At 41.7% G+C, this 119,300-nt stretch overlaps 1 protein-coding gene across 5 annotated transcripts; it reads left to right on the forward strand.

The window, feature by feature from the left end:
- The first annotated feature begins 888 nt into the window (after nucleotides 1-888).
- TBX15 (T-box transcription factor 15) lies at nucleotides 889-107,371 on the forward strand. 5 transcript variants are annotated; one of them, XM_077119732.1, is made up of 8 exons: nucleotides 889-1,122; nucleotides 53,327-53,540; nucleotides 58,297-58,398; nucleotides 60,130-60,301; nucleotides 61,351-61,518; nucleotides 72,264-72,328; nucleotides 84,958-85,055; nucleotides 104,963-107,371. In XM_077119732.1, exons 1-8 carry the CDS (start codon nucleotides 918-920, stop codon nucleotides 105,745-105,747), a joined length of 1,809 nt encoding a protein of 602 aa, XP_076975847.1. In that variant the 5' UTR covers nucleotides 889-917; the 3' UTR covers nucleotides 105,748-107,371. The 5 variants fall into 5 exon arrangements, with proteins under 5 accessions (XP_076975847.1, XP_076975851.1, XP_076975848.1 ...); XM_077119736.1 differs by lacking the exon at nucleotides 889-1,122 and adding an exon at nucleotides 2,171-2,216; XM_077119733.1 differs by lacking the exon at nucleotides 889-1,122 and adding an exon at nucleotides 4,446-5,091.
- The last annotated feature ends 11,929 nt before the right edge of the window (nucleotides 107,372-119,300 follow it).

Consider the following 119,300-nt stretch of genomic DNA (forward strand, 5'->3'; position numbering starts at 1 on the left):
ATACTTTTGGACAGACTAACATTTTGTCAGAGTCCGCAAATTCCAAATCCGCATAAAAATGAGTCTAGGCTAGCACCTAAGAGACGCAGAATTGGGAGGAAAAGGTGTGGATTTAGTATTTGCTGGAGTTTGTAAAAGCTCGGATTAGTCCTTGACTTTCAGTCCCCCTTCCTGCCCTGCCCCCCGCCCCCTCTACCCCCCTCCCCCCACCACCACAAGCAACCCATCATCGGGACTGGGAAACTAGGGGTTAAAGTTGGCCCGGGAGCATCCCAGGGACGCCCGGGCGCAGGGCTTTGGCCCGAGCCTCAGTCTCTCCTCTCTCCTCATTGGCCCGTGCTCTCAGGGTTTCTCCAGTTCCCTCCTCGCCATTGGTCGGGGGCCGGCTTTTTTTCCCCTCGGTCTTTCTCTTCCTCCCCCCTCCCTCTCCCTCGCCCCTCGGACCAGAACTCACCGTCTGCCCCTAGATCCTCGTGAAGGGAAGAATTTAGAAAAAAAAAAAAAGTTTCCCAGAAGTTTGGATCAGAGAAAGGACGGGAAAGCTGAGCGAGGCAGAGGGAGAGGGAGGAGAGAGAAAGAATTAAAAAAAAAAAAAAATGAAGTCCATTCTGCACAGCCTGTGAGCGCCTGCCCGGGTGGGTGGGAAGCAGGTCTCCGGCGCTCATGCAGCGAGCGGGCGGCGCTTCGGGCGCTCGAGCCTAGCGACTGGGGCAGCTGGGGGCGCCTGTCCCAGCCGGCAGCGAGGGCGGGGGAGGGCGCAGGGGGAGGGCGCCGAGGGCCCGCAGAGCCGCAGCCGCAGCCTCGGCCTCCGCGCCGCCGCCTCTCCCGGGCCCGGCCCGGCGGGCGCTTGCAGCGTGCAGGCGCGAGCCGCTGAGGGGGTAGCGGGGACCGACCGGGACGGGGCGCGGGCGGCTAAGATGAGTGAAAGGAGAAGATCTGCAGTCGCCCTGAGCTCGCGAGCACATGCCTTCTCCGTTGAAGCCTTGATCGGCTCCAATAAAAAGCGGAAACTGCGAGATTGGGAGGAGAAGGGGCTGGATCTGTCCATGGAGGCGCTGAGCCCCTCGGACCCGCTTGGCGACAACGAGGACGCGGCCGCACACGGCCTGGAGCCCCACCCTGGTGAGTGAGTCGTACCGGACCGCCCGAGGAGGGCAGAGACCGGACCGCGAGCCGCCAGCCGCGGGCGGAGCAGGGAGGAGGGAGGCCCGGGCCACTGGCACCCTGTTTCGCGCTAATGCGGGTCTCTTTTTCTTGCGCAAAACGCTTTGAGCTTCCCGCAACTCAGGGACCGTTCCGGGGGCACTGTCCGAGTTTTGCATTTTCGTAGCCAATCTCAAGCAAGGAGACCTGTTAACTCGCATCCCCTTTTCTTCCCGGAGCACAGTGTTCAGGGTGCCAGCAACTGGAGGGGTTAAGAGAGGGGAGGGTCGAAGGCAACAAGAGGGAGCTGAGGGGAGCTGGGACTCGCTTCTCAGAGCTCCCCTCGGACCCGCGCCCGGTTCTCTGCCCCGACAACCCAATCTCAGAAAATGCCGGGTTTGTCTAACTTCGACCTGGCTCCCCCCGCCGACTTTTCTGAGACGCAGGTTGTGTGGTTCCCCTACTCCTGGCTACGAGGGAGCATGATTATACACCCTCTTGGCGTTTATGGTGACGAATGTTAGACCCTTTATTCTGCACCCTGGGTCACTGCCCAGGCTCACATATACGCAGCCGTGTGTGTGTGTCATGCGATTAGTTTGTATCTCAAATCTATGCGCGTTCTAAGTATGTTATGTGCACCGAACTCATAAAACACAGGGCGGATGCCGAAGTCTGAATAGTAACAGAACTCTGCAGGGCGGGGGAGACGACAACTTAACGTTTTGTATTAAGTGCCAAGATTTCAACTGTGCAAAACAGCCGGGAGGAACAGCTGTTGTCGGAAGAATCTTGTGCGCGCACACACACAACGCTCGCAGCTTGGTTTGGCGACTTCTTTTTGGCGAAAACTTTCCAGCCGGGATTTCTAAAACCATGCTAGGGGCACTCCTGACAACCAGCCCGGGCTGGGGAGTGGACCCAGACCCGCTAGCTGACAAGCCAGGGGGAGGGGCCAGGGTCCCGCATAGCGGTGCGACAGCCGCGAGTCCCGGAGCTTGGGGACCGATCTCGGATCCCGGCCGGAAAGCGGGCCGACCCGAGGAGGGACAGCTGTCGCTTACATTTTCGCTGTAGGCAGTGACAGTTCAATTTCCATGCTCCTAAGGCTAATAATAACGCGATTAGCGGGTGACCAGAGACCGAGTTTTATGAATTCTCCGTGTTCTTGTGGCTGGTTACGGTATTTGGGTTTAGTGCTGGGGAATTATTTTTATTAGTCGTTGAAAAGAAAATTGAAAGGAGATTTATTTCATCCGTTCAAGTCTTTCCCTGCATTTGGATGCGGGTGTCCGTCCACGTAGCCCCTGCGTGGACAATCTAAAAAAGGAACGCGTGGCAAATATGTATTTCCCTTCTTCGGCCAGACCCTATTTCCTTACTGCATTGATCTGTCGTCAAAAATCTCACTAGGCCCTTCACATAGTCAGCGGAGTTTCTTCTAGGCCTTAGGGCAAATCGCGATTTGGGAGCTTCGTTCATTTTATTTTCCCTAAGGCGGAGAAGGCAGAAGTTACTTAGTTGCGCGCGAGGACGCTGTGCCGGCGAACCTAGGTCTTCTCTTGGCACGCTCCAGGTTGCCAGGAGCCCTTCTGGGGCTGAACGTTCAAAATGGACAACACGCAGGGTTATAATCAGGGACTCAGCTCACAGCTTTCTTTTTCTTCCCCGTTCTTCCCAGCGGGAAGTGAGGAGAGAAAAGTGAGAGCTTCCGGTGGAGGAGACTACGACCCTGGAGCAGGAACGCCGCGAAATGATCTCCAGAATTCTCTCCCTCACTCCCGCGGAGTCGGGATGTGAATGGAGGACCTGCTACCAAACTTTATGCGAGAGAGTTCAGTTCCCATTCTCTTTATCCCCCCCCCTTAAAGATAAAGATGGGCATTTGGATTAGAGAGAAAACGAAATATGTTCATGGAACAAGGGCCCGGGAGGAGGAAGGAGCCAAAAACCTAAGCACTCGCGGGCTTTCTGCGGAGCGGGACTGTAGGCCGGTCCTGGCCGCGGCGTGGGTCGAGAGATCTCGGAGTTGGAGCCCAGAAAGCGACCAAGGCTTTGTTAGGATAAAAGATTTTTAAGAAAAAGGGTGGTGCGGTAGAGGCTCGGCAGTCCCAGGAACCGAAGAGGCGGAGCCACGGAGCCTTCCCGGAGGGCGCCTTGCGTCCGGCCCAGGCGGTGGCAGAAGGCGCAGCCAGGGCTTGGGTCTCCTGCAGGCCTTTCGTTTTCATCTGTTCGAGGAGACGCCCCTAACAGACACATACGGGCAGACATGTAAAGGTGTATGGGGGGTGGGGGCAGGGCGCTCAGACGACCCCACCGTGCCCTGCTGGGCCACACGGTTCTGTTAGCAGATTTCTCCCGGCTAGGGCCGAGAGGGGCCCGGAACCGCTGCGGGACACGACCGCCCTAGGCCCGTGACAAGCCAGGCACAGGAAAACACGCCGCCAGACTTAGACCCCCACGCGCACGTAAGCACAAAACTCTCTTAGGGCCACTGTGTTTATGGGTTATCACCCCTCTCAGACTCGTACGTGATTTTATGCCCTCACTGCCCGGAGCCTCAGACAGCCCAAGGGCCAGATTTTAATTTGATGTTTAACTTTTATTCGAAGACGCGCTCTTTTGCTTCTTCACAACTCATTTTGTTTCCGCGTCCGGCCGGGGCTGGCTTTTTGGTAGGCCCCAACGCCCTGAGCCTGGGCCTGCGAGTTGCAGGCCCTCACGCGTCAGAGGGCGCACGGCATGTGGATCAAAATTTTCCATAGAGCCCGGTGGCCGCAAACAAACCCCGAGACTCGTGGGTTTTGGAAATAGGCCTGTGCAGTGCCTCTGACGAGCACAGCAGCGCCTCGCCTACGCTCGCCGGCTTCTGGAGAAGCCGCCAGGACGCTGCCGCCGAGGACTGACGAGGGTCTTAGGCTCCGTCTCCAAAGAGCCAGGCCCCCTCCTCTCTCCAAGCAGGAACGGGGTGGGGGGGAAGTGTCGAGCCAGGATCGCCCTGAACAGCTGCTCTGGCTGTGGCCTTGAAAATGTATTTCAGGCACGCGGCGGCGCCATCTGCGCTCGGACCCCAGCTCCTGCTCCAACCGGCTTCCCCAACTCTGGGTTAGGCCTTTCCCGCCGAAATCCCCAGCCGAGCGGGGCCGAGGCCGGGGCTCCAGCTGAGCGAAATAATTCAAACCGTATGCGCAGGGATTTCCCTCTCCAGAAGCCCGCGGGCCCGAGCTCTGCAGCCGCGCCGTTCGGGAGGCCTGGAGAGGTGGCGGCGCACGCGGGTGGGCCCCCGCAAGGAGGCAGGCCCGAGAACGCGCGGGCACACTGGCACTTGGGGCACACACGTGCACACGCGCCAGAGTCCTGATACCCTCGCGTGCACTGGCCCACGCAAACCCGAGTGAAATTGGGCGGGAGAAGGTCGCGCAGAGACCTCGTCGGCCCCAGGCCACTTTCATCTCTCGAGTAGCCGAGCTCGATTCGTCACGCGAATTAATTTGCCAGTCAACGCGTTTTCTCCGAATAAAACACCGAGATTTCAATCCTAACCCAAATGACCCTAATTTACTCAATGTATCCCCAACCCCAATCGGCAGACACGGGGGACGTCCAGACGGAGGAAGGGACTTCTCGCTGACGTCTGCGTCAGCGAGGAGAAAGTGGTGCGTCGGAGGACAGTCGGGGCGAAGTCGTCTGCGCCAGGGCGAGCGCCAGACGGGGCACGGCGCTGCAGCTGGGACCGCGGGGCCGCTGTTTGCGGCGCACGGGGCCGAGTCTGGCTGGGGTCGAGCATGGAAGTGAGGAACCCTCGTCTCAAAGTGGCGCGGGTCGGTGCGTGCACCCGGTACCGCTGCGGGCCTCGAGGGCGCCCGCCGACTGGGAGGCCGGTTGGACGTGCCTTGCAAGGCTCTTCTCCGCCGGGGCAGAACAGCCTTCCGCGGAGGCAGCCCTTCGGTAAGTGACCCTGCGTGAAGGGGGCGGGCGGGAGAGGGGAGGCGAGGTTCGAATTTGTCAGCGGCTGGCGAGGATGGCTGTTCGCTTGGGGCTGACCGCCGGCCTCCGTCTTCGCGCCCTGAGTCCCCCACCCCCACCCCCGCGGCGAAGTCGGACGCCCTCTGGGGCGCACGCGGCTTATGGACCCGGCCGGTGGGGAGGGTCGTGGAGAGACACTCGGCGTAAAACTCCTGCCGCCCTGGAGCAGCGGCACAACAGAAGCCCGGAGGGAGAGGAAAGCAGTCCTAACCCATTCCATCCCACAGAAATGACCACAGCAAACTACTTTCTTCAAAAGAAAGACAGGGAATGGGGGGAACCCTGATGCCCAGAAGATGGGCTACGGTTTGCGCTTCTGAAGTCCTTTCCCCCCTTGCAACAGAGCCCGTGAGATGCGGGTGAAAGGCCTGGGGGTGACAGCGGGCGGGCAGGGAGCAGCATCTCCTTTCACTGCCACTCAGGGCAAGGCGGCCCCTCGTCGGGCTCCTCGGCGGGTCCTTGCAGCTCCGAGCCCCTTGCCAGGAGCACACAGGCCTTATCCGCCTGGAAGCTTCCCGAGACTCTCGTGTGTAGCCAAGAGCCACAGAAATTCTGAATTTGGAGCTCCCCTGCCCTACCCAGTGCAATTTCTTGTTGAACACTGCATATGGGTTTAGAGACGACGACTTTGGAGTTCTTGATTTTATATGTAAAATCCCCAGGAAAAAAAAAGTTCACAGGATGACGTTTCATGCAGAGGATAAGGGGGGGGGGAGGGGGGAGGGAGAATTAAACCCCTTCCAGCAGAGTTGGGTCTAAAATTATATTGACACAGACCTGCGGCCGTTTTCCCTGATACTCCCTTTTCCATAAACAAGTCAAATGGCATCATAAATATCTTTTACTTATTAAAGCAAAACTAATTTACATTCTCTTTAATTAGTTCACAGGGCAGTTGGGAACCAAAACTAAAAATATTGGGTATTGGTAGTTTGTGTTCCCTCATTTATCTGCATAATTTCCTTTGTGTCTAAGTGGACAAGAGTTTCACTGAAGCAAGTCCCTCCTCATTAATCTTCATACTGGGCCACAAGGAGAGACAAATACTTTTGGCTGGGAGGACTGAAACATAATGTTCATCCAAGCCTCTCTTAAGGGTGTTACTAGTATTAAATAGCGAAATATTTCTGCTTGGTTACAATCGTTTCCTGTATAGCCAAAAAAAGAATATTAATAACAAATGGGGGGCTTTTGTGAGACCGTGATCATGGACTTTAGTAGAACATTATTTCTCACACCCGGGAGAAATATGATTACTTCTTAAATCTGAGTTCTTTCTCTGGATGGCTGTAAGGGGGGGTGGTGGTGGTGGAAGTAAGGCTAAACTGCAAATTCCACAGGGATAAAAGAGCAGATTGGCATTTCACTTTCCTTTCTGGAAATACAGAAACCCAGCAGATGATTTTTCTGGAGGTATAGTTGGTTATTGCTTTCTCAATCCCAAAAGACACAAAGTAGTTCAGCAGGAGAGAATATTTAAGCAGCTTTCTTCATCTGAGGTTTATGTTTTGACCTTTTGGGATACTTTTTCCACAAAAGGGAAAAGTAGGGAACTGGTGGAATGTGGAGTCTTTTTCCCTTCTCTCTCAACTATGAGGTTTATTTTTGTTTAGCTTTTTCTGTTTTCTAGTGAGCCTGTAATTTTATATGTGTGTGACTGAGATACTCAGGGATCTGCACAGGGAACAGCAATTAGCAAATTTATAAATCAGGATCTGTTTACACTTCTTTGGGGAAAGCTAGTCATTAGTTAATTATTAGTAAATTTAAGTGAAGTCCTTGCTCTAAGTGTCAGGGGTGGAAAATGAGACTGGGTGGGGAGGACCCGCTGTGAAATGGGCAGAGGTGAAGAATTTAAGCAACTGGTGATGACCAATCAGCGTTTATTCAGCACATTAATGGTTTTACTTTGAGGCAGAGCATTTTGCTGACTACAAACTGGTGATGAGTTTTTGATACTAGAAGTGAAAATAAGCCCTGCAGCCACTACTTTTCATTCTGTACTTTGGACATCAGCCCCAGTGTCTAGCTTTGGCTTTTATATGTAAGTGTATAAATAAGAGCATGCACTCAAGTATATGTATTTATATCCAAATTTATGCATGTGAACACTATAATTCAGAGGGGAGTCCAGATAATTTATCAGAGAGAAAACAACTGCTATTTTTTTGTGGAGCCAGTTTACCAAATTGGGAACACCTAAAATTTGGTCACTTGAGTATTATCTGACCATCCTAGAGAATCCCTGGTTGAAACTTCTAGGTCCTGGGTATTTTCATTTAACTCTCAAATTAATGGATGCCTTTGACCAAAGCCTAAGAGAAAACACCAAAAACATGAGATTATACAGATGCAATTTAAAAGAACGGGGAATGGAAATTTTTCTAACTAAATTTGGCACTTGATTTTGTGGATAATGTAATCTCTATTTTGGGTGGGCAGAATACTGTTTTTTTTTTTTTAAATTCTGTCGAGTAATTTCAAGTTTTTCCATGCATACAGTAAATGAAATAATTAAGAGAATTAAGTATAATAACAATGGTAAATAGAGACAAGGAGAGAAACTTTGTGATTTCTGGAAATTAATGTCAGAACATAAGAAGTATAGTATATGTAAAAGTCATTTTCCTATTCTTCCTTTTATATGTTCCTGAAGCCCAAATAAGTTATTTCCAAAAATGTTGTCACATATATTAGAAGGTTAAAAAAAAAAACCAATCCTCCTCCCCACCTAATTGTCAATTACCCAAGAAATATCCTAACACGGACTTCTTTAGAAAGCCAGCACCATTTCCAGTGTTACACTGGAAATAACTACAGCGTTCCCTTTGCAGGAAATCACTGGAGTTATTATTATACACCTAGCCTGGAGTTCTGGAGTTTGAGCGCCCGGTCCTCAACTGGGTGAACCCATAATCTCCCTCCCCCACCAGCTGCCTTTTCTTTCCGCAGCCGGGCAAGTCTTTTTAAAGCCCCAGACGCGGCCGGGCCCAGAGTGCAGCTCCCCCCTCGCTTTCCCCTCTGCCCCCCTCCCCTTCCCCTCACCCCGACATCCTGTTCCGCTCCCCAACCTTCTACACACGCGCTGAAACGTCCATTTTTCCCCTCTAAAAAATGATGCCGATGACGTTTCACCGCGGAAGGACCTAGTGTCCCTCTTCCCCGTGGATCCGTTCCTGGGGAAACAGGCCTGTCGGGGTGACCTTCACAAGGCGAGGGCCGCGGCCGCGGTTCCCTCCACTGCGCCCTGGCCGGGGCCTCTGACCGCCCTGCCCTGTGATCGCCGCCCCTGTCCCAGTCTGGACGACGTAGGGCCTCTGGGGGCGACCGGGATGCCCCCCAAGTCAGCACCAAACAAGCAAAAAACAGTCACACACGCGCACGCAAAACGGACCCGAGGATCCCGCACCCTGGGCCCCGATGGGAGTTGGAGGTTTTGCTTTCATCAGGCTGCACAGATTTCCTGCAGGAATCAGACTGACTTCAAACATTCGCAATTAGAAACCAAGAATCCCTCTGCTTGAGGAACTTTTCCTAACCGATTCCAAATGGGTAATTCAAGGGTCAGTAAATATCGAAGCCAGTCTGTTAGAAAAAAGGAAAGTTACCCAGTGCGTTCAAGATGCGGAGGCCCCCCGGTGCTTAAACTGGGTCAGTAACCGCAGGGATGCCCTCACCCCGAAACCGGGCATCGCCCACTGGGACAAAGGGTGAGCGAGCCAGTGCCCTTCACGCTGTTCTTGGGGATTAAAAACAATGAAGTAATTCTTTTATTTACAGATAAGTTTTAGGAACGGAAACCACCCCGCTTTACAAAGTAGATTAAGAAGTGATTACTAGTTTTGTGGTCAGTTTCTGTAAGAAGCCGGCGGGAGAGGCTCAGCTTTAAGTGAGCGGAGAGGGTAGTCAGAGGCTCCAGGGCGCAGAATTGTCAGCCTAGGGCTTAGGTGATTTGGGTGGTTCAGGGATTCCTTCTTACTCCCGAGAAATAGAGGTAATAACTGATCTTCACAGCCATAAGTGCCTGTGCTGGTGGTACTGCTTCCCCTGGCTTCAACAAACCTTCCTTAATTCAGAAGACAAATAATATAATTTTAAGCCCTGTAGAGGCTAGGGTCTACCTATCTCTGCGCTATTTAGAAACACAGAGTTTATTTGGGAAATTAACGGTATGTGCAAGCCTGCAGAGAAATACTGAATTTTAAAACGTTTCAGAAAACTTAATTGATTATGCAGATATCTGAGTCTTCCCTACACTGCAAAACTTTCAACTAGACCTTCCTATTCCAGATAATATCTATATATTATAGGAGGAAGAGGGCTGAATTAGCCTACATTAGGAGACCTAGGTTCTAATGCTGGCTTTGCCAGTAAGGTTGGAACCAGGAATATTTGATTTAAAGGCAGAAACATTAATGTTTTAAAGAATGTTTCAAAGTTGTTTTTAGCCATGGATGAGACCTCCGTTCCTGGTATGTGAAACAATGGAGACAATCGTGTCTTGAGATGACACTTGAGTCCCTTTTAGCATTAAGATTCTGTGATCCTGTTAACTTAAAAAATATATATATTAATATTTTCTCCTAGTGTGCTTTGGCCATAACTTGACCTAACCATTACTTTGTTGGAATGAAGTTTTACTGTGGTTGGAAAGTAACAGTAATAGCAGCACAAGGACCAAAAAAAAAAAAAAAAAATCACGATTTTTAGAATCATAATGCAGTTTCATAAAATTCTAGAAAAAGTCTTCAACTTTATATCCCATGTTCAGAAGTCTTGGATCAATGATTTTTGGTCCTTTGTGTTCAGTGTAACTTATTCTTGTGTGAACATACAGGGCCTTCCTACCAAAAGGGATCTAAGGCACTGCTGAATTTAAAACATGTAAGTTATTCTTACTTAGAATATTTCTGTGTTTTTCCTAGAAATTGGAAAAATTCTGTTGATTTGAAAATGATTGAGAAGAGCAACTTCTTCACTAATGAATTAAATTGGTGGGACCCCCCCCCCCCCCCCAAAATATCAGTTGCCCCTTCTACTGAGCCTGATGGAAAGCACTAGTAACTATTTTCCATGTCTAGTCTGCTAAGCCGAGATCTTGATCTGGCAGAGATGTGAGAATGCTAAAAGGATGACTTAGTAACAGGCAAAACGCTTGTCAACAAGATACATCAGAAGACAGCTTAGCATTCAAGACCTCTATTCATAGCTGCTGAACTTGAGGGCAGGGTCAGATGCAAAACTGGACCCAGCACACACCTAGAAGGGTTTCTCATGTTTCTATCTTGTGAGACTTTATTTCATTACAGACATCTGTAACTGGTCTTCAAACTCAGGTAGTGGCTTCCCACCATCATTTGATGCCCCATTTTGCAGAGCCTCAGCCTCTGTGCAGACTTTTGTCATCATGGAGTGTGCAGATTTATTGGTTTTCCTCTCTGTCACCACTATCCCGTAAGCTACTGTAAGGCAAGGGAACTTTATTGCCTTTTTATTTACAGAGCTCAGCACAAGTAACTGGCATACTGCAAGCCCTGAGTAGATAATAATGAAGATAACAGAACGAGAATATGATAACAGATAGAAACATTTATTGACCGTTGACTAGGCTGTGTGCTAAGTGATCATATATCTAAACATATATATTCCAAGTTACTCTAATGAAATAGTTACTATTTTTATCACTCCTGTTCGGAGCAATGAATGTATGCAGTATAGTGGTTAAAAACTCAGGTCCTTGGGTTCAGGCTGCTTGTGGGTAACACTTGTTAGTTGGGTGACTTTAGTCAAGTTATTTAAGCTCTTTCAACCCCAGTTTCTGCATCTGTGGAATCAGAATAATAAAATGTTCCTCAACTGGTTGTAGTTGTGAGGACTAAGTGAAATAATACAAGAAAGGATTTCGCACAGTGTCTGTTATTGCAGTTAGTTCGGCTCATGGTAATCAGCTGTCCCAGTGACAAGTCGGAACAAGGAGTTGTTGCAAATTGCCATCTATAGCAGCCACCGCCCCTCTCTCCAAGTCTTTTGCTTTAAATGGAATGTTTAGGATTTAACTTGGGATCCTCACTCTGCTTATGGCCTGTGGTCAGGTTCAGCGTACGGCATCTGGGTGTGTGTGGTAACCAAAGCAGATCACACTCTGAAAGCTGTTGCTATCAGGGTTCCATGGAGCCAAAATGGCAGCACCTGAGCGAGCGTTTGCAGGTGGGAGGAAGAAAGGGAGGGCATCCAAGGGTGGGATTCCGTAGGCTGGCCCGTGGTAGAAAGAGGAGTTGGCAGAGGACAGCGCTGGGGAGCCTCAGCTTCACTACTTCCCCAAGAACTCCACACTGGCAGAGGACAGAGGCCTTTCTGGGTGCAGGGAAATGAAACAGCACAAGCATGTTTCCCTTTGGCTAGTTTTCTGATATTTGTGCTTGGAGCTCCGAACTCCCACAAAGGTCAGGCTTTATCATGCAGAAATACAGGAAGATTCATTTTCACAAGGCCTGGTGTTTGTGAAGCCTGTATCCTGATGGACACACAGGATTCTGGGCAAATTGAGCCACTTGTATTAAACTGCCGAGGCTGCAGTAAAGAATTGGTAGGTGTTCTTTGGTTGACTTAAAAGAAAAGAGTGAAAATGACTAAATAGAAGGAAAGTCTAAAAATAAGAGGAATATCAGGGAGGAGGAGGCTGGGAAGTCTTTTTTTAGAAAAACAGCCAAAGCCCCAGCCAATATGTTAGAACCCACATCTGGCTGTTCCGGTTCGCAGTCTTCTTCCTTCTGGAAAAGAGAAACCTGGATTTGATCATTTACTTTTCTTTAAAAAAAAATTCCTATATCCCAGACTTTGTTCATATGGTTTCCTGGCAGCAGAGGGAGAAGGTGGCTTCCCCAGGGAAGAGGAACAGAAAGGATTTCCTTCCCAAAGCCAACCTTGAACAGAGCCCAGGACCCTACATCAGAGATGCTCAGTTCCCAATCACAGTTACCTATTGTCCAGAGGAAGAGAGAGCTGCCCTGCCCCAGCTGGAATTCAGTTGTCAGTCTTCAAAACAGACTCTCTTTCCCACATTGATCTCTAAAACGGTTATTTCTATATACTGTTCCCACTCTTACAAGCATCATCTTATCTCAGAATGTCCAGCATTAGCTCTCATGGATTGAGGGCATGCTTTAGGCCAGGTACAATGATGATGGTTTTATTTACATTCTCTTACTGTATCCATTCAGAGGGAGGTAATTGTTTCCCAACTTTGCAGATGAGGAAACTGAGATGCAAATATATTAAATGACTTGCCCATGGTGACAAGGCTCCAGTCCCTTCTGGCTCCAGTGTCAATGTCCTTAGTCACTATATTGCCTCCTCCTGTAGATGACTCTTCTGTGCTCTAGGGACTCTTCTGCACTTGCCATGCTACGTGGTGTCCCCAAAAGAAATTGTGAAAACATAGGTGATAGAGAGCTTGTTTAGTCTGAGTCTCTGCTTCCCATCCTTTTCATTAGTTCCTCTAAAAGGAGCATCAGGCTAGCTTCCCAGACTGCCTTCCCCATACCTGTTAGTAAAAGCCTCTGTGAGACAGTGACATGGGGTTGAGTTTTTAAAGCCAAGGTCTTCAGAACAGGGCATGCGCAGACATCTCAACATGATTTGCTCTTTTTTTGCTTTAATGCATAGAAATTTCAGTGTCTGAAGTGAGGTACATAATGAATTTGATCTAAAACCTCCCATCCTAAATCCCTTCTCACAGTGAAATTCAGGGAAAATTCCAGCAGTTCTGTTTTACCCATTCACAACAGGATGGTTGGAATCTTATTGGTAATTGATTCAAAATGGAATAGCTAAGAAACATATCAGTTGCAGTGATGGGTAGTTCTTGCATTTCTAAGTACTGCTGATTTTTTCAAACTCAGTGATCACAGCTGAAATCCCTTTGCCATGGACTAAATTTACAAAGGAAGAGATTCTGATTTCCACAGTGGCTTCTTTTTAATGCCTGAGGATTAGGAAACCGCCTTGAGGACCCATGGAGTATATACCCCCTCTCAGAGTAACGGCCTTAACTTTAACCTCTGAATGACTGCTTTGATTCATTTATTGAGGAAAAGCTCTATCTAGAGCAGCCTTGTTTGGTGTAGGAGCAGTTATTTGTGGAAATCTTTCATCCTAATAATCAGACGCTAGCTCCTTTACTCTTCCAGCATGCTGTAAGTGGACTCAATCCCAGCAGCAAATTTCAGAGAACTTAACAATTTGTGTTCTGATAGTTTTTTGGTCCACCTGGTCAGTCTTTCTATCACTTCTCCTCCCACTCCAAGTGACCTCTGCCCTCGGATTCCCACGTGTGGACTTTCGCATTCATGTGTTTCTTGACTGCTTAATTGTACAATCTGACAGATTCCTGATGGTCGTACCCAGGGATAGAAAAGTGGCTTTTAGGAGGGAGAAAGAAAAGATATAAAGTCCATCTTTGCTTTCTCCTGTTGCTACCCCCATTTCGTGCAGGTGACTGATTGATGGAATTTGATCGCTGTTGCAGCACAGAAGCGTGTGGGTCTCTGGCCCATTTCCTTTCCCAAGGAATCCGTGTGGAGCCAGAACACGGAAATATAGAGTGTGGCAGAGGATGAGATGAAATGCTGCAGTCTTTGGTGATTTACTGAATCTCCTCAGTAAGATCTGTGCAATTAGAAATGCAGATCCAGCAAGGTGTGGAAGCAGCCAGGCCTTGGCCATTTCATTTGTCCTCCAGCATGCAGAGCACTAGTTGCATTGCCAGCATTAATCTTGGGAACGTTAGACCCCATCTGGTACAACTGTGCATTACTAAGATTAGACTGTGACATCACAGAGATTTAAGGCGTCTCTGTGATATTCTGACTGGGTGGTACTGCAGGAGGCACCTCCTGCAGACTCAGGCCAATTTGACTGCTGTGTGAGTGAGCAAATAATAAACCAAGTGCTGGCGAGGGTGTGTGTGTGCATGTGTTTGTGTGTGTGTGTGTGTGTGTGTGTGTGTGTGTGTGTGTGTGTGTGTAGGGGAGAATTGAGGGGGCTGAGGGGTGTTATGGAGAACTGGGTGTAACGGTTCCCCAGGCTGCGTGGGTGAATTGGTTCCGGATGTTAACATTTTTTCCTTGGGGCTTGACTACATTCTTCTTTTTCTTTGCCTGTCTGTTTTCCTGCCCAAATTGTTAGGCCTCCACAGCTGTGTAGCTCATTGCTGGTGAGAGCTGAGAATGACAGCTCTGCACGTATTGCAAGGGCAATTTTTTGACATATGTACAGATACAGATTTGAGAGGCTTTCACCCATCATCTTTTTTCCTGATTTTTGAGAGTTTTGTTGTCCATCATGTTGTCGGCTGAGTACCAACCCTGTATTGCATTGGATAGCCTCTGTTGGAAAACGAATATGAAATATTACAGGAAGCAGATGGTCCTTCACATCCTAGAAGCAGAAGGAGTTGGCTGGTGTGGAAAACTAAGACAGTAGATGGAGACCGAGGAAGCATCATTGCACAGTGGACAAGAGCATGTGCTTCAGTTGCCTATATGTAAAATCAGAATAATAATATCTCCCCTTGAGCAGGGCTGTTGTAATAATTGAGATTGAAAATGTAATTTGCTTGGCACAGTGCCTGGCACATAGAGTGCTCAATATTATAATCCATTTTACTTTGCTTTTAATTATACTTTTTGGTTACTTAACACAATGCAGGAACCCTTCAGTGTTCTTATGCAAAAACATTTGCTAAGTATTGGGCACAGGATCACCCCAAACTACCCTTCTTGCTTTATCTCCACTGCCACCCTCTTCAGAGCACGTAATCTTGCCACACAGGTCAAACTTTTCTATTCCTCCACTCTGTTGGTCATGCTCCTCCTTCTTTCTGGGGCACTTTTCCTCCTTATCTTACCCTAATATACCTTCTAAATAAAATTTATCCTTTGTTCAAGACCTATCTTAAGCACCCAATATTAATCCAAGATGGAATAATTTTATATGGATGTTAACTGACATGATGGACAGATTCAAACATGTGATGACTTCAGAAAGTACATATGTCTGTTGTATCACACACACGAGTTAACAGGCATTACCATAATGGGAGAAAGATCTTAGATGCCACCAATTTTATTTTCACTTGGAGCCTGCTTTGGGAACTCCTCTTTTAGGGACCTTTACCTGGTTTCCTCTCAAAATGGTGCCAGTGTGCTTTTGTGACTTTAGGATCCCAGTCAGGTAATCTGAAACTTTCAAAGTTATCACAAGATCTTAAAATTTCAGGGGGCCCAAGTTGGCCATTATCATAAAGAAGCACCTCAAGAGGAGGTCTTCACCAAATAATATGACAAGACTGTTTCTGGGCAAGGTACCACCTGGCCTGCCTTTGGATTCATGAAATCCCTGCTGGCTTGACACCACTGTCAGACCAGTAATTTGACCTTAGTCCTTTCTTTACCTGAGAAGATGTATACCTGTTATCTTCTGTTTGCCCGCCTGGATTGGCCTTTACCTTTAGACTCTTGGGCAATTGATGCCTGTACCCAAAGAGACCTCGGCTTTGTCCATCTCTCTTTGTTCAATGGGCATTCATGTCTGTGCGTATGTACACACATATACACACTCACATTGCAATGTGCAGTGCTTCGAATTGATCTTTCTCCCATTTTGGAAATGGTCACAGGAAGAAGGGATAAAGCAGAAGCTTATTTATAATACTTTCTTATGACACATAATACATTTTGCTCTGAATTACAACTTTTTGGAGGGCATATTTTATTTTGTAAGTTCGACTAGACTGGAAAACCCTGGAGAGTACCATGTTTTACTTACCTTTGAAACTTCATTGGCATTCAGTGAACATTTGTTAAACTGAATCGGTGGTTGTCAAACTTTAGTGATGGGTTTTATAACCACTACAGTCACTTTACAGATGATTTGGCTTTGGGATGGTGCTGGAGGCCCCAGTGCGAGGTATGTCAGGGCCCTGCCAGTCCCTTCCAGGTGTGATCTTAAGAGATGTCAGTTGATCTCTCTATATTCCCAAATCTCTGTAATCGGGACAAAACCACTGAATTTTAGGAAGAAGAAAAAGATATTTATTCATTTTTGTAGATATAAGTTGCTGAATGCTATCTGCATGAAGTCCATTTTGAAATGGAGTAATTCTGCTCTATCTTTACCTATTTCTTTTAGGCTGTAGGTCCATAGCAGCCTCTGTTTTCTGCCCAGCAAGGGAGAAAAAGCAATTGAATAAACGACAATATTCAACCCCCCAGAGTTAAACGGTATTGCAAAAAATATCTCTAAATGAAAGACAGATTGCATGCATTTGAGAAATCAGAGTTGGTTTAAATTGAAGCAGAATGAGAGAAATGTTTCAGGTTTTTCCATCTTGTGGGCAGCGGGAATATTTGAGTGAGCTAACAGGAGATCCTAGCCCAGGGCTCAGCCCCGTGGTGGGGGAGAAGGCAGGTTGTTAGGGTAGAAAAGGAGGAAAACCTTCTGAAACACAAAGTAACCTTTCAGCAAGATGGGGGGATGAGGACTGGGAGGCACTTCTGTGAAAATGCGTTTCAGAAAGAGCACAGGGATAAACAAGAATCAACAACAGAGAGACACTAGGAGTGCCAGCTACTTTTTGGTGCCTGGAAAATGACATATAAAATCCTTAGTGTGGTCGTGGGCCTGGCTTAGATTGTCAAGGAGGAAAACAACCTCAATTTGTTATTTCCTTTCATCCCTCACATCTTGTGAATTGCCTTAGTGTTGCCTGTAGTTAGAACTTGCTTCAGAGGAGAGGTTCTCCAAGCTTGCTTTTGTTTAGGTTCTGGGCTCCCGTGCCCTTAGTGCCTGCTGATTGCTGGAGCAGTCAGTGTCATTGGGGCTCTGTTAGGGCTGGTAACATCCAAGCCATTGTTATATTCTGAAGACAGCACCATGGACATAACCTCGGAGAGTCAAAGAGGAGACCTGAGATAAGTTGGTGCCTTGAGCTTCTCTGCCCTTTATGTATGAACAAGTGGGACGACTCTGAGTTTGTCTTTCTCTAGTTGAAGATCCTTGATCCTGAAACATAAGGATATTTTTTCAAGATGGGCTGGCTAATGGGCTCAAGGAGTTGTTGAATGTCCTAGTGTGTTTTGGGAGTCCCCATTCCAACATGTGGATTATTCCTCTTTAGAAAGAAAATGTGACTCAGGAACTCAAATCTAGGAGGGGGCACATGACAACTCACGAAGAACCAGTTGTAGGTCATGAAAGATCTTATTTTCACATCTCAGAGGGACAATGGGACTCTTCAGATGCTAAGCCACATGCCAGGGAGTACATATTTCTCATAAGATGTTTGAAAGTTCATTATTCATTCATTGGCATCCCTAATCCTTCATGAAATTCTAGACTCCCGTTCAGATCTCTCATCCACATCAGTAGTCATGAGGTGATGCCCAGAAGGTCTTGAAACCCCTACAATAATCACAGATCAGGCTGCCTTTTTCCCTGTTTTATGAAGACATGGGACCTCCTGAATGAGAGAGAAGATGGAATGTACTTGAGCTTTAGGATATTGGGAAAGGCCTGTCCTTTGAGCTACACAATTTGTTGAGGATGCTTATGGACTTGGTGCAGATATTGTGGGAAGAGAGGTCCTTTGACTGCTGGGCCAGTTGTCTTTTCACAACTTGCAGGATGGTTTCTCTTTAACCCAGACCTTGTTATCATTTATGCTGAGTGTCATATATATATATATTAATCATGATTTTTGGTCCAGCCTATTTTAGGAGAACCCCCGAACTGGCTGTTTAAATCCCATTCACATTTATACTTTTCAAAAAAGCTTGGAGTTCCTGGTACTTACAATTGAATTTTAGGCGTGATGTCTTTGGAAGCAGGTCTGGGCAACCAGGGGTGCTCTCTCTACCTGGAAGCTCAGAGGCCGTGCTCGCTGAAAATTGTAATCCAGCATCCCAGTCACATGCCACTCTTTTGATGGGGAGTGTGGCACCAACACTCTGTCCCAGAATCTAAACTAGAACCACCAGACCCTCAAACTAGTTTCCATGCTGAGAGCTTCTGGGTTTTTCCTTCTTTGTCTGGTAGTATCAGCAAAACAGACATTTTACCTACAAGTAAAAAAAAAAAAAAAAAGAAATCAACACTAACTTCTGATATTTTGAAAAGTCTGTAAATAAATCTATACTTTGTTTTTAATCAATGGAGCTTAACGTTTAGGTGCTTGTGTACCTCATTTTTTGAAGTGTGTGAATTTTCGCAGACTGTGTACATAGAATTTTTGGATGATTAAGTAATTTTTATATTTCAGTGTACAAAGGATGTTTACTGTTTTTAGGTGTTCTAGAAAAAATGCTACATAGGGCAACAATGAAACTTCCATTGACAAAATGAAAGCAAATTCCTAAGCCCTTTGGTAAAGTCAGACTTTCCTATATCAGTTTTGCTGAAAGTAAGGTACATCTGCCTATAATGGATTCTGGATTTACGTTGGAGCTTGAAAATTGGTCTACTTTGCATATCTGATCACTTGAATTTTCACCTCCTGCATTGTTTTTCTCACGGATTCAGTGTATTTCTGCTTTAAAATACAAATGTCCATTTTCCTTCATTATCTCAGAGAATTTCCTAAAGAAAAGTTCAAATGCTCTACAAAGGTCAACTTCTAAAGCACTGCTTGAGTTATGGTTAGAGAGGGCTATTCTATTTTTAAAGCAGAATATCCAATGTAAAGACTCCTGTGAGGGAAAAGCGTTGGTCTTGCACTAGCAGGAGACGTTCAGCAGTGCAGGTGAGTCATTTATCCTCCCGGAACCCTGTTTCTCCATGTGAGTGGGAGAGCATGCCGCATGCCAAACAGCCATTCTACCAAGGTGGGGAACATAGCTGTGTATGGCAGAGAGGGACTCTTTATTATTTTTGTTCTCTTTCAGACTATTAAAAAACTTTTTATTATGACAACTTCTGAACACTTAAGTATCATAAACCCTCATAAGCCTATCATCCAACTTCATTGCCATCAATATTATTGTCATATTTACCCTTCATCTCTCTTTTTTGCTGGAGCATTTTTAAAATGAATGCAATTTTATTGAGATATGTTCACACAACGTGCAATCCATTCAAAGTATCCAATCAATGGCTCATGTATCATCACATAGTTTTTCACCACATTCAGTTTTCTTTTATCATCACATAGTTGTGTATTCATCACCATGATCATTATTAGAACATTCACATCACTCTAGAAAAAGAAAGAAAAAGAAAAACCCAGACATCTTGTATCCTTTCTCCCTCCCTCTCATTGACACTAGTATTTCAATTTACCCCCAATTTTTTACCCCTTGTCCCCCTCTATTATTTAATCCTTTTTTGTCCTTATTTTTTTACTCATCTTTTTTCTTGGGGATGTCCAGGAGAAAAGGGACTTGAAAAGGCATGTTTGGCACAGGATGGGAATATGCTGGGATCTGTATTTTTAGAGCTATTGTAATAGCTCTGCTAGCACCCAAATAAATGTCATAATCAGGAACATTCATAACTGTAGCAAGGTCAGAAAATTACTTTTTGTTTTAATAAGAATGACTTGTGGCAATTGAAATAACGTGGGCAGCAAGTAATATCTGATTACAGTCTCCCTAGGCGAATGAGGCTCAGGATGTTTTCCTGGTTGTGGCAAACACAACTTGTTATTTTATAGAGGTCATGGAAAATGAAACTCCTTCAGGGTTTTAACATCGACAACAGCATACCATTCTGGAAGGGAATTAAATTAGAATTAAATTGAATTTTATGCAGGTTAACTCAGGGAGCTCTGTCCAACATATGCAACTCTTAGAATGATATTTAGAGCTGAACGAAGCAACAAGTTGAATAAAACACAAGTTGAAAAGTGAAACATTTGGCTAACCTTGTCTTTTGTCTACATAGCTTCAAACAATTGCTTTGACTCTGTTATCTTTGCCCCTTTCCTTCACTTAACTGATAGATTTGATGCATGACTTGTTGGATGAGCTGCTGTTTTGATGTAATACAGTATTTGTCTGGCACACAGAGAACATAAAACCTGCGCTCAATGATTGTGGATGCATTATTTTAAATAATTTTGATTGAAATATTGCCTAATAGCACTGCTACTTACAAGGCATTTCCATAATTTTTACACAGTGTTCCTACTACTGTGAAATTTGTAATGACTACCAATTATTGAGTCATTTTGGTCCTTCAGTTTTGAGACTATTCAACTGGAGATGCTTGATTAAATCAAAACAATATTAAACAAACCTGTTGATTGGTCTCCTGTTACAAAAAATTACTGCTAATCACTTGCAGATTCCACAACAAATAACTGTGCAGTTCTTCAGGCAATTGTTACTGGTCTGTCTACCTTGGTATTTGGTGAGTCTGGATGTCAGAGTTGAGAGTGTAGATGAACTAGTGTCATGGGATTAATCCTTTTCTTTTCTCTCCTCTGATACTTTGCTTGTGTGTCTTAATAAAATGCTTTATTGGTAATATTGAAGTACAATTATTTGTTTGCATCTACCCCCCTGGCTAAACCTGGTATTTCCTGTGGGTTAGAGGAAATCTGTATCTGCATCATCCCAAGCTTCCAGTAAGAGCTCATTAAATGTGTGTGGCAATTAATGAGTTAGTCATAGCTTTGAGTTTTATCAAACTCAAACTTTATACAGTTTTATCAAACTTTATACAGTTTTATGCTGTATATCAGATTGACTGTTTTGACTGAACCAGTTGACTGGAAAATTTGGTCAAATTGCTGGATTTTCATTGAAAAGATCACTCGTGTCCTATTGCTACTATTTTACATTTGTACAGCAGGGTTATACTTCCCACTCTCTGCTCCAGGATGGAATATCACGTTAGTCGTCTCATTTGAGTGTCCCAAGACCATGCAAAATGGAGCCACTCGTCTTCTTATTTTGAGGTGGGAAAAGAAATGAAGATAATTGTCCAAGGTGGGAGTCAGGTGTGAGCAGAGCTCTGGGACAGACCCAATTAAAGGTCAGAGACTGAGTTTCCCCTCCTTTCCTTACCTGGGGCAGTGGGGTGTGGATGAGGGCTGGGGGATGTGTGGGTGGCTGGCACATCACCTTTTTACACTGTGAGGCCCGCTGAACAGGGCACCGGGTGCTCTCCTTTTAGACATAGCTCTGCAGGTGTCTGGCTGAAGTCCAGGCGTCCGGGCACACGGTGTGATGAGGAGGCGCTCCTCCGTTCCTTCTGAGAAACCAGGGTTTCTGGCCCAGAATGCCTACCTGTCTGTTTCCCCTGCTGCTACGCTGTAGGCCCAGGAGCCCCTTCTGAGCCCCGTCTCTGAAGTCCCTGTCTGGTGACAGCGGTCGGTGGGCCCATCCTTCTGGGGATAAGCCTCTGATCACACCTGTTAAATCACGGTCTGCTTGACAAGCACATTCATAGTTTTTTCCTGAAAGACTGAATCAAAGTCTCAAAATGACAAAACACATGTGATTTCTTTTCCTCTTAAAGTACCGAGTCTACCTCTACCTTAGATGATCATATCTGTCTGAAAGATTCTGTTCTCTGAGAGGCTATGACATTGTTACTTATTGTTTTACGTAGAAATCATAATAAATTCAGACAATTTGTGCACGTACTAATAAATTTTCACAGTGAAAAGCAGAAGGTGAAAAATAATCTATCCTCAGTACCCTAGATTTTCTTCTTACCAGTTTCTTTTGCACATTCCAGATAGAATCTGTGTGTGAATCATTGCGCATACACAAACTTTTAAAATTTTATTTTTTTGTTCTTTTCCTTTTTGTGTTTTTGTTTTTTATTTCATTTTTTTTCCACACACACAGACTTTTAAAATCAAAACACAAAGTGCAACATAGCATACATAGGACTTTGGACTCTATGGTTTTAGTTTAGAGATGTGCCAGAGACTAAGCAACTGTGCTTACAGATTCCCCTCCCCCTCCACTTTTTTTTTGAAGTCTCACAGTTTTCCATTGTTTGAATTCAATATAACTTTTATGGACCCTATTTTAACGAACCTTTTCATTGTATTGAATCTATAAATAAAGCTTCCGTGATTGTCTTTGGGCACTCTTGTGATAACATTTATGGAATAAATTCTGGAACTAGAGTTGTGTGGTTGAAATTACGTGCATTTAAAATTTTGATAGCTGTTCCAAATTACCCTCCAAAAGGGTAATTTACACTTTCACCCTCAATGTATGACAGCCTATTTTCCCACCTGCTTGCCAACAGTATATTAGACAATTTTTTCATCTTTGCCAACGAATATCTTTGTCTTTAAAAATGCTTTCAAATTGACTTTGTCATAAATTCTTTTTAGCTCTCCCTGAAACATCCCCATTTTTTCCCAGGTACAGAGCATAAGTTTATAGATCCATAGGGCAATTCCTTTTCACTTTAAATAGGAATAGAGTTTGTTTAATCTCTCGGGTTACCCTGCTCCTCCATTTATTACCAATCATTAATTTAACTTATTCTTTCAGGATCCTGGGGTGTAAGTCATCAATGCCAGAGGCTTTCAAGGTGTTGAGTAAATAAGAAATGGCAGCAAACTTTTCTTGTTAGTGAGGGAGAGAATAAAAGACATGTCACTCAGGGCTTCTTCGTGCAACTTTGGCTCAATTATCTTCAGATGTTTGAAATCATGGCCCTTTCCAGGCCATTTCAAAGAACAGCAGGGCAACCTGCTGAGATCTGTGTGAAATGAACACCCTGTTACAACTAATTAGTGTTACTGTTTTCCTTGCAGTTGGGGGTGAGAGGAAATGTATGGAGGGTGTTTATCCCTTCCTGTAGAAGGAAAGAACTGGAGCCTGGAGGGGACCTGGAATATGCCTCCTACATGGCCATTCCCACCTCTCTCCAAAGAATAGCTGGGGGTGAGAAGATTTGAGCCAATACCACTTATCTGATAGCAGAGATTATGCCCTGTTTGACGCATGCACAAGCTCTTCAGCTTATTTTATATATTATTTTACCATTTACAGTAGTCCATTCAATTCAATCCAACAATTATTTGTTGAACACCTGCAATATGTAGATGAGTAAGGAATAGTCACTTTTCTCAGGAATTTAAATCTGGGCACAAGGGATAATTGAATAGATATTTGGGGCCACTGAAAACCTCGAGGGGGCTAGTGATTATGAGCTTAGCCTAGGATTGAATTGTGCCTGTATCACTTACTAGCTCTGAAAACTTGTTTAACTTCTCACACCCTCAATTTCATTATCTATAAAGCTTTATTATAAGAATTAAATAGTTATCCATGGTAAGGGATCAGTTAATATTAATCACTATTATGTAATTAGAGCTTGTCTTAGAAAGATTGAGATGACAGTATAAATGGGATGCTAAGGCATGAAATGGGGAGTGATGAGAAATGGGGTGATCAGAAGTTAGTCAGGAAGATTTAGGTTGAATTGCAGTGACAAACCAACCATGAAATATCAGTGGCTTGATCATATGCAAGTTTATTTATTTATTTATTTATTTATTTATTTTTGGTGGGGAGGGCGGTGAATTTGCTTGCTGTGTTGACTGAAAGAGAGAGGCCACATCTGAACAATAAGAGGTTCTCTGGGGGTGACTCTTAGGCCTAATTTTAAGCAGGCTTAGTCTGTCCTTTGCGGGAATAAGTTTCATATGAACAAACCCCAAGACTGAGGGCTGAGGGCTCTGCCTATTGATTTGGCTGTCCCCACTGCTTGTGAGAATATCAGGAATTCTCCAAATGGGGAAGTTGAATTTTCCCCCTTTCTCACCATTCTCCCAAGTGAACTTGGCGAACACTTTTGTATTCACTGTTCAAATCACTCTGGGATTTATCGGGCCATCACTGTGGACAAACTTACAAAATCTCATACCTTATTCAAGGTTCCATGTACTTAAACGGTGTTCAATTAAACTATCCATATAAGTTATATTAGGAAATGCCCTAGTCAAAATATAAATTTTGTACCAAATAAACATTTTTTGCTTTAGTCTTACACGTAAGTTAAAGTCTTAAAATATGAATGACCATCTATTTTCAACACCCTGCAATATTGACATTCCTTTGTTCTTCCTCATGCAAAAACATTTTTAAAATTTGTATATTTAGTAACTATCATTGTATAGTCTAGGCGTTCCTAGATTATACCATATCAGTCTTTATCGTATATCTTTCCTTCTGGTTTCATTTGTGCCCCCAGCCTCCTCCCTCTATCATTCTCACATTCAGCTTCATTCAGTGTACTCATATTATTGTGCTACAATTAGGTAGTATTATGTTATCCATTTCTGAATTTTTACATGAAATTCAGAGATTTCACATGTAGCTCAACACATGGCTTCCTGGGCTTGTTTCGGTGAGGAAAGAGGGTTGCTCTGAGGCTTATGCCTATAAGCTGAACATGTCGCTTCAGTTCATTGTCCTTTGGCCAAAATAATCATAGTCCTGGCTAAGTAGAGAGGACTTAGGAGATCTAGTCTGTTGCTCTGAAGGAGAAAAGAAGAAATAAGGATGAGTACTGGGAATTTCTCCCATAGTCACAGCATAATGTTTAGAGAGATTTTCAGAAATTAGATAATTTAGCACTAAACATGGATGTTAAAACCTTTAGAGAGGACTTAATTCTTATTTCTACTTTCCAAACACTTGTTCCATTCCAGGCCCATCTTCCTCTGAGTGAATCTTTTAGAAGTTTCATTCTTCCTTTTCCTAGACTGCTTTAGTTTCCTCTTTGACGAGGAACCCATTGTACAAGGGGTGGAGGGAACTTCCCCAAATCCCCAAAATTATGTTGTATGGGGTTACAAAAACTTGAATTTAGCACTTTGATCTTTTTGGGCCCCTCAGTGTGATTCCCCAGTACTTCATAACTCACTGTGGTCCTTGTGTACCACACAGATGTACATTGACGTTTGTGGCGCCTCATGGGTTCTTATTTTGTCCTTCTAAAATATTTTGAGGGCTTCGGAGGAAGCATCATTATCATTTGCATGAAAAGGGCTATTTCTATAGCCTTACTCACTCACGTTGGGTGGTAGTTCTCACTGGCCACTAGAGGCGGGATTTATTGTCCAGCCGTCCTCTGCCACACAGAGCTTGTGACAGTGGGGTTTGCTGTGGTTTTGGCCACAGAAATGAGGGTGGTAGCTTGGGCACCACGGGGCACTTTCAGGGGAAGTGAGGATACTTACCCTGCTCCTCATTTTTGAATTGTCATTGTGTAATGAAGACCTGCAGCAACATTCGAAATGACAGAAGCACAAGAGCATTTTCAGGCTTTACATAAAAAAGTTATAGTCAATTTATTAATCTGGAATTGGGATAGTTCATAATCTCAGGTACTCCAAACTTTTAGCAGGTTGGTCAGCAATAACTGACCCTTAGACAATTTTCCTTGGTGTGCTGCAAAATGCAGAGAAATGTGCCTCCTCCGTAACTGTCCTCAAAGAAGAAAAAAATTCTCTTCGATTGGAATTGAGTTTAAAGAACTAGAATTGTTTTGAAAATTGGCATATCCACATAATATAAATGGCAACACCGGCTTGCTCTTGATAGCCATTTTTTGTAAAAATGGAAGCTTAGTGTAACTGAAAAGTTTTTACTTAAATATTCATGTATTATTTCTCAAGAAGGCCAAATTCATGAGCATCTGCTTTAGCACGTGTACTAGAGTCTTACCTCTCCACTTAGGCTGTACCTCCCTCAAGGAGAGATTAATGCCGTAACCACCCCCATCAGAACCCAGCAGAGGGTCTCGCACATGCCGAGTTTTAGATGTCTTGGAAGTGATTCAGCTTATGGTGGGAAAGAACTGGGTTTGTTTGAGCTTCTCCTCCCAGCTCTGCCTGTTCTAGATAGGGGACTGAGCAAATCACTTTTCTTACCTGGGCCTCAGAATCTTCACACATAAAATAAGGCACCTAGAAAGGTGAAGTTTCTGGTCCTTCTCAGGCCTCCATTGTCAAGCCCAGGAATCTGAATTTTTTAAAAAAATTTTTATTGTATAGTATAATATATATATACAAAGAAAAGAAATAAAAAAGCAACAGTTTTCAAAGCACTCTTCAATAAGTAGTTATAGGACAGATCTCAAGAATTTGTCATGGGCTACCATACGATCCTCTCAGATTTTTCCTTCTAGCTGCTCTAAAATATAGGAGGCTAGAGGGCTTAAGTATTTTTTTTATCATCACAGTCAACTTTTTTCCTTCTTTTTTTTGTGAAAAATAACATCTACAAAAAAAGCAGTAAATTTTAAGGCACAGCACCACGATTAGTTGTAGAACATATCTCAGAGTTCTTTTTTTTTTTTTTCCGCATGAGCAGGCACCAGGAATTGAACCCGGTCTCTGGCATGGCAAGCGAGAACTCTGCCTGATGAGCCACTGTGGCCGGCCCCATATTTCAGCGTTTGACATGGGTTATAATTCCATAATTTTAGATTTTTACTTCTGGCTGCTCTAAGATACTGGAGACTAAAAGAGGTATCAATGTAAAGAAGAATTGGAATTTCAAATAGTGATTCTACACCGCCCACCCCATCCTGCCCCATATGTACAACGAATAACCCTTGCTCCCGGGGAGACGGCTCTCTTACCCTGACCCCTGCTTTGCAAGCGGGGAGGTTGGTCTGCAGTCTAGCAGTACCTAGGTTTCAGCGGAGGGCACGATTCACACGTTTATCACAGGAGCAGTTCATCCACTCGTTCAGTGAACAGTCAGGCAGCACACGCGGCATGGCAGACACGAAGATGAATAAACACAGTCCCTGCTCTCAAGAAGACAGACACATAATCAATAACTACACTACTGGGTGTTATGTATGCCCTGATGTGGAGCAGAGATTGGGGTACCTCGATTAGTCTGGTTTGCCAGGAAGTCATTTTTAGTCATTTCAGTCTCCTGAATCCCAACAGGCTTTCTGGTATGCAGAAGAGTCTGGATGAAGGAAGGCCTTGTGTGAACTCCCAGGCCCTAGGGGCCACTGGCATCCCCTGCCCCTGCCCATCGCCTCCCTTATGACCAAGGTCTGCAGGCCTCCAGCAATGGCGGCCCAGTGTGACAGCAGTAGTAACACATTGTTCCATCCCTCACCCCAAGAGGGTGGGATGGGCCAAGTCAGGATGGCTGCATGGTGATTAGCCACGGCTGGGTTGACCAGACGTCCATTCCTGCCCTCCCTTCTCCCTTCAAAGCACTGAGTAGCAAACATTCAGTATGATTGAGTCAGAGTGGCCACTTGTCCTTATTTCCTCATGTCTGTTCAGCTTGGGAACACGAAGCCCCAATCCTGAGGGAAACTTTCTGGCTCACTAAATAACCTACTTGGGAGTCTGTGTCATCTCCTATAAATTACTACCCTGTGTTTCCTGCCCTGGCATATGCTCCCTTCAGCTCTTCCTCCCCATTCTCCAGTTTGGCCTCCGGTGCAAACTTCGGCACCTTTTGAGACTGACTCCCTCTTCTGGGGTTCTAGGAAGCTAGTGGCTGGGTACATCAGAGTCTGGAGAAGCTCAGGCATGGGGCTGGATGTCTCAAAGGCTGTGTAGGAGGTAGTGGCAAGGATAAAGGGGCAAGAGCTGTGAAGACCTGCAAGTGTCCTCCAGGTCTGATTTGCATCCATTTGTTTCCATTCAATGGGGCTATTGAAACCAGAGCTTCCAGGCATGAATCAGACGAAACCTGAACTGGGCGGAAGGTGGCAAGTTTTCCAGGGCAAGCCTAGCGGGTGTACTTGGGTGGAAAGTCACGTCAGACCCATAAACACAGCAAGATGGAGAGGCCGCCAAATGCAAAGGCTGAAATAGCTGAGGGGTCCCCCCTCCCGCCTCACTCAAACCTACCAGCTGCGGCCAGACATTCCTTTCCCTTCCTTTGCCCTTCCTCTTTCTCGTCTTTGTTTTTCTCTCTCTTCCTATGTTTTGTTTTGCTCCAGGGACTCTTCAGCTAGCCTGCAGGATAGAGATGGCCTTGCCAATTTTAGAATCGCTGAACCTTTTCTTGGAGTGCTAGGAAGATGCAGAGAAGCTGGTCTCTGTTGAGGGCTTCCTCTCTGGGAAGAGCCCAGAAGCACACCTCTCTGCTCCACTCCCAAGACAGCAGATTCAGGGTGTCAGTACAAGGAGGAAAAATTGGCTCCTAATTCAAGTTTTAATCAGAGTGTTTTTGTACGTGTTGAATTTATTGCCGCTATTCATGCTTATTCAGGTTTTGAAATCAGATTTCCTCTCTTTTTTCTCATTCAGTCTTCTCTTGTTCTCATTGTTCACCGAATGAGTTCTTTCTCTATTTAATGATGATGATTTACAGGGCTGGAGCAGGACTGAGACTGTTTTGGAGAACAAATTGTGCTAGTGCTCAGAGTGTTAAGATGATTTTAGGAGCTGGGTAACGCACAGTAGTAATGGAACAGGTGTGGCAGCAACACTGACTCCAGGGAGGGCTCAGCCCGTCTTGGCAGGGATGGTATGTTTTTCCCGGCTACAGAGGCTGGAGCCCCTGCAGTGCTGACAGAGGTCAGGTATGAAAATCTCAAGGACCGTCATCTCTCAGGCATCACTAGCCTGAGACACCTCGTACATTTCACGTTCAGATACGGGAGCTTCACACACCTGGCAGAACACAGCTTTCTGCCTTCCAAAGGAGATCTGATGGTCTTTCTCGCAGATGCCTATAAATATATAGTCTTATTCGCTTGAAAGCTTTCTGGCATACGGCAGGGTAGCTCCCTTGCAGTTCAGTGTTAAGATGCAGCCCGGTGTCCAGGGTTGTGGGATTCAGTAAGGAAGTGAGGCAAGCAGGCAGTGGAGCCCGGCTCCTGGCATGTAGGAGGCATTTCACAGTTGTTGACCTTTCTTCTTCGCTTCCATGCTCCCATTCCCCCCCTTATTCCTATCTTTTCCCCCAAGAAAAGTTGTCAGAACCCATGTTGAATTTCAGATTATTTTTTTATCTATGGAAGATGTTATACGCTCTCACGTCTGGTCTTCTGAGTTTTAGAGAGTCTCCCTACAACCAAATATTTTACAATATTGGGATACTCATCGTGGGCTCCTATCCACCCTTTATCAATCTGCCTCCTCACTTACGATTCCAACTTCTATCTTTGCCTAGGCCAGAATGTGGCATGTTGAATATTTTCCTTCTTTAGGCTATTGGAAAGTAGAGGAGACAGGCCAGCCCAGGGGGACCTGGTAGGCAGTTGATAAGCTCTCAATGTTGCCTAACAAGCAGGACATTGGTTAAAACAAAATAATCCAGGCCTGGAAACCATGGGGATTTGGCCACTTTGCTGTGGGAGGGGACAGTGGATGGGAATATACAAGGGTATGTGGTAGAAGCAGAGTTCGGTCCCAGGCTGTTTCTTAGGACAGGTCCAAGATGAGGATGAAGCAAAACTCACCTCGGTTATCAAGATAATAATATTTTATTGAAGTATTAAAAAAAATTAATTTAGTGTAAAAATCCATGATACAGTAAATTATGTAAAATTTACTGTAAAATTATGGGGTGATATTGGAGGCTGAGGCAAAAGGAGAAATAAGTACTATGGACCATGTCTTTATTCAATATTTTGCTGTTTTGTTCATCATGGACTTTTGCATTAATTTTGATTTTTTAAAATGTTGCATTAAAATATTTATTTTGGTTGCTGAAGTTTTTGGGCAGTGCCTTACTCACCCCCTGTACTGGCCTTGTCCCAGGGAAGCCTCACCTCCTTGGACTAGTGTGGGGCAGTGGATCAAGGCATCATTGGATTAGCCCATCACTGATCAGCTGTGTCGTTTCCTTTTTCTCCCTTGATTGTTGTCAAGTGTACATTCACGTTTTCAACACAATTATTTTCATTGTTCCACTGTACTTTGCAGTGCATCCAGTGCTGCAGTAATTACTCAAGTCTGATATATAAGACTTAAATCTAAGTTCCTGAATTTCTTGGATGAATGGAGGTAGGCAGGAACCAGAGAACTTGTTCTGAATCTTCAGTTTTGTTAGGCAAACTTAAAATTTCTTAATTGGAGCAGTTGTATGTTTACAGAAAAATTATGCAAAAAGTACAGAATTCCTGTACCCCCTGCCCCAGTTTTCCCTATTATTAATATTTTACATTACTGTAGTACCTTTGTTACAATTAATGAAATAATAGTTTTTTATTATACCATATACTATTCACTATAGCCCATAGTTTACAAACTTTTGTTGTGACTTCTGTAACTTTGGAGTGTCAGAAGATTTAATTTAATTTTAAAGATTATGAATGTCTTTTAAGCTCTCTGAAGATATGGTGACTTTTTCATTTTTATCCAATGGGATTAAACACTTTTTAAACTTTTTATTTTAATGTAATTTCAAATTTTCAGAAAAGTTACAGGAACTTTATAAAGAACTTCTGTCTCTACTCTTTACTCAGGTTTACCAATTGTTTGTGTTTTGTTTCATTTGCTTTATCCCTCCCCATGCATGTTCACATACACACATGCATATGTAATTTTTTTCTGAATAATTTTTAAGTAAATTGGAGATACAATCTATCTAATCCATAGTTCATATTCAGATTTCATCATTTGTCCTGATGTTCTTTAGAGCTACTCTCTTTCTGATCCAAGATCCAATCCAAGACTATGCATTGCATTTGGTCATCAAATCCCTTTAATCTCCTTTAATCTAGAACAGTTTCTCTTTGCCTTTCTTTGTCTTTCTTGACTGTGTTATTTTTTGAAGTATACATACCAGTTGTTTTATAGACTGGCCCTTAATTTGGGTTTGTATGATGTTCCCTCATGTTTAGAGTCATGCTATCCATTTTTGGCAGGATTACCAAAGAGTGAGGTGTTCTCAGTGTACCATAACCAGAATGCATTTTGCTTTATCCCAGTTTTTCTGATGTTAACTTTGATCACTTGATTAATGTGTTATCAATCATTTCTCTCCATTGTAAAGTTAGTTTGTTCAACTTTTAAATTAATGGGAAGTTTTTTTGAGATATATAAGAATCTTGTTGCTAATCAAACTTTCCTCATATTTTAGAATCTGTTGATGTTTTTTAAATCATTGTTTTATATTTATTAGCTGACTTTCTACTATAAGAAAGAACTTTCCCTTCATATATATGTGTGTACTCATTCATTCATTCATTCATTTTAGTATAGACTTGTGGGTTCCTGCTTTATCCAAATGGACTATCATTATTTATTAAATACTCAAATTGTTCCTGATTTAGCCAACCAGGGCCCTTTCAATGTAGCTCCATTGTGTTTTAGACATGTGTCCCTATTCTTTGAACATTTCCTTACTTTCTTGTATAAGAAGATACCCTAGGCTCATCTTATATTGTTATATTTTAATTCATTAACTATTTTCTTTTTACAGGAGGTTATCTTTGTTAAGGATGGGATGTGGACTCCAGGTGTCTAGTCCACTGTCTGGATGTTATGTGTTGTATTCACTGTACTATGCAGTGTATTCTCTCTGTGATAACATCAGTGTTTCTCCTGAAAAGGAAGTATCGTCAGTCAGTCTTCTTTGAATCCATTGTTCTCCTTTAGTTTGGGGTTGTAAGCTTGAATGTGACTCACATAGCTGCACTGATGTACCTATCATTTTAATTTAGGAAGTTGGTTTATAGAGTTAACCTCATATGCTTCTGTGGAGTAATAGTGAATTCTGTGCTTCACCCTTGCTGGTCCTACAGAGCGTAAAGCATGACCCCTGCTCTTAAGACGTTTGCGTGCTACTGGGGAAGACAAGTGGAGCATGCACACCATGGTGGTAAATACTGTGCGAAAATTCAAAACTCTGGTCCATGTGATGTGGGTGGCAACAATAAGTCTATACCAGTTCTGAGGAGGAGGGTATGGAGGAGCATGGAGCAGTAGTGGGAAAGACCCCACAGCTCATAACCGCTAGGATGGGAACTCTTTATATACTTAGCATGAACTCCATGCCCATATACCTTGCCTGGATAGATGCTTTTACAAATGGCTGTAAATCTCTGTCAGACATATATAGGGAGGATTGGGGTGCTGTAACTAAGCCTTGAGTTTCACCAAATTTCCATACATAAACACTGAGCCTAAAACAAGGTCACGAGGTCAAGTAGGAGAGTGTGATTTTAGGTGATTCCCTGCTTTCTTTCCCTTCCTTAGGGTTCTAGGGCAGGAGCTCTTACCTTTTGTTAAACTGCTCTGTAAGATATGCTTTTAGACAAAATCAGAAAGAGGATTGCCTAGCAGAAAGGCATGGCAGAGTATTTTTTCTTGTCTAACAGTTTTGTATTTTCATATCTTCTGTACACTAGATTGCAAATGCCTTGGTGGCAGAGCTCTGCATTGTGCTTTTTGGCATCCCTATTGTACGGGCTTTGTCTTTATTCATTACTGATCAGTTTTCTAGAACAACCGCTACTGCCTTAAGGTGTGTGGGGTGGGAGATTCAGTGTGGAGGTTTATTAACATGTGAATTCAAACTGCTTGTTGTATTAACTTAACCTAGTGGCCCTGGAATAGCTATAGACTCTTATAGAAGCAAAAACTACAGCAGTTCCAGACCTTATTTTTCCTAAGTATCTCTCTCTCTGTCTTTATTATTATTTTTTTAACTTCACTGCCCCTTATTTAAAAAAGCAGGTAGTCTGGGGAGACATCATATTTTGGACTTTTAAAATAAGGGGTTCCTGTATATTGAAAAGCCTCTTTTAAATGAAAATAAAGCCATGGCCTAGATGATCTCCACTGGAGAGCTGTAGGCAAGCTTAGGGAAAGGGATGCCTTCCAGCCAGCCCTAAAATGACACCATTTATGCGACTCCTATGTGGCCAGTAAAGACGGCTTACATTCCTCACATGCCCTTCTTCCGAGGAGACCCCCTCTTGGGCCAGATGAAGCTTGACACTGGCTATTGTAGTTCCAGCCTAAGAGGTGTTTGGGACCCCACCCTCTTTCTGGTGGGAGTGGGTTCTGATAGAACAAGGACCTATCAAACCATGAGGCACTCCCAGCTGGGATGGCCATGGATTTCAGCTGTGCACACCAGTACTAGGATTCTTGGATTAGAGAAATCCCCTCATCTGAAATGAGTATTGGCCTGGAGTTCTTAATCCCAGAAATATTTCCTGTCTTTGAGATTTGCTAGTAGGTCATGCTTGCCTTAAGTTAAAGGGTCAGGTTTTCGCGTGTGCCCTTGAGCTCTCTTGCTATTTTGGGTACTTGCCTCTTCACACACATATGTTTAATCAGGAGGCTGAACGTAGAGGGTTTTATTGACTTTGTCCTGTGCCTGCAGTAGGATCTCCTCTTTGACTGGGTGAATGCTCTTGATGAGTTTGCCCCATTCTGTGATCATATTATGGGGCTTTTTGATTAGACATTGTTATATATAATCCATCCCAATGTTAATGGGCATTTCTCCAAGTGAGGACAAGATCTGGCCTGTGTGGTTGATGGCTTTGCCCCTGGGATCTCCTGGGGACAAGCTGATGCTTTTAGAACTGCCTTGTGCCTTGATCTTAATTTATCTGTTGTATTCAATATCATTGGAAGCCAGGAAAAGGCCAAATACCTGACCTCCGTTCCAGGGCTGTGATATTGCACCCACTCCAAGCTTCCTTTGATCCTTTCTTTGGCAAGCCAAACAGGGAACTCCTTAGCCTTCCCTGGCCCCCAGAGATTCATCTGACTTTGTCGTTTGTGACCTCTTGTCTTCAAATTACAGTTTGATTTCAGGTTAGGGGAAATGAAGGCTTTGACAGCCCACTGGAAATTAGCTGATCAGACTGATGCTCTTTCAAGTGTCCGTATAAGATTGGTGCTCCTTCCAGTCACTGCCTGACTGATTTTGAGGGGTAGGGCCTTGGCCTTCATTCTGACTTCCTGGTTATGAGAGCTTAGAAGGGTGAGAAAGAACCATCATAGACTTCTTTCTTATGGTACTCATGTTAAGTCCACACCTAAGCACGTAAAGACAACCCTGTGGACCTATTAATTTAAAACTGTTTCTTTAGAATGAATTCAGATCTACTGAAATAATGTTTATCTTTGTCATGGGCAATAAAATATTAATCAGTATTCAGTACAACATTTCATGTGGTGAAGAGAATTGTTGAATTTCTTGAGCAGAAGGCCAATGAACTTAAAAAAGAGAAAGGAAGGAAGGAAGAAAATAAGAGAAAAGAAGGAAGAAAATCAGGAAAAAACTTGTCAGTGCTGGGCTAGTGTTTTGGCTTCCTTGGCTGCTTAAAGGTCAGCTTAAACAATGGGAATTTATTAGTCCATGGTTTGGGGCTGGAAAAAAGCACAAATCCAGGAGTCATTAAAGTGATGCTTTCTTCCCAAAGTTTGCCAGGGATCCTTGGTGCTTAGCTTTTCGGTCACATAAGAGTGCACATGGCGGCCTCTCATTCCCTTCTGTCTTCATTCCTTTGATGAAAGACTCTAGTAATAGGAATAAGACCCATCCTGATAGAGGTGGGTCACACCTTAACTGAAGTAGCCTCCTCAAAAGGTCATCAAAAGTTCCTACTTCCAGTGGGTTCCAATGAGTTAGTCCACAGGAATGGATGAAGTTTACTCATCTGTTTGTCTGGGGCAGGTACAGTTCCAACCACTCCAGTTAAGAAGATGTGACTTTCAGATGGCCCCACGTGTATAATACCATGCATATCCATAGGCACACAGCCTTCCTTGCCTATCCTCCATTCCCATCTGAAATCTTTCTGTGTAAATTTTGAAATAATGTAACTGCATTTTAAATGTGTCTTATAACTTGAATTTTTATTAAGTCATCTTTGCTATTATTCCTTGTTGAAATGAGGATGTAAGGATTCCAAGGCTCAGAATGTGCATGTGCATGGGAGAAGGGAACAGGTAAGGCTGTGGAGACCTCACGTTTTTACTGGGGGTGTTTATGTGGGAGGGTGAGAATTTGTTTGCACGCTGCTTTGTATCTTCTTACTTTTACATTCTATTTTGCATTTATATTATATCTTATATTTCATATTTAGTTGGGTGACCAAATCATGTAGTACAGGGGATGAAACAAAGGGGAGAATTCAGAAGAATTCCATTCTGATGACTCGTTTGTGAGGCTAAGGTTCAGGGAACAATCAAAAAAGTCACTAGTCTGAAGAATAGCAACAGCCATAATGAGTTTAGTCACAAAATTATATCTAAGTCTTGGGGAGAATACTTACAGTTCCCATTGACTTTCCTCAGAAACCTATCCCTGGCAATGTGGAAAAATGTCATGATTGGGTCTGTAGATTTTTAAAAAATGAAATACCTCCCTTTCCTCCAGTCCCCTTAGTGGCTGCTTTCCTTCTTTCTGTACTGCTCTAAGATCCTGAAGATAGCTCCAAATATGAGGTGCACCATCCCTTCAATTGCTAAAGGCCCCCAGCTGATGATAATCTTTCCTGGTGCCTGGTGGTTTCCTGCTCCTGGTTTTCTGAAACAGCAGCACTTCAAGTAAAAGAAGTACTTGATTTCAGTCTTTTCTCAGCTCTGGTACAGCTTCTGTGGTCAAAGAAAAAGTCCTTGTCAGCCTCTCTTGTACCAAAGAGTGACTATTATTATATTTGATGGGCCTCCTGAGGCTAACCCACTTGGGAAGTTCAGCCATTCTTCATGTGGGCACCCTGTTTGGAAAGTGGTGGGTGTTTAAGGCTGTACTTGGTTTGGCTACCCACCAGAAAGAAGGACGAGACACCTAGAACTGATGGTTGACTCCAGGATTGAGAGTCTTGTAACAAGAGTGGGCTATGGTTGTTTTCCCTGAGCCTTTAGTAAGGACCCTGGGTGAAATGAGAACTAACACATAAAATAATAGAGAATTGAAAGTCTTGATTTTAATCTGTAGATGTGGTTGAGTTTAAGCCCAGAGAATAATTTTTTAAAAAACATTTCACTCCCTTATAGTATATTTGTATCATCCTCCAACCCAGCCCTATACCTCTCTGAGTCAAAGACCCTGATAGAGAGTCACATTCCATATCTTTAACAGGGCTGTGTCACCCTAGGTCCAGGGATGGCATGGGGAGGAGAGACCACCTTGTTGGAACTATGGGTATAGAGAAGCAGGGCAGCCCATTAAGTATAGGAAGCACTGACATTAAGCTGATGACCTTTGAAAGGGTACAGTGCAAATTGATAGGGCTGGGAACAAGAAGCAATTTTGGTCCTGGTTAATTCATCCTTTAAGGCTTTGCTACCTGGGATCAGGAACAATGAAGTGTTGCAACCAAGGCCATGAGAAAAGCAAAAAATGGCATCTGTGGTTGCAGTAGGCAAAATTTAATGACTGCCAATGAGAGCCCAAAAAGCCATTTGGAGACCCAGCTGGCCAGAAGGTATAGGGCCCAGTATTCCAAAGATCTTTTACCCTGGAATTACTGTTGAAATTGTTACTCAAAATCTTTCTCAGTGGCCTTTCCCCAGTTGGGAAAGTGGGTGTGGCACAGGTTTCCCCTATTCCCTAGCAGAGAGGCAACCCTGGTTCTTATTCTTAGGAATTGCCTATTAGCAGTTGTCTGTGTGTGGAACTCCACAGAACTGAATGCAGTACTATGCTCAGAATTTAGAACACCAAGGAGAAGTCATCTCCAACTGTTGGGAGATGAAAATTTCATCCCTATTATTTTGTTATCCTTCTGACAGCTGAAGAGCTTGGCCATTTCTTGTCTTTCGGTAAGGCAAATCTTTTCTATGCTATCAAGGAAATTTATTCTGAACCACCTGTCTCATGACATTACTGATGTTGTTTGTTTTTTTGCATGGGCAGGCACATGGAATCGAACCCGGGTCTCTGGCATGGCAGGCAAGAACATGGTCCACCCTACTGATGTAGTTTTTCTAGTCATTTGTTTCTTAGAGTATTCTGTTCTTATTACATATAGTTTCATCGCATCTCAATTGTCTAATGATTCTATCTGTTCTTAAAAGTTTAAATTTGTTGCAGTGTGAAAACAGCTCATTGTATTTTTATGCCAGCACACTTTGAGAAACCAAAACTGTTCTTTTCCTTGGTGATGGTCCTTGAACTGAATCCAGCATTCTGAGTAATAGGTGAGCACCTGTTGGGGACTGGTGAAGAGAAACCCCTACTAACCAACGCATAAGTGTTAGATGTTCATTTAAAAAACAAAGCAGTGACAGCAAACCACCTCTGAGGTCACAGTAGCTCAGGCCAGAGCCACAGACAGAGGCCTGGTCACGGAAGGCATAACCCTATGAGTTGCCTTGAAGGATGGTACTTAAATATTTTCTTTTGCTGTTGACAGAAACATCAGTGGTTTAAGGTAGCTCTGGTCCTCATTTAAACTATGTTCAAGGCCCCAAATAAGACCACATCATGTGTGCTTCTGTCCCAAGGATGCCTGAAAAGAGAGGTTATCTTTGTGTTCCTGCGTCACAGCTCTGCATTAGCAAGCTTCATCTCTGGTCCTTCATTGTCAATCTTTTCTTTGTTGTCTCTCAGTGGAAAATAAGACAGACGTGGCTTCCATCCCCATGATCCCACAGACCTCGTATCAGCAGAGAAAGCTCTCCTTCACAGGCCACATATTCCCAAAACCCAGGACTGCATAATGGCTTCCATGGAGCGCTGCCTTCTGTGCTCTACATTTTTCCCCTGAAGTTGTAATACGTCTTCCTTACTCACTTGTTTGAATTTGCTGAAAGGTGGATGGCATTTGCCAAATTAAAAGTATTTATTGTGTAGTTACACTGTGTTAGTTTTCCAAGGCATGTATTAGGAATGTATCCTTTTAAATGCAAATGTATTTTAAGGAACACAGAATGAAATATTTGAAATTAGGACTGTCTTAAAGAATCTGGGTTGGGTGATGATTACAATTTTGGAGCATATAAAAGAACTTTACGACCACCCCTTTGAGATTGTTTTGAGATTTTGTATATCTCACTGAGAGCTCTAGAGGCAGCCTAGACTGTGGATCCCAATTTTAAAGCATCTGTGGTTTCTTCCCATCTGCTCCTAGTTCTCATGGTATGGGTGATCTGGACCACCTTGAGCCACTGAACCAGCGCTGATGGAGGACAGAAAAAGTAGCAGCTGCTTCTACTGCAGCTAAGGGCCTCCCTGCCAGTCACTGCCAGGGCCTTCAGCTTTCTTGAATTACTTGATCACCCAGAGATGTTTCAAGGCTGGGTGCTCCCCAGCTGGAGTCCTGAAAATGCTTGCATGGCATCCCTAGAGAAGGAAGCTAACTTGAAAGAAACTCCCACAAAGTAAATCACTAGTACTGATGGTTTTCATCCAAGAGTTGGGAAGGAAATGAAGTGTGAAATAGCACAGATACTGATGAAGACATTAGTTCTCCATTAAAACCACAGCAGTGTCAGAGCAGAGACAGTTTGCTAACATGATGACCTTATTGCTTGTGGAGAGAGATTAGTGGCCTATTTGGTGCCCCTAGAAAACCTGGACTACTTGGAAGCATTGACACAAAATACGAACAATGACACAGTGACCTTTTATTCCTTAAAGGAAGTATGAGGGACATTATAAGGATTCACACATGACAGCATTTCAGAAGAAACCTTAATAAAACATTATAGTGAATATGTAACGTGCCCAGTGCTATTCCTCACTCCTCTGCCCATGGCAGGCATCACTAATCAATCTGAAGATCTTCCTTCTAAGCTTGCATCAGGTCTCCTTTGTCTCAACTGTATGCTCTTGGCAGCCACTACCAATTTATCCAAGCTGATGTATATATTGAAACTCACTTGCCTTCTCTGTCCAAGAAGATATATTTTAATCATGGACCATTTTGGCTAAGAATTAAATTGTAAATAATGACAAGAAGGAAGTCTTTCACAGGTAGTTTAGGAGAATGACAAGAAACATCACACTATTTCTTCCAAGGACTATATTAGCATGACATCTGTCTCTGGATATGTAGTTTTGTGAAAACTGGATCCAGATATGTAATCCCATCCCAAACCATGTTAGGGTCATTTTTAAGTTTAGTAAAGTCACTTCCTCTGAGGCTATATACAGCATATTTCAGCAGGTCCATTTGTGAACTGAGAATCAGTAGAACATTCTTCATTAGGCATTTACTTATGGAGCTTAAAGAAAGTTGTGGGTACTGTCGAGTCCTGCCACAACAGTGACCCTGTGGGGCAAAGGAGATGTGAAATGTGCTTTGAGAGAAGAGCCATACTGAGGCTTAGAGGAGAAAAGAGTCAGGAATGTTGAATCCTATAGAAACTAATAGTTTCACGTTTGAAACTATTTTGGTGGAAAATAGTTTGGTGGAAAACATGAGGCTTCACTGGGACTGACCTTGATTTCCCAATAAAGGAGCAGAAGGCCAGCTCTCTGCCACAGGTCTAGGAATCCCATGGAGCTTGTGTACAAAGTATTTTGCTATTGGCTTGAGCAAAGCCTCTTGTCAATTGAGAATAATTAGAACAATTTGGCTGTAATAACTGTTCTGCAGTCTCTGCAGTATATGATATAGCAGATCTCCTGGAGGGGACTGTAACCTGACCATTTACAGAAGAAGAAATTTATATGCCCCCCTGGGGCATAGGATATTTTGCTTGCTCATTGAAAAGTTGCTACGTATATTATACATAGATTAGGGAGTGGCTCTTACTGCACTGCGACTTCTCATTGATAATTAAGGATCTTCTACTGCAGCGTTGTCATGGGGAGGTGGCCAGATGCTTGGTTCAGAAGCCGTGGGTACATGAACGGTGGGGTCTGTCGGTCAGTGGGCCTGGTGCTCATTTCCTCTATTCCACCAGTAACTGTGCGACCTTGGTCACATCTTGCAGAAACAGAAGTTGTGGAACGAGATGCCTGGGAAGTTATTTTATCTAGATCTTTGCTTTGCAGAAGCTAGAGATTACCATGTCCATTTTAAAGACAAAGCAGTAGTTGCTCAGCGAGCACAAACTGGGTATACAACACAGGGAGAAGCATGGATGGGTGAGAGGAGAGAATTCAGTCTTCCAGAAGACAGCTCTTTTTACCTCATTTTGCATCTCTGTGTCTCAGTTTCCTTGTCTTTCATAGGCTCTGGGAAGTAAGTATGTATTTAGCGCTGTGTTTAGATTAAATGTAGTAGAGATAACTTGCATTTTTAAGGCATCAAATAGTTTAGAAAGTGATTTCATCTGTATTAATGTACACTGCTGGGCAGTCACTGAGTTGGGGAGGTAAGACCTCTTGTCAACTTTTCATGGACAACACAGCAGAGACTCAGCACGTTAAACAGCTTCCTCAAGGTCATAAAGCCATGAAGACTTGGAACCAGGGCTCAAAATACTACCTGCAGATTGTGAATCCAGGGTTCCTTTCGTAGAGAATGGCAAATCATGCGGTGTTTGCTCTATTTATCATCCACTTTAATGACAGCAAAGAGCCTTCAGCACTGTGGTGTGGTAAAAATAGATGTAGATGTGAGGGCAAGAAGGTTCTCAGTAGCAAACAAACTGAGCTCACCGAAATGTTCCGCTCCCTGGTGTACTTGGTTGCCGTGGGCTTTAGGAAACCCTTGGCAGACCTGCTGTGGCGGTCATCACTGGCTCTCTGTGTCCAGCTTTCCCTGGGGACCTGCTTCTCACTTCCAATGCCAGATGCAGGCACTGCCCTAGAGGACATGGTGGGGGAGGGAACATTTCTTCTTAAGTTTGGGACCAATGACTGAGAGCACATCTCTGGTTAGGGATAAGGGCAGCCTGATTGGACTGCGTGTCCCACATGCGCAAACTTGCTGTGGTTTTATCACACACGAGGAGAAAAAGCAAAGCAAGCCTGAATTCCTGTGGCCCTCACATTTTTCTAAGAGACAAGGGACGGAGAATGAGGTAGTGCGAAAGAGATTAAGAGCAGCAAAACCAAAGGAAAAGCCCCATTTTCATCTATTTTTTAATCACTTAAAGATAATTTATAATCCAGCTACTTCCCCAAAAGATTTCATGTTGATTATAATAATAAAAAACCCCACTTATGTGTACATGTATATGTGGTTAAAATAAAGATAAATGGGAAATAAGGAGCCATGCAGAGAAAGTGGAGCGGTCCCACATGGCCACTTAACACTCACTACACAGAGAAACCCAACCATTCCATCTTCATAAGGGAGATACAGAACATATTTTTATTAAGATGCATCACTAGTATTCTATGTCTTATTCTTTTGAATATTTCTCCCATTGGAAATATCTGGATAAGAGGAAACATTATACATTAGAACAGAAGAGAGCTTGGATAAATGTAGCTGTGCCCCACTGAAGAAAACCTATCAAACAAATGGTCTTGGATTTTTATGGAATAACTTTCTCCTTACAAAAGAGTCCCTGAATGCATTTGAAATCATTGTAGCTAAAATGTAGGTGTATAGCTGCAGTGTCACATAAAATATTCTAATTTCTATGAAATGTTGTAGCACATAATGTTTATATTTTAGATGTACAGTCATTTCACATTCACATAATTTTACCTTGGTCTTTTATCTGTTCTTTTAAATATGCTATATAGTGTGTCCTCCATTGTTATTCATGGCTGACAATAGATAACACTTGTGCAATTGTTGGTATAATAAGGAAAAGCTGCCTGCACTGTTAAATCAATTTTGATTATAAGTAGAATATGGTATATAAAATAATACTTTAATATAAACAGCATCCCATACGCCATCAATAAGATCTCATCCTCCAGACTTGTGAATTCTTGGGAAAAATTACTTCCACATGTTCCTAAAACTACTTAAGATTTTTGAGTAGTTGGTGGTCCATTGGTTCTAAATATCTGACCTGTCAAAACGCCATCTTTAAACTCCAGTGATGCATAGAGGCCTGGAATTAACCGGGGCTGAATTTATTACAGAACAAAGGGAGGTGATGATTAACACACCCATCTGAGCAGTAGGGGGGAAAATAATCCTTGAATGGATTAGATGCCATGATCCTAAAACCACATTCTCTGAGCATTGGGTCCTTGCCCAGAAATGGGGAGAGGCCAAACACTGATGCCTTTTAAATGACAGGGTGTCTCCATGGAGCTCTGTTCAGGGATTTTGGTCAGAAAGCTGGAGGTCCATTTGGAAACATCCTTTCTTTCTCCCATGGTCTAGCAGAGCGCAGGACCTAGACCCACCCTGTGTGTAATAATCCTCAAAACTGACAGCCCACTTGGATAGTTTTAAACAACATCAGTCTGCCTGTCTGGGTGGAGATCACATTAAAGTTTAAATAAATTAGATTTTACTCTTTATGACTAGCCAAAATTAATTTACATTTTTCTGGTCTTAGTAGGCACTTTTCAAGACCTGTATAAAGGCTGCCAGGAAGATGAAGTGGACTATCATACACTGTCACTCTAGAAGTGAAGGGTCATAAGTCGGGTTCCCTTTATTAATCAGCAATATCAGATTGATTCCAAACACTCCCAGAATGTATTTCAAGGGACATATATATTTGTAAGAATAGTGTAGGAGCAGAACACTAAACTCACTTTTTCTGATCCATTTCCTGTCATTCTCTCTTTCCATTGCCACATATTGCATACTTTATAGAAGTATGGATTTTTAAGGTAGCATCATATAATAGCATTGATCCAGAGGCTTCTAACAGAAGGGTGTTCTCGTGAGAAGGAAACAGACCATCAGAGGAAAGTTTATTTGACCTCCATTCCCTGGTAGGAGGAGCACTTGAATCACAAGCCCAGGTGCTCAGGAAATCTCCTGTCACTCTAAGATGGGCTGGGACACAATGCCATGTGTGAAGCTTCTAAATACGGTTCAGGCTGGGTCATCATGACAGATGCTGAGCTGGCGCCATGATGAGGATTGGAGAAGGGACTCTGAGACACTTAAATGCCACGGCCCCCGGGTTCAAAGCCTTCCTAGGCCAGGATGGAGAGAGGTGGTGCAGGGCCTTATGAGGAAGAGGGCACAAGCAGTTTTGGCAAGGAAATCCTGCTGCCTCAGTGACACTACTGCTCCTTCAGAAGGCATCAGATGCCCAACAACACACAGCTGTGTGAGACACTTTCAGCTTTGGAATTGCTGACACACTTGGAGGACACTGTCCCTGCAAGAGTCCCTCTGCCCCCTCAAGGTAGGTGGGCCTGGGGAGAACTGAGGCATGTGATAATCCAGGAGTTGGCTGAGAAAGGAGTGGAATTGAATGACCTGGCAAAGATGACTCAAGGAGTTAGGATGGAGTTAGAAATAACATGGTGACGCTGGGATTCCTAAACCAGCCTCCTACACAGAAGACAGCATTAGGCAATTCCTTTCCTTGCTCCACCCTCTTTGTCTTAGCCATCAGCTAAAATCCATGCTGGGATTAGAATCCTTTGATTCTCTCACTTCTGGGGAGGGCTTTAGAGGTAAAAATGAAGGTAGGAAAGACTTGGGAGGTAGACTTTTCCTGGCTTTTTCCAGTGGCGACTTGGGATTTAAAAGTGACATTCTAAGGTTTGCAAGTATCTTAAATTGGCATTGGTGCGTTTTAAATATAAAGACACTACTATTGATATGGCTGATACAGGGAATTTGTTAACTCTCAGTGCTTTCTCTGTGTTCCCAAAGCAGACTCTTTACTATTGTAAAAGCATTTGTTTTCAGGTTTCTGAAGGTGGAGAGGAATGACTGAATGAGTTCAAGCTCTGGAGTAAAATGGGTCCAGGTCTCGTCTTCTTTCTGATCCTCTGGGTGGGTGACACGGGGCACTTTATCCTGTCTAAATCTCAGTACCTCACTTGTAAAAGTAGGAGTAATGCCGATCACTTTTTTGGAATCTGTCCTTAAGCACTGGATTATTTCTTGCCTCCTTAGCATCTATTTTCCTTATCCTGAGCTAGAGTGGCCTGGACAGAGTTGTCAGTCTGCAGTCAGGGATCCCTGCAGCCTCCCAGCTCCCATCATCCTCTCCCATCTCTCATGGAGTAATGCCCTTGGGCTGCTTCTTCAGCCTGGGTTCATCTCTCTGCTTCTCAGTTCAAGGTTAGACTTTCCTTCCCTGGCCCCTTTTCCTTAATGAATATCCAGCATACCTCTTTCATCAGTGGTCTGCCATGTTCCCTCTTCTTTCTGATTCTGTTCATTTCCCTTCTTAAATAGTGTGGTGGTCAGCACAGCCAGGAGAGCTTCCCTTAAGTAAACTTACACAAAATCAAGCTTTCTTATTTGGCATTTTCTGTATGTCTCTGCCCTTCCACCATTACTCCTTCTAATACCATTGTGCAGAGAATGCTCCACCAGAGGCAGCAGGGACGCTAGATGCATGGGGAGCTGCTAAGCGCAGCAGTGGTGAGTGCCGGAGTGGGTCTTTCCTGAGGGGGACATCTGCTTCTCAGCATCTGTGACTTCATCACTTGTGGAAGGGTTTGATCCTTTCCCTGTTTCACCTTCATGACCAGCAGGCACCATCCCTTCCTGGGTTCATGTTCAGAATCTGAGTATTTTCTAGACGTTTGACTGGGTCTGCCACCCACAGGAGTGACTGGACTCACTGGACAAATGGGCATGAGCCACGTGAATTTCCTGAAAGAGTCCCAGTCAGCTTCTGCCAGTGATGCTACTCACCATTATGGAAGGAAAAACTGGTAGGATTTTGGTAATTTAGGTTATGAAGTCAATTGTTTTGGGATTTCATTGGGAACATGATATTCAGTTCCAGTATCTTGTTAGGAGGGATAGATTGATCTCCTGGAAGAGACCAGAAGAAGAACATTCAAGAGACCTCATCTACCTCCTTACCCTCCTAGTCCTCCGCCGCCGCACCCCTTCTCGTACTTTGCCAAGCACACAGTATTTCCTTCCCTCACTCATTCTTTCATTCACTCAAACAACAATATTTTATTGCACCAATAACAGGAGCAAGACGTTGTCCCAAGTGTTGGGGATATAAAAGCAATAACACAGATGTGGACTGGGTTACCTGCAGTTCTCCAAACACGTCTGGTGGATTTTACTGCCGTGCTTCTGCCACAAAATTATTTTTTTTCAGGAGATCCTTCTCTTCCTTCCTCCACCTCTGCTTTTGAGGATCACAGACATCTCTTCCTTAGGCCCAGAAAAAAACCCGGGCTGCAAAGGTTCCTCCCACATCTAAACTTCCATAGTGTTTTTTTGATACTTTTCATAGATAATAGTGTGTGAAAATTAGTATTCATACATCCTTTTTTACTATTGAAAGGGAATTTACATGCACACACACAGTGGCCCTGTCTCCAGAAGTGATAGTTAAATTATACACGTTGCTTGGATATTGGCTTCTTAGTTCTGTTCCTTTAGCACATTAGCATGAATTTGTTTATTTTTTGCTGCTCCGTGGGAGCATACTAACAGGGCATAAGACAAATGACCTTTGGAGAAGGCCTGCTTTTTAATTAATAGCAATTAAAAGATCACTGCAGCAGAAGAATAATGGTTCTATGGCAGTGGCCAGGTGGGCCGAGAGGCGGGTAGAAGGTGGCTGGGAGATTGTGGTTGCAGAGAGCAAACGAGCAGTGGTTTGGTGATGAGCTAATGTGTCACTTGACCCAGGAAAAACTGCCATGAGCCTCAGGGAGGAGCCTGTGTTGACAGCTGCTGGCATAAACTTGACTGGTAAATCTTGAGGACCACTCAGTCAATAAGAATCAACTTTTGGAGGATGTCTGGGGCAAGAGGTCTTTAGATTGGATATTTCCATGCAACTTGTGGCAAGCTTGAAGATATTCCATCTATGTACTTTCTGTGCTTTCACAGAAATATTTTCTGAACCAAAAATTGGTCTCACAAACATTATTTTTATGGAAAAAATGAAATAGGATATCTGAAATCAAGACTGTTCTAGAAAATCTAGGATCCATATTTATCCCTTAATTTTCTTGGTCTTCCTGATAAACTTGAACATTGGGATATAATCGTGGATGTCTATGTGACACTACTTTTTATAAAGTGCTTTCACGTATATCTTTATCAGATGAATTCTCCTCAAGCATAGATGTCCATTTATGACTATTAGAAACCTTTGGGCCCTGAACTGTGACCTAAGTTAAACCTCAGTAAGTTGCTGCTTTTTCTGTCTTCCACTGCTGTCATTGCAAATTTCTCAGAGACTAAACATCTTCCATGTACTTTATAATGTTATTTTGGTTATTGGTCTAGGTTAACACAAAAGAGTCATTTGACATTGACAGTGCTTCAGTGATTCACCACACTTTGATTTTTTACCTAGGTAGGACTAGAGTCAGGAAGTAAGGCACAAAAAAGAAGGCCTTTCACACATGTTCTCACTTATTAAAATATTCCTGAATATAGCAGCCTGGTACTGAGACCGGAAAACTGTCTGACCTTGCTTTGAATTTTCTCCTTTCCCAAAAGAATTGACAAGGTTTCCTTTCCACTGAACTGACTGAGAAGCCTGATTGTTAACTCGCATTTCTCTGTTCAGATTGGGAAGTACACAGCTCTGCCATTCTAGTTTTGGAAATGAGGTAGCAGTGTGTAGTGGAAAGAGCATCAATTCTGGAGTCAGACCAATTCCAACTCTGCTCTCACACCTTCTGGTTAGGCGATGTGAGAATAGTCTCTTAATATTGCCAAACCTCAGTTTCTTATTTGTAAAATGGCTACAACAATATCTACTTCATAGGGTTTCTGTGAAAATTACACAGACGATGCATATAAAGTGCCTAGTCCAGTGTCTGTTATTTCTCTTCTTTTTTTACTTCCATCTTCAAAGCATACTGGGACGCTGGAGATTGAACTTTTAATGACATTAAGCCTTTTCCTGCACAAGAAGAAATGGATATAAGAATTACTGCTGCCACTTCTTTGCAAAGCCTCTTAAAGGCTTAGATCCAAGGGATGACTTTGGGTTCTTCCTGTAGTTATATGTATCATTGAGAGAGGTGCTGGTTGTCTGGTGGAGAGTGCTTTAGGCAGCTGGAGAGATAAGTGCTCTTAGTCTCCTTAATTGGCTTATTGGCATGGGGATTGCTGGCCTCAGGTTACCTCCCCTTTTTTCCAAATAGAACTTGGAGGGCACAGAGGGCTCAGAGACTCCATTACAGTACTGAAGTCATCTCAAACAGGCTCATCTGAGTGTTTGCTAGTATCATAATTTTAGTTTAATCCAACCTGGGTTATAGTTCATTCCCTTGAAGCTCTGGACTGGGTATCAAATTTGGGGTCAGTCCGTACTCAGGTCAATGCCAAATGCTGTGCTTCTGCCATATTTAGAATTACTCTATGAAAAGTTTCATCACCAGCTTTCTCTAAGCAAAAATAAAATCTGACAGCTCAGGACCATTTTCCGCTGCAGAGGTCCTCTGGAAATAGGAGTTTCCTTGAGCCTGATACAGAGTGCTGCTTGAGTTATACGCTCTCGATGTCTGTCCTGGTATGAATGGGAATCGTGAGATAGCTGTGGGAATCTTGGGTTCTAGAGATTTTGGGACCCAGGAAGTAGACCAAGGAGTCAACCTCACCAACATCAGGTAGGAAATTCCACTTACTGTAGTCATGCCTTGGTCTTGGGCAGAAAAAAATGACAAAGTTTGGATTATCATTTGGGTTGGGTCTTCTTTAGTTGTTTCACATTATTTTCTTCTTTAGGGTAAAACTATGACAGCTGAGGTCTGGTCTTATGGAAGTGGCATTGTGCACTTAGTCTCAGAAAATTACATATCTCTTACCCCTAGTTTTCTCTCACCCATAAACAACACTGAAACTAGGTTATCATTCATCATTCATACAGGAGATTTGTCAATGCAGTTAACTCAGTTTATGGAATTCATAGTGTGGAAGGGAAGACAGAACTATCATCATCTTATTGTAAAAGAAAATTTTAGCATATAGAGAATGAGGTCTAAACTTCATGTAACAACTTCCGAGGATCTCCTAGAATACAGTTTCCATGTGGGCAGGGAATTTTGGTTTGTTCTCTGATGTATCCCAAGAGTCTAGAATAGTGACTGGCACATAGTAAATGTCAATAATAGTCATTCAGTTGAATGGTTGTTCAGGTGAAAACTTACCTTTCCACCTTCATTCCTTATCTCACTTTCCACTTTCCTTATATACTAAGCTCCTACCAAGGTTGTGAGCTTCTTCAGAGCAAGAACCAGTGTTCTTTGTTCGGTCCGTTAGCATATAACCGGATCCTTAGAAAGCAGAGATGTTTGGTGAAATAAAAATGGAATTTGATATAGTCCTACAAGTCAGAAATCCTTAGGAGGCAGATGTAATATAATCTGGACTTTAGCATCAAGAATACATTAAATGGAGATCATAATAACTCAGGTTTATTGTATTAAATGATACCATGCATATTAAATCTTAGCCTGGTACCTGACACAGTAAGTGCTCAATATGTGTTGATCGTTCACCTTTGGCTGGGATAATTCTTGTGGACTCATATTCCTCTCACTGTCTAAAGTCAATAATGTTGTCAATGGAATCATTACATTCTGTGTTATCATAAAAATATGAATATAAATTTTTGAGCAGGAAGCTATTTTAAGTCCCTAGGCCCTGACAGTAAAGATAAAGAAACTGAGGCCCTATAAACTGAGGAGACTTCCCAAAACCCCACTGCTGGCAAATGTAGAGCCCCAGGAGTAAACGTGTCTTGTCCACTGTAGTAGTGAAGGATTCTTCACAGAAGAGCTGTTCCATGGAGGTGCAAAGTGTTGAAAGACTTTAATATGTTTTAGTTATGTCCAATTTGGTATTAAGTTTAAATTCAAATTACATTGTAACTGAAGGCACTTTCTACATCACCTTATCACATTTGGTTTGCTCTTGTTTGACTTGGTGTTTCTAAGCTGTACAACTACTCCCATTAAACATTAGAGTTAAAAGGGACTTTACAGTACCTCTAATTAAGCATGAATATTCCGTGTTATAAAGATTAAGGAAATGGGGAGCCAGAAGAGTTATGTGAATTGACCAAGCTCACACATGTTTAAACCATTTTGTTTGTGTGGATGGTCAAATATTTGAATTGCTGGCCATTTTGGCCATAGTTGCACTTCCCATATGATCTCGGAAGATCTGATCATTGGATCAGGAGGCAGAAGCCCTACCTTCTAGTACAGACCAGTTCTTCATTTCTCTCAGCCTTAGCTTTGTCATCCATAAAATGCACAGAAAAATATATGCCATGCATACCTCATCAGTTGGAAAGATAGATTAGATAATGTATAAAATAAAAATTGAAGAAGTATTATTGCTATTATTTTATATGAATTGAGAATGACACTCACTTTCTTTGGGAGCTTAGTGTTATGGTATCCATTTTATTAAAGCAAAAATAGGTAGGAAAGTTAGCAATTTTATGAATGTCTCTTTTAGGAATGCTTTTTGGAAGGGAATAGATACGTTGGCTCAACACTGTTATTCCCACTATGCTACTGGATTAGAGAAGGTTTCCTAAATTTTCTCCTTTAATTTCCTTAGTTATGTGTAACTTTATCATTTATGTTCCTCATTTACTGAAACTTCCCTTGTTAAAATACTGTTTTGTAAGAAGCATCTGATAGCTAAGAAGTCTTTCTTGGGTCATTCACATGAGTTTCCTAATAGTTATTTTTCTGAAGACAGGAAGTCATACATTTCCAAGAATAAAAGGACTTGAAAACCCAGAGGCATTTTCTGATCTCTGGGGATTATATATCTGAACGGATGATAGGATTTGATTGAAATAACCAGTGATATATTTCTTATCTTCATGACTTAGTAATTTGATTATACATTCTGATTAATAGCTTATTGTTCAACCTGAAATTATTGATTGATTAGCGTAAATGTTATATATCATTGTTATTTTGAAATGTATTTTACAAAAGATTAGATTGTATTTTTACCTAGGTTGTTGATCTTGACTCTGAGATTATTATTTTAGGGGTGTTGTAGTGCAGTTTACCTCACAGATGGACCTGAATCCTCTGGAAGCTTAAAAAAACATAAAAAATATAGCATTAATTTTACTTCTTAGTTCTGATTTCTGAGAAACAAGCCACACTGTAAAACTGCATAGTACATTCATGGTATTGTAATTGTGGGTAAAATTTGCAATGATTATATAGAGAACGTGCGTGCATTCACTCTGTAAAAATTGCTGTGATCTGTTTTGTGAGAATCTGGGAGAATCTAAGGGGCTCAAAGAGTGTTTCTAGGGAAATATATAGCTGTTCCTGAAAATTCCCTTCAAGTGGACATATACTGCCTACTGCTCCAGAGACCTGTCCTTTTTTTTTTTTCTACTATGAGTTACCCAGGACTATTCCAGCCCTCTGAAATGCCTCCAAATGTCGAACTCTATGAGACACATAAGATAATATACCATGGTATGGAAAGCTTCGTGATAGTGTCTGTATTGGTCTCTGATTATTTGTGAGTGCTTGCAATCTCCAGCTATACTGTAAACACCTTGAAGAGGAGTCCTAGTGTGAATTTTGCTCTTTTCCAGAATGTAGCACGGTACTGGGCACAAAGTAAGCACTCAGTAAACAGACAATTAATCAATACTAATTGGGAGACTTCACAAAGTCTGGGATTCTGTTTCAAATTATTTACATGATACCTCTTATAAGGCACATGCTGATAGGTGCTTTCTGATTGATTTGATTTAAGCTGTAAACCATTCAGTTTAACTCCGATGATAATGTGAATTTAGGCCCCAAGTCTTTTTTCCTCATTTAACTTGTCTTGCCCAAACTACTTTAGATTTGATACTTCTAATTGGGGTTACTTGTATTATCCCTGAGACTTGCATAAGAGAGGATTCCTATATTCTTTAAGTCACTACAGGTGGAAGAGAGTCTGAAAGATTTTAGTTCAGTTCCTGTGATTGCAAGATGAGAAAATTGGCTCATTTTGTTATTGACTTGCCTAAAGGTTATTTGTTAGTCCTTTTAACAGTTAGATTTTGAGTACCCATTTTATTTCAGATGACATAACATGTTAACATTAGATTCTCTTATTTCCTAATAGACTCCTCTTGTCTGTAGTCCCCATTCCAATCCCAATCTCAACGTGGCTACCATTAACACTTATCTTGTAGTGCATTGACATCTTTCACTCTATTCTCCCTTCATAAGCATACAGTGGGAAAATCATTTTCTGAAATTTCTGATGGACCCTACTTAGGTGTCTATTTTTCAGCTGTTTTGTAATTGCAACAGTCTATAGTGAAGAGGTTTTATAGCAGTTTGCACCTAACGGTAGGACAAGGCTTTTAAAAAAAATCTTGATTTGAGAAGACTGAAAAATTTACAATACTCATGACAAGTGAGAAGCTCTTGCGATATCACAGAAACAAAATAGGATTTGGGAATCCATGCCTCAGGGAATCTGAATGACTATGTCTGAGTGTGATGATGTAATGGCAATGCTACTGAAAGGTATATAGAGTCGACCTGGGATGGGGATGTGCCACTCAACAGCAGCTCTTATCTAGATAAGAAGTTCCGATTTTCTATACTTGAAGGAGACCAAATATAGCTCCTGAATTAGAGATCTTTAGCCCAAAGTATAGAATTATATACTTGTACATTTAATACTTAGTTATAAAACATTTTGGATTTTTTTTGGTGAAGAAGGTGGTGACTGGGGCTAGCGATTGTGGAGAGCGAGTTTTTGGTAAAAAACTTCCCATTTATTTAGGCATCTAGTGTAGTTCTGCAGCAATTTGGCAGTCCTTCAGAAGTAAAGGGTGAAGAATAGGGGAGGATTGAGAGAATGACACTTTGCAATCTGTGGACTTTGGCAAAGCTATGGGAGATTCTTGCTAGAGATGCTGCCTGGATTTTAGAGAGGAAACTGCCAGTTAGAAAGAAGCAAAAATGAAGGGATTATGGGATGAGTTGTTTACAGGCCTAGAAATCTGGTAAATGGGGATGGCACCAAGATGACGTAGAATTCTGTCCCACTCATCTTCCATTCCACTAGTGTCAAAAAAAGATGCCCAAGGAACTTTGACCCTTGAGAACATCGAAAAGTCAGTCATCAAAGTGAGATACTTCTGTTTTCAACCTTTTTTGTGTACATGTTTATTTGCAGGTGAAGTGATCAGAATCCTGGATTTTAAGGGTGGATTTGAGAAATAGGTGCTTAGGCTTAGCTTGCAAGAAAATTATATTTGCTAATCTGAACTTGGAAAGTCTCAGGACATACAACCTTAGCATTAGGTCCCTCAGAGGAAATTAAAACAAATGACAGAAAATTATTCTTTGGTAAATCTGCCTACAGCCTTCTCTACCAGTCTTATCCCTGCCCTTGCCTTTCCTGCTTCTCTCCATCAGTACAGCAGACATAGGAAAGAACCATCTGGTCCATCATGCCAGCTTTTTATTTGGTTGCTCTCAATCCCACCTTCCTGTTGGACTCACCCCTCCCCTTTGCCCATACTTCAGAAACCAATCAAGGTGTCTCCTGAACTCATTTATTCCCTTTGTTTCAACCGCCTTCTCGGGTAACTTTTTCCATATGCTTGCATCCTTGCCTCACAACAGACTTTTTTTTTTTTTCCATCCAAAATGGCCTGATTGGACTCTTAACAAAGTACTTCTAAAGATACCAAATAACATTTCACTGTCTTTGAGGACCAGGGCATATAAGTGGAGGGAAAGTTGCTGGTCTTAAACATAACTGACTGATGGGCAGTGATGCTAAGCAACATAGAATTAAAGAAAATATTGTTAACACTGGATCTTTTTTTTTCCAAATGAAATTGTCTAATCTGTATTTGAAGCTATAGTCTGTAATTACTTTTTTTTTTTTTTAAAATTTGGCATTTATTTATTTTGTTGCCCCCCTTTGGCCTCATTCTCTTCAACATGGTGACATTAGGACTCTTTATATTGCCTGTTGCGGACCAATTTTCTTCAGCTGTTGCAAAAACTTACTAAAATGCCAGATGTCATGTTGGAAACATGAAACCCAAAAGGAGGTCATAAATCACAAAAACAAACCATAAAAAAAATAATAAAATACCCTGAGTGCTGTGCTCTGGAGCTTCCTAGCTTTAAGCCTCCTTTTGTTCACCTTTTCCCCACTCCACCATGCCCACCCCCTCCCCACCCCCAACTTTTAAGGGTAGGGTGTGTGTTTGTGGGGGGAGGTACTCGGCAGTTTCTCACCTAAGACTTGATGGTTTCTCTTGCAGATTCTGAGCAGAGCACTGGTTCAGATTCCGAGGCGCTCACAGAGAGGGCTTCCTGCTCCTTCGACACTCACGCTGACCTGGCCCCAGGCTCTGCAGGCCCCGTGCCTGCCGCCATGTCTTCCATGGAGGAGATTCAGGTGGAGCTGCAGTGTGCTGACCTCTGGAAGAGGTTCCATGATATTGGAACTGAAATGATCATCACCAAAGCAGGCAGGTAAGGTCAAGTTCCTTTGAATGACCAAGTTCAAAGAATGGAAAACAAAGGCAGGACTGATATGTTTTGTCTTTGTGATTATTTGTATGAAGCTGCAGCAACTTGCACACAATTTTCTGCATCTGGACTTCTTGGTAAAGTGATGCAGTTGTTTTTACTGTGATTTTGCTATTTTCCTCTAAATCACTTCTATCCTCACAAACATTTTCCACCTGCAAATAAATGCATTTTGGTCTATGGTATCAGACAGTCAATGAAATATATTTTCAAAAGAAAATATATGCTCCCCAAACAACAGCTGGTATTTTCTAAGGCTTTTTAAAGCAGCTGCACATTTTTGTAAGAATTTTGTAAGTACTGGGCTTAATGCATTTTCTCAGCCCCGCTTGTTGGTCCCTTATATTTTATTGTTGGCTTGAAATCTTTATGACCTGTTGGAAATACTTGCAAAGGATTTATCTAGGATGATAAAAATAAAAAAGAAAACAACACACACACAGTTTTTCCTGACACAAACACTTTTAATTAAGCTACTCTTTTCTTTGATATCTTTCAATGTTCTGTAGTTCAGTACTATTTTGTGCTGAACACTGTACATCTATTATATCATCTAAACTTCACAGCAATACTGCAAGGTAGGATATGATTATCCTATGTATGGATGAGGAGGTGGAGACTGAACGAGGCTAATCAACTTTACTAAGCCCACATGAGTGGCAAGGGGCAGCACAAAAATTCCACACTAATCTGTCTGGCTCTAAAGTATGGTTTTAACTATTTATAACTGTGCGACAAAGAAAGCTTTGTCGCTCCTGTCCCTTGGATCCAAAATGAAAATGATTTAGGTAAAACTAAATTTGGATTAAACTTTGAGTACGAAGGAATAGTTAATGAAAATTAAACAAAAAGATTATATTGCTTTCATATTTTCAAAACCAATCTACATAATTTAACATGCCATGGAGACCTTGAAAGTCTCACCTCACTGTTTATAAGCTGTCTTCATGAACGTGGGCATTTAAAGTAAAAAACTCGAGTCCAATTCACCTGAATGCATACAGACAACCTCCCCCTGCCCCACCATCACAAAACGTCATTAAAATATCAGGTAAAATGGACAGGAAATCATATTCATTTTCTTTTTATTCCGGAACCTTCTTTCTCTACTTTTTATTAATGAATAAAACCACTGAAAGAATTCTTAGGAGGAGCACTGTCTTCTTTTCATTTCTTGGATTTCAGTCTGTCCCTGTTTAACATTTTGTGACATTAAAGTTGAAAGAAAGCAGAACAATTCAAGGAAGATGTTTTTAGTTTTAGTTTTAGTTTTTGGTAGGGGAAATGGTTTGGTGAGAGGGGAAATATTGCAATTTTTTTTTTGTCTGTAATGTTTTGCAGTTTTTATTTTGTGCTTTTACTGTAATACCCTTGGGTCTGTGTATTCCTGTCACTCTTGTTCCTGGCATCACACACCTCACTCCCTGCTCTTCAGAGAATTCACTTCATTCGAGCATGTCCTTGACAACTCTTCTGTAACCTTGTTTCACGATTCCTCTGTGCAATTTCCTTTTCCATATCTCTGCCTTCACAAATTCACTTTAAAGAACAAACAGACATGCAGCTTGTTCTTTAGTCATACTAGAATCCTTTGTTTAGATTTAGAAACTACATTGCTTCTGTATTGAATTGCCTCAGCTGTTGCTACCAATGTGATTCTGTGCAATCAGTCTGGGACTCAGAAACTTACAAAGGTTTTCCTCTTCTGTGAATTTCCTTTATCCCCTCCGCATTTCTCCAGCTATTTCTTTCCTTCTCACCTCATTTTTTCCCCTACACAATATCCTTTTTGATTTTTATTTCAATCTCTATTCTCCTAGGACCATGGTTACCCATGACCCTTTGTCCTTCTTCTCCCTCAGAAGACCTTAGTCACTACCTACCTCTTCCCACACCCCACTCTAATCCTGTTGGTTCAGAGCCACTGCTGCCTACAGAACCTTCAGTCTTTGAATGTACCAACGCAGTCTGTACAATCAGCACCATGGACAGAGGTGCTGGTAGGGATTAATGGATTTGGAAGAGAAAGAACTGGCCTAAATTTAGCCATAAAATTAAACCCAAGCACAAATACCATTTTGCATAATATGAAAGATTGATTTTTCTCCAGAGTTATGACTTGGTTTTCTATGTCAAAATAGTGGCAAAAAGAAAAAAGCAACTTTGTTAAATTTTTAGGAAGAGAATTCAAACATGGTCATAGAATTTTAAAGCATGAGGGGACTTTAGAAATTATCTAGCCCTGTTCCTTTGTCTTATAGGTGTTGGGGTTAAATTACTTATCTTAAACCACACAGCTCATTCATTTTAGAACTTGGGTACTGGGAAGAGATGAGTAGCTTCTCCCCTCGAGGTCACGTAAGTGTTCCAGACAAGACAGGTGTTGAATTTAAAAATACCTATCTCCTTTTCTGGGAGGCATCAAGGAAAGAAATACTTCTCTCTTAATGTAACAGCTTCTAGGTTGCAAAGAGGAATCACAATTTTCTTATCTTAGGTAGCAATGGAGAGGACTTTTCCCTATCCCTGCCAAGATGCTTTCTAACTACTTATATATTCAAGCTTATGATTAGCTTAATTATAATGACATGATCTGTTTTTAAATGTATAAATAAAAGTTCCCAAGATTTTGGAAAAAACTAATGCGACTCAAAATGCTTAATCTACGATGAATATTAGACTTACTCATTATGAGTACCTCTCTATCAAATTTCATTTGTGCAAGACTGAAATATGGGTTTTCTAATTAAACTTGCAAAGGGAAGGGAAGAAAATCTAAAATCGTATACCAGCATAAGTTTCTGAAGAGTAATAAAGTGGGAGGGAAGAAACGGTTGTGTGTTGTTCTTTACAACTATTTACAAACTTATCAATCCTATTGCAGATCTGTGGTCTCTCTTGTGCTTTCCTTTAAACATGATTATGATGCTACTGTCCTTCTGCCAGAGGACACTTGCTTTTGGCCAGAGGAGTGGTGGAGGGTTGGTCTAGAACAGAGAGCCTCACCTGTGACCAGCCCATGCACATTTGCGATGTAGCTGTCTGGGGTGCGAGGATGGTCTGCGGCTGTGAAATGGAGCAAAGCCAATTAGGCCATATGAGGATCAAGCCTGTGACCCTGACCTCATTAGCACCGTGCTCTGCCCAGCTCGACTAACTGGCCCCAGATGGTTAAGCTTAATGCAGCATTTTGTATACAAGTACCCTAGAGCACATTCAAGGCAGTCCACATTTCTGAACTGAGCACTACTTTATGTCTGGCCCTTAAATGAATGACATACAAAAGAGCTTGATGTTTTTCTTTCTTTTTTTTTCTGATGGTTACAGAAGAATAGTGAACTTTATTCTAGACTCCTTGAAACTCAACACCTCTTTTGGACTACTCCTTCTCCTCTCTTCAATTATGAGAGTAGTTGTAAAGTGCCATATCCTAACCTCACTTACTTTGGCAAGTTTAATGAGCCATTGTGGTTGAAACAAGGAATTTCCCGGAGGGCACTAGAATTCATTTGGTATTTGCTCCCTATTCTGCAGGGCCCTTTCTCTGGCACATGCACTGACAGCCTGAGAACTCTCAGAAATGTTTCCAAGTTTTATGCCTTAAAAAGCTTTTTGGCCTTTTGCTTGGGGGCAGGTAGCATCTTGTTTTTTTCCCCTTCTATTCTTGAGAGCTTATTTCTAGTGTAGTCATTTTTAAAAACAGTTTTGTTCATACACGGTACAGTCCATCCTAAGTGTATAATCAGTGGCTCTTAGTATAATCACATGGTTATTCATTCACTCCACAGTCATTTGGGGGGGAACATTTTCATTTCTCCCACCCCCAAATCCCATACCTCTGTGTCCCCCTATTATTGACATTAACTTTGGTATAGTGCCTTTGTTACAATTAATGAAAGAACATTACAATGTTACTGTTACTATAGACCTTATTTTTTCACATGTCTCACCCTATTATTAACACCTTGTAATAGTGACGTATGCTTGTTTTGGTTCATGTAAGATCTTTCTTATATTTGTACAATTGACCACCATCATTGTCCACGCTAGATTTCATTAAGTTATACAGTTCCAGTTCTTATCCTCTTGCTTTCCTTCTGGTGACATATACTACCCTAGCTTTCCTCTTTCCTCTTATGGCATAAGCCATACTTATGCTTAGCTTTGTCACACAGTATTGTGCTGTCCATTTCTGAACATTTGCAATCAACCTTATTAAACATTCTGTATAGAGTAGTTATTTTTTAATAGGCTCAACCAATCAAAAATATTTCATAATCACCTGCAATAAATTATGATACACTATTTGGGCAATATGGCAAAAATTATCATAATTACCTTCAAGAAAATTACATTGTGGTAGGAGATGTATGTGTTTTATATACACACACACATATCTCTGCATATTAAATTAACTAATATGAAATAAGGTATGATAAGAGACCTCTGAGGATATGAAACATCAAATAAGTCAATTTAAACTATGAAGATCTATTTCAGCAATATAAGTTCCCAGCATATTTTGTAGTGATATTTTCAAAGTAAAAAATATTAGTTAACTTTGAAGAGTCATAAAAGAATTAAAGGACATTGGGCTGTGGTGTGCTTAGGGTTCTTAAAAAAGAAAAACTTTACATTTTTAATCCTGCTGTTTCTCCACCTCTGATTGTTGAGCCTACTGCCTTCTTCCTCTTCATAGGAGGATGTTTCCTGCAATGAGAGTGAAAATCACTGGCCTGGATCCACACCAGCAGTATTACATAGCAATGGATATTGTGCCTGTGGACAATAAAAGATACAGGTAATGTTGACTATGGGATGTAAAACTGTGAGCATCACTAACATTCCAAGAGAAATTAAACTCACTAGATGAAGTATTTTAACAGTGCATTGTACAGACAACAGGGAATGGTGGATATGCCAATGGCCTGTGGTAGAGCACCAGGGAGGAAGTAGTAATTAGAGGTAAGAAATCATGGCTCAGTAATGGTTTGGTCTGGAATTGTCTACGGAGAAAGTGGAAATGTATAGTGTCTCCCAGGAAGTTCAATGCAGTACATTGAATCATACATCTGATGGATTATCCTGGGGAGGCTGGAGAGCAAGAATAGACAAATTGGATAAAACCTCAAAAAGAACCTTTAGTTAGGGAAAATTATTGTTCATTAATACAGGTTGTGAGATAATGTTCCCTCAGAGCCATTAAAAGCCAACAGGTCCCCATGTCTCTTGGATGCCTTATACATAATGTTTTCAGAAACAAGTTGTGGCTTAAAAATACCAAGTCAGTGAACATGGCTCATTTTTGAAACATTTTAAGTCTGAGGACTTGGCCGTAAAGTCATGAGTTTGGAGGTGAGAAATGAATGGGGAAGGGCAGTGCAATGGTGGCTCAGTGGCGGAATTCTTGTCTGCCAGGCCAGAGACCTGGGTTCGATTCCTGGAGCCTGCCCATGGCAAAAAAAAAAGAAAGAATGGGGAAGATCAGGAGTAATACATTAGGAAGAAAGAGCTGGCTAAGAGAGGAGTGGTCTGGACTGCGGGGTTTAGGAGAGGAGAGACTTCAGATCTGTTTTGGAGAATCTTGGGAATTGTGATTTGAATTGAGTTTCTGTTTGCCAGAGTCCAGGCCCCATGCGTTCCATTAGAATTGAGAAGCATCCTTGGAGATGTGCCAGATCCTCTGAGAATGCTATCCAGAACTAGAGGGCAATTGGCAGAGTCTGGTAAATTGACCTGTACTGCAAGAATCTCTTGTTTCTAGTAGATTTGTGGGAAAATAACATGGAAGATGATGAAGTGCAAAAGTAGGCTCATCAGGGTGGGCCACGGTGGCTCAGTGACAGAGTTCTCATCTGCCATACTGGAAACCCAGGTTTGACTCCCGGTGCCTGCCCATGTTAAAAATGAACAAAAAAAGTAGGCTCATCAAAGAGACCTTAACTGGGAAAACTTGGTGGTGTTTCTAGGAATGGTTGTACTGATGCAAAGGCTCTCCATTCTCACAGAAACGCCTCAAAATTTAGATTCTTAGTAAAGAAATGGTTAACAAGTGAGAGGTGTGGAGGGTCTCTGCATATGGCTGTGTTTTATAGGACTATATGGAAGATGTTTTTAATAAGGCACCAAATCCTGAACAAGTGGCCAGGGGATTATATGGTTTGCATTTGGAAGGTGAAAGGTTGCAGTAAAATACCTTTTCTATAGCTAAGCACGTGGGTTCAGGATGCCTGTTTGCACACAGGGGTGCACAGCAAGGAAAGAGAGAAGAAAGAAAGGGGACTGTGAGAATGTTTTTCTTGTGAAAGCTGTAGCTTTGATCATTAAACCACAATACTTCTCTCGCTCCCCCCATGCCATCTCTTTCTCCATTTTCATCTCTGTCTCCTTTTGTATTCTCCGTTTCATCCCTGCACTTCACTGTTCTTGTTTTATTTTCTTGTCTCTCCTCTCTCTTGTCTCTCCTTGTTTCCTGTGCCTCTCTTGCCCCTCGGCATCTGTCTCTGAATTCTCCTCTTTCCCTCTATCTCAGGTATGTGTATCACAGCTCCAAGTGGATGGTGGCCGGCAATGCTGATTCCCCTGTGCCCCCAAGAGTTTATATCCACCCTGATTCTCTAGCTTCTGGCGACACGTGGATGAGACAGGTGGTCAGTTTCGACAAACTCAAGCTGACCAACAATGAATTGGATGATCAGGGACATGTGAGTGAAGGAGCCCTGTCTCCTTTTTCCTGCCTCTTACTCCTTTCCTTTAGGGCTGACTAGTCTCAGACGTTTTCCATCAAACAGGTAAAATAAGAATCTCCGTGCCATTTTAGGCCTTAACAGTGTGCATAAAAGTTTATTTTCCTCCTGTGAAATTTCATTTATTACGAATCTAACATTTAGCAGACATCTGCTATGTATCAGGTTGCATTGTATCAGACAAAGTCCTTGTGCTCCAGGGACTTACAATCCTGTCAGGGAGGTAAGACAGAAACACATGACAAATTAAACAACGGTAAAAGAAATAACGTTCAGTAGAATAGCTCACAGGGCAATAAACAAAAGAGACTTAGTGACCTTTTTGGCTGATTTGTCAAGAAATTTATGAATTTATGAGAGAAAACTAAGTCTTGAGACTTTCCACTTATAATTGGAACACCTAATGTTTTAAATTTATCTTTGGCAGTAAAATATGTACTGAGTTCCTACTGAATGCCGAGATCAAAACTAGATGCCGTGGAAGATTGAAACGAGGCTAAAACCATGGCTCCTATCTTCAAGGAATGACAATTTTCAGAGGGAAGGAGAACGCATATGTACTCTTCCCCCTTACATGACATAAAAGAACTTCCATAAGCAAAATAACTTGTGCAAAATAATAACATGTAGAATTTAAAGGTAGCATGAGACCGTGCTGAAGATTTGAAGTGGGAAGAAAGAATCTGTCTCACAGCAGAGGTTCTTAGGCCTTTTGGTGGCGTATTGTCCGCCGATACCAGAAGAGCATTTAGCATTTCTGGACTAAAGGAAACCTATTACACCCGCCGTCCATCATTGAGATACTGCAGTAGGGTTACTCGAGTGCTGTCCAATCCCTGGCCCTTCTTTCCACAAGCACGTACACTAACTTCAAGTTTCCTCCCATCCCACCCCTCCTGTGGTCTTCCCGCAGTGCTCCTACCCATGATTTATTTTGCACAAGAGCCTGAAGAGATGTACAGACCTTAAAGCCAACTCTGGTATAATGTCTCTCCCCCTCATTTCAGATCATTCTGCACTCCATGCACAAGTACCAGCCTCGAGTTCATGTGATTCGCAAGGACTTCAGTAGCGACCTTTCGCCCACCAAGCCCGTTCCCATTGGGGATGGGGTGAAAACGTTCAACTTTCCTGAGACCGTGTTCACCACTGTGACGGCCTACCAGAACCAGCAGGTAAGGCTGCTGCTTGGGTTTTCCCAGGTCTATCTGCTTTTAAAGGAGTTTATTTTTGTGTTTGTTAAGAAATGCTTAGTCCTTCTGTACGGCACTGAGGACTTGGAAGAGAAACGCCAGGCTCGCAGCACACACAGGTCACAGGTGGTGACAACACTCTAATGCCTTGTAGCAGCTGGTACCGTCTAGATTTAGACCAGAGACAAGTTCTTCAACCAAGAGAATCAAACCTCCTAAGTTATTTTCATGTTTCCCTGTACTTACACCTGTGTTCATGATCTCTATTACATCCAGGCCAACGGCTCATCATGTGGGATTCCTTTGCAAATATTGAGGTTTAATTCAGACTTTCCCTTTTACCTGCAGTTTCCTGGGTATCCTTCCATTAGGGCACGTCAGACTCAGCAAGCCTGTCAAATCTATTTAAGACCCATTACTTCCATTTATACTTGGGCTAAGTTTGCATGCATGTGACCATCAACCACACTCGAACATCTGTATGTTTTTATGTCTATAATATGGCTATTCATTTATTCATTCACAAATATCTATTGAAAACTTACTATGTTCCAGATTTAGTAGAGAAATAAAGCCGGTTAAGACGTACTTCTCCCTTAAGGAGAGAGGGGTTTCAGTTGACTGGAACAGACATATGAATACATAATGATTATGCAGTGGAATAATTTAATGACAGGGCATTTCTCGATTTGGGGAAAAGGAAAGTTTTCCTGGAAAAGTTGAGACTTTACCTGATGTGACGCACATATCAATCGTCAGGTGACAGGAGGAGGGGGTGGTAGAAGGAGAGGCTGTGTCTGGAATTATTATAGGCTTTTTAAACAATGATCTTTTCTTTGAGGAGGGCATTAGATGAATTTACAACTGGCCTCACTTTAAACAATCCCCTAAAACTGGCACGTGAATATCATTTTTATAAATTGGACTGTATTTCATCTTTTGGCAAATTGTCTAATTAGTAGGATCCTGCTAATTTCTGAAATAAAGAGGTTTTTTAAATTAATTTTGTTTGGAAAACTATACTTTTATTTTGGGCCTGCTTGAAGCAAAATGCATAAATGCTATCACATTCATTACCCTTTTGTATTGGATACTCTGCTTTTCAACCAGTGCTCTGACAATGAAAGCAATAGAGGAAAAAATACTCATTTATTAAATATTGACATTACTATGTGCCAAGTAGGTGAAGGTGGGTTATGTAATCTTTGGTTCATATGTAAAGGGTGTTTTTCTCTTTCATAGTGCATCTGGATAAGATTATTTAGACGTTCTTTACCTGCAGAGGAATTTGATATACAACGACCTCTTAATCCTATAAATGTTAAATGATTGTTGGATTTTCTCAGCAGCTGTAAAATGTTTCCAACTTCAGCTTTTCCTTGTCAATGCCACATTCGAACTAAACTAGAAGAAGAGCTTTCATTTGCCTTGGGTGCTATTTAAAAACTATTAAACCCTCAAATTCTTTGGGTAACTAAATTACAGAGGTCAGGGAGGGTCCCTACAAATAATGTTAATACTCAGTATCTTCCAAGTTCAGATACAAAATATAGCAGTAGTCTAGAAATGGTATTTGAAGTGACTGGAACTTTGGGATTAACTGTGGTTCAGAAAAGGGAGAATAAGTGTTTAAGCTCTTTGAATAACTGATTAGATTTTTCCAAGATTTTCCCAGCTACTGTTTTTTTTTGTGTGTGTGTGTGTGCTCTTGGTCTGGGAATCAAATCCAGGTCTCCCACCTGGAAGGCAGGCATTCTACCACTGAGCCACCTGTGCACGCCAGCTACTGTTTTAATCATTAGTTTTTCACAAAGGCAGAGATATGGCAATAAATATTCCAACTTTAGAACTCCATTTGTAGAACAAATTAGAATACTGATATCAGTTCTGGAGGCCAGGAGAGCAAATATTGTAACCCAAGTTGAAACTAGAAAGCTGCAACTCAGGGTGACAAAGACAGAGAACCAAACATGGGTATCTGAAATCTCTCCATTTTTACCTTTTCTCATATGCAGTGATCTGCCCCTGATAAAGTTCTACTTGTGTAAATATTTTTCTGATTCTGAGCTGGGGTGGGGGAAGTGGTGGTTTGGTGGGGGCAGGATACCATGGTTAAATCATGGGATTTGGCAGCAGACACACTTGGTTTGATTTTTGACCTTTCTACTTGACAAGTTGTGTGACCTTGAGCAAGTTTCTTGATCCCTTTCAACTGTGTATCCTGGTCTGAGAACACACCTGCCTTGTAGAAGGGTGAGAACGACATGAGGGGATACGTGTAAATCCACTGACACCAAGCTGGCATCTAGTCGATGGGCGTCAGCCCACATTGCTCCCGGGTGGGTCTGCACAGGCATGGAGGAGAGTGAGGGTACAGGTGATTTTCTTTAATGAATTGCTCATTAAGAGAAGTGGATTGTGGGACCTGGAGGAGCTGCATGGACTCTCGAAGGAATTAGAATCAATAGGTGACTGCTTTGATCTCTTTGTCTCCATGTCATGTTGGTGAATTCATGATGTGCTGACATTCACAACAGATGAGTCATACTCAATTGCGCTCATTTTGAGATCAAGATAACAGCTTTTGCCTGTTTAACAAGCCCCCATTCCCTGGATAAATCAACAAGCGTAATTCTTTAACATTCCCTTTGGCTGTGTAGATATGATCTAATAAATACAGTGCCTTCTAATAATACAAAATAACCTCAGGTCTTTCCCCCTGGGAAACTTGAAGTCTGTATCCTGCAGGTCAGAGCCTTTACATAACAATAATTTTCAAACCTGTCATGAAGATGCCAGATGCTATAAATTGTTCTCCTTTGTGAACTATATTCTTCTATTGCTGTGTTTTTATTTCCCTTGACATTCTAGAATAAGGACAATTAACAATTTATGACAAAATTGCTTTATTCATCCTTTTTTTTTAAAGGAATGATTGGGAGGCCTACGAAAGAGTAGAGAGGAAAATAGTCAGTGGTAGTTTCTCAGTGATCTCAGAAACTTGTTTGGAGAAACCCAGTGAAGGAAGCACAATAGAGGGGATAGAATTGAAGTGACAACTTACTCAGTCTTTGTAAGGAAAGGTAGAGCTCCTTTCCATAGCCAGCAGTGGGCAAGGCTTTTGGAGATCTAAGTTTTAGCCATAAAATTTCCTCTCGCTATCTATGTCACTCTGAGCAAGTATCTTTCTGGACTTCAGTATCCTCTTCTAGAAAATGAAGAATTGGACAATGCTCTCTAAGATCCTTTGTAGCTCTGGACTTTAATTTCTCCTTCATTTTTATTCTGTATGCTTTTGATGAGGACTGGGGAAAATTTATTGCCACCAGAGGCAGTTGACACATGATTTTCTAATATCGTTCATCCACATAAACTTTTTATCCCCATAATATTCTAACAATATTTTAGCAAGTCCCCTTTTGGGAGATAAGAACATGGTGTGTGCTTACAAACAAAATGCTTCAAACTGTACTAATCATTTCCAACTCCTCCCAATCCATCCTATTGTTAAAGCCTGTTTTCTTACTGAATTCCATCTTGTCACTCAGGACTCTCCCCATATCCATTCTATCACCAAACCCTGTTGCTTCTACTGCCTGATTGTTTTCTTCTTTTTAATCTTCCCCTGACCTTGGGTTGTTGTGGTAGCTTCCTATTGATTCACCTTGTCTTCAGGCTTAATGATTCGTGAGCCATCAAACATATCACTGCCAGATGAATCTTTCTGAAGCACAGTACTGATTGCATCATTTATCTGTCAGAAATTGTCAGTGACTCCCCATTGCCTCCGGAGTCCCAAGTCTTTCAAGAAGGTCCTCTGTGGCTAATCACCAACTACATTTCCAGCCTCATCTTCTGTTACTCCCCATCACATATCCCCAGGAGTCCAAAATTCTAGCTGAATTTTTACTGTTTCTTGCATTTTGTAGTCTCCTTGCTTTTGCATGTAGTGTTATCTTTTTCAGGAATGTACTTCCTCTTCATCTTGATCTGTCCAGCTATCTTCTACTCTTCAAATTTAGTGCAAATACTGTCCCTTCCACCTTTTTTTTTTCAGTTGCAAATAAGCTCTCCCAGCTTAGATCTGCCAAGGAACTGTGCCTCTTCATGATCTTTCTCACATTCTTCTCTTTGTGTGTGTGTGTGTGTGCATGTGCACACGTGCCTGTGTGTGTCTCCAATCTTCCCTTTAATATCTTAAGATTTTAAGGATAGAAGTTTTGCCTTTTCATAAATGACAGTGTGGTGTATAGGGAAAACACCAGGTTGGAACTAAGGAAAATGGGGTTTTAGATCGAACTCCTACTAGCTTTATTACTCTGGACAAGTCATTTCACCCCAACATTCTCATTTGTAAATTGATGACTTGGCCTGGATCAGTGCTTCCCAGTCAGCAGTCCGTGGAGAAGTGTTTTTTATGGCTAACTTAAAAAAAAGGATAATGTAAGGATTTTTTCATAGATGCACACATTCAATGTGAAGGCTGTGCATTATTTATATTATTCTGTTTTATCCTTTATACTTCTTTGATACTAAAATGTCATTTCTCTTATGAAATTATGATGGCAGGAGCTAGCAGCTAGATGTTAACTGTCTTCATTTGGTAGAATAAAAAATTGGGGTATCAATGTTGGACCTTCAAATGTTGGAGGCCGGATATTAGAATTGATGTATGAAACCCAGAAACCACTAATTAAGCAGAAGTACTCTTCCATCTCTATAATTCTAAGAAACTTGTGTCTGTTTCACTGCATAGCACTGAATATTTGATTGGCAAATGAATGTCTGAATGAACAATTAGCCAACACACCTCTACTACCAGTGTCCTTATGTATTTGTGGTTCTGGTTCCTTGGATAAATAGTGAAGTGTGAAGAAAGCGTTTCTATTTCAGTAGAATATTTCATGCTTGTATTTTCTTTTCCCCATTTCCTCCCCTCTCCCTTGCTGACTGACTTGTAGACTTACAGGGCTGCTACTATACTGAAGTTATTATTACTATTATTTGTTCTCGCAGTGCCAACTTGGCAGGCGAATAGTAAAGTGGAAGGCACACGGCCCAGCCTCTCATTGTGGAGAATAAAGTGGTAGAGGTGGTAATAAAGGTGACTCTGCACTCTGCTTTTTCTTGGAAGAAGGTTGTGCCAGCATGTCCTCAAGGAATTAGCAGGAAATTTCCATCTCAAAATCTTTGTCTTCTCTAAGGAAAAAGACTGCTGAACCTTGATTTTTTTTTTTTCCAAACAGGAAACTACATTTCAAAACCATGGCTTTGTTCTCCCCAGGTAATACAGTCTCATTTCGTGATGAGAATTGGCCACATGAACCAGATAGGAAGTCTGAAACCACAGCTAGGTTTTTGTGTAAACAGATCCAGTAGGATTTCTGGACCACTCACTTTATTCTAAACTATTGAACCAGTTTAGTTCTAACATTCTAATCAAATCATTGCAGATTCTTTTTTGCATCCAGGCTAAGGCTTTTTTTTTTTTTTTATCCCAATGGAAAATTTTTGAGGAATATGGTAACAAATAAAATAACCAAGAGAGTGTTAATAAGAGAAATCCCTTTTAGCCTTGGTATTATAAAATCATACACAGGATATTCACATTTCATTTACCTTTTAGGTTGTGCTATTTATGTCTGCACTGTGCCTTGTGAAGTATACCTCATTTATTAACTACCTCTATGTTAACAGGCTAAAACATCAGTAAAAATGATTAAAATTAAGGGTGGGAAACCAGGAACTAAACCCTCAAGTACCATAGTCTTCAGGAACTCAGACTGCGTAAATCAGTATAAAGTCATAGAAATAAAATCAAGGAAGAATAGCACATATACAAACTTTGTACATTCCATGCCTCCTCATTGTCGCTGGTGCAGGATTGAACGTGACTGCTGTAGGATAGGTTTAACAGCACAAGAAGTTACTAATAGAGCTAGTTCTGCCTGGAAGGACACCTGAGACTTTTGTCTGTAGTGTCTGCAGTGAAATCAAATAGGATCGAGATAGTTGTTTGGTCTAGTTTCTTTTTGGAACTTGTTCCTACATCATCATTCATTCACCCACCCACCCACCCATTTGCTCACATTAACAAATATTCATGCATCATGAGCATGAGCCAGGTATCATACAAGGTTCTCATTAATAAACTGGTATATAAAATAGGCACTATTCCTGCCTATAATTCAAGGGGAGAGATAGAGAGTAAATACATAAATAGAGAGATAAAGGCATAATTATCAATTGGGCTAAGAGCAAAGATGGAAATAAATTGGGTGCCACTAAAGTGAGTAGCAGGGTGATTCTATGTAGGAGGAGTGATCAGGGACAAACTCTCTCAGGAGATAAAATTTAGATTGTGACTTTGTATAAGGAGTCAGCTATGCAAAGACCATTCTCGTCTGGGGGTAGAGTGAGTATGAAAGTAGGGAAGAAGCTTGGCCCATTCCAGCATCCACAGCAGCCTTGTGGACTGGAGCCTGCGCACCAGCAGGAGAGGACTGTGGATGGAGTTGGACACATAGAGCCCAGCGAGGAGTTTGGATTGAATTCTGAGTGCAGTGGTAGCTACCGAAGAGAATGACATGATCCAATTAGGCATTAAAGATCACTTCAGCTGCCGTATAGAGAAGAGATTGGACAGGAACAAGAATGGAAGCAGCGAGGTCAGCGTGAAGGCCTTTTAGACTAGTTTAGCCAAGAGATGATGGTGCCTGGTCTGAGGTCAGGTTGTGAGGGTGGTGGAGATGGACAGCTGTATTTTGATCTAATTGATACTCATATTTTTATGTATGTGTATCTGTGCTTATCTCCTAAAGCTGATCTGATTTTCCTAAAAAGCTAGAGCTCCTGTATTGGGGGAGGGTAGGGATAAATGCAAACCCCTTCCAATTTTATTTTGAGTTAAATATCCCTCATGTAACTTGGATTATTTTGGGTCAGTGTTTATTTTATTTTATCCCCGTTTTTTTCCACTCGCTCTGCCCCATCCCACATGTCCTGTAGGTGTGTGGGGTTCCTGCAGGAGTGAGGTGGCCTATGAGTTCCCACTGTGGATGGATATGGGGCCTGAGGTCTGCATGTGGGTCCCTGTGCTGTACTCTGGGCACCCACTGGCTCTGCTATGGGGAGTCTGGTCTGGTCTTGGGACCCTTGTGCTGAGAACTCTGTGGGCCAGGGACTGCTGAGATTATGCTTTGTTTCCTGCCTCAGCCAGGGTTTGCAGGTTTTCTTTGCTGGCTCCACCTCATTCAGGTCACATCTGCCTCTGTTTGACATCTGGCTAAGCTGTGGCACCTCTGGGTCAGGATTACTTGTCACTCCCATCATGGCATGAGAGGACGTCTGAGTCCCTTGCCCACCCCAGAATAGTCACGGGGCATCTGGAGATGCTAACTCAGGCCTCTTTCTGCTTAATCAGAACAGGCAGTAGTTTTACTGGAATGTAGTCATTGCTGTATGTATTTCAAGTGAGTTCCAACTGCCCCCTCTCTGCTGCCGTCCGTCCCCCAAGGATTTTGGTCTGAGTGGGAGCTCAGGCACATGTCAGGCTGACTGCTTGCTCACCTTATGTCTCTTCTTTTCTCATACTCCACTGGCGTGAAGGGGAAGATTTTCTGCTTCTTTTTCTATCGGATGAGAATTAATGTCGTTTCATGTCTTTTAACTTCCATAGGGTCACTGGGCTTCCACGGCCCAGCTGTTATTTGTATTCCTTTCCATACGATGGAGGACACTCATCCGTTCTGAGTTAGCCCAGTGAGCCCTTGATATGGGCACTCTGGGGCCATTAGAAACCAAGGATTATTATTACTTTTTCAATTTCACTGTAACTCTTTGTCGACTTTGATATTACCATCTAGCTTTATTATGGTTAGCATTTGTGTGGCATACATTTTTCTCTTCTTTTACAAGAATGTATGGGCTTGTATGTTGTTGTATCAATAAAAATTAAAAAAAATAAAAAAATGTTAACCCTGTGTAAAAAAAAGAAAATTGTCAAAAAAGCAAGATGAGACCGCATGCTGTCTACAAGAAACAAACTTTACATATAAGGACACAAAAGGGTTGAAAGTAAAAGAAACCAAGGATTATTGAGGTTGATTATGCATTAGTTTACTCCTCCATATTATTTCCCCTGGTACCCTTGACATTTGTAAGCATCTCCTAAGTGGTCAGCGCAGGCATTAACTGGGTCATAACTTAATTCCTATAGCTAAAATTGCTCTCTTTTACCTATAGGTAATCTAAATGCCTTAGCCAGGTAACAAAGGCTTTCCATGATGTGGTTTCAAGCCACCCAGACTCTCTAGCTTTCTCTCTCATGACTCCTTTTCCAATACACCCTGTGCTGGGGTCAGATTGGACTCAATGTTTCTTAAATATGCTTCATTTTTTCCCACTTTTATGCTCTGGCTTATCTAGACAGTCTTCTCTTGTTCCTCTTTCTCCCCTTCTTGTTCTTTTTGTCTATTAAAATCCTACACATCTTCCAGGTCTGGCTGATGTACTACTTCCAACGTGAAACCTCAGAGCCCTTCAATTTGGAGCAATTGCTGCTTCCCTTAAGCTCTCATGACTCTTTGCCTTTATTGTGATTCTTATCACTTTCTGCTTATACTGTAATCATTACTGTGTATTTTTCCTTTTTTTTCTTCTGGATTATAAACTCCATGGGGGAAAAACTGACTATATATAGCTGTATTGTGACTACACACTCTATGTCATTTGTATTGTCTATCACACTGCTTTGCATGCAAAGAACACTTAGATGATAAATAAATAAGGAGCAGCATAGTCATATTCTTCATAAACCTTTCTAAGTCTCACATAAAAGCTTTGAAACAAGTGTAGAGGTGTAGGGTTTTTTTTTTTTTGTTTTGTTTTTAACATTTGGTGGTATTTGTCCACTCAGTTTCCATGCAGATCCCTTGGCCTGGGATCCAGTGGGTTGTGAGAAACAGGTTATCAACCATTTCTCCCAGGCCCATGAAATAGAATGTTATTATATTCACAGGAGTTGGTGGAGGTCCCCAAAACAAGGCAGCACAATCATATATCAGAAACCCCTATCATAAATGAGTTGGGCAGGATAAACAATCTTCAAAGAGAGAATAAAATATTATAATACTGACTTAAAAAGAAAATTTGGCATGTGGTTTGTTGCTGTGGGTTATGGGTGAAGAAAGAACTGATTTTAAGTCAAAAACAGGCATGCAGTGACACTCTTTAAACTCAGTACAGTATTCACATGGCAGACACTGGACTTAAGAAAGTCAAACACAGGCTCCTGCTCTGGTCTATAAAATAGTGTAAAATTGCTTTTGCTACATTATTAGCACTACATTATTGGAGTCCCATTCTGGACGCGAGGAATGTTTAGGGAGGAAAATAACCTTGAAGTCAGCATGGTTCTTTCAAATCAAAGTCTGTTTGTTAGAATTTCACATTGCATTTTAAAGACTTTTAAAGACTGTGGCTTTGGAAAATCCCACTCTGAGGAAGTGGGATGGAAGAGGGCCTTGGAAAGATTTGCAGTATAGGAAATGACGTTAGCTGTCCTGGTGTTAAGTTCTGCAATTATCTGACATATTGAGATAGCCTTAAATGATGATATTTCCTTATTTATAGAATTACATGCCATTGAACATGGTTTCCCTTCTCTCCTGAGTTTCTTAGCCCCCATCTCCAAGTCTCCACTGCTTGAAAATAGTGAGTCATTAACATCTGGTTTAGACACGAAGGTATCAGAATGCCTCCCATGACCAAGATGAAAACAGAAACACTAGAGCGCATATGGAATTTGTTGGTCAGGCTTGTTTTTCTCTAGAGGCACAAGTGTAATGTATACAACCATGGCAGAGTTTGATGGGACTAAGATACAGTGCAGTAGTGGGGGACTTGTGCACTGAGTGGGGGTGGAACCAGCTGGCTCCTGTGGACCCATCTCTCCAGGGTGACACCATTGACTTGGTGGGGCTTGCTTCCTCTTAGGAAACTGCCTGTTTGCTTCTTCTGAGTTACCTGAGAGCCATGGAAATTGGATGAGATGAACCGGACCCTCCTTCATCCGGGCACATGTTTGTAGAATTTTCTTTGGGTGAAACCCTGGCAAAAATCTAACTACCTTTTGTGTCTTTAAATTGATCATTTCAGGTCATTAAATGAACAATCCTTATTGGCCAGGAAGGCGCAATTGAGTACAATGAGAAATGGAGTTAATTGTTTGGCTCTTTCAGACTGAGGCAGATTATGAGGTAGTCTGTTTCCTCCTGGAGGTTTGCACTGATTGAACTGACTGAATCTGTTCACTCACCTTTCACTTGCTTACTCATCCATTCGTTTGCTCATTCCTTCAACAAACATTTAAAAAATGCCTCCTATGTATCTCGTACTGTGGATATTACCATTACTCGATTTTCCATTTCAGTGTCTGTCGAGGCAAGTGATTTATCACCACTCTGAGGCTAGGAAGGTGAGTACAGGACAGTTCTCAGAGCCACATTCTGGACAAATGTTGGTTTTTAGAGGGGACCGTGTCAGGTGGGTCAGACATCTGTGTGCCAGGCCCAAGTCCCATAGCATTTATATCTTAAATTAAAAGAAAACTAAAATTTAAACAACAACTATTACTAATAGAATGATTTTTGCTATTTTTAGGAGTTACCAAAAATGAAATAAGTAATATAAATATAATTCATGATTTTGTTTTGTCTTGTTTACAGATCACCAGATTAAAAATTGACCGAAACCCTTTTGCCAAAGGATTCAGAGATTCTGGGAGAAACAGGTAAGAATAATAAGAAAAGAAACTCACTGACATTTCTCTTCCATGTGATATTATTTTCACCACTCCCCATTTGTGGCCCGTGGCTCTTGTGTTTTGGAAAAATAGCTGCAGGCTGTGTCACTGTGTTGATTCAGGCAAAGAGAAATGGTTGACAGATCCAAGAACTGAAAATGCTGCCTCTAAAAGGCTGAGTTATCCAAATTCTTTGTTAACACACTCTAAATCACCAAAGCAAATCTGTCATGGTATTTTTTTCCCCCTTAAATGGTATGTCATTCAGTCCCTTAAAAACATTTTATAGTGATTTATTATCATTAAAAGACATTTATTTTTTTCTGATTAGCATTTATAGATGGCATTTGAAGTATGGCTCATTTATTTTGTATTGTCTAATAACAAGGAATTTGTGGACAAATAAAATTTTTCTGAAAATTATTACTTTTAAGAGCTGAACGTCTGTGAAAAAAAAAATTAAGAATTTGTCCCCTAGGAAATATCTTCAAAATATATTAGATGTTCCTGCTTTAGTAAAGGGAGGCTATAGAGCGCCACGTGACCCTTTCTTAGTGACCTAAGATTACCATTATGGCTATGTTGCCATACAGTGAAGCTCTAAGAAGTGGCTGAGGCTTGCAGTACTGTTAGTCTCTGTTGTAAATGACCTTAGAGGCTATGGTGTTTCTCTGGTTGATAAATCTTCTTTCTTCCCTCTGAATCTTTCTAATCATCTTCTTCTCACATAAAATTAAAATCTGTTACCCACAGAAATTTAGCAGAGAATTGAAATTGCCATAGAGATCAGATATATCTAAGGTTATTCAATCAGAAACTTTCATTTTTATATAAACAACACTGAAGTAGCCAATATGGGCACATGTCTTATAAAGTACACAGGCTTTGCGACAAACGTGCATAATTTGGGGACATTTCTTTTCGTCCGGATGATTCAGTTTGTTAAGAGTTATACTGCTAGACAAGTGAGACATCGTCTGATTATATTTGGGTATTCTTCCTGCAAGTGTTTGTATTTAGAATCACTTTGTGAAATATGAGACCCAGTATAGTAGAACTCAGGTATATGCTAAAAATCAGCTGGGGTGATCATTTCCTTTAGAAAGAGATTTATGAAAACTTCTTTACTAAAATTTTATAGTATATGTAAAATACATTCAGATTTCTATGCATTTTGTTTACGTCAGAGTTTTAAGGTCCCATCTATCGAGTAAAGTAGCATATACCTATATATTTGGATTTGAGATGACAAAACTGAATAACGTATTCTAGGTCAAGCAACTAGTTGGGGTTAGAGACACACTAGAACTCAGGCATAGGAACTCCAGCCAAAGTCTTTCTTGTTCCATATTTCTTGGTTTAAAATGACCTAAACATTTATTTTCACATTTTAACCAATGAAGAATATGCACCTCTTCCTTCCATTTCAAATGGACCCATCCTATTAGTTTATTCAAGTTCCCAGAATGTGTGCTTTTGAGCTGTTTCCTGTTCCCTCCTTTTCAGGGCTCTGCATGCTGGACTTGGAGGTGAGGAGGTCAAGGATAGAAACTGACCTTACATAAGGAACCCTCTAGACCAGCCTTGATGGAACTTTTTGAGATGGGTATTCTAGTTTGCTAGCTGCTGGGATGCAATATACCAGAAGCAGAATAGCTTTTAAAAAGGGTAATTTAATAAGTTGCTAGTTTATAGTTCTAAGGCCAAGAAAATGTACCAGTTAACACAAGTCTATAGAAATGTCCAATCTAAGGCATTCAGGGAAAGATACCTTGGTTCAATAAGGCCGATGAAATTCAGGGTTTCTGTCTCAGGTGGAAAGGCACATGGTGAACACGGTCAGGGTTCCTCTCTCATCTGGGAGGGCACGTGGTGAACATGGCATCATTTGCTAGCTTCTTCTCTCCTGGCTTCTGGTTACATGAAGTTCCCTGGGAGGCATTTTCCTTCTTCCTCTCCAGAGGTCGCTGGCTCTTGGACTCTCTGCTTCGTGGTGCTGCAACATTCTCTGCTCTCTCTGAATCCCTTTCATTCTCCAAAATGTTTCTTCTTTATAGGACTCCAGAAACTTATCAAGACCCACCCAAATGGGTGGAGACATGTTGTCACCTAATCTAGTTTAACAACCACTCTTGATTGGGTTACATCTCCAGGGAGATGATCTAATTACAGATTCAAACATACAGTATTGAATAGGGATTATTCTGCCATGACAAAATGGGATTTAGATTAAAACCTGGCGTTTCTAGGGGACATACATCCTTTCAAACCAGCACACTGGGCATCCACGATAGGCTGTTTTGGGAGATAAGCCATGTGTGACAAAGGCATTTAAGATTTTTAGCTTGGAGTCCATGGATGAATTTCAGGGGTTTTGTGAGCTCCCAGATATTGTAAGCAAACTTGTGGATAAGCAGGTGGGCATTTTTCTAGGGAGAAATCTATAACTTTCTCTGGATTTTCAAAGAGGCTCAGAACCAGAGTTAAGAATTTCTGCGTTAGTCACAACTATCTGTCTCTAGTTGCCAACGCCACTAGCTTTCCAACTCTTTCTTTCTTTTTCCTTCTTTCTGTATACCCAGTAAAATCTAATATTTGTTGCTTTTCTTCTTGGCACTTTAAAGATTGTTTTATTTTTACTTTCCTTTTTCTCCCATTGGAACCCATTCTTCAGAGTTTCTGGTCACTTTTTCCAAGATTGAATTTGATTCCTCAATAAATGCTTTCCTATTAGCAGGGACCTCATCCTTGGAAACTGCCTTCTGGGTGTACTTTGGCCATTAATAATCTGCATTGCTTAGTTATCAAGAAATATAAATATGTCAGTAGTTGGAAAGTGCTGAGAAGAAAAATTTAGGTTCAGAGACAAAGTGAGAGTGGGAGCCACTTTTATAGGGTCGGCAGTGCAGTCACGATGGGAATGGCTTTCCTAGGTGCCTGATTCCAGGTAGGCAGAGACAGAAGTATGGTAGACATGGTTTTTGGACCATCAAGGAGGCCTGAGTGACTAAGAGCATGATCTGTGCCCGGGAAGGAGGCTCAGCAGTGTGAGATGAGGGTGTGGAGACATGACATAGAATGGAAGATTGGAATATTCAGGCTGCAATGGTCAGGATTAGATCTGTGCTCTGAGAATTGGGTCTTGAGAATAAGATGACAATATCTTCAAGGACTTACTGCTGGCCAGGTAGTTGTGATGGCATCTCAGCTTAAGTACTGAGGTTCTCTGGTCTCCTCACAGGGCTAGATGGCACCTCGACAGATCATTTGGCCCTGGCCTGTGCCAAGTACAGATGGAGGTTTGTCTGTTCCTTGCAGGTGGGCTGCTCTTCTCCATAAAGACTCCAGGAAAGTAGAACTATGGACTCCCATTAGCTCATTTCAGTGTTTTGTTTTGTTTTCCTTATGGCATGGAAATTCTTCATTATGTCCTGTCAAAATCTGCAGGCTACTTTAAGTGCTATTCTAATTACCACAGCTCCCTGCAATTGAATAGTTACTATATTCTGAAACCTTTGTTTACATTTTCTCTAATCCTTAAGACAACCTGAATTTTATAAATGAGGAGACTGATGCTTAGAGAGGTTAAACAGCTTTCTTAGGGTCATGCAGTCGATGCTGGTGCAGAGATTAAAATTGGAGCCTGCTTAACTTTAAAACATGTTCTCTTTCTAGTCTATCTTGCTACACTTTAAACTTGACTTACATTCAACAGATATGGAGAGCAGAATCTTTCCTTTTTTTTTAGATCTTTCCATCTATTTAAAGACACTAATCAAGCCACCCAAGAATTTTTCTTTTCCAAATAAAACAATCTATATATTCTCAGTCTGTCCTTAAAGATTATTCTCTATGACTCTGTCATCTCCTCCCTTACTCCTTATAAACTAGAGGTTCTCTAGTATACAACAGGAAACCAGGCTTAACTTTCCTAACAGGTGAAACTATGGTGTAATGAGGCTGAAGTCACCTTTGTCTCAATGGGGCGAGAATGAACTATTAAAGGTAGAAGCCGCTTTAGTCCTATAGTGCTCTGGAAAGATAAATTAAAATAAATTTGGGGGGTAAGTACAGATGCCCTTGCATTTTTCTTTTTAAAAGAAAAAGAATTACCTGGTAAATATACTTTAATTCTCACTAACTGCCTGCAGGATCTGATGAGTACAAGGATTTTTGCTTCTTTGCCAATGGGAAAAATTGCTGGGTGAAGATATGGAGGTAGGCTTTACAAATATTCAGGGAACTGATGAATTTATGCCAGCATCAGAACCCAGTTTACCATCTTCCAACTGGTGCCTAATCTATTGGCCTTCTTGTGCTAATAGAGAGGTCGAATAAACCCAAGAGCCTCCCAATGCTTTTTAGATATAGAGTGACTCATACAGAAGGGCACAGTTTGATGAGTTGCATACAAATATACTCCAAAACATATGGATTACATTTCCTTTAAAAACACATGGGCTTAAAAATTAGGAGGGGAGAAGTGCTTGGCCAATGTTTTTTGGTTTTGCAGAACACAAAACATTTGTGAAATACTTCAGAGTTACAAAATTTGCCAAACCTCAAACCAAAACATGTTCAGGTTTGTCGATCTCAATCCATCCCAGCATGACCCAGAGGCTTGGGTGGGGAGAACTGTGAGAGGGAAGATGGGGAGAACACAGCCATCCACTACACCCCCTTACAGAGCCTGGTGAATCTGTTCTCGCCCGTAAGCCTCTCACACTGCAGTGCTGTCAGGGCGTGGAACCAGGCTGACGGCAGTGTCCTCTCACGTGAAGAGAAGAATGCTTAAGGGAGCTATGGTGGAGCATACTTATTTCCTTTTTTGCCTATTTTCATGTAAAGACATATCCATGGAGAAGTACTCCTGGCTTCTTTGAGCCTCATTCCTTCCTCAGTCCTCTCAATGGAAACTCACAATAGGTCCCAGACAGCATGGCACTTCTGTAGCAGGGAGACTGGTGCAGTTAAGAAGGAAGCTTGTCTTAGCAGTGTATGTTCTTCTCTATGGAATCCACCCTTGAAGGCCTGAACTAGGGCACTCAAAGTTCACAGCTCAGGAACTGTGAGAAAGGAGCCAATGGCTGGTCCTGTATCATGGGGAGGCGCGTTTATATAGGTGAGTAATTTCAAAGGGTTGCCCTGTGTTGAAAAACAATAGGACTAGTAGCAGGAGATGCAAGAGGAAACCTGAGTCTGTGCTCATTCTCAGCGTGTTTCCAGCAGGCACTGCTATGTGCTGGGAATGTGGCTGACAGCCATCCTTCTTGGTGCCTAACGCCCCCTTATATAATGTTGCAGGGGACAGCGACCTAAACATGGAACCATTAACTGTGTTACAGGAACGGATGTATTTGTGTGCTTAAAGAGTATGCTTAATAAGGGTGACAGTTAACCCGAAAGAGGGAACTGATCTGTAATGGTAGTGGGGAAGAGATTTGGGGGTAACAGAATTTCCTGTGACCCCTTTCATAAGTAACTGCTGCTCCAAGGCGGTCAGAATGAGATGCACGAAGAGTCACCTCTCTCTGGCAAGATAGGAACCTTCTTTCATAGGCCCAGTGCCTCCTCACAGCACCCACCAGAGTGAGGAGAAGGAGGTCAGAAAGAGGGCTGTAAGGCGAGGAATAAGAGTGCCTAAGCAATGGCAACAGAGGAAAAGAAGGGAGAAGAAACAGCCAGCTATAAACTAGCCCCACAGCCAGTTCATCTGTGCTTAGATCTAAAAGAATGAACATTTATCCGGGAATGGGGGACAAAAGGTACAGCATGGATCTCAGCTAAAATCTGTTATTGGAGTTCACTGTTGTAACCAAGTATCTCAAATCTTGTCTACTCCCCTTTCTATCTAGTATGCAACTGCTGTATTTGCAGGTAAAAGTGGTAAAATATCAGTTATTTCATACAGTTCAGCCTCAAGCATTTCCTTCCAGTCATTTAGATGGGACATAATAATAATTTGTAATTATTTCATATACTGTGTGTTTTCCAAGTTGTCCATCATTTTGACCTCTGAGTCGGTCGGTATCAGTGCAGTTTTTCCCATTTTACTGATGGTAAAAACAATGCAGTGAGGTAATAGCTTTCAGAATTTGTAAATCCAGCCAGTGACAGCATCCAGGGAATGATTTCACTCTCCTCTGTTCGGCACAGCTTGCCAGTCAGCAGCCAACCTTGTCCTCCTCCACCTTGGCTTCTTGCCCCTCCTGGAGGGTCATAGAGCAAGCTTAGAACTGATGAGCCGACTACCTGCCCCCTTTCAATGAGCATGCCTTCCTCATCTCAATTTCTGTATCTTCATTTGTTTTCCCCAGAGCCTTTGGCCTATTTTTCTAGCCAATTTCATCCTGCTCTTTTCTGGCAATATTACTAATCCCTGTAGATTTTGCATACTCTTGATATCCCTGGCAGGGGTTTCTTCTGCCATTTAGCAGACCTGTGGATGCAATCAGTGCTGGCCTCTCCTCCCAGGTGCTGCTGTATCTACAGTTTAAGGTAGCTGCTTCTATACTGGATTCTGGCAACAGCGTCCAGCTGGACCGTTCCTTTCCTTCCAAGCCATGACTGTTTATCATATCCCGTGGCTTATGGTTTTTTAGCCAGTATTTAACGCTTTTTTCTCTGCTTTCTTGTTTGTTCTCCCTCTCCTGTCATGAACTTTTTTCCACCATTGTCTGCTTGGTCATGTGGCTTTGCCAGGGAAAGTTGGCAATTGTTTTATTATCTGTGGCTCTTGCCCAGGGATGGTGTCATTGAACAGAGTGACGTCTTTTTAATGGCTAACATATTGGAACTTGAAGTATCTGCAAGATAATGAGGCTGACAGGGGCTTGAGGGACACGTGTTTGGTTCTTTGAGGAGAGAATGGGAAATGGAATTAGGCACCATACAGCTCCCTCCGCATTTAATCTATAGCCAGAAGACTGACAAAGCTCTGAATTCTAATGAGGTAGGAATGTTTTCTTCTATTACAGGTCACAACTTGAGCAGAATGGTTGGATTTCTTTTGCTTGAGTTAGGCCAGTGTCCCTCAGGCTTTCATGCTGTTTTCTCTCTATTTTGATAGACTTTTGTTTTTAATCAACATGCACTTATTAAATAACAATTAGGGGGAAGTATTATCATTATCTTATTCTATAGATATAATATAGAGTCTAAGGCATGAAGAGGTTATATAACTTGGCCAAAGTTGTATTAATAAGCAGTAGAGTTGCAATTTGAACTCTGACTATCTGGCTCCAGAGCCTGTGCCCTTAACCTCTATGCTAATCTGTCTCTCATGTGATTTTGGTATCAAAAAAATTAAAGTTAGACCATTCTAGTCAAATGCAAAGAAACTTAATATTTTTGTTAGCTTGCTCTGTGACATCATGGATTTTTATTATACTTCTTGAGTCAGTGAAAACTCCTTGCAGACTGCCTTTACTTACTATCCCAATTCCAAGGTATATAAGGAACAAGTTTAACCCAACTCCAAGAGTTTGTCCATTGGATTATCTTTCCAGCCACTGCAAGGCACATCAATGACAGCTTTCTTTGCCTTGTAGGTACACTTATTACACCTTCAAAAGCCAAGTTTTGAATGAGGATTTTTAGCCAATTTGCAGACCTCTGTTAGGTGGTCTTTTAAAATGTTCCCAGACAACAAATACCCTGAGTAACCTGGAAGTAGAAACTGACTCCAGACCCAGTGAAGGAGAAGGAAGTGTGGGAGGTTTGACCTTGCTTCAATGAAGCAATGACAGTCTAAGAAAGAGGAATAGAAGGTTGAGGTTGAGGTTGGGTGATTATATATGAAAGAGGAGTGTATTATGGTTCCATGCTTTTTCAGATGCTTGACAAGGAAGGGAAAGGAAAGGAAACTAGAAGATAGTACCACCCATGAGATAAATCCAAGTTCCAAACATGGAATAAAGACTAATGGTGTCCACTCTCCCTCCTATGCCCTGAGCTTCAGTCACTCTGATCTGTTTTCAGTTTCTAAAATATGACTTCTTTTCCATACCTCCAAGTCTTTGCACATACTGTAACTCTACCAGGAAATCCCTTTCTCCTCTTATCTGCTTGAAAATTATTCAATATCCTTTAATATTGAGCTTAAACTACAAGCTTTTGGTGAAGTCTTCCTTGAGTTTTCCAGCTGTGTAACTGATCCGTGCTTAGTGCTGTATAGTATCTTCTATATATCTCCAGTGTAGCATTTATTACATAGTTAAGAAATTATTTTCATGATATTCTGTTTGTTGAACAGGAAATACCTAATGGATAAAGACCCATTTTTTTTTGCCTTTGTATCTCCTGAAATTAGTAGATAATTGTTGAATAGGTGAGTATTTCTTTTTCTGATTGGATACCTCCTTTATAATTTCCAGACCCCTTTCTCAGTAGGCTTCTGGCTGCTTTTGATTGTCTTCAAATGAGAGGAAGACCAATTCTTCATCAATCCATAGCATATGTTCCCTGTGCTCTAAGTGTCACCAGAAAATAATATGGGGAAGAGTCAAACTGAATAAGAAATTCAGAACTAAATGGAAAATAAATGGGAAAAAGCATTTAAAGCAACAATCTGAAGACAAATGAAAAGTAGAAGCTGTGCATTTGTGTGTTACCAAATAAGATCATATAGTTGTTTTTAGAATTGTAAAATATTTACTGAACTCCAAAGGGATGACACTGCCACTTTTTTGGAATGAGAAGGTTGAATGGATATTTCTGTACCGTCTAACTGCTTTTCCAAAGCCGTTGACTTGAGGCGTCATCAATTTGCAGAATTGCTCTTTGGCTTGCCTTCTCTCCTTCCTTTCCTCCCCTCTCTTCAGCACATTCTGTTGGTTTGGCTACTAAGCAGACTGAAAAATCCACAGAGAAGAGGCCTAGAGATCAGAAAGGTGATTACAGCCAAAAGAACTGAACAAAGTGAGGTTTGGATATGGCCTCTCTTGTCACTGGAGCGAACAGGGAAAAGTAAGCGAGAGGGGGACACTTGCCAATTTGATCATCTCTGATTGGAAGCCTCAAAGATGACATCAGGTCCTTGGTGTGCAGGCCTGCAATGTGGAACGTGTTACAGACCTCTTTTTTTTCATCTCTTCTCTTAGACAGTGAATTCACTTTGTAGAACCTTGAGATAAAATTTTACAAAACTAGAGTAAAATGATGACGAATAAGTAAACAATGTGTAGTGCAGGATAAACTTTGAATGGATATCTATGGCTGAGGTTTTTAATGTGTGGTTGGCTAGGACCCTTGTAAGAGAATATGAGGAGCAGAAATGACTGGGGTTGTTAATAGGTGCTTGGGCAGAGGTACTGAGGCTCTGCTGAAGGTCACAAACTCCATGGCTGGAATGGAAAAAGCAAAGGGAAAACTAAAACATCTCTGAGACTTGAGTCAGGAAAGGCATAATAAGCTATAGAAACAATTTACAAACCTCTAATCTTAGAAGATTCTTTCTGTTTTTGGAGTCTACACTGAATTATTTTCCTGTCTTAGAAAAATGGATGTTGGCTAAAGTGCATAGACTGATGACGGAGTAATAAAAGATAGGGTGAAAATAATTCCTCTACTTACTAATTCAATTCATACATACTGAGATTTTGTCACGTGCCAGGCACTGTGCTTGGCATTGGGGCATAGAAAAATACGAGTCCAAAGCTCTTCAGGTACATACATGTTAGTAGTAGAGAAGGGTGAGTTATCAAATACTTACTGTGCCATGGCAGTTCACCAAATACTGATATATAGAATTAGTACTAGCTAACAATTTGGATCTGTCTAGTGAAGCTTAACAGAGTTTGAAGAAAAAAAAATGCCTTATAGTAAAAAAAAAACAAAACAAAAAACAGGGTTAATCTTTCTAAAAAGAGATATTTTCTGAATATATAAATACATTTAGTAAGCATTTAGGATAAATCTCTGTGAGATGGAGCCACAGTAGATTAGTAAACTGAGGTTAAGAATATGTGGTCTTAGCTATTATTTATTGATAGTAATAACTCTCCCACCCTCAGTGGACACAAAGGGCTCCTGCTGTGACAGATTATTGGACTGGACGGTCCGTGGATGTGTCCATATGTGGCAATGTAGCACATTAGACAGTATATTCTTAACGGCCAAGCAAGTTCCCCCCAGTAATGATATAGCAGATAGATGGATCCTCGTGGGAAGCGTTTGGCCTTTTTGCCATTTGCTCATTAGTAATGGAGCCACAGGGTGAAAGTTACATCAGAGATTTCAGCCCAATATCAGAAAAGATTTTCTGGCAGAACTGCCAAAAAGCCCCACAAAAAACAAGCCAGAACTATTTCTTGGGAAATATGCCAACAGAGACTGGACAATCATACAAGACGCTATCATAAGGGATAAAAGTAGATGACACCTTACGACCCTTCTCAACTTGTAACTCTATGAACCTGTAACTTAGACTTTTAGTTTTATTTTAGATTTGGGTTAAATGGTCAATCTCCTATATCAAATTGGTTGCTTAAACAAAATTATTGATGTCTTCACCACAACCTTTTTGCCTGTTATAAGAATGAAACCAAAGTTCATTTATGTATTTTTTCCAGTGAATATAATACTGGCATATGCAGCATTGTGTTACTGCTACTTCAGTCTTCTAGCACTTTATTACGAAATGAGAAGGGACGTTGTTTGTCCTTGAGGTAATATTTTGTCCTCATCACTGGTACACATTCCTGGGAAGAATGGAGCAGGAGATGGAACAATAAAGGCTCTGCCATTTGCAGTGAGCCTCCTGTGCCATTGAAAGGAATCCTGAGATGTTCTGGTGGGCCGCCAACATTCCAGAACAAAGCAGTAAGATCTAAGCCTGGTCTATCTGTTTCTTCCATCCGTCTAAGCCCAGCATGCCTTTATCTGCCTATCCCCTTATTGCTCTGAACTCTATAATTGCCTGGGCCCTTTCTCTCCACAAATAGTTTCATGTACTGTATGCAGCATTAATGTAGGGTGACTATGTGGAGATGTCTTCTATTCCCACTTCTAACAGATTAACAGCTAATAAACACCATGCAACACCCTCTCCTCTGAACCTCTTCTTAAAATACAGAGTTTAGTTTGCCAACATTGGTGTATTTAAAGCCTCCAGGATTCCAGGGAAGACTTTAGAAAGTTAACTGTGCAAGTAAGGCATGTTCTAAGAGGAAATTTTCCAACACAAAGGGTCAATTAGTATATCAGCAGCAGCTCATCTGAGCAGAACCTCAGAGGATCCTGTAGTCAATGATAAGGAAAAGATATGTGTTTTCACTTAAAATGAAATGCTTCTCACTTCATTTTTGGTATGCAGCACCAAGGAGAACACTGGAAATGTATTAACTAGGGAGAAGGACAGGCAGCATAACTCTCATCTCAAAAATGAAAGTAGCAATGGGCTACTTTTCCAGTGCTATTGCTATGAAAGCATTTTTACCACCTTCTCTTCTCTACCTTTCTCCTCCTACCTACCTCACATCCCTGCACATCTTCCCCCGCCCCACTTAGACAGGAGTGACACTGTTAGCATTAAGGAGGAGTCAACATGCAGCAACTCTGTGCAAAGCTTTTAAAAAACCTCAAGCAGTAATCTTACTTGAGGATATTAAATATCAGCAATAATATATCTGATATACCCTGGTTAATTCTGCTAAGATGGTGTATGTCAGCATCTCATTTTATATGTATAGTAGAGAGATAATTAATTGAAGGGTAAAATAGACAGTGCAAACATAGTCCAATTAATAAAATTTCCAACATCAATAACCCAGAAACCTTAACGGAATGTACTTGTAAAATGTCAGATATTTTCTGAAGTCCCCAAAATACGACCCTATAAGACCAGGTTGATTCCTAGATTACCAAACAGATAATTATTTGGAAAAATGTATTAGACTTTTCACCTGAGGTAAAATTTCTGGGAATAAGCTCTTTCTTTGCCTTCAGATAGAAACTCAAGTGTATTTGATTGCTTAGCTTTCCCTTAATTTCCATTGCCTTGCTTATCTCTGCTGATTTCAGAAGCTTTGAAGGCGCAGCAGTTTGACAGTTTCTCTGACTCTTTCCATACCCAAGTGGTAGCGTTAACTCTGGCATTTGCCTTGTCAGTGCACATCTTCCTGTGCTAGAGAAAAAGTCAACACTATGCTATGTTCAATTGTACTCATGCTATTAGTAATCTTTACCTGTTTAAAATACATTTTTACTGGCAAAACAAAACGACATACAAACACGAACATTCTTAATAGGTGAAAATCCATACTTGGTGTACAATCAGTGGCTCACAATATCATCACACAGTTGTACATTCACAAAATCTTTACCTTTAACACATGTTTTATCCGTGCAGCGAATCACTCCTTTGAGGAAAGGTCAGGATGAAATGCCCTCATAGTCACAGATTTGTTTTCAAACAATTTGAAGTGGGTTAATTTGTTCTTCCTGCAATCGAGCCACCTGTACCTTGTGCTTTTCCAGACCAGCTGACTCTGATGGCGATGTCTCTAGGTATCTAGGCACGAGTTACTTGTTAGACAAACCATCACAGGATATCTAAAAAGTCAGTGAACTCCTTGGATTATTTATGACTTCCTTCACTGGCTTTTTTCTCTCCCCAGAACCGGCCTGGAAGCCATCATGGAGACTTACGCGTTCTGGAGACCCCCGGTACGCACGCTCACTTTTGAGGATTTCACCACCATGCAAAAACAACAAGGTAAAACCCTGGAGTAGGGGCTCTGCCTGGTGGTACGGTTGGGGAAGCTTGTGTGACATGAACTCTCCTGGAACGAAGAGAACTTGGTAACTCTGTAAATAATCAAAGCATTGCCTCTTGTGCAAACAAGGTGGTAGCGGAGGTGGCATTTTGCCTGCACTAAAAAATTCTGTCCTTTCTAAAGGTTTGATGCTTATGATTATGATGTTGATGGAATTATTATTACTATCACTAAATAGTATTACTATCCCTTCAATAGCCCTGATATTGGAAGAGCTCTTCATTATAACTTCATTCATTCCTCATTTCTTATCAGTTTTATTATCCTAGTTTTATAGATGAGAAAAAAAGAAAAACAAAATCATAGCTCCAGCATTGAGAAGGGCTCCATTGTAAACCCACCTGAATCTTGCAACTTGTGTTTCCTCTTATTTTGCTTTCTATGAAACAGAACCCCTCTCAAGTTTGTGGACTAGGGGGACTCCTCCCCACTGCCCCGACACTGCTTTATGCTTTTTCATCCAATTTCTTATCTCTTGTCCCTTGCAGTACAGGTTTGGAAATCTGTGATCATATGTCCAAGATGGTTTCTGGTCTGATTTCAACTCCTTTTCCCAGTCCAGTTAGCAACTCTCCCTAGCACAGCACCCATCAATTTAGGTACCTAAGTGAAAGCTTCCCAAAGTGTCCACTGTTTTATGAATCTCCCTCTCCAGGCTCCCTATGTTCAAATGTGAACTGGTCAGTAGTACAGATGGAGTTCATACTGTCAGATGGCCTCTGTGGGAGGTCATTATAGGACTTGATAATATACTATATTGCAATTCCCTTCTTGGATCTTCTAGTATTTTGCCCAGTAAATTAGGTTTGAAACCCAAATCGCTGTGAGGTTAGTTTAGTGATTAAGAACCTTGGTGCTGGAGTCAGGCAGCTTGGGTTGATTCTTATCCCTGTCCCTTCCTGGCTTTGTAACCTAGGTCAAGTCTCTCAATATGCAAAATGAGGAGACTATAATAGAACTACTTTGAGGGTCAAATGAGACAATACCTTTAAAAACATAGTCATCATCATTATCATCTTCATCCTCTTTTGTTTCTGTACATGAATATCTAAGAGGAACAAACAATGGGAGGCAGGTGATACTGCCTTTCTGATAATTACATCTTCAAACTGTGTGTATTAGTTAGGGTTCTCTAGAGAAACAGAATCAACAGGGAACACTTGCAAATATAGAATTTATAAAAGCGTCTCACGTGACCGCAGGAATGCAGAGTCCAAAATCCACAGGACAGGCTGCGAAGCAGACGATTCTGATGGATGGCCTGGATAACTTCGCAGGAGAGGCTCACCAGCCAAAGCAGGAAATGGAACCTGTCTCCTCTGAGTCCTCCTTAAAAGGCTTCCCATGATTAGATTTAGCATCACTAATTGCAGAAGACACTCCCCTTTAGCTGATTACAAATGGAATCAGCTGTGGATGCAGCTGACAGTGATCATGACCTAATCCTATGAAATGTCCTCATTGCAACAGACAGGCCAGCGCTTGCCCAATCAGACAAACAGGTACCACAACTTGGCCAAGTTGACACGTGTCCCTAACCATGACAGTCCACCCCTTGTAAACTTGGCACCTATATATATATCACCTTAAACCATACTTAATTTCCAAATGAAAACAAATGAGCACACATTTTTTTTCTTTTACCTGACAATACTCAACTGTCCTGCATATAACTGGAAACACATTAAATCTCTCCAGAATAGGGTGCACATCCTTGGGCAACATTCGTTCTTAAACTTGATACTTACAACTTAAATAGTATAACATGAACAAAACAGAATTACAGTCCTCGTTTCTGTAACTGATCACGTGGTCGAAGTTCATATTTATCACTACCTTCTTCCACTACCCATTCCATGTTCCCTTTCCCCTCAGCAAGCACTTCAGCTGGCCGTGGTTCTTTGCCTGGTGGGGTGACCCAAACCTTCATTCCTGAAGTTTCAGAGCCATTGGTAGTCCTGCCTGAATTGTGTTGTTGCAGTTTTCCATTGATTTTAATCACAGGGCATGGTAGTACTAATAGACGCCCTAGGGAATCTCCTGTATTCCAAGAAAACTCTTCTTTACCTCCATTATGTAGTTGCAGTCCTACTTCCTTCTGATAGTCAGGGTCAATTACCCCAGACAATAATGTAATCTCCTTCTTGGCTTGTTGATGCAGAGGCATAAGTAGCCCAAAGTGACCAGGTGGCAATCTTAACTTCCAGTTCAGTGGTATCACTGTTGTTTTTCCTGGAGGAAGCACACCCCATTTTGGAACTAAAACCTGTAGACCAGCAGAACTCAGGGTAGCAGGGACAGGAAGCAAAAATTTTCCTAGTGGATCACTAGGGGTAATAGTGAGTGGCACCACACCCATTTCCACCCCTTGGTTCCTGGACCCATGGATCCTGGCTATGGGAGAAACAGCACCATACAGCGGACGCTGATTCAGAGCATACACAGTTTCCTGGAGAGCATTACCCCAGCCTTTCAAATTTTTGCCACCTAGTTGGCACCGTAATTGAGTTTTCAAAAGGCTGTTCCACCATTCTATCAATCCAGCTGCTTCTGGATGATGGAGAACATGGTAAGACCAGAGAATTCCATGAGCATGCACCCATTCCTGCACTTCATTTGCTGTGAAGTGTGTTCCTTGATCCGAAGCAATGCTAAGCGGAATACCATGACGATGAATAAGGCATTCTGTAAGCCCACGGATGGTAGTTTTGGCAGAAGCATTGCGTGCAGGGAAAGCAAACCCATATCCAGAGTATGTGTCTATTCCAGTTAGAACAAATCGCTGCCCCTTCCATGAAGGGAGTGGTCCAATGTAATCAACCTGCCACCATGTAGCTGGCTGGTCACCTCGGGGAATGGTGCCATATCGGGGGCTGAGTGTGGGTCTCTGCTGCTGGCAGATTGGGCACTCAGCAGTGGCTGTAGCCAGGTCAGCCTTGGTGAGTGGAAGTCCATGTTGTTGAGCCCATGCATAACCTCCATCCCTACCACCATGACCACTTTGTTCATGAGCCCATTGGGCAATGACAGGAGTTGCTGGGGAAAGAGGCTGACTTGTATCCACAGAACGGGTCATCTTATCCACTTGATTATTAAAATCTTCCTCTGCTGAAGTCACCCTCTGGTGTGCATTCACATGGGACACAAATATCTTCATGTTTTTAGCCCACTCAGAAAGGTCTATCCACATACTTCTTCCCCAGACCTGTTTGTCACCAATTTTCCAATTATGGTCTTTCCAAGTCCCTGACCATCCAGCCAAACCATTAGCAACAGCCCATGAGTCAGTATACAAACGCACCTCTGGCCAGTTTTCCTTCCAAGCAAAATGAACAACCAGGTGCACTGCTCGAAGTTCTGCCCACTGGGAGGATTTCCCCTCACCACTGTCCTTCAAGGACACCCCAGAAAGGGGTTGTAATGCTGCAGCTGTCCACTTTCGGGTGGTGCCTGCATATCGTGCTGAACCGTCTGTAAACCAGGCCCGAGTTTTCTCTTCCTCAGTCAATTCACTGTAAGGAACTCCCCAAGAGGCCATAGCTCTGGTCTGGGAAAGAGAAGGTAATGTGGCAGCAGGAATGGAAACCATGGGCATTTGTGCCACTTCTTCATGTAACTTACTTGTGCCTTCAGGACCTGCTCTGGCTCTATCTCATATATACCATTTCCATTTTACAATAGAGTGCTGCTGTGCACGCCCAAGTTTATGGCTTGGTGGGTCAGACAACACCCAATTCATAATAGGCAACTCAGGTCTCATGGTAACTTGGTGGCCCATGGTTAAGCGTTCAGTCTCTACTAAGGCCCAGTAGCAGGCCAAAAGCTCAAAAGGAGAGTAGTTATCTGCAGCATATGGTAAGGCTTTGCTCCAAAATCCTAAGGGTCTGCATTGTGATTCTGCTATAGGGGCCTGCCAAAGGCTCCAGACAGCATCTCTATTTGCCACTGACACTTCCAGCAACATTGAATCTGCAGGATCATATGGTCGAAGTGGCAGAGCAGCTTGTACAACAGCCTGGACCTGTCACAGAGCCTCCTCTTGTTCAGGTCCCCACTGAAAATTAGCAGCTTTTCTGGTCACTTGATAAATGGGCCGGAGTTGCACACCCAAATGAGGAATATGTTGTCACCAAAATCCAAAAACACAACTAGGTGTTGTGCCTCTTTTTTGGTTGTGGGAGGGGCCAGATGCAGCAATTTATCCTTCACCTTAGAAGGGATATCTCGACATGCCCCACACCACTGGACACCTAGAAATTTTACTGAGGTGGAATGCCCCTGTATTTTTGTTGGATTTATCTCCCATCCTCTGACACACAAATGCCTTACCAGTAAATCTAGAGTAGTTGCTACTTCTTGCTCACTAGGTCCAATCAACATGTCATCAATATAATGGACCAGTGTGATGTCTTGTGGGAGGCAGAAATGATCAAGGTCTCTGCGAACAAGATTATGACATAGGGCTGGAGAGTTGATATACCCCTGAGGTAGGACAGTGAAAGTATATTGCTGATCTTGCCAGCTGAAAGTAAACTGTTTCTGGTGGTCCTTACTAATAGCTATTGAGAAAAAAGCATTTGCCAGATCAATAGCTGCATACCAGGTACCAGGGGATGTATTGATTTGCTCAAGCAATGATACTACATCTGGAACAGCAGTGCAATTGGACTTACCACCTGGTTGAGTTTATGATAATCCACTGTCATTCTCCAAGACCCATCTGTTTTCTGCACAGGCCAAATAGGAGAGTTGAATGGGGATGTGGTGGGAATCACCACCCCTGCATCTTTCAAGTCCTTAAGAGTGGCAGTAATCTCTGCAATCCCTCCAGGAATACGATATTGCTTCTGATTTACTATTTTGCTTGGTAGGGGCAGTTCTAGTGGCTTCCACTTGGCCTTTCTCACCATAATAGCCCTCACTGCACGAGTTAGAGAATCAACATGGGGATTCTGCCAGTTGCTCAGTATGTCTATGCCAATTATACATTCCGGAACTGGGGAAATAACTACAGGATGGGTCCGGGGGCCCACTGGACCCACTGTGAGACAGACCTGAGCTAAAACTCCATTGATCACCTGGCCTCCATAAGCCCCCACTCTGACTGGTGGTCCAGAGTGACGTTTTGGGTCCCCTGGAATTAATGTCACTTCTGAACCAGTGTCTAATAATCCCCAAAATATCTGATCATTTCCTTTTCCCCAATGCACAGTTACCCTGGTAAGAGGCCGTCGGTCTCCTTGGGGAAGACTTAGAGGAAGATTAACAATATAAATTTGTGGCAGTGTCACAGGTTTCTCCCCCATAGGGACCTGGCCTCCCCTTCATTCAAGGGGCTCAGGGTCTGTAAACTGTTTCAAGTCTGAAAATTGATTTAAGGGGCCGTGACTCTGTGTTTTTGTAATTCAGGTTAGATTTCTGTTCCCTTGACCTAGAACTCTTTTGTTTATACAGCTCCAACAAGAATTTAGTAGACTGCCCTTCTATTGTATTTCTAGGTACTGCATGATTTACTAGTCAATGCCACAAATCTCTGTGTGTCATATAATTCTGATGTCTCCTATGAGTTTGCTGTCTATTATAATAGCCGCGTCTACCCTGTCTTTGGTGATTAAGTGCTGACACCTGGCTTCTGACAACTTGGGATCCCATCATCCCCATTGAGTTTAAGGATTCCAGCTCAGTGACAGCAGTTCCTACAGTAATATCTGACCTACAGAGAAGTGCAACTATACAGTTCTTCAGGGATGATGGCGCTAGTCTCACAAATTTATTTCTCACTGTTCTGGTAAAAAGTGCATCCTCCAGACATTCCTGGAGTATAAGAGCAGGCTTTGCATGATAAATCCACTCTAACATTCCAACCTCTCTAAGCCTCTGGATCCCCTCATCTGCATTATACCAGGGCAGTTCTGGCATTTCAACCTCAGGTAATGTTGGCCACCTTTTGATCCATGTTTCAACCAACCACCCAAACAAACTGTTAACACCTTTTCTAACCACTCGAGCTATAACATTGAATGCAGAATCTCTGCTTAGTGGGCCCATATCAATAAATTCAGCCTGATCCAGCCTTATATTCCTCCCACCATTATCCCACACTCTTAAAATCCATTGCCACACATATTCCCCTGATTTCTGTCTATATAAATTGGAAAACTCACATAGTTCTTTTGGAGTATAATGTACTTCCTCATGTGTGATAATTTGTACCTCACCTTTAGGGGCCTGTTGGGACTTTAGTCTAGTTATAGGTCTAGAAGAAATGAGGGGTGGTGGGGGTGGGTCATGAAAGAATTAGAAATATCTTCCAAGCCATTTGCTTCAGGGCCTTCATTTGCAGTTTCATCTGGTGAAACAGGAATAATCACTCTAGGGCTAATCCTTTCAGGAGGAGGTTGGGTGGCCAATTCCTCAAGGCAGGCTGGAGGTGGGGCAGCTATGTCCTCAGGGCAGACTATTACAGGGTTATCTAGAGAAGACTCAGCATGGCCTAGGGTTTCAACCTTGCCCCCAACATCAGTATCAATCCATATGTCACCATCCCATTTTTCAATCAATGCCCTCACTTTAACGGCAGACACCATGCAAGACTGAGATTTCTGTTTACGTTGTAAAGTTGCTACTCTAAGAATAGGATTCTGAGTCTGATTTTCAGAGATCTCAAGTCTACGACTACAGGAAATAAGATTTTCCTTCAGGATACTCATAGAAACATCTACATCTTTCAGACAGCGCTTAAGCTTCTCGTTTGAAGCCTCAAGCCCATCCCTTTCACCCCTTAATGTAGACAGTGTATCTAACAACAACCAACCAACATCTCTATAACTCTTATTTCTACAAAACTCTGTAAAGATGTCAAAAACATTATCCCCCAGAGTCTGGCTTCGTACAAGCGAAGCATTAGGAGAATCGAATGATGATATTTTGACTATCTCCTTTGCCAACTCAGTCCATGGATTGGGAGTGTCATTCTGATTATGGGAATCAGAGTCCTTAGTGTCTCTGAGTCCAGTCAGAGTAGAAAACCATTCATAAAAACCCATTTTTAAGATTCTGTTTCTTAAGAACCACTCCTGGTACCAAGATGTATTAGTTAGGGTTCTCTAGAGAAACAGAATCAACAGGGAACACTTGCAAATATAGAATTTATAAAAGTGTCTCACGTGACCGCAGGAATGCAGAGTCCAAAATCCACAGGGCAGGCTGTGAAGCCGACGACTCCAATGGAGGGTCTGGATGAACTCTGCAAGAGAGGCTCACTAGCCAAAGCAGGAAATAGAACCTGTCTCCTCTGAATCCTCCTTAAAAGGCTTCCCATGATTAGATTTAGCATCACTAATTGCAGAAGACACTCCCCTTTGGCTGATTACAAATGGAATCAGCTGTAGATGCAGCTGATGTGATCATGACCTAATCCTATGAAATGTCCTCATTGCAACAGACAGGCCAGCGCTTGCCCAATCAGACAAACAGGTACCACAACTTGGCCAAGTTGACATGTGTCCCTAACCATGACACTGTGATTAGACCATTCATCTGGATCTGGTGAGCCAGGGAACCCAGAGTTTCTAACTTTTTATGGTGGGGAGAAATGGAAGCCTTACATAGGAAGTGACCTGCCCCCCATAAATCTGTAATAGAAGGAAGAGCAATAAATAATCAAGGCTTGAATACTGCTTGAGGCTCTCATGGCACTTAGGAAATAGAGAGAACTGAAAGCTGCGATTGGGAAGCCTGTACCATTATTTTTGATGGCCACTAACTGTCTATGTAATCTTGAGCAAATCACTTCCATGTGAGCCCCAGTTCCCTGAGCTACAAAAGAGGGATACTTTTTGTTTTATGAGGAAATTTATGTAAACATGCTTTAAAAATGAAAATGAAAAAAACCCATGTCTTGTAAAGGTGTTTTTTTTTAATTCTATTTATTTCTGAGGCAGCTTCTTTGCTTATCTGCTCTTGCTTTACACACTGTCCAGCCAAGCTTTAGTTAAGCAGGAGTTTGTATCACAGAAACCAGTATGACAAGGTTGCCAGTTATTGAAGCAGGGATTGATGATGACAATTCTGTTCAGTGTCAGGTCCCAAGGTCTACAAAGGGCTTTAGGTACCCAAGAATTACCTAAAGAATGACAAAAGATGATAATTTACAGTATTGTGACTCAAGTAGGCAGGGTCACTGTCTGATTCTGTCTTGGAGCACAGTTACCTACAGTGTACGTGGCTATAGATATGGAGTGATCACTGGAGCCTCTGAGCAGGTACAAGCACGGGAAACTTGCATGAGTTGCCTAGGTGTACAGGTTTCATGGTGTTTCTATTGAAAATTTATCAATACAAAGGCTAATTATTGACACTTTGACAATATTGGGTTAAGAGAAATTGAACATTCAAAGCATAAGTTCACCATCACTTTAGTGCCCCCTTTCTTTCTTACTGACAAACCAAAACAACCTACAAACACGAACATTCTTAACATATGGACAGTCCACACATGATGTACACTCAGTGGCTCACAATATCATCACATAGTTGTATAGTCATCACCGTGATCATTTTTTAGAATGTTTGCATCACTCCAGAAAAAAAAATACAAAGGAAAAGGAAAAAACTCGCACATACCATATCCCTTGCCCCTCCCTATTGATCACTAGTATTTCCATCTACTCAATAGATTTTAACCTTTGTTCTCCCTATTTTTTCCATACCCCTTACTGCTCCCTTTCATTGTTCACTAGTATTTCAATCTACTCAATTTATTTTAACATCTGTTCCCCCTATTATTTATTTCTTTTTAATCCGTATGTTTTACTTGTCTGTCGATAAGGTAGATAAAAGGAGCATCAGACTCAAGGTTTTCATAATCACACAGTCACACTGCGAAAGCTATATCATTATACATTCATCTTCAAGAAATATAGCTACTGGAACACAGCTCTACAGCTTCAGGCACTTCCCTCCAGCCTCTCTAATACAGCTTAAACTAAAAAGGTGATATCTATATAATGCATAAGAATAACCTCCAGGATAATCTCTCGACTCTGTTTGAAATCTCTCAGTCATTGACACTTTATTTTGTGTCATTTTTCTCTTCCCCCTTTGGTCAAGAAGGTTTTCTCAATCCCTTGATTCTGTGTCCTGGCTCATTGTAGGATTTCTGTCCCATGTTGCCAGGGAGGTTTACACCCCTGGGAGTCATATTCTGTGTAGAGAGGGGGAGGGCAGTGAGTTTGCTTGCTGTGTTGAGTGCCCCCTTTTTACTGAAATTATTGAACTTGGAATTATTGTACACATATGGTGGTGGGATGGGGCTAGAGGAAAAGCCAAACCTCTTTTTAATTGGGATATATGTTTGAACTATATGCTGAACTTGATCCAGATTCTCATTATTAAAAAATATGTGGCCTAGTTTCTTGATGTTAACAAAGGATGTAGAAAGCAGCAATACCCATTCCTTATTCCCTTGAGAACTAAGAATTCCAGTAACTCTGGACATTATACCCTTGTAAAAAAAGACAAAGCCATCTGTGCAGAACTGTTCTGGGGCTTAGAAAAAGTAAACTGGTGAGCTTCCAGTGATTATGCTGTGATTCCTTTTAGTGAGAGGAGTATTGGCAGTATTCACATCAAACCTAAGATCCAGGTAAAGACTAACTCACTCGCATGTCACCTTTGTCTCATTGCCTCAAATGCATGAATATTTGACATGCCAAATATGCAACCTTTCTGCTTGGATGAGCCTTAACTCAGTAGGTTTATATTTATTTTTTGGTGAAGTCAAGTTTATAGTCTTATCTTCAGACATCTTAATTTAGAAACAGCAAGAGAGTTTGTACTTTCGGAGAGGAACAGCTTATGCTTGAACACAGCTAGTGATCAAACCAACTAAGGTCTTCTTGAGGATGCAAAATAGACACAGAAGGAAAAAGAAAGAATAGCCCATGTGAGCTATAGTCAATTTTAATCCTGTTATCATTCTGATGGATATCCTGGAGCAAAATCTGTCCCTCAATTTCTGCATATATATAATGAAGCTATTTGCATGGCCAAAACCAAGAGAACTTTTGTAAGCAACAATTCCAAGCCATTTGACACCTGTTATGATAAAAGGAACCATCTTACAACAGTGATACCAGAGCTGGCCCTGCATCTTCCTATGTGGAGATAAGGAAAACTCATACAGAAGCCCTCCTTTTCTCCGAGTTACTAGCAGGCGTTATTAGACAGAGTTCAACACCGCTAGGTGTTTTAACATTTGTCAGGCAATTGAAGAGTTAAGATTATGAGAGTCTCTGTTGCTGATTTTTTTTTTATCAGTTTGAGTCATATTAATTAGCAGTTGGCCAGTGAGAGCAATCAGATACTGAGGTAGTTCATGCTAGTAAAAGATTGGGAGAGAAGGAAGAATCAATGGGCAGCTGTCTTTGAACTGAGTCATCACAATGATTCAAAGACAGTCAGTTACACAGATCTGATTTATCACTGAGTTGAGGAATAATGGCCATCAGTACGGTTTGCAACCAAATATTCACATAGAATTTTTAAAAAAGCATCCCCTTCTTAGCTATGGAAGAACACGATTTCAATTCTGTAACATGGCTTACACCATAAGGACAAGGAACACCAGATATGGTTTGGAGAACATTTCAGTTCAATCAACTAAAACAAACCATTATTGATTACATATTCTATTTTGTCCCCAAAGCCCCTTAAGCTCAGTGTCCAACACTGAGTCCATCATCTACCTCACAGACCTGGAGCCCTTTCCTTGGGAAAGGAAGCCACTATCCTTTCAGTTCCATGGACCAGACTCCTGGGCATCACCCTGGATATCTCCTTCCCTCTTCCACCCACTGTATCCAACTATTACCAAATTCTTGTTTTTCTTCCTCTTTAGTCCCCCTTGCCACTGAGTCACTCTGTGCTGTTCTCATCTCTTACTGATGTAGCAGTGGTGCTTTCTGTAGCTTTTTTTTTTCTCCTCAAAGCCATTCTCCATATAGCAGTTACAGTCTTTTTAAAATTTTTTCCCCAAAAAACATATCTGTTCACGTCATCCCCCTATTGGTTCAATTAGTCAATTAACTCTGGCAAGTTCTGTATCGTAGGGGCAGGTGTGAATGTGTTTGGCAAAAAGCTCAACAAAGTAAGACAACTTTAGGCTAAAATTTGAAGGGGAAGAAGATTAGGGAAAAACCCAAATAAGAAAATCAAAGATCAGGAGAAAATACGTTTGATGAATGATAGTGAAGGAAGTGTCCAGAAGTTGTCAAATGAAAATAATTGAAAAGCATGTTGGGAACAATTATTCATAGTCTCAGATATTCATATGTCAATGCTTATGAGATGAGGAATAAATAAACAAACCTTGAAAACTTAACACTAAGAAGTAAACAGTGTTCACATGTTCATCCATCTAGTCCATTAACATTTAATATTTCTTATGTTGTCATAGATAATGCTGTCTCGATGGAACAGAATTAATGATAAGAATAGATTAAATGATATACCTTGTTTGAAAGAAAAAACCTATAGAAGGAGGAAGACAGTCAGAATTACTGTTATAGAAATCTATAACCGTCACTTAATTCTGGGCGTCTTGACACTATTCTTGTGGGATTGTACCTTTCTTCACCCACCTTTATTTATATAAATTTCCTTAGGTCTTTTCTAGTCATGCTTATAATTCTATCAGAGAATAGCTATTTTGATGTCTTTACGTGCTACTCTTTTTATTCTTCTCATTATTTGTAGTTTGCATTTAGTTTTTGTAACCTTCCTCTCTATCTAGATTTTCTGTGGCTGTATTTGTATGTATCTTTTCTCTGAACTTTTAGAATTTTTTTTCTAAACAACTCAGTGGTTGATTTTTTTCTATTCTCTCCATTATATTCTTTATAAATTATAATATGCAGGACTACATTTTTATAGTTACCAGCATTTTCACTTCATTTGCTTTCTTATTTCCTTAATATTTCTTATTAATGTGAGGGATTACATTTTTTTGCAAGTAAACTTAATATTTTATCAGATGTTCCTCTTTTAGCAGAGTTAGATATTCATCAGGTGTCCAGATGGCTGAAATCTCTCAATACTACTTGTTGGGATTTTAGGGAAGAGTCGTTCATAACTTCTAGCTGACAGAGTGGTCTGTAATATATTCCTTCCACTCTCCTTTCCGTTTCTCTCTCCTTCAGCCTTATCCTAATGTTTCCGATCCTTCAGATTCAAAATGGAATAATATTTAAACAAAAGTATTTTGTTGATTAGAATTCTTAGTGCTGTAAGTGAAATAAAGTCCTGATGGCTTAATATAAAAAAAAAAAACACTCATTGGCTCATAAAACTGAAAGGATTTAAGTAGCTGATTTTAGGCAAAGCTTGATCCAGAGTCCCAAACAAGCTCACCAAGGCCAAGCCTTGCTCTGTGTCTTTGCTGTTCTCCTGTTGACTTCATTCTCAGACATTTCATGGTGGTAACATGGTTGCCAGCAGCCTGGGCCCTACATTCTTCTTACATTTAAATCCAATGGAAAAGGGCATGGGCCTTTCTCCTAGGATGTCTAACAAAATCTTACTGAGTCTGGTTGACTGTAGTTGGGTCACCCCTGGACCAGTTACCATGGCAGGGGGAATATGATTCTTTGATAGTCCTGTTCTGAGTCACATGCTTTTTATGCAGATAGGTGAAGAGGGGGTTTTCCCACTGGAAAAACTGGGTGCAGTTCCCAGGAGAGAGGGAGATGAATTCCAAATGACAATAACCCCAGTTGAACATTGCTGTGAGGAAGGCAATAAAACACATGGCAGAGAAAACACACAAGCTAGTGGCAAGTGAAAAAGTGGTGGCAGTTCACCTAGAGAATGCCATTAGGTGTAAAATAGGACCAACTAAGAAGCAATGAGGCTTAAGACACAGAACCAGTGTGAAAAATGAGAATTTGCTAAATACATTAAAAGTTACTTTAAAAGGAAGGAGTTTGGGTCTATGCATACTTCCAAGCTTTTTGTAAAAGGACATAAGGAATTTGCCTAAGAATGAAATCACTCAATTCCCATTAGCACTATAATGTTTCACATTTGCATTATGAGAAGGTTATGATTCCTTAATTGATATGAGTAAGAGCTGTGCTCATTAAACCTTATGGCCTCTGGATTTATTCGCCGGGATAAGTCCATACAGTACTGACATTTTACCTCTTACCTGTTTAAAAGCTGCAAAGCAGGCTTCTTCAGGGCATATGGTGAGTCGGCACTCCTCAGGGACAGATGCCATTGAGTTATACAAGAGAAGAGTCTGGACTGTGGAACCAAGCACTTACGTGGAAATCTATTCTTTACTAGCCCAGATGGGGTTTTGTCTTATAGGTTTCTCAATTTTGGGGGGTTGAGGGGGAAAGCACAACAAAATAAACCCAAAGGTAAACTACATGTGAAAGCCACCACATTACAATCTGGAAGTGATCAATCTAAAGATGCAGATGTCAGCAGCTTTAGTATGGACGATTTTCATGGTCATCTAACTTGTCTTCATGGGGCACAAGTGTATTCAAGGCTGTGGTCCTTTTATGAGATTATTGCTAAACATGCACTCTTTTTTTGTTATTTTAGCGGTTAGTCTCGAATATGGGAGCAAGTTAAAGTTGTGTATGAATTTTAATATGTATCTCCTACTTTTGTTCCATGGGTAAAATAGGATGAAAGGAGCTTGGGGTATTGGTCTTGGATTGCCCAAGAGTTTTAAGCTACCCAGAGCATTACATTTTAATCACCTCTCAGAAATGGATTAGGATCTCTGAGGACAGTGGGCAAGAGACTCTAAATATATTCTGTCAATTCCTATTTCACTTGTTCTGAGAAGAGATGGAGCCATGGGGCAGCCCATTTCTACCCTGGCAGGTGGTGTGGATAGTTCAGAACAATCAGAGTCATTTTAGCCTTTGTGACTATGGCCTGGGTGGGCCCACAGCGGTCATGTGCCCAGGGATATGTCAGTCACAGCAATGGAGGCTCTTCTAGATTGGAATATCAGGGCATCTACCTGTTGTGACATAATGCTCACCAGTGCATCGAGAGGCCAAGATACTCAGCTCCACTGACAGAGGTCAACATCTGAGAGCCATCCCCATTTGAACCCAAATGCTCCAATATTCCCTCTTTCTTTCTTTTTTCCATTCCTTCCTCTCTCATAGAAAGGAAAAGGAAACAAATACTTAGTGCCTGTATACCGAGTATTGTTTGGGGAGCTTTGCAACATATATTATCTCACCGATTTCTCGTAACACCCCTACAAAGTAGATCTTGATATTTTGATGTACATGATTAGGGAACCCAAGGCTTGGGGTGGCTGATGTACCAAGGTCCCATAAGTGAGACAGCTGGAATTGGAACCTGGGCTTTTTGATTCTGTGTTCCATGCTTGTCCATTAAATACATTTAATATCAAGAACCTTAGAGCATTCAGGTGGGTGGGGAATGAGGGTGGAGGGAAGATAATGCTGTACAAAAAGGGGAGGCTTTTCTTTGCAAAGCAGCTCTGACTCCTTCTCTCTCAGTACGAACTGGTCACACTGTCCTGGCTTTTCTGTGATGAGAGGCCTCTAGTCAGCTAAATGCTGAAATGCACAGGGAGGATGGGCTGCCTCCTTATACTTATTTAGCACTTGATTGGCCTGCTCAATCTTGTTTAACAGCTGACAAGCTATTAAGTCATAAGAGAGTAAAGACTTCTCAGTAACTCAGTTTACTTCTTTGCAAAATGAATGCCATAGTTCTCTCATACATATACTTGAAAAATAGTTATTATCTGTAATGAGTAAGCCTCAGAACGTTTCTTCAAAGTGAATGAAGCAATGTGACCTTCTCTTGAAAAGGGTTGCTCTCCCCCTTCAAATACTAGTTCATAAGGGGATAGTTCCATCCCCCTAAAACTCAGCAGGCCACCAAATCTCATTTCCAGCGAGTGTCATTTAAAAGCCAAAGCAAGCTCACTACAAACTTTTTAACATATGCCCCTCATCTGCACAGCAGAAATCCCTGTAACTTGTTAATAGTTCCCTTATTTTTTTGTAGTGAAACCAATTGAACCTTAAATCAGTACCATTCCTTCCATCATGGGCCATCCAAGGAAACCACTTAGAGTTGTAAAAAGTCATCTGCTCCATTTTGTGCTTCCTGCTGCAGGGTGAGGACCAGTGCTTGATGGAGTGGACATATAACTGGACAGTGCAGCATGCTGAGCAGGTGGTCCCCTTGGGGAGCAAGGATAGACTTTCAAAAAGAGGAGACCAGATACATATCCCATAAAACACAAATCTCTTTACAGCCAGAGTCAAATTTCTCCATTTGTGCCATAGCACTTATTTCATTGAGGCTCATGACATTTAACATGGAGGGGGAGGAAATTATGTAGAATACTGTGAAGAAAAACTACACACACACATGATAAATCTCTGAACTTCCTTAAGGCGTTGTAGGCTGTACTGTTCAGGAGTACACAGGCAAGAAGCATGTGACATTCTTTTTCTTCCTTCTCAATCTTCCCCTTCCATAAATCCTTCCTTATCTTAAAATAACTCCTTGGAAAGAACTTTAAATGGCTCATTTAGATTTTAGCATTGAACTAGTTCTCAGACATGGATATAGTGTCAGAAAAGGACAGACACCGAGGGTTACTAGTTCAAGCTCCTCATTTCACAGATGAAGAGAATGAAGCCCACAGAGGTACCCTGCTTTGTTTGTGGTCATGCCCTCGACTGGACAGAAGCCGAGGGACCCAGCATTGAGCTCAGTGCTCTTCCCACGAAGGCCAGCTGCTGGTTTACTAGTTGCAGAGGTATTCTCAATGTTGGCCTTATTTCAAGTTGTGGAATAACAGTCTTTTTATCTCTATTAAAGGAATGCAGGTTTGAAAAAGAAGACGAGGTAGGATTTCCTGAAATGACTCTGAAGTTAGTAGCTATTCTTATCTAACTCCAGTGGTCAAAAAGTAGTTCCCCAATGAAGCCAATATTGGAATCCTAGTTTGGCTTTGTATTAAAATTTAACTCAGCAAGAGCCAAATTTGTGTTTATACAGCCAGTAGGACTAGCTGTACCTATGGGTGTCAGTTGAGGACTCCCCCCACCCCCTCTAAAAATTTCTTTGGAGATTTTATTTAACTCTGGGACCTTTGGGGGGCATTGGCCTCTCAAATTGCGCTTCTGAGATCTTCATGCCTGGCATGCTGTAGATAGTATCTTTGTATCCCAATATCCCTGGAACCTCCTGGTTTTCTGCCCATTTTCCTTACTGATAAAAGCTGATTTCTGTTCCTTTCCACTTAAAATCCCCTTTATTCCTTTCTAGCAGCTCAGGTTCTAAGAGCCCCAGAATGAATTGTGGATCTCCTAAAAGATCCCGAGCTCCTTTGGGAATCACAGTTCTCAACAATTCTGGGAATGTCCTAACCTTGCCTTGAAGGAGGGAATTCCATCATGGGAGCTCCCTTAAGGAAAATAATCAGCAGCTCATTCTGCAACTCAACTAAAGGTCAAGCAGCCCCAGCACTTGTCACTATTTTCAACTTCTGTTTTTTTTTAACTTTCAACCTTCATTTTATTTCCAACATCGTGTCCAAAGGAAAACATCATTCTTAAAAGATGAGAGATCTCCTTAAGCAATTATAGCTTACTAGGATTCTGCAGAAAAAAAATACAGTGAACTAAAAACAGAGGTGTATTGGTTTGCTAAAGCTGCTGGAATGCAATATACCAGAAACGGAATGGCTTTTAAAACAGGTATTTATTAAGTTGCAAGTTTATGGTTCTAAGGCTGCTTCAGCTTCTACTGGGTGAGACAGGAAGTAGATGCTCTGCTGCCGATTCCTGCCCCCAGGAAAGAGGAGATTTGTAAAGGTCATTTTTGGCCTTCTTTACTACCTGGGAATTAATTTTTTTGACAAATATTTATGGAAAAATTTGAATGGACACAAGTACATTGAAAAATATAATGAACTTGCCTGAATCCATCACCTGTCTCAACAACTCACCCATGACAAATTGCCTTTCATTAATTATCCCATCTGCTTACCCTTTCTGTTATTTTATGCAAATTCCAGTCACTCTACCATTTCATCTGTAAAAGCCAGTTTCTTTATAAGGATTTTTTTTTTCCTGACACAATCACAAAGCCATTATCCAGCTTAAATGGAACAAATAAAACCAGTAATTCTTTACTATCACTGTAGCCAATGAATGTTCAGGTTTCCAATTGTCTTGTGGATATCACAATTTCTTTTCCCCAAAGCTCATTACCCCAAGTCCACATGTTAGTTGGTATGTTTCTTTCTTTTTTTTAGTGCAATTTTAATTTTACCATATAATCATCCAAGTATACAATTAGTGGCTCACAGTATCATTATATATCTGTGAATTCATCACCACAATCAATTTTAGAACATTTCATTCCTCCAAAAAACTCGTAGAAGAATAAAAATTAAAATGAAAAAGAACACTCAAAATATTCCATCCCTCTTGAATCGTCCTGTTATTTATTTTTTGTCCTTATTTTTTTTTTTTTTTTAAAGGAAAGACAGAGAGAAGGAAGGAAGGATAGAAGGAAGGAAGAAAGGGAAACATTTTTTTTAAACATTTTCTTGTATTCTGTTTCTCCGTTTTTTTTGTTACATGGGCTGGGGCCGGGAATCGAACCGAGGTCCTCTGGCATAGCAGGCAAGCACTTTGCCCGCTGAGCCACCGCGGCCCGCCCCTTTTGTCCTTATTTTTTTACTCATCTGTCCATACACTGAGTAAAGGCAGTATCAGCCTTAAGGTTTTCACATTCACACAGTCACACTCTAAAACATATATAGTTATACAATAATCTTCAAGAATCAAGGATACTGGAATACAGTTCAGCAATGTCAGGTATTTCTTTTTAGCTAGTTTAATCCACTAAAAATTAAAAGGAATATCTACATAATGCATAAGAATAACCTCCAGAAATTTTTTGATTCTCTCTAAAATCTCTCAGAAATTTTAATAAATAAATAAATAAATACTTTATTTTGTTTCATTTCTCTTCCCCTTTTTTATCAAGAAGACTTTCTTAATCCCATGATGCTGGGTCCAGGCTCATCTCTGGGAGTAATGTCCCACATAATAGGGAGGGCAGCGAGCTCACCTGCGGAGTTAGCTTTGAGAGAGAGAGAGAGAGAGAGAGAGACAACATCTGAGTACTGTTAGGCATAATCAGAAATAGGCTTAACTTCTTTTCCAGAAAAAGTTCCACAAGGGCAAGCCCCAAGATCAATGGTAATGGGTCAGCTTATTAAATTGGTGGTTCCCAATGCTTGTGAGAAAATCAGGAATTTCCTAGGTGGGGAAGTTAAATACTTCCACATTTTCCCCTGGGAATGAATCTGAAGTAGTTTGAGTTGAATTAGAACTTAGTCCATTTGTGTGTAAGTCACTAATTCAGTTCTAACATCTACAAGTCATAAGAGCAACCCTTTCAAATACAGATTCAGGGAATTTTAGAGATGAAAGGGGCCTGGAGATCTTCTAACCCGAAGAGTGGTCCATATCCGCAGCATCAGTGGCACCTAAGAACTTGTTAGAAATGTGAATTGTCTGTCCTCACCCTAGACCCACTGAGTCAGAACCTTTGGGGGTGGAGTCGGTGAGCTGTAGTTTAACAAACCCTCCAGGTGATTCTCATGCACGTTCAAATTTAAGAGTTACTAGTTTGGGTGCTTTAAAAAGTTGAGCAATTTGAGTTCGATCACTGGATCTCAACCTTGGCTGCTGATTAGAATCACTTGGGGAGCTCAAAAGAAAATACCGATTTCTCCAGAAATGCTTATTTAATTGGTATGAAGCAGAATTCTAGAACATTGGCTGTTTTAAAACTTCCAGATGATTCTTACATGCAGCTAAGCTTGAGAACCCCTGATCTAACCCAAATCCTCATTTCTGGAGGAAGAAACGGGAACCCAGGGAGGGTAAGTGGCATGCACAGGTTAACATTGGAGTGGTGTGGCAGAGTTGTGAGTAGATTCCAGGTCTCCCAAATTTCAGGTCAGATTATGTCCTGTTTGGTCTCTTGTGCACATAAATCTCCAATTCCAAAGATTCAATTTACAGTCTTTGTTAAAGTTTCTGAGACTGGTCAGACTCCTATAAAGGGAGACTATTAGCAGGACCTCTGGATCATAACAATTTCATTTCAGGTTAGTCCTGCTTTATTTGACATTGTAATTACTCTCATAACATCTTTAATACATCTGAACTTCCAACCCTTTAACCCAGTGTCCACTCCCTGGGCCCCACTGCCCAGTCCTCCAGGTCTTAGCCCTGACTTGACACTGAACCCCGCCCAGTACTCCATTTCCTCAGATAGGAGGGTCCTGCATTTTTGGCTGGAAGACTAAATATGGTAAATGGAAAAGCTCCCGGGTTAAAATACACATTTGATGCATTTTCAGTGAAAATGGGAAATGGTGAGTGAGGATTTTATACTGCTCATCTGTGTTCTTGTTTGAAGTGAATGTGATGGTGAGGCGTGGTAAAGCAAATATTGGAAGGCTTATTTCTTTTAATAGGATTTCCTAAGGCTCTTACAAAGAAATGAAACAAAAGAGCCTCACGTTCTTTCCTCATGCTCTTAGTCCTGTCCTTGGGTATGTGTATGCAGGTACAAGTGAAGTAACTTCGCAGAAGTCTTCTGGGCTGCGAGAGAGTCATGCTTCTGTAAAACTCAGCCCACCTTAGGCATCCGAGGCTCTTCCTGGCTTGCATTTGGTCTACACAGTCTTGTCTTTAAAAAGCCTCTGTCTCAATAATATTTATGTTTTCTTCTTCAGGGGGCAGCACGGGCACTTCCCCAACCACCTCCAGCACTGGGACACCATCCCCTTCAGCTTCTTCCCACCTTTTATCTCCGTCCTGCTCTCCTCCCACCTTCCACCTGGCCCCCAACACTTTCAACGTGGGCTGTCGAGAGAGCCAGCTGTGTAATCTCAACCTCTCTGATTACCCGCCCTGCGCCCGAAGCAACGTGGCAGCCTTGCAGAGCTACCCTGGGCTGAGTGACAGTGGCTATAACAGGCTCCAGAGTGGTAACACGTCGGCCACTCAGCCCTCGGAAACCTTCCTGCCGCAGAGGACTCCATCCCTGATCTCAGGAATACCGACGCCTCCCTCGTTGCCCAGCAACAGCAAGATGGAAGCCTATGGCAGCCAGCTGGGGTCCTTCCCCACCTCTCAGTTTCAGTACGTCATGCAGGCGGGCGGTGCCGCCTCCAGCTCCTCGTCGCCGCACGTGTTTGGGGGCAGCCACATGCAGCAGAGCTCCTACAACGCCTTCTCCCTCCACAACCCCTACAATTTGTATGGCTACAACTTCCCCACCTCCCCTAGGCTGGCTGCAAGCCCGGAAAAGCTGAGCGCCTCCCAAAGCACTTTACTCTGCTCGGCTCCTTCCAACGGGGCCTTTGGAGAGAGGCAGTACCTGCCCACGGGGATGGAGCACGGCATGCACATGATTAGCCCTTCGCCCAGCAGTCAGCAGGCAGCCAACACCTGCGACGGCCGGCAGTACGGGGCGGTCCCAGGCTCCTCCTCCCAGATGTCTGTGCACATGGTCTAATGGCCAGCACCAACCCCGCGGCCCCAGCGTCTGCATGGACAGTACCCTTCCTTGGGAGCCCAATACTTGGAAAAACAGGAACTGTGCTTTTTTTTTCTTTTTTGGAGGAGGAAAATGCGTACCTGAGAACAACAAGAGACACTTTTAAGCCACTGAAAGTGACTTGTGGTGGAATCATCTCTAATTCAGTGGCCATTCTCCTGCCTTCTTAAACCTTAGCTTTATAAAGCATTGTCTACCCCAGAGTGGCCTTTGAAGAGACTGAATAATCATATGACATTGTTAAGGGAGATACTAGAGTGTAATGGCCGTGAAAATTTACACACCATACATACAGACCTATACATGCATACGTGTACATTCATACACACACACACAAACGTCCATGCTCGCTGACTCTAAACTGGGGGAACTCTTTGCGGAGGAAAGCCCAGAAAGGGTGCTTCCACCGAGAATTTGTCATCTATGTACAACAGTCGCTGGACTGGGCCAGCTGTAGCTGCCAGCCTTTCTCCCCTGAAGCTTACCCTGTTTCTGGAATGAACCGCGTGTCCTGGAACCCCTTCCCTTGTCAAGGGTGGAAAGGCATCAGCACGACCACTGGACTTGGCTTCCTGAAAATAATTGCTTTCAACTTTGGCCCTCTTCCCTCAGTATGCCATCCTTGCTGTGCCCTGTGGTGGCTCTGAAGAGAAGGAGTAAGAGTAGCCGAACAAGACAGAGAGAAGAAGAGAAAGAATAGAGCGCTTGAGAGAGGTGGAGAGCAAGACTGAGAAAGTGGGAGAAATGATGAGAGTTGTAATTCACCGAGGAGATTCAGTTTCGTTGTGTTGTGTTTTGTTTTTCCTACAGGTTAAAGAAAGAAGCATGGCATTTCTGAGGATTACGTGTCTCTGGGACACTGTGCGTGCCGCCTCAGTGCACAGGTGTGCGTGGTCAGGAGTTGGGGAGGGAAGCTGGGGCAAGGATGGCGTCTTAATCCCAAAGCTCTGCCTGTCGTGCCCCAGGAGAGGAAAGCACCGTGTGGGGAGTGTTGATTGCACAGCATGCAGCCTGGCAGGGGAAGGGAAATAGGAGTGTGAGGAAGGGAGGGTTTTCCAATCCCGACTAGATTGCCTACACACTAGGTCCCTGCAGCAGGAGAAATCCTGTTGCATTTCAGGGGATTGCGGAAGGGCCTTCTACACCCTTCTACCTGCCCTTCGATCTCTGTTTTTGTCAAATAGTTAATTGCATTTTGAAATTTTGGTTTTTTTTTTTCCTTTTTCTTCCCCTTACCCTCAAGTCCTTTAATGATAAGAAAGCAAGTGATGCTTGGAGCAAGCTAAACTTTTTAAATGGTGTGGAAATGCAAAAAAAAAAAAAAAGAAAAAAAAAAGAAAAAAAAACACCAAGTAAAATAATACAGAAATTATGAAGATTTTTGGTTTTGAGGTGTTGTGGATAAATGTATTTATGTGCCTAGTGGGGACCCCAATATAATGGATATTAAAAGAGGGGGCAATAAAAAGGGTATGTAAAATATGTATGAAGAAAAGGTGTATAAAAATTTGCCCTTATGCACGGAACTCTGTTTCTAAGTGCCAAGCACAAAAAGCGGCTAAATAAAACCTTTGCAATTGTTCTCTGCGTGTTTGTTAAAATGGAAAAAAATAAGTACCAGCTCTGTGCATTTGCATCATGCTTTACAATAGGCTAGCACTCGCATATATACTACTTCATGTGACCTAATACAGACCCCGTGAGAACAGTATTACCTTCTTCATTTTATGACTGCTAACTGAGCTCCAAAGAGACCGAGTGAATGCTCCAGGATTGAACAGCTGGTCAGAGAAGCCACCAGGACTTGAAACCAGGTCCTCTGACTCGACTGGGGTGTTCATTTGGACCTGCTACAGAGACCTGCAGAACCTGATCGTGTTCTTCTGAGTTGCCAGGTGTCAGATGGATTCCATATGCTTTACTTGGTTATCTCATCGGATCAATCCACAATTCTGAGAAAAGGGTATTATTTTTATTGTCATTTTGCAGATCAGAAAACAAGCATATAAAAGGTTAGATGCTTGACTGGGGTCCTCAGGTAGTAAGTGATCTAGTTGGCCATCTGGTCTTAGGACTGTGCAGGTAGCACCATGTCATTCTACTGGAGTCCCAGAAGTACTGAGAGGCTGTTGGACCATCAGGGAAGACATATCCTAAGGGCCTGGGGCAAAGTACCCCTGAGGCTGGGTTTTTCTTCATGTGTATAATTTAAAATATGTATACCTTCCTCCCTAGTGCACCAGCCAGCATGGCAGGAGTGATTTTGAGGAATCATGTACTAAAAGAGAATTTGCAACACACAGAGGAAGTGCTTGGGGCCATACCATTTATAAGCACTGTCACAGCATCTCCTGTGAGCCTTACTGTAGTCATGAAAAGTAATTTGCAACATGGAAACTAGGATCAGAGAAGTTATGACCTACCTAAACTCGTGGCTGGGAAGCAGCAGAGCCAGAACTTGGAATCTGCTCTTACCCCTGCCCCGGGCTGTTTTTCCAGTGGGCAGTTGCATTGAAACTCACTGACCAGCTTCATCGTGACTTGATCTGGGGGGCTGAGTTGCTGACCATCACACGAATTCACTGGAAATGGAACCAAAATCTCAAGAAAGCAGTGCTTTGGCTTTATAATTGATTTCAAAGAATGACATGTCAGTTAATTACATTAACCCACATAGCTGGGACAGTAATGGGGTGCCTCTGAATTGTAAGCTTTCTGGGTATCATGGGCCTCAAAATCTAAAAAGGCACTCCTATTCGAAAACCTTCCCGTCATCCCTTTGCTTCATAATTGTAGACTTAGAACAACTTATATTTGAAGCTTGTGGCTGTTTCTTTCTGATTCAGCATGTACTCAGTATCTTTCACTGGTCTGATGCTCTTTGTGATTTTCAGGGCCTAGGTAATCATAATAGGCAACTGAAATAGACATCTTCACCTATTCATTTCATTAAGAATTGTTTTGATAATCATGTAGAACATTAAGGATAGAAAATTTTGATAATTTGGATTAATTAGAACAATCCAAGTCAGTTCTATCTGAATTATGGTATATATCTCTACCTATACTCGTGAAAGTAATGAAAATGCTTCTCTTAACACAAACTGGATAAAGAATTGTCAGGCAGGTGCTCTATATTACATATAAGGGCTATTTTTGAAAGGATTATTCTTCAGTAGATTAAAATGCTCCCCCTTTCTCATGTTCCCTGAGCAAAGGCTGTTTTGTTCATCTTTGCATCTTCAGTGCCTATGAGTTTCAGACCTATTACAGAAGCTCAATAGATATTGGTTTTTATTGTTGAATTTGTCTACCAAACTCATTTTTCAAGGACAGTGACAATGATTGCATAGCTGAATTATCATGCACTCCAAACGAGTGAAACCTAAATGAACAAAGTTTTATTGTACTTTATACACTGTTCCTAACTGACTAATGCAAATATAATTTAGATGGAATATAGCAAGCTTCCATTATGTGTAATGGAGTATAAAAAAATAAACACATCATGGTTTCTTCCATGCAAGGGTTCACTTTACAGGCAGTCATGCGCTATGAAGACAGTGATATTAAAGGCTCTGAAAAGTCGGAGAAGAAGATGCTCAGTACAAGAGTGAGGTTAGTATTTTCACTGGGAAGGTAGAACCTGGAAGGGTGCTTAGAGTTTTTTATGTAATATGTACAGAATGGTGGCTCAAGAATGAAATAACTTTAAAAAGACAATAATAAGGAAGTTTTGTTGGAGGGAAAGTGATTGGCATCTCAATCCAAATAGGGTTAACCTTAAAAAGCTGCAGACATCCAAAAGCTTCTTGCTTGCCTAGACTAATATTCTCTTCGATGGAATATTTTCATGATGAGGGTGTTGAAGGCTGAGATCCAAGGGCAGAACTGTTTCATTCACGCCAAAGTTTGATTCACTGATTAGTAACTGAGGATTTCAGAGAAGCTGTTCTATATTCATTAGAATTCAATAAACTGAGAGTTGTTATCTCAAGGAAACCCAGCCACAGAGATAACAAAAGCTTTTCTACCTATGGTCATTAATTGGAGATCTGATTTCCAGAGAGATCCAAACCCATGACCAGCTTCATTCACTCATTCTACTGGCACAATTAAAAAATATTTATTTAATGCCTTCTGCGTATCAAGCACAGCTCCAGATGCTGGGGACATAGCATGAAATATCAGACAAGTTCGTGCTTTCAAGAAGCTCATAAGTCTGGTGGGGAGGACGCTGATATTGGCTACACTACAAGTAAATGAAAAATATAATGTCAGGTTGCAATGATTATATCAGGTAAATTAAAAATAGTGGGATGATTGAGGGAGACTGGGAATGAGGGTAAAGTCTCGTGTAGTCAGGGTTATCGAAGAGGGCTGCTCTAGGTGCGGGACATTGAGTTGGTACCAGTTACCTTAGAAATTGCTTACTCTAACTTGTGCAGTGGGCAGCTACATCCTCCCTGGAAGGTGTGCTTTCCTAGGTTTACATCAGCAGAGGAAAGGTATTTTCTTTTGTCCTTACACTGAATTTATATTACCCATGCTTATTTGCCAAAGTCCCTCTGCAGGTGGGGCAATTTAGAGACTCCTTAAATCTGAATCTCTCTTCTGAATTTATCTACACGGCCCCAATGAATTCTTATCTTCAGACTTCCTCATCAGATGATAAAAAGTCACCTCTTCTATCTGACTTTGGCAAAGAATTCATACCGATGACCAATCAACCAGTTAATTAATAATTAATTGCTAACTATTATTAATAAACCCAAATATTCAATACAGTTTGGAATTCTACAACGTTATCAAATCTATTCTATTTATCATGTATTAATAGAAATGTTTTACATTCAAGGAGACTTTAGCCTGATTAAGAGCTAAAATATATGCATATAAAATTGTGAACAATAAAAGTATTAAATTAGTGGTAAAAACATATATCCTGCAGAATTTCAGAAGGAACTTAATTTTTATTGAGTGTTTATTACATGTTGCACATTATGCTGGGTAGTATCCTGTAATCCTTGCAACCACCCTGTAGGGTTTGTATTTCAATCCCTATTTTATAGATGGGGAAACTGAAACGCAGAGGTTAGCAGCTTGCACAAAATCACAGGGCTTGTTAGTCACAAAGACAGGGCTTCAATCCAAGTCATTCCACTATTATATTTTTTCAAAAATGAGATTTATAGGGATTATAATAATGAGAGAAGGGTTCATGGAGAAGGTTGATTTGAGTTGTAAGTACTTTGAAGAATTCAAGGAAGCTGCATAAACCAGAGAAAGGAGGGTGTATGGTGTCTGGGCAGTACAGTAAGGACGAGAATGTATTCTTTTTTTTAAATTTTTATTTTTTTATTTTTCTAAATACCAAAAAGCACATAACAAACGCGAACATTCCTATTTTGATCATTCTGTTCTACGATTATTGTGAATAATCAGTAATTCACAATATCATCATATAGTTGCATATTCATCATCATAATCATTTCTTGGAACATTTGCATCTATTCAGACAAAGAAATAAAATGAAAACAGAAAAAAAATTCATACATACCATACCCCTTACCCCTCCCTTTCATTATCACTAGCATTTCAAACTAAATTTATTTTAACATTTGTTCCCCGTATTATTTCTTTTTATTCCATGTGTTCTACTCGTCTGTTGACAAGGTAGATAAAAGGAGCATCAGACACAAGGTTTTCACAATCACACAGTCACACTGTGAAAGCTATATCATTATACAATCATCATCAAGAAACATGGCTACTGGAACACAGGTCTACATTTTCAGGCAGTTCCCTCCAGCCTCTCCATTACATCTTGGATAACAAGGTGATACCTATATAATGCGTAAGAATAACCTCCAGGACAACCTCTCGACTCTGTTTGGAGTCTCTCAGCCATTGACACTTTGTCTCATTTCACTCTTCCCCCTTCTGGTCGAGAAGGTTTTCTCAATCCCCTGATGCTGTGTCTCAGCTCATTCTAGGATTTCTGTCCCATGATGCCAGGAAGGTCCACACCCCTGGGAGTCATGTCCCACGTAGACAAGGAATGTGTTCTTGTATGGGGCAATGAGCTGTGACATTGGGATTGGGGGAGAGGATGTTCACTCTTGTAAGTCAAACCTTGAAATGTCCTCCTTATTGCTGCTAGCAACATGACTCTGGCTCCTCTTTTCCTATGTGTGAAATCTTGACTTTATAACTTGGATATTCAGCATTCCTTTTCGTGTCTCAGTGGGAATCTCCAACCTGGAGGAAGCACACATGGAGGCTGGGAGGTGATGGTAGAGTGAGGCTACACCTTTTTCTCCTTTCACCCGTGTCTTCTCCTTGCCCTTTCAGACTCTTCCAGGCAGGCTTTGCACAAAATCCCTGGCTTTCTCCAGCTTGGCTCATATTGCCACGTGGGATGTTGAAAGGGGACCTTGCTGCCTAAGGCTGAGAAAACATTCATCATGTTTTCCTTCTTAGCTCATTTTATTGCCCATAGCACTCATCTTTTATGGGCCAGCCTAATGGCATTTCCCACTTCAGATTCTTCCTACTCACACTTTCTGCTTTTATTAGACTTCATTGCAGGCACTGAAAACCAAAGGCATTTTTGAGTCCTTTTTAGTATTTTTTTTACCCTGTGATGGCCAAGAGGATAAAGGGGGCCTGCCATAGGATTGCCAAATCCACTCTATAGCAGTTCTCATCTAGATGTTACTGGACTCCATAAAGAGGAGTCTTAGTTCTTCCCAAATGGCCACACTACACACCCTTTCTCAGGAGCAGGTAAAACACCTCTTAAGCTAGCTCTAGCTGATCTTATAGATAAACACCCATGAACACTCAATATTAACGTTTATTTCTCACTCTTCTCACAATCTAACATGAGATTCCTGGTGCGGTGACTTTTTTCCAAGCAGGGAGCTTGAAGCCAGTGCTTTCCATTTCTTGGCTCCACCATCTTCAAGACCTAGCTTGATGCCTCTCCATACAGCCAGCAGATGGAGAAAGAATGGAGGATGGAGTATGGGAGATGTGTATAGGCCAGTCCTGAAATTGCCTATCTGACCTCCTCCCTATCCCAATGGCTAGAATGTTAATGGCCACACCTATCTGTAAGGAAAGCTGGGAAAGATAGTCATTGCTGAGTGCCTGGGAAGAAAACAGATTTGTTAGGCAATGGATTTGTTAGCCAAGTCTTTGCCACCCCCCATGCCAATCTAGCATTGTTTTCTAAGACACGCTTTTCGTGTAAAGAGGCCGGCAGGTAAAGGGAAGACTGACTGCTACTTCCAGCTTCTCGGTTGGCAAAAGAAACTGGAACATTTGACTTTCCTCCACTGGAGTTGAGTTCCCATTGGTGAGATGCATCTTTCAGTTCAGTTTCCTCCCATTCTCCTAAAACATCTATAAACTACAGAGTGAACTTCTCTCATTTAGTAGTACCTATAAAATAGGAATCATTTATCAAGAATCCGTTACATTCTAGTTAAGTGCTTTACGTACAGTCTTCTTTAATTCTCAAAAACAACTTTATGAGCTAGATATTATTATTATTATTATTAAACCATAGTCCATTTCAGGGAAAAAGCAGAGAGGTTAGGTATCTTACCCAAGATCACAAAGGAGTCTTACTTTGATGTTGCACTATCAATTAACATGTTATAAATTAATTAGCTGGTGTGGTGATTAAAGCAGCCTTTATTTTTTGTTTTAATATTTATTTGGGCAAAGTGCTTAGAATATTGTGAATAACAGTCGTGCTCCTGCCCTGAGAAAGCTTATAGTAAAGCAGGAATCATGGCTTACTTGTTTCATCCAGAAACAGCCTAAGTGTAACATCGATACGGAAGCCATCTCCAATGTGTTAGGATCACACTCTGTCAGCCTGCAGTTTTTCGTAGGTTTTTGGATGACATTTCCTATCCCAAGTCAGAAGCATGGAAAACCTTGCCATATAACGTTATTTGTAGTCCTCAAAAATTCAGTCTGTTTGGGAACCGTCTTCTCAAATAGCTTCCAAACCCGATTCCTGGAATAAGGTTTTGTCTCTCCCCACGATAGTGCCCAGGCGTTTGACCAGTTGCTGGTGATGCTCCTCAGAGACAAACCTCACAGAGTGAGACGCCCTTTACCGCAAACCAACAGCCATCTTGGCTCCTCTCCCCAATTAGTCTTTGTTTCAGAAGAAAACTAATTCAGCCATCCCTTGTCCAGAAATAGTTACCAGACACATGTAGGCAAATGGCCACGGGTCTCATTTTTCATTTCGAGAGTCTGCTGGTCTTAGGAGGGTTTCATTCTTCGTCAATAGAACCTTTTCCCTAAATGCTGGTTTTGTTTCTTTGCAACATGGATTTACATATATTGTCTCATTTAAGCTTTCCAAAGCCTCACTCTAACATTGGCTCATTATCTTGAAATATGGCCAAGGGTGGGCTTTTAATCTGTTAATAATGAGAGAAGAGGAAATCTGTAGTAAAAGAATCAGGGCAGAGTCCTGAGAACCCAGAGCTGGGAAAACTCAGTTTTCTTCTTAAACCACCAGGATCCAAACTGCTCTCAGATGTATGCATTCAAGGATACCTTCCATTATGGAGCTGAACAGAGCTGCCCTCAAGCAAACTGAAGGTGTTGAGTTTGGCAAAGATTATGTCTGGGGCTCCCACTTTGTGTCTAAAACAGGAGCATACTTATGTGGTAGGGGTGTGACTGGGGAACTGAGACAGGGAGTGAGGGGTCCATATGACATGTCAGATGGTTTGGTTTGATAATGTTCATGAAGCCCAGTACAGTCTTTTTGGAGGATTGAAGGAAGATGCTGCCAAAGAATATTGAACTATAGATGCAACTAAAGGTCAAATCAAATGGTTATTAAATTCCTTGTCTCCTATAAAGTGAAAGCATGGGAAGAGTCAGCCTCCCAACCTCATCTGTACTGCCCCTTCGTAGTCTTTGTACAAAAGTTACCCTTTGAGAGTTAAAATAATTAGTGGTGACAACTCTAGCTTGCCCTTCTAGATGAGTGCCAACACAAGCCAGACTTAATATTTCATGACAAGCTAAGACTGGCAAAGGTATGAGCTTTTGGAATAGAGTTAATTCACAGGCCTGGAAATAATATTCATACAAAGCCCACTCAAGTAACCCTTCAACAATGGCTCTTCAACATGTACCAAACACTTGTTTTGTGTAGGACCTAGTGCTACGTTTTGGTGCTACAAAGATAAGCAAGCTCTGGTCCATACATTTTAGGAGCTCATGGTCTATTGCAGAGACAGACCATAAATAGAAACAATCTTGAGTAAATTTGGTCTGTGAGAGCACAGAAGAGAAGCAGCTAGCTCAATTAAAAGTTCAAGGATGTCTCCCTGGAGATGATGATGGATGGTTGAAATCAAAACTCAATACAGCCAGGGGATAAGTGGAGGACTGGTACTTGTAGTCAGGGTGGCATATAGTAACACTCCAAGGAGATGCAGAAGCCTACTGTCAGAAGATGGCATATGCCTATGGAAGTGTGGGAAATTTTACACCAGAGGAAATGGCTCTGGAATGTTAGGAAATGACAACACATGGCCTAAGATTTAGAGTCCAAGGTCTAGGCACCATTAGCTGTGTAGCAGCTCGGTTTGACAGAAAGTTTTGGACAGCTTGAAGAGCTACAGTAGCAGTGCCATTTAGACACACAAGGAATTGCTCATCTTGACATATCCTTATACCCATAATTATCCCAGAAGTGATTGCAGGAGTGCCAGCAGAACTTCAATCCCTCTTCCACATTTGGTGAGCAATACCATATGTGACGATGTCATCTTCACACTAGGAGCCTGATGACGTGAGTGTGTTCAGACCCTTAACCCACGACAGAAAAGCCAAGTGCAGAGTGAAAAGGTCATTTGTGGGAAGGTGTGAGATATGTGGGGAAAGCCAAATCACAGAAGAGTTATCCATATGAGGGCCAATTCCGGCAAGATTCAATAGGGGCCATCTTGCCTGTTCAGACTTTTCATGTGCCCACACTCAAAAGTGCTTGCAGGACCCAGAGATCCAAAATTATGAGCTATTTAACTTGGCCCCCAGCATGACTAGCTCTTTTGTGACTTGGCTGTTCTTGGGGATATCACACCTTGAATCTATTAGGCTTTAGTGCAGAATATTTTTTTAGGTGCACTTTATGCTTTCAATGACATAGCCATTTCTGTCCAGAGAAATAATTAAAGAAGAACCGGTAGTAGGGAATATATTTGTTCTAGCTCATTATCTCAGGGAAAAAGCTGCTTTGCAAAGAGCTGTACCACAGGAACACAAATCCAGTGAGACTGCTATTCCAAATGAAACTATCATTTTTCTCCCACTGCGTCAAGCAGTAGACATTGATCAGAGTGGGGATTTACGGAGACATTAAGAAGGAAGTGAGGAGGTAGGAGGGTGGTAGAAAAACACTTTGACTTAAATAAAGATTATGTTAAATAATGGGCTCCAGTTCTTCTGAATGTCCACTTCAAAAAGCCCAGAAGACCTCATTCATAGAATTTTTAAGTTTGAGACCCGTCATCTATTTTAGGGCCATGGAGCCCTTCCTGTGGTGAGAGATGAGCAGGATACTGGCCTGAAGACAAGACCCAAAAAACTGGGATGATAAGAAATGAGCAGAGATTCCTGTAGGTCTTGGAAGCAGAAACTCTCTAGAAGTGGGATCATCTATCTCACTTTTATAGGTTAGAAGATGACAGAATGAAGTGTACTCTTATTTGACTTCCATTGCTTCCTTCTTGGAAGCAGAGGTTTTATTAATATGTTTTGCTTCTAAAGAAGCTACAGTCCTTGGGCCAAATCCAATGCTGTTTCTGCTACCATGGAAGATAGCGTACAGAGAAAAAGCCGTAGTTATATTAAAAGGCTTGGGTTTGAGCTGTAAAATGGAGATCAAAATCTAGCTCCTAGGTTGTTGAATGATGATGTGATCAAAAACACAAATTTTCAGGAAGGCATTTGATAAGTGCTTAGTTGTGCTAGTATTTGTCTGTTTATCTTCCTGATATAAAAATAATATGTTAGCAAAATCTGTTCCAAAAAGACATGATTGAAATATCATGACTACGTACTCCATTAAAGCTGACTGGGGAACTTCTGAACCAGTGAGAATCTTGCCTAGGTAAGATTACAATTGGTGGGAGCACCTGCCTACCTGCCTGGTAATTTGGGGTAACCAGAATGGTAGTTTGATGTTTTGCTGGGTCATTCATGAGGTTGAGACATAGCATGCACGGGCTGAATGAACAGTGGGTTTAAGTCCCAGCCCTGCTACTACTAAGCCATATGACAGTCTTCAGGCCTCTCAGATTCCTGTCTATCAAATAGAGGGGTTATACAAGGTGATGGCCAAAGTCTCTGCCATCTCCGTTGCCCTATAAAAGATAGTCAGTTATCGCCATGATATGTGGTCAATCTTTGGAGCAGATTGTATTTAAAGAAACTAGTGAGAAGGGTCAGCAAAAAGGTGGCCAAGTTCATTAGATAGAAGGATAAACTTGAAAACTCAGGAATCTCATCTCTTCCCTTGCACTTCTAAACATTTCTTAACTAGTTTTTATTGAAATATATTTTCTTCTTCATAGCCATGACACTCTGAGAAATATGTAGCCCCAAAGTAGATATTACCTGTAAGCACATGGTAGCAAATTTCTCCGTATCTGGAGTAAAAAACCAGTTCCGCTACTTAACTGGCATTTAGCTTCTCTAACCCTGGTTTCCTTCATCTGATAAGTAGGAATAATAGAGGATTTACTTCTGAAAGATGGATGAATCAGTTACTTGAGCTTAAATAGTATTAATATACTGTACATATATTTAGGCTCCCCTGGTGGACATTAATGCTTAAGGATAAGAGAAGCTTTTACTTTCATATTCTTGATAGGAGATAGCACTGTAAAGGTGCTAAATTAATATAAGAATCTTTTCTTTACATATTCATTTTTTAATCTCCAAAATTAATTTTTACTTGTTGTAACTTAGCAAAATATCAATGTGTATTCAATAAGAATAAATCCCCCAGACATAAGACTGTTGTTTGATAGCTATCTTTCCAGATATTTTTCTTAAGCATATTGAGCCCATGCACTCACATAAGCACTCATACATACACCCACATAGATTTTTATTTCCTTTATTTGTTTTAAGCAAAAATTGTTAATATCACACGCATTATTTGACAGATAACTTTTTAAATAATTGATTTATTTCACAATGTGGATGTATATTTTTATCCTTTACAAATGTATCCAGCCAAACATTTAGGTTGTGCTTATTTATTTATTCATCCATTCATTTTCTTACGCTGAAATGAGTTTTTAAAATAGATGTTTTTACCACCACTTCTAGGCATTGAATTGTAGCCGTCCCTAGCCTTTTGCGGGTGGGGTCTGCTGGAAAATTGTGTTGGATCCCAAAGATAGACTTGGCTTTTTGTGACTTATCAAGGCTTCTTTGGGTCTCTCATAATCCTCAAATGAGCAAGCCTTACTCAACAGCTGCCACCAACCTTGGTTTCCCCAAATGGATCATCCTCTGAGCTTCCCAGAATTGACCATGAGCACTGTGGGTGTTGGATCTGAAAACCTGCCCCTCTCTTTCACAGATGCATAGGGCAGGGGCAGGGCTCTCCCTGTCTCTAACCATACATAGACAATTTTAGCAACGGCCTTCCTGGCATCTGTCTCTACCAAGTTCTTAGTCTCAAGACCATTAGTAACTGACACCATAAATAAGATCACCGGTGAGTGCTTGGAATCTTGGGATGGGCCAGGAATTTGCCCTGGAGATTCTAGAGGATCTGACAAGAACAGTCTTGTGGTAAACTAATATCTGTGGCAAAAAAAGGGTGACTCTAGCACATAGCTGAGTGGACACGCAGGTTTCCCAGCCTGGAGGTGCTCCATAAATAAGATAAAATTTCCTGACCTATCTCTGGATTATTTGTAGTCATGGTTACAGCATGTGGTAGCTACAAGTGCTTTCTGTGACTAGGGGACTAAGGCTTCAGACATCTGGCTTTGGGACAGAGGTTGCATGTAGCTAAAAATTTTCAATATTTAGAAAATAATTTGCCAATATTTAGGAATCAGGAAATTTTACATAAAAGTCTGGATTTCCTGTATCTCTTGGGGAAAAAAATCCCAAAGGGTATCTGGTAACACTAAACCTACAGTTTCAAGTTGGAGTTGAGTAGGGCTGCCCTTTGCAGAAGGATCATAAGTGCTCCAGTTTGACAGTTTCATCTGGTCTGCTTTCTTGGCATTTGAGTTTGCAGTTTCTGGCTTCTGCCTTGCATATAATGACATTTACAACTCAGGAATTCTATCACTGCTTCTTGCCGAGTAGAAGAGGTAACTATTAACACGGTAGGAATTTGGGAGTAACACTCAGGGCTTTCAGCTCTCAAGTATCTTTTCTTTCATTTAACTGGGGACAAAAATGGCAACATTAAGACTTATTTGATAATAAAT

The sequence above is a fragment of the Tamandua tetradactyla genome, chromosome 11 (assembly GCF_023851605.1).
Source record: "Tamandua tetradactyla isolate mTamTet1 chromosome 11, mTamTet1.pri, whole genome shotgun sequence".
Lineage (NCBI taxonomy): Eukaryota > Metazoa > Chordata > Mammalia > Pilosa > Myrmecophagidae > Tamandua > Tamandua tetradactyla.

Bases quoted from the DNA above. Each gene is read 5' to 3' on its own strand.
- TBX15 (XM_077119732.1), top strand. From the start codon at position 918: ATGAGTGAAAGGAGAAGATCTGCAGTCGCCCTGAGCTCGCGAGCACAT. The intron at 1,123-53,326 runs GTGAGTGAGTCG...TTTCTCTTGCAG, and splicing joins CGGCCTGGAGCCCCACCCTG to ATTCTGAGCAGAGCACTGGT. The intron at 72,329-84,957 runs GTAAGAATAATA...TTCTCTCCCCAG, and splicing joins AGAGATTCTGGGAGAAACAG to AACCGGCCTGGAAGCCATCA.